Here is a 121,896-nt window from a genome sequence, read left to right on the forward strand (position 1 = left end):
GCACTACCCAAGCCTCAGAAAGGTCAAAGAAAGAGATGCCCAAGTCAAGTCTTTAGGGGCCAGTGTATCAAGGAGCTATTTCGTAGGAGACAGCTTCCAGAGCCTCTCAAATTATGCCAAGTCAAAAAATAAATTTTTTCAAGCATAAACAAATACTAAACTCTAGTTAACAATAAGATGCTGATGGGTTTAGAAGTTAAGTATACTAATGTCTGCAACAATGAAATATGTCAAGAACCTAAGAATGGATGGATTGATGGACAGATACATGATAAAGCAAATAGAGCAAAATGTTAGTTATAAAATCTAGGTGGTGGGCATATGGCTGTTCACTACACAATTTTTAAACTCTTCTGGAAGTTTAAAATTTTCATAATAATATATTGGATGGAAAATAAATCACACAGGTGGGTCACACTCGCCTCTTGTCTGCACATCACTGTGGCTTGAGGGAGGTTAGCCATTAGTCACTAAGTTCTTCCTACTGGGAAAGTCCTGGACTAGACACTTGAGAATACAGAATAATGATAGTCTCTGCTTTGTGAAAATATAGGATACTTGAAGAAAATAAGACAGAGTCATAAAACCAACAGTCATAAAGACAGTGGGTGCTTCATTTTCTGCCTTAATGGAAGAGGAGCAGGGTTACAAATTGCTTGTAACTATACATTGTCCAAAGGCCTCTTCTCATTGTCTTCAGTGCATAGTAGGGTCCACTACAGTTAAAGAGTCAGAAATGAGCAGTCAGGGAAGGTGTCCCACCAGCCCTTGGGATTACAGAGGACCCGCAGTGGAGAATTCACCTGTGAGTCCCTCAATTCACCTGTGTATTAAAGAGCTGGAGCCACTCCTTTGATGGCAGGTTGGCTTAGTAGGAAGTCCAGTGGAGTAGGAGCCAAGCCAGTTCCAACTCTGTCCATTTATATCAACTTGAACAAGTCCTTGTTTTCTTTGAAACTTAATTTCCTCTTCTATGAGGTTGCTAAATAAACTATTGTCTGCAGGTCAAATTTTGCCCACAGCAGGCTTTTGTGTGGCCTGCAAGTTCAGAGTAATTTTTATATTTTTAAATAATTTTTAAAAAAATCAAAAGAAGGACCTGGCCAGTTGGTTCAGTGGTAGAGCATCAACCCTGCCTGTGGAAAACCTGAGTTCAATTCCTGGTCAAGGTACACAGGAGAAGCAACAATCTGCTTCTCCACCTCTCCTCTATCTATCTATCTATCTATCTATCTATCTATCTATCTATCTATTATCTATCTATCTATCTATCTATCTATCTCTCTCTCTTTCTCTCTTCCCTTCCTGCTGCCATGGCTTGATCCGAGCAATTTGTCCCTGGGTGCTGAGGATGCCTCCATGGCCTGCCTCAGGCGCTAACATGGCTCAGTTACTGAGCAACAAAGCAGTGGCCCCAGATGGGCAGAGCATCGCCCCGTAGGGGGCTTGCTAGGTGGATCCCAGTTGGGGTGCACGCAAGAGTCTGCCTCTGCCTCCCACCTTTAAGTAAAAGGAAGAAAATAAAAAGAAAACATTTTGTAATATGTGAGAACTCTACGAGATTCAAATTTCATTGTCCAGAAAAAAAGTTTATTGGAACATAGTTCTTTTCAGTTTTTTACCCATTGTCTTTGGCTGCTTTTAACCTGCAATGGCAGAATCAGATCATTGCAATAGATACCATAAGCCCTGCAAAGCCTGAAATATTTGCTCTCTAGTCCTCTACAAAAGAAGTTTGCTGACCTGGGGTGAAATGGTCCATCCACTAACTTCATTGCTTCATCAACCTCACTGCACAGAATTGCTGAGCTTTAATGTGAGACTCCATTAAACTGTAGGGTTCCACAAGAACAAAGTGTTACTACTGCCCTGATCTTATTTCTCTCAATACCATTCTAACAAAGGAAGGAGAATCAGGGAGGAATGTCTTATATGACAGATGGAGAAACTGAGATTAAAGAGGAAGCTAAAATAGGTATGCAGAAATCAATGCCCCATTTAACCCACAAGGCTCCCTCAACAATGACCTCAACCATGTACCTCAGCAAATTCTGGCATTTGTTTGAGAAGGACGAAATGGGAATGCATTTTTCAGCAATTTTTGTGAGACAGTTGTTAAACACAGTCATCATTAAAAAGTAAATTACATAAATCTACAATTAAATAAATTATTAAAGCAAAGTGATGAAGGAAACTCATCACTTCCTAATAATTTTACTATGCTTAAATGCTATATTCTTAAGGTTATTTATGTCTGTTGTATCTGTATGGTGAGAATACTATATAATGGTGTGTGCTATGAATCTCTCCCTGGCTGTACACTCAATGATGTCATTTGATGACATTTAGTATCTTAAAATTAGCTACAATGGGAGTGCTTACACCTTGGCAATTGGCAAACCTACAAATCAGGCATTCCCCTCCCTTCAAATCTTGTGGTGAAACATTTACCTGCATACTGCTGAGACCAGAGCTTCTACAATAGTTACTAGATTTACAAGGGAGAGAGTGGGCACGTGAGTGGAGGATGAGAGAGGACAGAGAACAGTCATCATGGGCATAGAAGAAGAAGAGTGTCATGGCCACTTTTTTCTTGTCCAAGAAGCCTTCGAACCATAAGAGGAGTATTTGGGGACTAAGGCTTCAGCACTTCTCCTGGGGAACCCCAGAGCCTTCATGTCTGCAGCCATTATTGTGATCTGTGTTCTTTTGGTTACACCTGCAGAATGGGGAAAGCCTGGAAGAACCTGGCTGCATAAAGAGGGACACTGAGGCTCAGGCAGATACACGACTTGCCTGGAGTCAACCACTGCTTCAGAGCCAGGTCTAGAACCTGACTCATTCTCCCAAACTAGCTCTTTGCACAACAGTTATGCTGCTTTACCAAGCACCTGCTAATAACAGAAAATAGTCACGTGGGGTTGACCTGCATGGCTGTTGATGTCTTCCCATCAGTAAGGATCTGTCTCCCTCCTCTTCTATCAACAAGTATCTGGAGACCTTCTCAACCCAGGAGAGTATGACCACCCAATCCTTGGCTCGTCTCTCCTTCCACAGCCCTTTTTCTCAAAGCCCTTCAGTCAGATCCCCAGATTTCTTTTTCTCCTAGCATAGGCTCTTTAAGAGCACAGAGAGTGTTCATTCAGCACATGAAATGTTTGGCAAATGGCTGGGGTGACTGACTATATGGTTTTTGGAAGCTCCTAGTAGCTTTCTTGTCAAGCAAGCCATCAAAGGGCATCTTTGTTCTCCAATGGGGAGGGCTTTGAATCTTGACTTTTCTTTTCTATTTATTTATCTATATCATAATTTTATTGAGGTATAATTGACATACAACATTATATTAGTTTCAGGTATATAAAATAATGATTTGATATTTGTGTGCATTGTGCAATGGTCAGCACAATAAGTCTATAGTTACATATAGTTACAATATTTTTTCATCTTGACTTTTTGGATGGCTTCAGGAGCAGACCAGCAGAGAAGAGGCATAGCAGGAGACACGAGATGGTGTTCTGGAGGTCTGTCCTGTTAGCACGGCAACTTCTTTGTCATCGCTTCCCTTGTGTCACGTGACACAGGAGACTCTTGGATATTCATGTTTGGAAGGAATCTAAGAGATCGTCACAGGGAATATTTTATTTTACAAATAAGGAAACTGAGGCCAGAGAAACAAAATGACAAAAGGAAAGTTATACTGCTAGTAAGTGAAGTGACGGTGCTAGATTCAAACACAGACTTTTCTGAAATGTGTTCTTTTCTAAGAACAGAGCTAGAACTTGGTTTCTTGGCTTCAGACACAATTTGAAATTTATGAAACCATTACTTTTTCAAAAACGTAATCTCTATTTTCCTGGAAGTATGCTGAACACTATGAAACGAAGTCAATAAATGCAGTTACTGCCATTCACAGTCGGGCTTATAGTTTAAGACTGAGAAATGAACATAGAAAAATGGGTTAGGCTTAGACAATGGATATGTGAACAGAATTTGCATTCTATAATTGGCCATCATAAGTATAAGTTTGGTATAGAGCGGGAGACATGGGCTTGATAAACCAAGACCTGAATTGAAATCCTATCTTTGCTGCTTATTATCAGGGTGAACTTGAACAAGGTCCTTGTCCTCTCAAGACTCAGATTCCCTGACTATACAATGGGGACAGTAATATCATTGAACAAGTATGTTGTGAGAATTAAATGAGATGTAGATAAAGTACTTAAAGTAGTACCTGGAGTCAAATAATGGTAACTAGCCTTATTATTTAGCAATAGATAATGCAAGGATCTGGGAGTAGGTAGGGACAGAAAAAATGTGAAATGAAGAAGAAAATGATTTATATACCTGGTGTTGATCACAATAACAGCAAACATTCCTCACAGTTGCATGTCTCATCATAATGCACAGAGGTCTCTGAGAGACAAAGGAGCGTGAGTCGTACTTCACAGGGTAACATATTTTTCCAGTTAAAATTAATTGTTCCAGGATTGTTCTAGAGTGCAGGGCTATAGTGATGCCCAAGCAAAGGCTAATAGGAAATGTAATAGCCCAGACTCCAATTCTGGGTTCTCTAAGCTGGTATCTCTTTCAAGCCTCACTCACTCTTCTAGTTTGGGAAATACCCACAATGTTCAGGATTTTGAGGAGAAAGAGGGATAAAAGAAGAATGCCATGTGCTGACTCATCCCATGGCTCTCCAGAGCACTGGTGAGGGGTGGGGTCACCTCTGCTGCCTCTTTCCTTGATGGCCCTTCCAGAGTTGGCAAACACCCATCTGGGCTCGTGGAGGTTTATTCCCACAGGATACTTGCTTCTCAGTTCCTGCTCTGGGCTCTGTGCCAGGCGGAGTTTGGCATTCAACCCAGTGGAAGTCAGAGTGCAAAGAACTAAGGACGGGGCAGGTGCTGCATGTCAATGACAGGAGGGAGGCGGAGAGCACTCCTGCTCTGCTGGTCTGTGTGGATGCTGGCCCAGCCCGCCGAGACCTGTGGGAGGGAAAGCGTGAGTATGCAGGTGTGCACACGCAAAGCATAGGCACCATTACAGGGACCAGGTCTGGTCAGGAGCTTTCATGCATGGTGAAAATGGGAGAAGCACATATGTTTGTATGTGTGTGTGTGTGTGTGAATATGTTTGTGGCATGGATGTTTGAGTGTGTGCTATGTGGTGTGAGAGTGGTGGGTAGGTGTGAATATGTGTGTGAGTGATATATATCCAAGATGTAAATAGATGGCAATTAGGCTGATGCCATAGCCACAGACAAAGCCTTTGTAAACAAATGCTGTCAGCATGAACCTGTATGTGTTCTATGGATGTGTAATTGGCACCTATGTTTGGCCTAGAGTTCTGTGGATCTAAAAATGTGTATGGCCTGATTGGTGTGGCACAGTGAATAGAGCGTCAATCTGGGATGCTGAGGTCCTAGGTTTGAAACCCCAGGGTTGCTAGCTTAAATGTAGGCTCATCCAGCTTGAACACACGGTCGCTGGCTTGACTGTGGGATCATAGATATGACCCCATGGTCGCTGGCTTGAGCCTAAAGGTCGCTGGCTTGAGCAAGGGGTCACTGGCTCAGTTGGAACTCCCTGGTCAAGGCATATTGAGAAAGCGATCAATGAACAACTAAAGTGATGCAACTATGAGTTGATGCTTCTCATCTCTCTCTCACTTCCTGCCTCATTCTCTCTCAAAAAAGAAAGGTGTATGAGTAGGTGATCGAGTGTTGTGCATACTTGTACATGCGGTTCTGTATGTGTTATGTGTATATCTATGTAAGTCCGAATGTACTTCTGGTCAGGGCAGGATACTAGTGTATAACACTGACAGATTCCTATTTCTCTATAGGCTCAAGATTATCTTCCAAGGTCTGTTACAATTTATCTATCCTGAGTGAAATTCTAATCTAGATAAATTAAATAAGGCTGTGAGCTCCAACACTATCACTTGCTGTCCACATTCACGCCATCCAGAGACACCTCTGGTCCTGCCACCAAGAGGAACGTGTTACTCAAGTGCTGGACAACTCAAGAGATGGTCTTTCTTAGACTCTGCTCCCTCTGTGTCTCAATGAGCAGCAGGGCCTGCAGCTGAACATGAACAATCCACATTGGCTCCATTCTGCATAGCTTTGTGGGAAACACCCCAGTTTCCCACTCAGGGTCTCGAGGGGCTGGTTGGAAGGCCCAGGTAAGTTTTCACTACCTTGTCATCTCCTGAAGTCTGCTTACTCTAACAGGCTCCCCTCTGCTCTGGGGCTGACATTTCTTCTTTGCTCGTTTCTCTCTGCTTTTGTCTAATGAGGTGCAGGAGGCTGCTGAAACTGACAATAGAATTACCTGGAATGCTAGGCTCTGTCAATCTTCATTAGGAGCCCAGGGAGAGAATAGTTAAGCACTGGGACATCTTGGTGCTCTTATTGCAACAGGGCTCACTGTGAGAGCAAACAAAACAGCCTCTCCCTTACACTCTCACCCTGAGCCGGTCAGTCTACCTAGCCTCCAGACCAGACTGAGGCATCTACCTCACCCAGCCATCCTGAGGAGCTAGAACTGGGAAGAGGAATGCACCTCACTGTGTGTGGGGGCGAGGGGCAGGAGGTACTTGGACATCAGCTAGCATCACCTTAACCCAGAAAATCTGCCTCATGGCTTAAAAACCCTTTCCCATATCAATGGCTTGTGGAAAGGCCAAAGTCTTTTATAATTCCCTGGGTGACTTTCTATAATTTCCAGTTCTGGGAGCTGATCTGACAAATTAATGGAACCCAAGTAGGGGGTCAGGAATTGTAAGAACTTCTGACTTATTGCTAGTCAGTCAGAAGCACGGTGACAACCTGAACTTGTGATCAGCATCTGAAGGGAGGAGGAGGGCAGTCCTGTGGACTGAGCCATTAAACTAGATCTGATGCTATCTTCAGGTAGATAGTGTCAGAATTTAGTTAATTGCTTGGTAATGTTGGAAAAAAAACAAAACCCAAAACATCAGTATTAGTATCAGGTCCCTGGCTGGGTAGCTCAATTGGTTAGAATTGTTCAGATATGCCAAGGTTGTGGGTTTTATCCCCAGTCAGGGCACACAGAATATCCAATCAATGAATGCATAAGAAAAGGCAGCAACAAATCAATGTTTCTCTTTCTTTCTCTCTCCAATAAAAAAAGAAAGCATTAGTATCAGAATTAGACCACCATTTCAATCCATTGTGGTTGAAAAACCCAGTCTTTTTCCTTCATTAACTCAAAAGACTACCAAAGGCAGATCTTTTCAATGATGGTGCTAGAACTGGACAAACATATGCAGAAAAATGAATCTCAACCTATTCTTCACACCTTATACAAAAATTAACTCAAAATTAGTTTTAAACGGATCATATGGACCATTTGACACATGGGTCATATGTAAAACATAAAACCAAAACTTCTGGGAGAAGCATAAGAGAAAATCTTTGTGACCTTGATTAGGCAAAGTATTCTTAGATAGAATACCAAAAGCATGATTCATAAAAGAAAAAAATGATAAACTATATATTATCAAAATTAACTTTTGATAATACAGTTATCACAGAAGGGGAGAAAATACAGTCGTCCCTTGCCATATCGTGGTTCACTTTTCACGGTCTCACTTTATTGCAGATTTTAAAATTGTATATATCTAATTTTGTATTGTGGGTTTTTCCACTATATCATGGGATTTTACGGTATATAGGCATTTTTATTTTTTGTATTGATTTTAGAGAGAGGAGACAGAGAGAGACAGAGAGAGAAGGAGAAGGGGAAGAGGAGTGGGAAGCATCAGCTCATAGTAGTTGCTTCCCATATGTGCCTTGACCAGGCAAGCTCAGGGTTTCAAACCAGCAACTTCGGCATTGCAGGTCAACGTTTTATTATATGTATTATTTTAATTATTTTTGCAGTAAAATAAGCAAAATAAGTGTAGGAAAGGTTAATAACAGCATGGGAAAGGTTTATAAGAGTGTGGGGAGGGTTTATAAAGCCTTAATATATATATATAAATAATAAAATAAATATAAGGTCACTACTTTGCGGATTTTTGCCTATCGCGAGGGCTTCTGGAACCTAACCCCTGCGATAGATGAAGGACCACTGTGTATTTGCAAATCACATTTTTGACAGAGGATTGTATCCAGACTATATAAAGAACCCTCAAAACTCAACGAGGAAGCAAGTATCCACTTAAAAAAATGGACAAGTCCCTGGACAGGTAGCTCATTTGGTTAGAGTGTCATTCCATTATACCAAGATTACATGGTTTGTTTGTTTTTTGTTTTTGTTTTTATTTTTTTGTGACAGAGACAGAGAGAGACAGAGAGGGACATATAGGGACAGACAGACAGGAAGGGAGAGAGATGAGAAGCATCAATTCTTTGTTGCAGCACCTTAGTTGTTCATTGATTGCTTTCTTATATGTGCCTTGACAGAGGGGCTACAGCAGAGTGAGTGACCCCTTGCTCAAGCCAGCAACCTTGGGCTCAAGTTGGTGAGCCCTGCTCAAATCAGATGAGCCAGTGCTCAAGCTGGCAACCTTGAGGTTTCGAACCTGGGTCCTCTGTGTTTCAGTCCAACGCTCTATCCACTGTGCCACCACCTGGCCAGACCCAAGATTGTATGTTTGATCTCTGGTCAGGGCACATACAAGACTCAACCAATGAATGCATAAATAAGTGAGACAACAAATCAATCTCTCTTTTTCTCTCTCTCTTAATCCCTCTCTCTCTAAAAAATCAATAAATAAAAAATTGCTTTTAATAAAGAAGAGATGAGATCAGGCACTATTCCAAAGAACAGGTAGGAATGGCAAATAAGTATATGAAAAGATGTTCAACATCATTAGTCATTATGGAAATGTTATGTTAAAACCACAATGAAATACCACTATAAATCTATTAGAATGGCTAATTTTTTTTTTTAAGTCTGTCATAACTAAGTGCTGATGAGGTTGTAGAACGACAGGAACACTCACGTATTGCTGCTGGGAATACAAAGACACGGTCACTCAGTTTGGTGGTTTTGTATAAAGTGACCATGTGACCCTACAATCCCACTTTTCTACACTTAAGAGAAATTAAAACTTGTTCACACAAAAACCTATATACAAATGTCTACAGCAACTTTATTATAAATCACCAAAAACTGGAAATATTACCGAACAGGGGACCTGGCCCTTTGGGTCTGCCTAGGGCCAGCTGGTAACGTGTGGGTTCTTGACTTCATACAGGAAAAGATTCACAACATGAGTCCAGGTGATCTTGAGAGTAAGTTTATTAAAGCAGGGAACAGTGAAACAAGGAAGGGTCTAGAGTAGAAGAAGCCACAGGAAAGAGCCTGGGTGGGGCTGCCTTGGCTCTCTAAAAACCTTAGAGGAGCCTGACCAGGTGGTGGTGCAGTTGATAGAGCATCAATCTGAGATGCTGAGGTCCCAGGTTTGAAACCACAAGGTCACTGGCTTGAGTGCGGGCTCACCAGCCTGAGCACAGGGTCACCAGCTTAAGCATGGGATCATAGACATGACCCCATGGTATCTGGCTTGAACCCAAAGGTCGCTGGCTTAAGCGAGGTGTCACTGGTTCAGCTTGAGTAGCCTGATGAAGGCACATATGAGAAACAATCAATGAACAACTGAAGTGCAACAACTACGAGTTGATGCGTCTCATCTCTCTCCCTCCCTGTCTGTCTCTGTCTCTCTCTCTCATACAGAGACAAAAACAAAAAAAACAAAAAAAACAGAAAACACTAAAAGCCTTATTGGAAAGAAATGAGTGAAGAAAAGGAGGCCTTGGAGACTGGTTCAGGAGGTGAGCCTGAGACAAACCGCCGCTGCCCACTGCTCTCCTGGTCAGAAGTCTCCTGAGGACTCTTTAAGTTTAGGAGATACAGATCTGTGGATGGGGGGAAGGGGAGGGGAAGAGGGAAGAGTAGAAGGGGAAAGGGTGGGAAAGCACAGGTGTGCTTATTGGGTCATTGGTTTTGAGGGTTTTTAAAGACTGGGAGTTTAGGGGTGATCTTAGGGGAGGGTCCCAAAAGAATATTCATTGGCTTTATGCTGATAAGCCAAAGTGAGATTTACCCCCTGACTTTATCATCCTTGGGTGTGGCTGGCACAAATGGCACTAACTAGATTTCTGCTGTCTCTCTCCCTGAGTGAGTGATTTAAGTTCTTTACTCTCTGGTTGGGGAGGTGAAGTGTAAACCATTTACACTTGTTTATGGAAGGTAGGATTTTGTGACATACTAGATGGCTGTAAACTGGCCATTTAACTGTCTCAGTTTCCTTATTCCAGTTTTCCTGGACTGGCCTGTCTCAGAACAACCCAACCTAGATGTTCTTTAGCTGACAAAAAGATAGACAAAGTGTGGTACCTCTGTGGAGTAAAACACTACCCAAGAATGACTTTTTGCTAAGTGAAATGTCAGCTTGAGGGCAGGCGGTATAGCTGGCTTGAGCATGAGATCACAGACAGGACTCTATGGTTGCTGGCTTGAACCCAAAGGTTACTGACTTGAAGCCCAAAGTTGCTGGCTTGTGCCAAGGTCAATGGCTTGAGCAAGGGGTCACTGGCTCATCTGGAGCCCCTGGGTCAAGGCACTTATGAGAAAGCAATCACTGAACAACTAAAGTGGTGCAATAAAGAATTGATGCTTCTCATCTCTCTCCCTTCCTGTCTGTCTGTAACCATCTGTCCCTTTCTCTGTCTCTCTCGCTAAAAATAAGAAATAAAGAGAGAAAGAAGTAAGAAAGAAAAGAAAAGAAAAGGAAGGAAGGAAGGAAGGAAGGAAGGAAGGAAGGAAGGAAGGAAGGAAGGAAGGAAGGAAATAAGGTTCAAGACTGAGACCCAGCACAGGCTCTCTGGAGTACACACATGCCCTTCTTCCCTCTCAGGTAGGCATCTTTACTTTTCTCTCCTAAACTCTGAGAGTTCCGATGAGACTTGCAACCAGGAGAGGAGAGCAATGGGCAGTGGCAGCTCATCCCGGGTTCACTCCCTGAACTTGTCTCCAAGGCTTCTTTTCTCTGACTTTCCAGTGAGCCAAAGCAGCCCTGCCCAAGCTCATTTCTTTTTCATAACATTTCTAGAGAGCCAGAGCAGCCCCACCTGGGCTCTCTCCTATTGCTTCTTCTATCCTAAATCCTTCCAGCTTTAATAAACGTATTATCAGCCTGACCAGCAGTGGTGCAGTGGATAAAGCATCAACTTGGAAAGCTAAGGTTGCCGGTTCAAAACCTGGGCTTGCCTGTTCAAGGTACATATGGGAGTTGATGCTTCCTGCTCCTCCCCCCTCCTCTCCTCTCTCTCTCTCTCTCTCTCTCTCTCTCTCTCTCTTCTCTAAAATGGATAAATAAAATATGGAAAAAAAATAAATGTACTCTGAAAATAACTTGGACTTGTGTTGTGAAATCTTTCCTGCATGAAGTCAAGAACCCACAGACTACTGTCTGGCCTGAGGCAGACCCATTCTAGGCCCTGTTCCTGTCTGTTAACAGTTACAGTCTACAAATCGCTGAAAACATGAATTGGAAAATATTGAACCATTGCCCTTGGGGAAATACAGGGCTAGGTTCTTGCAAGCCCCGGTCATAATGTTTTTGTCAATCTATCAACACATAACCTTGTTTTACATGTATTTCTGTTTAAAGACACCTAACTTAATAGATATTGTTGATTTATTAACACTGAACTCACAGCCAACAGCACTATTACTCAGGCCCAAATGAGGCTTTTCTAATCGCATTTTCTCCGTAAGGCACTTCCCAGCCTTCTCCCGCATCGGAACACCAGACGGCACCTCAGCACTCCATCTGTGGGCCACTTTAAACTGCAGGATCAAACAAAAACCAAAAAGGCAGAAGATTACCTCATTTGACTGTTACTAGATCAAAATTTGTATGCCTGAGGCTTCGAAAGGCCAAACTCAAAATGTCAGAGTTTGGAGTAAGAAAAGGTTTATTGATCTGGAAGTCACCAACTGAGAAGATGGGAGACCCAATGGTGCTTCAAACCCATTTTGTTTGCTGGACTAGGTTAAAGGTTTTTAAGAGCTTAGGGGGAACGGGTATGTGAAAGTGCTGGTAGGGCAAGCACTTGAAACATCAGATCTTAGCCTTGGAACATCAGATCTTCCTGGACAACTAATCCATTGCTTCTGAATTGGTTCAAGTTCCGGTTGTCCTGGTCCTTTGGTTCTGAGCAGGGAGGGTGGGGGATTTTGGTTTCTGGTGCAGTCAAAGGTCAAAGTTCTCTCCTCTGTGCATGCTTTGGCTGCATGACTGGCAGTTTAGGGCCTGTTTTCTATGAAGAGTATCTTATTAAACAGAATAAGACCATTTTGAGCTGGTTCTGTGGTTATACGACCTCAGCTGGGAACGTACGCCTCAGGCAATTCGTTCTTCACTGTTCTGCACATGTCTGCAAAGGACCCCCGAAGCCCTTTGGGTACTGATTTTGGTATTGCAACTATATTAAAAATATAATAATATTTATAATATAATACTGAACTATTATCAATATAAATCTTAATGAGTAAGCAAATTTGCAAATATAGGATCCACAAATAACAAGGTTCAACTATATATTTAGACTGACAATTTTCAACCTTTTTCATCTGATGGCACACATAAACTAATTATTAAAATTCTGTGGTGCTACAAAAAATATATATTTTTTGCTGACCTGACAAAAAATTAAGTATAATTTCTATTCATGATGGCTACTGTTGTGTTGACTATTGTCATTCTTTTATTTGACAATCTAAGGGAACTCTAAAAGGTCAGTGTTCCTGATTAAATAGTCAGGTATTGCGTGCTTTAAGAATTTTTGCAGCACACTGATGTATTGCGGCACACTGGTTGAAAACAACTGTTGTGGACAATGAGAACCAGATGAGGGGAATAAATCATCAACTCAACTGTCTCCCTGAGGTCAGTTTTTTGTCCTAAGTGCACTAGACTTTTTGGAGTTAAACTCATAGTTCAAGATAGAGGGGCCCTTAGAGACCAAGTATCTACCCTTTCTTCTGATAGGGGAAACTAAAGAGTTAACATTTTAGCTTGAGTCATAGTAGCTTTAGTTATAATCAATAGGTTTAATGGTTAATACAATTAAAAGCTTTGTTCCAGGAACTGGGATACCTGAATATAACTTCCCAAGATCTGCAGGCTATCCACTTTTGTGTCTGAGGGGTCTACAAGCAAAGCCTTTGTGCTCCAGGGACATAATGCCCCCTCCCCGCCCCCTGCTGACTATGATCTAATTAACTTTCCCTTGAGTTCCAAACCCTCACTCCTACCTTTTTCTTCTTCTCATAAAAAGGTTGGCTGAGATAAGATGTTAAGATGGTTTTGGGTACATGACCTCCATCTTCTCAGATTGCTGGCCACCTGAGTAAAGTGCCCATAAATATTCAATCCTTGTCTATACTTACTTGGCTGAGTGGTGACAGGCAGCATAGATGCCAATATTTCCAGTTTCATTTTTGGCCACTCTGGTGGGATAGTTTCAGGACTCTCTAGTAAGTCCAGGTATTTAGCAAGAAGTTTCATTGGCTGCCTGAGCTGGGTGGCCGTGGGGTGCAGCTCTGGAGACCTCTTAGCTGCTACTGATTGCATTCACTCTCCCCATCAAATCCCCAGCAGCCTCTGTCGCCTTCACCTTAGATTGAATCACTGTGCTTTCTGATTACAGTCCTGGGTTATGACCTAGATCAGGGGTCAGGAACCTATGGCTTATGAGCCAGATGTGGCTCTTTTGATGGCTGCATCTGGCTCGCAGACAAATCTTTAATAAAAAAACAAAAACATTAAAAATATAAAACATTCTCAGGTATTATAATCCATTCATTTCCTACCGCTCATGTTCATGGTTGTGGGTGGTTGGGGCCAATCACAGCTGTTCTCTGGGACAACACCAAATTTTTATTGGATAATGTGTAAAGTACACAAGGTCGTTATATGGCTCTCACGGAATTACATTTTACAATATGTGGTGTTCATGGCTCTCTCAGCCAAAAAGTTTCCTGACTCCTGACCTAGATGGTCATCTGGTTAAGGCACCTCTGGTTTTTGGTTTTATAGAGCTCTGGTAGAATGAGGGCTGAGCCTCCATTCTGGGAAAATTCACCCTTTGGTTGAAATAGGATGAAAGTTTTGCAGTGGTGCCAAAGGCTAAGAGTTGAGAAAAGGCTGGATGGGATGGAAAGTGGATGACTGATATTAACTTTTGCTTTTCAATTGCAACTGCTTTCTGAGGGTCTGAATAAAACCTTTTGATAATAGAAACCTTTTACTTGAAAGTATTTGAGTCAACTTATGATGGTCGAAATGGAGCATTTTTTATGCCTATTTAATTTTTTATTCAAATTTAGAAAATACCAGCTCTAAAACTGAAATAGTCTCATTTCTGTATTTAGGTATTCTGGACATTATTGCCTTAAAATTGAAATATTTAAGGAGATTTCATTTAAATTTTTTTTAAGTTTTAAATTCTATTTAGAAAATTAACTTTAACACAATGACGTTGATCAATAAGAGTACATAAGTTCCAGGTAAACATTTCTATAGCATTTGAACTGTTGATTATGCTATATAGCAGGGGTCCCCAAACTTTTTACATAGGGGGCCAGTTCACTGTCCCTCAGACCATTGGAGGGTCGGACTATAAAAAAACTATGAACAAATCCCTATGCACACTGCACATATCTTATTTTAAAGTAAAAAACAAAAACAAAAACAAAAAAAAAACGGGAACAAATATAACATTTAAAATAAAGAACAAGTAAATTTAAATCAACAAACTGACCAGTATTTCAATGGGAACTATGCTCCTCTCACTGACCACCAATAAAAGAGGTGCCCCTTCCGGAAGTGCGGTGGGGGCCGGATAAATGGCCTCAGGGGGCCGCATGTGGCCCACAGGCCGTAGTTTGGGGACCCCTGCTATATAGCCATCACCCAAAGTCAAACCATTTTCTGTCACCTTATATTTGTTCCTCTTTACACCCTGCTCCCCACCCTCTCCCCCATATCCCATGCCCTCTGGTAACCACTTTACTTTTACCTATGTCCATGAGTCTCAGTTTTACATCCCACCTATGTGTGATATCATATAGTTCTTAGCTTTTACTGATTTACATATTTCACTCAGTATAATGTTCTCAAGGTCCATCCATGTTGTTGTAAATGTTACTAAGTCATCATTTCTTATGGCTGAGTACTATTCCATTGTATATATGTACCACATCTTCTTTATCCAACCCTCTATCAAGGAACACTGGTTGTTTCCATGCCTTGGCCACTGTGAATAATGCTGTGATGAACATGGGTGTACATGTGTCTTTGTGTACCAATGTTTTTGAGTTTTGGGGGTAGATACCCATTAGGGGAATTGCTGGCTCATATGGTAGTTCTATCCTTAATATTTTGAGGAACCACCATACTTTTTTCCATAACGGTTGTACTAGTTTACATTCCCACCAGCAATAAATGAGGGTTCCTTTTTCTCCACAGCCTCTCTAACAGTTATTACCTGTCTTGCTGATAATAGCCTATCTAATGGGTGTGAGGTGGTATCTCATTGTAGTTTTGATTTGCATTTCTCAAATAGCTAGTGAAAATGAGCATTTACTGAGTGCGGGCTGCAGGCAGACTACGGGAACACTGGCCGTGACCCCGCGCTTTGGCTGCTTTGGTTTATCTACCCTTCTGCCCCTCTATCTCACTGCTCCTCCTGGCAGAAGGAGACCAGTCACTCCATATATCTCTCTCCGTACCCTTCAGACACAATCCAGAGAGCCCGAGCTTCCTTTCTCCCTGTAGTCCAGCAGAGAAAAATAACCCAGTCACTCCAGGTTTGTCTCTTCTCCTCTCTAAGCCCATTGTGAATGCGTTTTATCTTCTGCCCCCCTTTCCACCCCACACCGCCTTTAGTCCATTCAGTATATGGATCCTTCAGGTGTACTTGCGAGCCCAGCTGGATTTCCTTTGCTGCACTATAATTGTTCAATTTGTTGAAATTTCAAAGGGAGAGATCAGCAGTATTTCTCACACCACCATTACTCTGGCATCATCCAAAAATTTCCCATTAAATTTTAAATAGCATGAAATTTTGGATCCTGAACTTGTTTCTTTGTTTTTGTACTCTGTAAAGTCTGGCCATGCTGATTATGCTCTGTGTTTGTTCTCTCCAGTGTTAGGGGCCAAGTAGCAACTCTGCTATTAGGCTTGATTAGGTTTTATGTGTCATGCTCATGTCCCTGCATTGTATTTGTCTTGTTTATATGTAAAATAGTACTCATGTGTGTGAAATAGGAGGAGTCAGTTTCAGTTTGAAAGCTCTTGTCTGTCTGTCTGTCTGCAATTCTTTCTCTTCTATGAACATTGTAAATCCTCTGTCTCTGACTCTGTAGTCAATAGACCTCTTACTGAGTCTTCATAGCAAGCCATAACTGTAACTGAAATTTTTGAGAGCCCCAAAAGTCAGTTTTTCTTAAAACCATTGGAATATGCTATGGGAGAAACAGTTTTATACTCTTATTTACTTTTATATTTAAATTTTTTTGTGATATACAGTTTTAACTCACAAATTTTTATATATTTCTGAGTGTCCAATTCCTCTTGTAGAAAGGGACTTGTTGTCAAAGCTCCGAGAACAACTCCACCTACAGATCCCTCCAGAGCACAGCTGGCATTCCTTATGAACCCGTGCAAAGAAGATGAAGAAATGACCCTGGCCAGAAGGGATTGCAAAACAGGTAAATCATATTGTGTGGGTTGCTAGAAGACCCAGGAGGGCTAAGCAAGCCTCCCTGTTAAAGTTGACCTCAAATGAGGGGTAGAAGCTCCCAGTATTGCCTCTGCAATATTCCTTACGAAAAGAGTAACCCTAGAAGGAATATATCCACTAATTTAAAAGTTTCCAGAATATGGACTATTTGGCCCTGCCACTCCCCATACAATAACAGTACACCTAGGGATAGCCTCTGGTATTCAGTCTTGGATTGGAAAGCTGCTTTCTTCTACATTCCAGCTGACCCAGACTCTCAACCATTATTTGCTTTTGAGTGGCAGGACCTGGAATCTCAGGTCAATACTCAGCACTGCTGCGCAGTCTTGCCACAAGGGTTCAAGAATTTTTCCACAATATTTGGGGATGTCCTGAGCCAGGACTTAAAAGATTTAAAACTAGAAGGAGGAACTATGTTACAGTATGTAGATGACCTCTTAATTCAACCACACTAATGTATGACTGTGCTGAAATAATTGAAGTTTATTCTAGCAGAATCAATTTACAGGACCATCTCCTGGAGAGACAGACTGAACTCTATGTGCAGATGGAAGCAGTTATGCAGTTGTGACTCTTGAAGAAATAGTAGAGGCCAAGGCCTTACCACTGGGAACATCTGCTCAGAAAGCTGAACTGGTTGCATTACAAGGGCGCTTAAAATGTCACACAAAAAGAAGGTGAATGTGTATATCAACTCAAGGAACACTTTCCTAATTTTGCATGCACTTGACTCTGTCTGAAAGGAAGGAAGACTATTAATCTCCAATAAAAAAGAAATTAAGCATGCAATGAAAATTTAAAAATAACTAGAAGCTGTTCAGGTACCCTTACAGGTGGCAGTTATGTACTGCCCTGGGCGTCAGAAAGAGGACACTGAAGTAGCTACAGGAAACAATCTGGCCAATTAAGCAGTGAAAGAGGCAGGTAAAGGAACATTTATAATGTCTTTGGTATCTGTTCTAGACTTGTCACAATTTGACCCTGAACATTCAACTGCAGACTTAGAAGAAGCTAAGAGCTAAGGTTTTGATGAAGAAGGCCCTGGCAGTAGATGGAGAAAGAATTAGAAAGGAGGGTCCAGCCCTGGCCGGTTGGCTCAGCGGTAGAGCGTCGGCCTAGCGTGCAGAGGACCCGGGTTCGATTCCCGGCCAGGGCACACAGGAGAAGCGCCCATTTGCTTCTCCACCTCTCCACCGCGCTTTCCTCTCTGTCTCTCTCTTCCCCTCCCGCAGCCAAGGCTCCATTGGAGCAAAGATGGCCCGGGCGCTGGGGATGGCTCTGTGGCCTCTGCCTCAGGCGCTAGAGTGGCTCTGGTCGCAACATGGCGACGCCCAGGATGGGCAGAGCATCGCCCCCTGGTGGGCAGAGCGTAGCCCCATGGTGGGTGTGCCAGGTGGATCCTGGTTGGGCGCATGCGGGAGTCTGTCTGACTGTCTCTCCCTGTTTCCTGCTTCAGAAAAATGGAAAAAAAAAAAAAAAAGAAAGGAGGGTCCAAGGATGGAAATATTTGTTGGTCTTTGTTGATGCTTTTTCTTTCTTTCTTTCTTTCTTTCTTTCTTTCTTTCTTTCTTTCTTTCTTTCTTTCTTTCTTTCTTTCTTATTTCTTTCTTTCTTTCTTTTTCTTTTTTTCTTTTCTTTTCTTTTTTTTTTTGAGAGAGAGAGAGAGAGAGAGAGAGAGAGAGGCACAGACAGGGACAGACAGGAAAGGAGAGAGATGAGAAGCATCAACTCATAGTTACAGCACTTTAGTTGTTCATTGATTGCTTTCTCATACTTGTATTGACCCAGGGGAGCCAGTGACCTCTTTCTCAAGTCAATGACCTTGGACTACAAGCCAGTGACCTTTGGGTTGAAGCCAGCGACCATGGGGTCATGTCTATGATCCCACATTCATGACAGCAACCCCGCGCTCAAGTTGGTGAACCCGCTCTCAAGCCAGATGAACCTGCACTCAAGCCAGAGACCTCGGGGCTTCAAACCTGGGTCCTCAGTGTCCTAGGCTGACACTCTATCCACTGTGCCACAGCCTGGTCAGGCGATAATTTTTCAGAATAGATAGAAGCCTACCAGAACCGAAAAATCATCAGAGGTAGTGAATGCCCTGCAGAAGAAAATGATTCCTTGCTTTGGCTTACCTACAACATTTAGAGTCATAATGTGCCTGCTTTTGTTTCAGAAATTATGCATGAAGTTAGTAAAGTTAAAAGAATCATATGGAGACTCCATATGGCATGGAAATCTCAGGCTTCTGGGAAAGTAGAGAAACTGAATCACACCCTGAAGAAGAATAGAGCCAAACTGTGGCAAGAAACTCAACTCCATTGGGACCAAGCCTTATCTATTGCCTTTCTCAGGATAAGCATGGCTCCTCAAAGTAGGGTTCAATTGAGTCATGAAATTGTGTACAGGTGACCATTTTAGGCTACAGGAGATATGTATGTAGACCAAGAAATAAAAGTAAAGAACTATGTGTGAGGTCAGTTGGCAATGGGGGAAGGTCACATGAGGAACCAGACCCAGGAATTTTGCCTGGAACCGCCCACACTCATATGCGCGCCAAAAGAAACTTCTCAGGATCCCTTTGAAAAAGAGCGACTGTCCGACATCCAATGGAATTTCCCCACGTCATATCAACCTTAACGACCCTATAAATTACCCCCACACGGATCCCCCCCTGGGCGACATCTCTGACCCCCTTCTTGTGGAACAGAGAACATCATCGGGGAAGCGCTGTACTAAATAAAGCTTTTGCTATTCCACACTTCATGGCTAAGCCGTTCCTTCTTCCCTGGCAGGGAAAATACCTTACATTATGTACAACACTTAAGTCAGACCTTAGCTATGATTAATGACCTTGCTTGTGTTAGAGATCTCTCCCCCACAGGTTAACTACAATCCTTTAAGCTTGGTAATAAGGTGCTATTCAAGACTTGGAAGACAGGATTCCCTGAGAGCCAGCTAGGATAAACATAGCCTGAACCTTGGGATGTACTCTTCACCACCCCAACCACAGTGAAATTGGCAGGAATTAAATCTTGGATTCATCACACCAGAGTCAAGAAAGCATCTGAAGAACAATGGACCACTAAACCACATGAAGACCTAAAAGGAATCTTTCAAAAACAGTGATTTATATTCTTTTAGTCATTTTTTGTTTAACCCCATGTTGTGCAGAACTTACTCCTTTCAAATGGGATGAAAATATTTGGGTCTAAATTTTCTGACTTTTGTCTTGCAGGAGGAATCTATGTTGAACAAACTTTCATTTCATGTCTTGTAGGTGCTTGTATTCCCCTCAAAGGTCTTTGAAATTATACTTTGTTTCCATGTCAGTAAGACCATAACCGATATTTACCTGTGGTAGCTCTAAAGTAGTGGTCCCCAACCTTTTTTGGGCCACGGACTGGTTTAATGTCAGAAAATATTTTCATGGACTAACCTTTAGGGTGGGACAAATAAATGTATCACGTGACCAAGACAAGCGTCAAGAGTGAGTCTTAGACGGATGTAACAGAGGGAATCTGGTCATTTTTAAAAAATAAAACATCCTTCAGACTTAAATATAAATATAAATAAAACAGAAATAATATGTTATTTATTCTTTCTTTGTGGACCGGTACCAAATGGCCCACGAACCGGTACTGGTCCGTGGCCCGGGAGTTGGGGATCACTGCTCTAAAGGACAAGGAAATGTTCTCTTTAAACATGCTCAGCAGCAAAATGGTTACTTCCACAGGAAACTAACCTCATAGAAACGAGATAGTTAAAACTAACAGAGGGGAGTAATAGGAAACACTCAAAAGTTTAAAATTTAGCTTGAATAATAGCTTTAATTATAATCAATAGGCTTAATAGTAAATGCAAGTAAAAGCTTTGTTCCAGGAACTGGGATACCTGAACTGGCCTACAGGACTTCAAGAGAGCTGCAGGAAACCCACCTTTTTGCCCCAGGGGTATGCAAATAATCCACTGTTGTGCCCCAGGGGACTGCAAACAAAGCCTTTGTGCTCCAGGAACAGAACACCTGCTGAATATAACCTAATTAACTTTCCTCTGAGTTCCAAACCCCATTCTTACCCCTTTCTTCCCCTTATAAATAGGTTGGCTGAGATGAGATGCTGAGATGGCTTTGCGTATGTGACTAAGCCCCATCTTCTGAGATCTCCAGCCCATCTGAATAAAGTGCCCATAAAGATTCAATCCTTGATGTTGGGCAGATAAAATATATTATGCTCACTTTGTTAAAGATGGAGCTGTCCATGTGGAAGCCCGTTGCCCAGGTGATGGTATTGGTTGCCCTTCTTGCTTGGGATGGGAGTGATTATATTAATGTGTGTTGGGGGCGGGCTGTGGGCAGGCAGGATCCTTGTAGCTTGGGGCTTGGTTTTGGGACTAAGACTTTCCCACCCTTTTTGATGTGGGGTGGTGCACTCTCGTGAGGAATCCCATTATGCCTCAGATAAGTGACTTTGTATCAGAGACTTCCTTGTTTGTATATTGGATTAAAGGTTTTGATATCTTTAATATAAAGTGGGGCAGACCCGAAGCTTGCTCTCTCTCAGTTCCTGAGATTAGCATTAGAGAAGAGAGCAGAGAAAGGCCACATGGAGGAGGCCAGGAGAAGCAGCCAAGATGGTGGAGTGCTAAAAGAGAAGTCAGTGCAGTTTGTGCAGGAGAAGGAGATGGGGAACAGAGGTGAATAAGGCTGGTGAGGTACAAACTTTTGATTCTAGGAAACTCAGATAAGTCAGTAGTTTTGTGAGCACTGAATGAGTGGGTTTTGGAGCCCAGTGTATGTTTTTACTTGCCTGCCGGGTGCAAGCTAGGATTAAAGCTAATGGCCCACCAGTTCTTGGCTCCTTTGTTTCATTACCATCCGTCTGAATCCAATGTGAACCTGCATGGGCCAGGCTGCTGTGATTGTGGCCGTGGCTTCTGGATTTACACTTGATTCTACTTACTTGGCTGAGTGGTAACAGGCAAAACAAATACCAATATTTCCAGTTCCATTTAAAAAAAAAAGATTTTACAGGAGGGGGGTGAATGAGAAGTTGTTGCTTCACTATAGCTGTTCATTGGTTGCTTGTTGTATGTGCCTTGACCAGGCAAGCCCAGGATTTTAAACCAGTAACCTCAGTATTCCAGGTTACCTTCATCCACTGCACCAGCACAGGACAGGCTTTTTTTTTTTTTTTTGTAAGTGAGAGGAGGAGAGATAGAGACAGACTCCGCATGTACCCGATGGAGGTCCACCGGGCAACCACCATTGGGGGCCAGTGCTTGAATCAACTGAGCTAGCGTCACCCCCACCCCACCCCACTCCACTGTCTGTGAAAGGGGAAGAGAGAAAGAAGGAGAGAAGGGGAAGAGAAACAGATGGTCGTTTCTCATGTGTGCCCTGACCAGGGATCGAACCCTGGATGTCTGCATGCCAGGTCTACGTTCTATCCACTGAGCAAACCAGCCAGGGCCAGTTCCACTTTTACAGAAAAGAAAGCTCTGTCATCTGGCTCAATCTTTCTTATTAACACTGGACTGCCTCAGTTCTATCTCCAGGAGCTGAGGCTGCAGAGTTTTTATACAAAGGCCCTGGTTGGCAAACTGCGGCTTGCGAGCCACATGTGGCTCTTTGGCCCCTTGAGTGTGGCTCTTCCACAAAATACCACGTGTGGGCGCTACTTTGATAAGGAATGTACCTACCTATATAGTTTAAGTTTTAAAAGTATGGCTCTCAAAAGAAATTTCAATCGTTGTACTGTTGATATTTGGCTCTGTTGACTAATGAGTTTGCCGACCACTGACCTAAGTGCTTGAAATCTAGACTTCCGTTTACGCAGACTGATGTTCTCCTATACCACCAATCTGCTCCTGAACCTCTGAACAGCTCCAGCCTCAGGCTCGCTCTCAGACCTCCTTCTCTTCCAATCAGCACTTGCTCCCTGGGCATCTCATCCATTTCCATTACTCTAAGTGCCATCTATATGCAAATTTATAGCTCCCACCCAGACCTCTTCCCCTGAACTCCAGACTCCAATATCCGACAGCTTTCTTGACATCTCCACCTGGATATTTAATGGGCTCAAACCTAACATCTCCAAGATGGAACTTTTGTTCTGTCCCCATTCTTTCTCACCTCAGGAAACGGTAGTTCCAATTGCTCAGGCTAAAACCTTGGCCATCATCTTAGAATCCTTTTTTTCTCTTTTATTCTACATCTGATGTAGCAAACAATTCTACTGGCTCTAAGCATTTTCTGCAACCTACACATTGGCCCCTGAACTGGGTTCCCTGCCCTGTACAGTGCCAAATGGCAGCTGGAATTGTCCTTATGAAAAATCCTGTTATGTCACTGCTCTTTATAACACCCTCCAGTGGCCTCTCTCTCGTTCAGAGTAAAACCCAGGACCACAGCCGAAGGCCAACATAGTCTGTGAGCTCTGATCTCCCTTCCCACTCCCCCTCTGCTCACTCCCCTGCTTCAGCCACATGGCCCCTTGCTTTTCCTGAACACTCGGGTGTCCTTTAGCTGGAGCCAGGCTCTTCCCAGTCCTTTTGCCTGGGAAACTCATTCCCCAGAAAGCAAGTTTGCTTGACTGCAACACTTTTCCCCTGGACCAAGCGGAAGGTCTGGGTTGCAAACCTTTGCTGGCCAGGTCAGGTCAGGCCTGGGGTCTGCCAACGCTTGGCCGAACACCATCACTAGCGATCCTCAATTCTGTACATTCTTTTCCCACTTCAAGGCTGGATTTCCATTTCTCTCCCCATGTTGGAAAGTGTCCCTAATTACCAGAGAATCTAATTACTACTTCTTCTTCCAAGTAAACTCAGTCTCTGTTATGCAAATGTGGCTATAACTGTGTCAGGCAGGTTTTGTGACCATTCTCTCTTTCCTCCACCCTCCTCCCCCACTACCCCTTTTTCAAATCACAGTTGCAGTCCCATTTTCTTTTACTGTGAAGACCCCTGAGGTACCCAGCTGAACCACAGAAACCACCTCGATTACCCGCTCTGGATCCCAGTAGCCACAAGACTGCCTCGGGGCCAACAAGCACAAATAAATAGCATTTAGTGGAATTTATTTTATTTCTTTGGAGATGCAAATCAGACAGTACCATTTGAGCTCTGGGAGCTGCTGTGTGGGGCGGGAAGAAGTTGGCTCTGGAAATGGGAGCAGAGACCGCAAGAAAACAGACCTCTTTGCAGCCAGAGGGGCTGTTCTGATTCAATGTGGGGTGAGGGGAGTGGGAAAGAGCGCCAAACCCCAAACCATTACATTTGTTACTTTGTCTTATTAAAAGCTTCAGGGCCTCTCTGGCAGCCTTGGCTGCAGAATGAGTATGTGCTTCCCAGGTCCCCAAGAGGGGGCCAGCTTGCTGCCTCTGGCATGGTCCCGGACTGTGTCCTCAGCTGCCAGCTCCTGGGGACATGCAGTGGCTTCCTCAAGTGGGCAGAGCAGAAGGTAGGGAGGTTTTATCTGAGGTTTGTTTGTCCATTCGTTCAACAAACAAATCGCGCACCTACTGTGTGCCAGGCAATATTATATATGCAGGGTCAATATTGTATATGCAGGGTATATAGCAGTGAATAAGTTAGACACAAGCTTCTGATCTAACAAAGGGAGAGAGAAAATATACAAATGTATATATTAGGTCCAGTGGCAATAAGTGTTAAGGAGAAAAAAAAAATGAAGAGAATAGAGAATGATAGGAATAGAGCAATTTGGAAAAAGTAGACAGAGAGAAGGATTCTGATATAGGCACATTTGAACTGAGCCACCAGACCTGTTTGTCTGGACTCAGGGGAGAAAGTGCTGGAGACCTGCAAACCTGCCTGGGAGAGTTCAGACTCTAGCACAAACCAGCTTGCGACCTTGTGCACATATGACTTTGCTGAGGTCCACAACTCACCGTTAAATGAGATAACATGAAAGGATGTGTGGAGGTTAACCATGAAGGCAGTATACGCTTCCCTCATGGATCTCGCAGCACCTGTGTCGCTTGTATGGGGCTCAAGGCTGACCCCTTCCCAAGGAGGCTCTGAGTTGAGAAAGCAGTTAACTCTGGGGAGGGAAGAAAGGGGGGCATGTGACTGTAGAGGCAGGGGTGACAGATGGGAAAGTGGAAGGCCTAGGAGTGGCCCCAATTCTCACTTTCTTCCCTCAAGAACATATGACATCCTAGGAGTCACCTTGAATGTAATATTTCTGCATATGTAAAAATCATTTGCAAATATGAATCCCTTATTATTAATAACATAATTTTTGTTATTCCTCCCACTGCCTGAGCTATGAGCTTTATGATGACAGGGACCAGATTATTGTTATCACCTTTAATTCCTTGCACTTTATGCATAGTAGGTGATTAGGAACTGTTTAATGAATAACTAACCATTTCTGACACCCCCTTCTACCCAGTGCTGTGACACTGGACAAAGGCAGGGGACTTTTTGAAATCAGGCAGTTTAATTTAGGTCTCTAACCTGGATGACTCAGCAAAGGATTAGGGACTTTGGGGATAGAATCCTCCATACATGACTCCTAGGCAATGTTAGGATGTTGGAACTGATGCCCCAGGTTTCGGAGAAAGGAGAGAACTGTAAGGTTCTCTTCTAACGGGGAACAGAGTCATCTCTTCCTCACCTCTCATCTGCACTCTAACATTGGAACCTAATTACTATGATTAGGAAGAAATGAGTTAACAACTATTCTTTTACAAGCGTGTGTGTGTGTGTGTGTGTGTGTGTGTGTGTTCATTTAATTTGTGATTATGGAAGTATTTCTAGAAGTCAAGTACTAGCTGAAGCTAAAAGTTTATGTTCAGCTGGTTTCCATGGTGACTCGTCAGCTTTCTTTGCTTCATCTGTTATGAGGATACTTCTTTTTTAAAAGGGAGGCAAGATTACTAAAAGAGAGAAGGGGCCACCATCCACAGGGGCCTCAACTGCTCCCAGTCACTGCCGTTGAGGTAGTGTTGCTGTAAACCCGGCCTGTTTGCCTGTGGCTGGGCTCAGAGCTGGTGGATGTACTGAGAGGCTCCCCCTCCCTCAGATTCCTGCTTAGCCCCCACCCCACCCTGACAGCCAGGCTGGTGCTGCCTGCACAGCTGTGCCCAGGGACTTAATTACACACTTGGGATTCAGTTCTCTCCAAGACCAGGTATTAGTTTTTAAAATAGAAGGATGGCAAGGGGTTGAAATAAAGACAGGAGCTGCAAAGAGAGAGAGAATGACAAACAGAGTCAGAAAGAGAACACAATAAAGTTTTGACTTTTTGCTATTTTAAGCAAATAATAAGAGTCCTCAGAGATAACAGAAGGAGGAATAGTCAGATGGGAAGGATTCAGGCTCAGAACAAATGTAGCCTTAGCCCAAACCTTTCCCAATTTCAGGTTACCCATTTGATGATACAAGGCACATGAACACATAATACCTCTCCTTCTTCCTACAATAATATAAAGAGGGTCCCACCCTTTACACTTAATATTTTCCAATACAGTTACTTTCTTAGAGCAAGTGACACATCCAAAGACTCATAGACTTGAGCCCTGACCGGGTAGCTCAGTTGATTAGAGTATTATTCAGATACACCAATGTTGTGGGTTCAATCCCCAGTCAGGTCACATACAAGAATCAACCAATGAATGCATAAATAAGTGGAACAACAAATTAATGTTTCTCTTTCTCCCTCTTTTTCTCTCTCCTTTCCTTTCTCTCTAAAATCAATAAATAAAAAATTTAAAAAGAAGAATCACAGACTCATGGTTCTGTTCAGACTAGATGACCATTACCTGGCACTGTTCTCATGTAATCACATGTATTAATTCACCCATTCTTTTCTACAGAAAGCCTTTGATATAGATACTGTTAAGAGCTCCCATTTTACAAAGAGGGAAAGGGAGGTATGAAGAGGTTAAGTAAATTGTCCAAGGTCACACAGCAAACAAGTGGCAGAGCCAGGCTTCAAAGCCAAGGTTAGTGTTTCTAGTCCCTCTCCACTAACGGGACTAGAAGAGAACTTAGGGAACATCACATCCAGCCATCTCACTCCACCCAGAGTGATGTGCCTGAGGTCACACAGCTTGTGAGCAGCAGATGCCACCAGCAAGTGCCAAGATAATTAAGCCACAATTGCTCCCTCCCCTTCTGAAAAAGGTCAGCAGGAGCAAAGTTCTTCCTGCCAAACCCCCGTTGCCTCCCCATCTCAACATTTGTAGCCTTTTCCCCCTTCCCTTTGAGGTGCCCTTTCCCAGATGCCCCCGGGAGCCCTGCCTGGGTCTCACCAGCCCGAGTGAAGGGGAGGAGGCTCTACCCAGGAGTCCTGAGAAGAGTGACAGCACCACCCACCACCCTGTCATGTCTGCCTGGATCATCCCCGTCAGCCGCCTCCCAGCTCCCAGCTGTCTGTCAGCAGCTGCTCCAGGATATAAATAGCCAGCCCTTGGCAGAGCACCCTGGCAGAGCGGGGCGGGGTGTGGGGAGGAGACAGGGTGGGTTGGTGACAAACAGGGAAGACATTTGGGGGGTCTCCACTGGGTTCTGGGCAGGTATTCTGAGCTGCTCCTTGGAGGGGCAGGTCGAGGTCTGCCTGAAAGAGGAAGGGAAATTTGGTTTTAGGAGGAAGTAGCTGAGCAAATGTCTGAGGCCTGCCATCTCTCAGCACCTGACGCAAACTTCAAACCCCAGTTCTTCTCTGCATCACCTGATTCTTGAGGAAGTATGTGGAGGACTCCTCTCCCTGCAATACCTGTGGGCTGTAAGGATGCTAACTCCACAAAGAGAAGATCATTCTGAAACGGAGAGGCCCAGAAGAAAGCACAGAGTAGGGGGCAGAAATAAAAATTAAAAGGAAGGTTTGGCAAAACTGGAAGGACAAGAGGATAATTTAAAATTCAACTGACATTATCAGGCCTCTACCATGTGTGGGTGCTTCCGCGCACATCACCTCGTTTCATCGACACTGTGCTACAGGGGTGAGCTGCATCTCTGTTTTCCAGATGGGCCTGGACAGTGATGAGAAGAATCAAGGAAAGACAGGGCTGAAGAAACTTCGAGATCACCAGGTTCAGCCCCACATTCTGCTGAGGCATCACAAGAAAGGTCGTGACAAGACTGAAGACCAGGACTGGCTAGGAACAGATTGGCAGCACCCAGCAGCCACGAGCCAGGGCCGGCTGTCCTTCCCTTGGGCTGCAGGGCTGAGTCAGCAAGGTGCCCTGGGAAAGTCACGGAGCGCCCCTCCTGCTTAGGCAAGGCTGGGGGAAGGGGCGCCCACGTGGAAACGTTAAGGGACCTACTTACTGGCCTGCTGAAGGCTGCCCTGCTAAGGTCTCTTACCCAGCAGAGCAGTGGTCCTCACACTTCCACAGGGACCAGAATCTCCTGGAGGGGCTGGAACGGAGCACTGAGCCCTCATCCTCAGAGCTCCTGAATTGTAGGTGTAGTGCTCATATTTTTATTTCCTGTATATTGTGATGTTTTGACATCTTAAAAACATTTCTGGCTTGGGAGAGAGACTGCCCCTCCCAGGACCAGCCAATTCTTAGAGATAGCAAAAGGCCCAGCTGGGAGCATGCCTTTGACATGCAAACGAGCTAATCCTGAGCCAAAGCTCCTCCTCTGGGCTGCTCTTCCCTCAGTGCACCCAGGAGGCAATATTCCTCTGCCTTAATCTGCCCAAGGCCAGGTACCAGGCAACTAGTGACTACCCCTATCACAGAGGGCTCAGGGGAATTATTCAGAAGAATTATTCACACTAAACTGTTTACCCTGCCCTGCCTTTCCTCAGGACACCTCCAATAAAGGCCCTAACCTAGGCTCTTCCTTTCCTCCTTTTTTATTTTTTAAAGAGACAGAGAGCAAGAGAGAGAGAGAAAAGGGAGAGAGATGAGAAGCATCAACTCATAGTTGCAGCACCTTAGTTGTTCATTGATTGCTTTCTCATATGTGCCTTGACCAGGGGAGAGGGGGCAGGGTTCCAGCCAAGTCAGTGACCCTTTGCTCAAGCCAGCAACCTTGGCCTCGAGCCAGTGACCATGGGGTCATGTCTAAACTAGTGAGCCCACGCTCAAGCCAGCAACCTTGGGCTCAAGCCAGTGACCATGGGGTCATGTCTAAACTAGTGAGCCCACGCTCAAGCCAGCAACCTTGGGCTCAAGCCAGTGACCATGGGGTCATGTCTAAACTAGTGAGCCCATGCTCAAGCCAGCGACCTTGAGGTTTTGAACCTGGGTCCTCAGTGTCCCAGGCTGATGCTCTATCCACTGTACCACCACTTGGTCAGGCACTTTCTGTCTCCTAACAATGCTGGGTACTTCCCCATATGGCCTGTGTGATATGCCTCCTGTTTCTAGAAGCTGTGAGTATAAATAACCTTTGACTTCCTGAGCCTCTTGTATGTCTGTCTCTTCTGGTAGCCACATCTGACTGACCATCATGTAAAAGAATACACAGTGCATAGGTCTGAGATGAGGCTCAAGAATTTAAATTTCTAACAAGTTTCCAGGTGACGCTAATGTTGCTGGTCCCGGGGAATCCATTTTGAGACCTATCTGTATAGACGGTTCAAAGGCAGCTGGGGTAGGAATAGATCCCTGAAAGGAAAGGATCAAGACGCTGATCTCTAAGTTACTCAAATGCAGTATCCTGAGGGGCTGAGATGGTGATGACCTTAGGCGTACTGGTGAGAATGGACACCAAGGGCCCCGAAGGTGAATATACCCTGAAGGAAGGCGAATCTAGACAGGGCTGTGCAGCAAGGTCCCGCAGCACCAGTCGGCATCAGTCAGTGTCAGCATCCTGCGGGGGGGCTTCGTAAAAGTGCCAACTGTCAAGCCTCACCCAAGACCCGCTGCATCTGAATCTCTAAGGGCGTGGCCCCACATTGTGCTTGAACACACTGCAGGATATTCTAATACACAATAAAGTGTGAGAAACGCCGGTCTAGACTGGCCTTAAAGCTGGAGCCTAGATTATCTTGGTGGCAGAGTGGCTGGTTTTGGCACAGAGTGTGGCTCTGGTGATTGCTAAAGGCAAAACCACAGGCCCCAAATGTCAACACTTAGGCTAAAAGACCATGATACCAAACCTAGATTGGTCACCTGATCATCTAATTGCAATTTCAACCTCTCCTAGAAACATAATCTTAATCAACCAGTCTGGAATTTTCTAGTTAACACCAATGAGGTCATCTGTCACATGGATATCTCCATCCCACCCCACCCTGCTCCAGAAAGAAGAGGCAATTTGCATGCAAAAAAAAAAGAAAAAGGGAAACAACCTTCCTAGCCCCCAAATAATCTTTTCTTTCCTTTTGTTAACAATTCCCTTGCCCCACCCTCCTTTCCATAAGGACCTTCTGTTTTGTACAACCCCTCAGAGCAGCACCCTTCTGCTTGGTGGAGGGGATGCTGCTCGATTCATGAACGGCTTAATAAAGCCAATCAGATCTTTACTTTTACTTGGTTGAATTTTGTTTAACACTAGCAATTCTCCCTGATCCAGCTACTTAGCAGGTGATCACTGGAGACAGTGCTGAGCCCATAGGTATACACTCTTTACAGTATGTCAGAGGCCCAAGAGTGGAGCATCCCTATGGGATCCATTCAAGAACCTGATCTACAAAGGCATTCAGGCAGCAACAGAGAAGCCCGGCTGGCCAGCAGAGACCACTGTCTGAGCGTCATTTCATGGGGTAGTGACAGATGCACAGACTGGCCAGGCTTTCCTATTATCTACTCCAGGGGTCCCCAAACTACGGCCCGCGGGCCACATGCGGCCCCCTAAGGCCGTTTATCTGGCCCCCACTGCCTTCCGGAAGGGGCACCTCTTTCATTGGTGGTCAGTGAGAGGAGCATAGTTCCCATTGAAATACTGGTCAGTTTGTTGATTTAAATTTACTTGTTCTTTATTTTAAATATTGTATTTGTTCCCGTTTTGTTTTTTTACTTTAAAATAAGATATGTGCAGTGTGCATAGGGATTTGTTCATAGTTTTTTTTATAGTCCGGCCCTCCAACGGTCTGAGGGACAGTGAACTGGCCCTCTGTGTAAAAAGTTTGGGGACCCCTGATCTACTCCCTGGCGCCTCCCCCTTCACAAGGCCTGGAACTTCTAACAATTCTAAGGGGAAAGAGTTGGGGAAGAAGGGAAGGACATCAAGAGATACTGGACTTGCTGTTAAATTGAGCTGATGAATGCGTAAAGGACTTACTAGTACCTGCAATTGACAGTTCTGACTAATGGAAACCCAGGGCCAGGGCTAAGGGAGGAGGTCTTTGTAGGCATAGTGTGTGCTCCCTGCTCTAAAAGACCATAGTGTCCAAGCAGCTAAAGATGATTCCATGAAGGCCTGCTGCCAGGGAGGGTTCAGGAGAGGGGGAAAAGGGGAGATGCCCCTGAGCACTAAGGGGGCTCCAGCCCCGTCCTCCCTCCCACACCTTGTCCACAGCCACAGTTTCCAAGCCCGAAGGCTAGTTCCCACTTTATGCCTCTGCTGAGGCCACTCCTCAGTTTGGAAGTCCATTTTCCCCCTGCCTAGATGACAAGCTCCTGTGCCATTTTGGGGACTTGGCATGGGGACCTTTTCTCTGATGCTTTCCAGACCTATCCTCGGATGGTACTGCCATTCCTTCCCACACCCCCACTGGACACTATGTACTTCTGCCATCACACAAACAAGCTTTTATGCCAGACTATAAATCCCCCAGAGCAAAGATCGCCTTGCCTATCTCTTTTTATTTATTTTATTATGTATGGGGTTTTAGAGAGAGAGAAGAAAGGAGAGAAACATCAACCTATTGCTCCACTTATTTATGCATTGATTGACTTGTGTATATGCCCTGATCAGGAATCAAACCCACAACCTTGGGTAATTGGGATGATGCTCTGAGCAACCAAACTACCCCTGCCAGAGTGCCTTGCTTTTCTCTTTAGACTTAGGACAGCACATGATGAATAAGACAGAGCTTATAGTTAGGTCCAATTTTTATATAGTTATCCAAATAAAGAATTAAATCTTGGTGAAGAACCTTAAATGCCTGATATTTGCCAACTAAACTACCAAGACTTTAGCACCTAATCTATTTAAGAAACCCTCCTACAAAGTGACCATCTGCTTCTCTATCCCTCCCCCCTTCCCTCTCTCTTCCTCTCCCACAGCCATAGCTTGATTGATTCGAGCTCATTGGCCCTGGGCTCTGAAGATAGCTCCATGAAGCCTCTGCCTCAGGCACTAAAATTAGCTCAGTTCTAAGCAAGGCCCCAGATGGGCAGAGCATCGGCCCTAGACAGGGGTTGCCGGGTAGATCCTGGTTGGGGCGCATGAGGGATTCTGTCTCTCTATATCCCCTTCTCTCACTTGGAAAAGAAGAAGAAAAAAAAATGAAACCTCTCCTATCATGAGGAGCTCCCAATTTTATGGGAAACCCAGCTCCTGACCCTGGGGAGCTCCAAGCTAGTAGAGGTGACATGTTCCTTGCTTTCAGACGTTTTCAGCACAGTGGGGAAATATAATCACCTGACACCGGTTTCTGCCATTTACTGCATCCTTTTCATGCGGTAGGAAATGTGGCCCTTGGAAAGCCCAAGGCTAAACTGTTCTACAATTCATGGTCCAGTAGAAGAGTCCCATGTCCTAAGAGCAGGTCTAAGAGAAGGCGCTGTGTGGCCTGGCCAGGTGGCCCATTCCTGGGTAGGTGGGGGCAGACTGAAGGAGAGGCAACTGGTCAACCTTTCTGGTATACACAAAACGGGTTTGCCATAGGAAAGAGTTCTTGCATAGAGGCAGGGGGATGGCAAGTGGTGCTGGACAGAAAAAAAAATACTGCTTCAGGCTGCTGAGGAGGCTGAACACATAAATCCAGCCGAGAACAAAGATGGGGGGCCCGTAAGTGTAGGTCAGTACTCCAGAGTGCACTGAGATGCTGAGCGGGATTGGGGTTTGAAGTCTGGTGGAGTCAAACAGTGAGAGAGTATGGGGGCATTGAAGTTTGATCAGAACGGGGAGAAAGAGGGCAACAGGTATTTGGGGCAGAGGAGGCTGAGGGCTCTGGGATGCCTGGGGGCTGGCATAGGTGTGCTGAGGAGTGCTCTAAGAAAGATAAGGCAATTTCTCAGGGGAAGCTGGAGACCTGAGCCGTACCATGCCCTCAAACCTCGCCCAGTGTCCTTCACTTTCCTCTCCCAGTTCCCATCCTCAGGGTTTGGGACCTGCTCTCTGGCACCTACATTCTTAGGACTGAAGAGAAACATGTGCAGCTCCGCTCCTGCAGTGGGAGAGATACGGGAGAGGAAGGACTTCGGTCCCACGGAAACTGAGAATCACGTGTGTACGGGGTGGAGGAGAGCTGAGAGCCAGACTGAGGATTTTAGCCTGTGAAAGGAGCAGAGTATGGGGTGGGTGAGAGAACAGGGGCAGCCCTCACTGTTGTCATGGCAACACAGACACATCCAACTGCGCCTGTAAACACCACTGTGTGAGTCTCTTCCTAAGCCAAGCCCCAGGACAGAGCAGAATGGGGACAGCAGAACCAAGATGCGGGTGTGGAGCTCACCCCCTAAGAGCCTGCACTGGGGGTGGTTAGACACTGCATGGTGCAGGACCACCTGGTGGGCTAAGGGCTCCTTTCAGAGGTCACCTCTGCCCTTGGAACAGAGGAAAGCCCCACACGCAAAGCGCTTCATCTACAGAACGGGATCTGATGGTGTAGTGTGTAGACTGGTGGGGATGCGGGGAGCAGGGAGGGCCTCCCATCAGGGCACAGAGTGGGCAGAGCTCTGCCCACGCACATCCCGTGAAGCCTGGGGCTCCTGGCCAGGAGCAGGGATCTGGTGAACAACGGCTCTGTCCTCCGGAAGACGGGCTGTGCTGAGCTCTGATGGATCCCAAGCAGGCAAATCCCTTCAGCTGGCGGAGGGGGAGCAGGGCCTGGGAGGGTCTCTGCCTTCGCCCCCCTCTCCTTGTCTCCCTCTCTTTTGATTCTCTTGCTCCCACGTCCTCTGCTTATCTTCCTTTCAGCTCTCATTCTCTCCTCCTCGCCTCTCTCCCGCCCACCTTGCGGCTTGTCCCTCTTCCTCTTCCCTTCCCTGCTTCAGTCTGCCTCTGTTCTCTTGGTCGCGCTCCTCTCTCCCCCCACCTGCCTTCTCTCTATTTAAATCGATAAGAAGCTGGAGGAGTAGGTGGAAAAATACCGCGCTGGGGACAGCAGGGAGGAAGGCTTTAGTGTGAGGCTTTTTCTTCCTGCTTCAGTAGAACCGGAGCAGGGATCCTGAGAGACATTACCATGAGGATACAGGCACTCACAGCCTCCTCCCCCACCGCACACCGCCCCTCGCTGGCGGCAGGAAGCCAGAATTCATGGCAGGAGAGAGGGGCCAAATCCCCAGTGCTCTGTTGTGTGCCAACATACTGCAGCTAATTGTGACTCCAGATCCACGGAAACACTGCAACTTTTCTAAGTGTGGCTAATCACGGGCCCAGCCCCACAGAAACCAGAGTAATCTGCATCCATAGTTTAGCCAAAGCCCCCTAGAAGCCACGGGTCAAGAGTCACATACTGATGAACGTGGAGAGTGGGAGGAGGCCTGGGTCACGGTGCTAGGAGCCCTCCTGAGGCTTGGGAACAGCCGTGCCAGGCCTTTGTGCTGGATGGACCCAGAGCTGCGGCTGGGAGGGAAAACGTGGGTCAGCCTGGACGTCTGGTGTGGACAGATTGGTTGAGAAGAATTTCTCCAGAATTGAAACTGAAGTTCGGCCATAATAAAAGTTCTTTGATTCTCATTCTGCTAAAATAGAAATACTGCTTAAGTTGTAAACCCGTCCAGTGAGATAGGAGCTGTTCCTGATGGCCCATAAACACATCTCTTGACGCTTACAAACCCTTATCTTCGGGGGGCAACTACCACTAAGGAGGTCCCCATACTGGCGATAGCCCCATTAGGCATAGGCTAGCCAAGCAGTATCCTAGGATGTCACCCTGACCCCCCAAAAGGAACTGTTGGCCCAGGAGACCCCCCCAAATGGATTTAGATTTATAGCCAGATTCATCTTAAAGTCTCTTGGGTCCCAGTGTGTGGGTTAAGGGTGGCAAATAGGGCTGTCTCACTGAGATCCTGGTCGAGGACCCCACAGTTTGGGGAAATAAGGGCCCTTGGGTACCTCAGGTGGCAGGGCTGCTCAACCATTAATCCACAGCCTCTGGGGCTTCATGTGTATGTAGAATGACTGAAGCCCACACACCACACAAAAGGAGAGAGGACCAGACGAGCTCATGCAGGTGGTGAGAGTGAGAGTGGGAAATCCTTAGCTTCCTCCTGGTACCATAGTCCAGCGATTTCCAACCTTTTTCATCTCACAGCACACATAAATTACTAAAATTGTGTAGCACACCAAAAACTACTTTTTTTGCCAATCTGACCAAAAAAAATGGGTATAATATTGATTCATTCACACAGACAGCTATTGTTGTATTGGTTATTGTCATTTTTCACTCCTTTTTAGAGAGAAGAGAAAGAAAGAGAGAGAGAGAGAGAGAGAGAGAGAGAGAGAGAGAGAATAAGGGGGAGAGGAGCAGGAAGCATCAGCTCCCACATGTGCCTTGACCAGGCAAGCCCAGGGTTTCGAACTGGCAACCTCAGTGTTCCAGGTCGACGCTTTATCCACTGCGCCACCACAGGTCAGTTCAACTGCTATCATTTTTTAAGATTTTAAAATACAAGGGAAAAGAGATCGGTGCCCCGGACTAAATAGTCAGGTATTGTGTGTTTTTAAAATCCTTGTGGCACACCAGAGTGACATAGCAGCCTGGGTGAAAATCACTGCCCTGGTCCATACCTGCTGATCCTAATGGTTGTTGCTGTTCTCACAGAATTTTAGACATTCTAGAGCACTTTGACTTTTCAGAGCTCTTTCTCATCTATTATCCTGTTTGATCTTCATAGCAATTTTACTGAGCTCACTTTCCTAACTTCTAAGATAAAAACTCTGAACTCAGAGAGGTTAAGTGACTTGCTTAAGGTCAAATATTTAATTAGACTTGACAGACTACTTTCCAGATGTTTCCAGTGGGTCAGAAATGTCTTCTTTTTAAAAAAGAGATAGCACATTGCTTTGTGGCTCACTGGTCTAACACACACTGGATCCAACCTTGGTCTTCTATAGCCCAGGAACTTGCCCCTCCAAGACCTCCCAGACTTGGGCCAGGGTAAAATGTATGGGCAGCTGCCTTGCAAAATAAAGGAATAAGTAAAAAACTAAAATGCTTAAAAAAAGAAAACAGCAACCCCATAAGACTTGTGACCTGCCGCTCAATGTCAATTTATTTTCTCACATGCGAACACGTGGGCGCACACATACACAACACATGGCCTGGGCACCCTCTCCCTGGGTGCCCTGGGTGTCCTCTCCCTGCCCAGTGGCATTCTTATGGCCTGGCCTGTTCCCAAAGCAGAATCCCCTACAAGCTGCCCACATGTGGGCAGGATGCACACATGATGACTTGACATAGTCAAAGAAAACAGCAACAAACGCAGAGAAATGGCCGGCTGTAGGAGCCTTACACAGCCCAGCCGTGCCAGGACGGATGGAAGGAGCAGGGAAACAGGGTTGGGGGTGCTGAGTCCAAACAGCTGTGCTATGTGTTCAGAAGGTAACTCTAAGGGTAAGCTTTAGCTGGTATGTAAGTCCTGAGCCCCCCCCCTCCACATACAGGGTGCGTGGAGCACTATTGGGTGGATACTTAAATGCTCCTGGCTCTGACCCAGGTCCTAAAACTCCCATGGGGTCTGGGGCAGGAAGGTGCGGTGGCAGGACACCAGATTCTGCTCCTGCCAAGGGGTAGATGGGAGGTGCTTCCTAGAGGGCTGGGCCAGGCACCTCCTGGGGCCAGAGCAGCAGTTGGCACAGCTGCTAGGAGACCAGGCCTGTCCCGGCAGTGCCTCAAAGCTGCGCTGAGACCTCAAGAGCCCGTCCTCAGTTCTGTCGGGCCCCTCCTCCGTTAGAAAAACTGGCTTTCTGAGCAAGCTGGGCGAGAGGCCGTGGCTCCAAGAAGACCGCACAAAGCTCACGTACATCAGGCCCCGCGGAGCCCCTGCCAGCCAGGCCCGCCTGCCTCCTTCTTGCAGCTCTTTCTCCCCACCGGCCTCACTTGAGACCTTCTGGAGGTTGATTTAAATCAACCTTTAAAAAAAATCCCTACCTTGTATCCTTTGGTTTATGTTCCCTAGGCTCCAGTTTCCTGCTTGTAATTTGGACTATACTGAAAAGATATAAACATCTCTCAGTTTGAAGAGACTCTGAGGGGCAGCAGTGGCTCCCTGCCCTTCTGTGATCAGGGAAACGCTGGGGTGAAAGCCGGTCCCTCACCCCTGCCCTGCCCCGGCCTGGGGTGCCGAGAGAGGCTGGGTCCTGTCAAGGGGCAGCAGCAGGGACACAGGAGGAGAGCGCCTCTGCTCTTTAACCACGCTGTGTCTGTAGTTTACAGCCGGGCACCTAATTTATAAGCTGTTTTTACTGCTATTGTCAAACAGCCACAAACCAAAGAAATAAAGTAGCTGGAGGAACAATGTCTCCCTCCGCCTGGGCCCTCCCAGCCTGTCTGTGCCAGGGCCTCTGTCTGAGGGCTGGCAGCTGAGGTCCTCTGTGACACACCCTCCAACGGCCCTCAGGGCCCGTGAGAGTGAGGAACACATTCGGGGAGATGGATGGAGAAACCGAAGTTGGCTCACCACATTGGGGCACCTCCACAGAAAGCTCCCTACCCCCCCAGCCCTCACCCCGAGAAATGAGGACTTGTCCAAACTCACTGCCTTCTGGCTAAACACACTTGGCAGGTGCCCCCCAGCCCTGTGTGTGGCTGCCTCACCAACTTTTCCCTGGTGCTGCCGAGTGGAGAAAGGCCAAGGAAATTGGCCAAAGGAAGGCAATGAGAACACGGTCACCCTGGGCACCATGCTTCCCCAGGGACTGCTCTGCCCATGCACAATCCTCAGGGTCCATCGCTGATGGCTTCCCGATTAGCATTTGGTTGTGCAGGACCTTTCCTGCATAGGGAATAGTGTCTTCTACAAAATGCTCCGGTGCCCCTTCCTTGTCACTTCTGGGCCCGGAGTAAGCAGACGATCCATACACAGGTGTGGGATTAAACAGTGTGATTCTGGGAGGGAGGGGGGCAAGAGCACATGGAGGAGGCAGCAGGCAGGCATGAGGGTGTGGAGGATTAACTGAAGGACCACCAGGGAGGATTGGGAGCAGCTCCAAAGGCCTCGCTGGACCCCTGGAAGGAGGGCCAGAGGCCTCAAACACAGCATGAGTTTGGCCAGATGTTGGGAGCCCCAGATGGTCTTCTCAGCAGTAAAAATGCCAAGGCAGCCTCATGTTAATCACATAGGAGGAGCAGAGGAGGGGCTCACTTCTCCCACGATGTCCAGAGACATGTCACAGAGCTGAGTCCTGGAGACTGACTTTCCTGGCTAGAGAAGAGGAGACAGCAATTTCAAGCCATGGAAAGCTGAGGGGCTCATGGTTATTCAGTGGCTGACTTCTGGGTGCTGTGGTTCAGCATGCATAGCCACAGGTCTAGCCACAGCTCTGAGTCAACACCACCTCTCTCCACAGCCACTGAAACCACAAGTTCATCTAGACCCATTCAGAAAGCCCTGTCCTTAGAACTGGCAGCCTCAGTGACTCTCCTGTCCGTACGTTTTAACTGAGACAGACAGACAGACAGACCCAGGCCCGGCTTCCCTCTGCTGACAGCAGCAACACTTGGTTCTCCCATGTTCCTCCATCACAGCCCTTCACTCTCAGCCAGCATCCCTCCAGCTTCCTTCCTACTCACCCACCTCAGCCCCAGTTAGTCTAATATCCCTCAACAGACTGGATGGACCTTCTCTACACAAAGAGAATGAGAGGTGCTGTGGCAGCGACCCCATCTGCTATCTAATCTAGTTCTGCCCTTGAGAAGATCACTGTTCAGTAGAAAACCGTGACATGATAGTCAGCTATAAGGTCAAAGACCACCTAGCTGGACCACCTCATTGTGAAGAAACTGGAAGGGATTAGTGACTTGCTCAATGTCACAGAGCAAGTCAGTGGCAGAGCAGAAGCTAGACTTCAGTACTCTTTCTGGAATCTTTAGAATACATCTGGATTTCGTGACAGACAGATCTGGGCTTGACTTCTGGTTCTGACATTTTTCTAGCCGTGTGACTTTTGAAAAGTCACCCACCATGTATGAATCTGTTTCCTCATGTTTAAAACAAGGAAGCCAAGCAGACACACACACTCACGGGGACCTATGTTTTATGTAATGATCAGGGTAACGTGGCACAGGTGTGGGCAATAGAATAAATTCAGTAGATGGTGACCACAGGCATGGAGGTGGATGGAGAAGAGGAGAGAACAATAATGGCAGCCACTGCAACTTGTACCAGGGACTCTGAATATACTTTCTTGTCAACCCTCTGCAGCAGGCGTTTTTCCTTTTTAGTGCAGATGAAGAGAGGCTCCAGAAAGCAAGGAACTGACCCAAGGTGACTTAGCTAAGAGGTGGAAGAAGCACCCTTGTGTGCCCACCCTCCATCCTGCCCGTGGCTCTCCTGGACCCTCTGCCTCATAGATAATTTGTTTAACTCAACCTATAAACATTTATTGAGTCCCTGAGGTTTACAAAGCATTCTGGATATACAGAACAGAATAAGGTTAAATTCTTGCCCTGTACGAACTACAGTTTGAGGAGTAAGGACATAAATATAAAAAGATAACTGACAGTCCAAATCAATGCTACATAATTCTCATATGAGTTTCACCCAAAAGGAATCATAGTGGCTTGGAGTTATCAGCGAAGGCTTCACAAAGGAAGCAGGGACTCCAGATGGGCCCTAAAATATAGGAATGTCCAAGAAAAATGGAAAAGTAAGGAGAGACTTTCCAGAAGGTAGAAGTGGAATGAGCAAAGTTCCAAAGGAAAGATTAGTCTCAGTATGGAAAGGGGATATTGCCTGACCAGGCGGTGGCTCAGTGGATAGAGCATCGAACTGGGATGTGGAGGACCCAGTTTCAAGACTCCAAGGTCACCAGCTTGAGCGCGGGCTCATCTGGCTTGAGCAAAAAGCTCACCAGCTTGGACCCAAGGTCGCTGGCTCAAGCAAGGGGTTATTTGGTCTGCTGAAGGCCCACGGTCAAGGCACATATGAGAAAGCAATCAATAAACAACTAAGGTGTCACAACAAAAAACTGATGATTGATGCTTCTCATCTCTCTCTGTTCCTGTCTGTCCCTATCTATCCCTCTCTCTGACTCTCTCTCTGTCTCTGTAAAAAAAAAGGGGGGGGGGGAGGGGGTATTGAGTTCCACATCTTCATGTCATCTTTTCATTCATTCATTCACTTCTTTCCTTATCCATTCATTCAGCAAATAGTTCTTGAGTCATTATTTATCAGGCATTGTGCTAAACCTTGAGGATAGAGAGATGAACAAGGTGTGGAGACTGTTCTCAAATAACTCAGCCTAGTTGGCAAGACCAATGGTGTAATGTGAAAATATTAAGGTAGACAAGTTTGAATACTAGGGCTACCCAGAGGAGGGGCCCTCCATCTATTCTTGTGGGGCCAGGCAAGCTTTTCTAGAAACAGTGGTGTCAATGCTAAATCATGAAGAATACAGTTATGGAATGATTTTGAAACATTAATATTCACTATCATCATGATCAGCATTGTCAAAATAACTTACATTTATTGAGCTCTCCGTAAGTACCAGGGACTGGATTGGGTACTTTACATATTTTCTCTTCTATAGTTATTCCTATGAGATAGCTGCCATACATTACCCCTATTTAGAGATGAAGTGGAAGCTAAGAGTATTTACAAGACTTGCTCAAAGTCACATGGCCAGGGAGTGACCAAGTCAATATTCAAATCAGGACAGAGGGACCTTATTCTTTGTGCCCTTAACCACTCACCATACTAGAGGTCAGGAATAAATATACTTAAATCCTATGGTGTATGTGTATGTGTTTGTGTGTGTGCATATGCATGTGTGTGTACATGTATGTGTGCATGGAGGTGTTGATTGGGGAGGGGGCATGTTTAACCCATTGAAAGATGTTGTGCCAGTCTGCCCACAGTACTCCCCAGCATCACTCCAACTGCCCACTCCCTCGGGCTCAGCCTTCTTGTCCCTGGCAAGGACTGACCCTTCATAATGTAAACCTGATGCCCAGAGGGCCAGAGCACCAAAAAGCAAGGGAGTCCCCAGAGGAGCCAGAGGTGGGAACTCCTCCTTTTCCCTGAGCTTTACTCACTCCTTCAGCCCCTTTGAAGAACTAGCCCCAGGGGCACAGAGATGCGACGCCAGTTCTAAATTGTTGCCAGGGCAGCTCAGGTGAAGTCCTACCTCTATTGTCACCAAACTCCCCAACTAACAAACCAAACTGTCAATCAGAAATAGGTTTATGAAACTCATTCTCTGAGAGAGGCAGCCTGAAGTGCCATGGTGGACTGAGACCAGCTCTGCTATTAACTACAACAGGGTCTCAGGGTCTTCACCCACAAAGTAGGAAAAGGGGCAGCATACACTCCTGGATGAGTGTGAGCCTTCCTGAGAGCCACACAAGATCAGGATGCAAAAGATGGACGTGGGCTAGATGAGCAGCAGGGAAATGAGTGTGATTGCGCAGGATGAAGCCTGTGTCTTTCTCTTCTAGAGACTTAGGGTTAGGAGAGAGCAGAGCTTCTGGGGTTGTTTATGTGGGCAGTGGGGAGTTAAATAAATCAAGTCTCAGAATGGCACTTTCACGCCACCATCCTGGGCCCCTCTAAGGCAGGCAGCACTGCGTATCCCATGACAACTGGGAGTGGAGCCACGGACCACCAGGAGCAAAATGAGGCTCAGAGGACAGACTGGGCCCTGAAATTAAGCAACAGTGGAACGCAAGTCTAATGGAAATTAATTTCAGGGTCCCCCTTAAACATGAAGGTGAAGCTGATTGGGCTTTTGAATAACCAAATAAACAAAAACAGTTTATAGTTCTCCTTCACAGGGTAGATAATCCACTTAATACAATAGCTCAAGAAAAGGCACAGGCTAGAAATATGTAGAGCTCCCAAAAGATTCTAATGATTCCGGGAAAATGGATTCATTGTAGGTTAGAAGGAGAATTAAAGTATTTTAGTTCTATTCCTAACATTTGAGAATGCCAGGAGAGTTTGGCCCTTCCAAACCTACCTGCATACTGTGCTAGGGGCCAGCCATGCCAGGGGCCAGAGGCAGATCAGACTGACAAACAATAAGAACAAGTGCTGGAGGCTCTGTGTTTGAAACCAAGAAATGGGCATTGGTACAAACCATAGACCTCATTCAGATTTCACTGATTTTAGATGCATGCATGTGGGGGGGGGGTTCTAGGCAATTTTATCAGGTATAATGACCACTATAATAAAATACAGAACTATTCCCTTCACAAAGCTCCCTTGTGCTGTCCTTTTATAGTAGCACCATACTCCTCTCCTCCTTAACCACCCCTCCTCCCCAGCCCTGGCAACTGCTAATCTGTTCTCCATCTGTATAGTTTTATCATTTGAGAATGTCATATAAATGGAATCATGCAGTATGGAACCTTTGGAAACGGGCTTTTTTCACTCAACACAAGGCCCTAAGCTCTATCCTAGTTGTTGTATATCAATAGTTTGTTCCTTTTTGTTGTTAAGTTGTATTTTGTGAATTGGATGCACCACAGTTTGTCTTACCATTCACCTATTGAATGACATTTGGGTTGTTTCCAGTCTGGGGCTATTACAAATAAAACCGCGATGAACATTGATGTACAAGACTTTATGTAGACATAAGTTCTCATTTCTTTGGGACACATGCGTAGAAGGTGATTGCAGGATTGTACTATAAGAATTACACGTGTTTGTTTTTTTAATGACCTGGAATACTTTCATATTTGTTACAAGGAAAATCATAAACAGCAAAATATTTTCAAGCCTGAGAGTTAAAATAACAAGGTGAGGTGAGGGGCAGCTCCTGAGCGGTTCTGGGCACAGGCAGTGGGAAAGGAGGTGGGTGCGAAGGAGGAAGTCCCCCAAGGATGCAGAGTGGCCTTCCAGGACCTTGGTAACACCCAGACAGCTGGCCCTGCTGCAATCTACATCCATCCTCTGCAGTCCAGCCCAGCCGTGAGTCTGGCCTCTGCCTGGGCTGATGTCCCTGCTGCCAGGCATCTTTGCCAGGCAAACGTGGCCAAGTTTAGGGACAGACCCTAGCCTCCCCCTCGGGCAACCCCCAGACACAGGGCAGTGGGCAAAGGGTATATTTGAACTGAAGTCAGCCATCATACACCCTAGCAAGGGGGGTTGCAGAACCTGCAGGGAAGGGCTCCTTGACTGGACGCCCCAGCCCCTATGCCTCAGGCATTTCTGGTGCCTTCTATACATGCTTTGTTTTTCAGAAATGGCAGGTCAGGGCAAATGGACAGATATGCACATCTGGGAATGGCGGCACCTCCATCACATAGCTAGAGAGAGATGTCCACTAAGTCTAAGCCACGGTCTGGCTGGCAAAGTAACTGATACTTATCATGCTATAGAGACAGAGACTGCAGCTGACACTGCCAGGAAATAACCAAAAGCAATTGGAAGAAAGAGCTATCTGAACTCCAATGCTATTTAAAGCAATCCAGGGAGAACTCAGAAACAAATTTTAAACAGCAGAGTGATACTGGCCTCCAATAAACCCCTAAACACACTAGAAAGATGGGCTGCCCAGAATGCTTTTCAAACCATGAGATTGTGCTGGTCGATCAGAGCCCTATGCATAAAGAACACAGTCAGAGGCTGAACTGTTCACTAAGCAGCCATGTGGTCCAGCACGGCTCCCCCCAGGCTCTGCTCACCTGACTGGATGGGCTGCCATGTGTAGGGCGCAGGACCACTGACTCGCTCCCTTAACAAATGGCTTGACTATAGTACTGTGCTAGGCTTCTGACTTGACCAAAAGAAGCCAATATTTGGACAGGTGGTTGGCATTTGGAGGTGAAATGTACATTCTGCAGAACAAGGGAATGTTGAGGGCCATCCCAGGGTATCTTAGGAAAGCTGGCATGTCCACCACATGGAGCTTCTTAACAGAGGGCAGATGACGTGTAGAGGAGGCAGGATGTCAGGGACCCTAGGGACAACAGCTAATACTTATTGAGCACCAATACAGTGCCAAGAACTTGATGATTATTTAACATTGTAAGATTCATGTAACACATGCTTATTGAATTTCCCACTATGTGCCAGAACGACCACGAAAGACACTGATTTCACAGGAGGGGGAGAGCAACTTGGACAGGAGACAAAAGGGTCATTAAGCAATCCCAGTCTGGCATGGCCAATGCTTTTCTGATGTCCTGCTGGATGGAAAGGCAGTGACTTACTTATTTTCTGGGGAAGGGGGGGGGGCTTAATCTCTAATTTGGGACTTACATAGAGATTGAAAAAGCATATTCAAGATGATGCTATGATTCTATATTTGGAAAATAAAATTCTTTATAATAAAAACTAGACAGTAAGGTAGGCTTGATAAAACGGTCTTAGCTAGTACAGACACACAGAAAAACAGTACTTTTCTTTTCTTTTTTTTAAAATTTTTGCATTTTTCTGAAGCTGGAAACGGGAGGCAGTCAGACAGACTCCCACATGCACCTGACCGGGATCCATCCGGCACGCCCACCAGGGGGCGATGCTCTGCCCATCCTGAGCGTCGCTCTGTTGCGACCAGAGCCAGTCTAGCGCCTGAGGCAGAGGCCACAAAGCCATCCCCAGCGCCCAGGCCATCTTTGCTTCAATGGAGCCTTGGCTGAGGGAGGGGAAGAGAGAGACAGAGAGGAAGGAGAGGGGGAGGGGTGGAGATGCAGATGGGCACTTCTCCTGTGTGCCTTGGTCGGGAATCGAACCCAGGACCTCCGCACGCCAGGCCGACGCTCTACCACTGAGCCAACCAGCCAGGGCAAAACAGTACTTTTCAAAGAGGGCAAAGTTCTGGGGCAAGATGCCACAGAATCTCTGAAGATGTGTATGCTGTTTTTATGCTTATCATAAAGGGAGTTCGAGTGACAAGAAAACAATTAAAAACATTGTATCGGGGGTTAGCATATTCCCTTCGGCCCTGTCCACTTTCTGAAACGACAGATCCTATCCCAACCAAAGTCAGAAAGCATGAGTTTCAGAGCACCAGCCAGGGGTCCGATGGCTCCTGACCCGTCTTTCTTTGATTAACACTGTCCCCTTCCTCCAAGAAACGTTTTGTTCCCCTTCTCTCTGATAGTTCTAGAAAGAAAAAGTACCTCTCATTTTGGACACTGACTGGAGCCAGCCCAGGCTGAAAATTCCCCCTCTGGCGGTGGATTTGTCAGAGGGGTTGCCTGGACAGTAGGGGTTCTGCCTTATCCAGCATCCCCTTTGGCAAATCGGTAGTGAGTGGGACGGTGGGGAGGCTAGGGAGTGGGAGGCCACGGGGTCTCCATCCTGAAGCACCCACTGAACAGCATCTGGCAGCCCTCAGAATGTTCTAAGCCTCAATCAGTGCAAAAGGAACAAGATTAGCTTCTTCTCTTTGTCCTTAAGAAAAAAAGATACATTCCAGATAATTTCACCGTGATGAAAGAGGAAGAACCGCTGAAGTAGCAAAGGAAATAAATTAACGCCATCTCAGCTAAAATCGCACACAATTAAAACCTGGATCTGAATATACTTTCCTGTGCAGAGAGAGCATCTTGGAAATGACACGCATTAGTCATCCGTTCCAGCCACCCTACTCAATGTACAGGGAGATCATCGCTGAATTGCAGGACAAGGAAGGACAAGGCCTGGGTGTTTGACCCTGTCCTCAGCTTTCTCCTCTCCCACCTGGAGTCTGAAAATTCCGCTCAGCTGTGCCTGAGACATCCAGGTGAGTCAGACTACGATGCCTCTTCCAGAGGTCACTTCACCCATCTTCCCTTCCAGGGGCAGAGATCTGGGGTTGGTGAAGGGATCTGGACCATTAGCCATTTATGCAGAAGCACATAGAAGTAGCCCAAGCTCCTGGACTCTCTGCCCAGGGTCCTGACCTGCAAGGAGCCCAGAATTTGGGGGCTCACTCCTTATGTCCTGTCTTCAGGAAGGTCAGTCTTTCCCTGCTTAGGAAGAGGTGGTATTAATTTACTTCCTTCGCTCTTTTCTTCCCCTGCCTTTCTCTTTCCTCTCCTTATCATTTTTCTTTTTCCAGAAAAGAAACCCTCCAGCAAAGGAGATGGGCTTATCGTGCCTGAAGAAAAGAAGACAGAAAAGACTTCATGAACCAAAAGGCCCTGGATCCCACATGCAGAGGCTGGTGACCAGTGACAGGCTGCTTTTCATTTCCCCTAAGGTTAAAATAGGAAGAAATGTGCTTCAAAGCAGGAGAAGCAGTAAGAATAAACATAAAGGTGAGCTTTCTGACAGCGAAGGGTTTAATCCCTTTGACAACTGGCCCTCAGGGATTGTGGGATCTCTTTTTTTCATGAGAACCAGAGGAGTTTGGAGGAGGAAACAGGGGGGACAAACTAAAAAATCGGAAGACTTTGACCAGAGGACATGGTGCTGAGTCCGGTTTGGGCCTCTTCCAGCTGGGAGACTAGCCATAGTGCACCTCGTAAGAACTAAGTGAGACAGCAAATTAAGGCTCCCTGCACAGAATCGGGGGCTCAGTGTCTATTTTACTCTAATTGCTTATCATGTGGGACCGTTCCTCTGGGCAGAAGAATGAATCAAGCTGACCTCTGTCTGAAAAACCATTTAATTTCAGAACAGGACTGTGCCCAGGCCATGGCTTCTTCAGCCACCTCTCCCTCCGTCCATTTTAAGGCCTGAGTGTCAGGATTCGGGGCCCAGAGTGCTTGCTTTAGGTTGCTTTAGGCCAGCTTGCCTTATTCTAGTTCTAGCCTTGCTGCTCAGCCCTCTGCCTCTGCTGTTCGATGCATTTCTGGATGGGAAGAATATAAGAGCCCTTGATGAGGCTGCAATCCCAGGGGGGTCATCTGGACTCATTAGTTTTTTACCGATTCACTTCTCCCTAAACTTATGGAGGTTAGATGGAAAAGACAAAGTCAGACAGCTGAAATCAGCCAATCAATAAATGTTGTTCGATCCAGGGAACAATTCAGACACTTACCTTTGCCCTTAGCACTCCTAGGTGGGGACTCCCATCTCAGGGATAGAAGCTGGGAGGGACAGGGGGATATAGGGGAGGATTCTGTCCTATACACAGAGAGCTTATAGAGGTCTGCCATGAGCAAGGTCCTCTGCTGGACACTTTGGGGAAATAGTAATGAATCATACAGTTCCTTGGTGGAGTATATAATTTAAGCAGGAAGGCAGGAAACTCAGATAGAGTAACTTTTCAAAGTGTGAATGATGTCAAATAAATATAAAATGGCCTAAACCACGGTTATTCCTGCAGAATGGAAGCAGTGATCAGAATCCAGGAAAGCATCCTAGAAGGGTCTCCATTTCCTCCGTGGTTTATAAATGTTCCTCCAAATGTGGCCTTCAGAATCCCTTGGGGAGCTGGTCCCACTTCAGACCGACTGGGTCAGATCCAGGAAACGGCATTTAAGTCAGTTCCCTGGCTGGTTCTTTCGCACAGGTTTAGAAAGCAAAACCAGACTCAGGCGGTGGCTGCTGGGAGAGACCTTGGAGTGATCTTTGGAGAGCCCTGTGAGCTGTACGATTTATGTTGGAGTTAATTCAAATATCGGAAGTAAGACCATAAAGACTTCCTTCTTTGAGAGAAAATAAAAAGAAAAATACAGGGGTCAGAAACAGTGCAAAGAGAAAAGCATGGGATTAGGACAGGAGGAACCCATTTCTTTGCCCTGTGAACCATTTCTGAAATGAAATGTTCAGAAATGAATAGATTTTGATTGGAAAGGAAGACAATCAATAGAAGTCATGCCAAGTAGAAAGGCAGAATTTGGTTAAATGCTTTATTCTTAACACGTGGGATAGCCCTTGTGTCTCTTATTCGCAGGCTTTGGGAATAAATAGCCAAGGTTTGATTAGAGACCCATGGTAAGAAATACAGTACACTGAGCACTGCAACTCAGTACACCATATGTTTATACAAAACTGGAACAGAAGTATAAATGAAGTACATTCTATCTTACTCTATTTCACTTTTTAAAAAAGTCTTATTGTAACCCACTAATAGGTCTCCACTTGCAGTCTGAAAAACATTGGAGTGGATGGACGGTGAGTAATGAGCATGTAGGGACAAAGGCTTCTTGACAGCCTGTGGGTTCTAGTGAGGTGGGTCAAAAGTACAGTCCATGAGGGTCCCTGGGGCTGACCTCGCAAGAAGCCTAACGATTCGCCTCTCCTGCCTTCAATTATCTTCTCAAAAATGTTCCCCTCCTGAAAGCCACCCAAGATCAGCCTCATCCAACTCCAAGTGCTCCAAGACCTCTCCAATTAGCCCTATTCCCGGGGAGTAGGCAGCTCTTGACTTCAGAGACAAGCACTTCGGAGTCGGCCACTTTGGACCCAGATGTGATGCTTCCTGGCTCATTTGTTTTCAGATGTGCCATGAGGCACAAAACCCTTGTTCCCTAGTTCAGAGCTCTGGGCATCTCCCTCTTGCCTATACAGGTTTCATGTGGAGGGAAGTGGGTGTCTCTCCAGCCCTCTTTATGGTTCCTTCACCCACTCCCCAAAATAGCATTTCTCCCAGGAATCTTTTGAATACATTAAGTTAAACAGATTGGGATTTGGTTGCCATATTGCCCAGTTTAGCTGTTTTATATACTCAAATTCAATTTAACAAATACAGAGTACAGGTGTATCATTTACAGTTGAATAAATATGGTGTTTATACTTATTCCTATAAAAATCTGGGCACCAGGACCTTGGTGAGGAACATAATTTTTATTATCATATTGTTTCTGGGCAGAAACAGATTCAACCTACATCATTTTTACCTGCAGTGCTTTTTCCAAGAATGTGAGGACTCCCTGCCGTTCTTCGCAGCTCTGCCATCTGCAATGTCCTCCTGCCTTTCTGGTTACTCTGTGATCCGAGGGTATCTGTAGATCCTGGGAGCTCCCTGAGGGCAGGGGCCAGGGGAAGAGCCAGGTGTTGTGGGGCCCTCGGAATAAAAAAACAAACAAACATAAAATTAGGTCCCATGGTAATGCTTCTTCACGCGAGCCTTGGAAATTCATATCCCTTTCTTGTGACATCTCTTCATCCAGTTTACCAGAAATGCTTACTTAAAAAATGCTTCTTGTTTGTAACTGACCTGTGGTGGCACAGTGGATAAAAAATCAACTTGAAATGCTAAGGCCATTGGTTCAAACCTCTGGGCTTGCTGGGGCAAGGCACATATGAGAAGCAACTACTACGAGTTGATGCTTCCTGCTCCTACTCCCCTTTCTCTCTTTCACTTTCCTAGCTCTAAAATCGATAAATAAAATAGCCTCCCCTTCCCAAATAGACCACTCAATCACTCCCAGATCTCATAGACAACCCTCCCCTGGTCCCCACAAGTGATCAACCCTAAAGCTTAAACTTCATTAACTTCACCATGAACCTGCCTCTGGCAGGGACCCTGCGTTCTTTCACTGTTGTTCTCCAATAGCGAGAATACAGGGCTCTGCTGTCACGGAGCCCAGACAGGGAGAGGTCAGAGAGCAATGGGCACCCCAGGCCTGTATCTTTCAAAGCAGAGTTCATCTAGGCACCCGAATCTGAATCACCTGAAGAGTTTACCAAAATGCAGATTTTAAGAATCACAGAATCTAATTCTGGGTAGGACTGGTGAATCTGCATTTGTACCCTGACTCCAGGTATGCTTAAGCGTGGGGACTACTGCTCTAGGGCTCTTTATTTAGTTGGGTCACTGGGGAGACAACAGTCTTCAGTGACTCCAAAGGCTCCATCCACAGCCTCCTGGGGGGGGGGGCAGATGGAGGCTGCAGCCTGCAGCAGAGGGTCCACTGAAGGAGGTGGCATCACGTCCCCAGCCTCTGTTCTCTGACATGGCCCATCTTCCAGGCACGCCCTCCTCCCCTCACTGCCTCCACCACACAAACAGCATGCCTACTAGCTCAGTGTCTGACCCTACATTAAAGAACCAAGTGAATTTGAGCTGAGGATCATCTGTAGGGTATGTAATCCAAGTATCCTTCTCCAGAGACACATGGTATTACAGAGTCCCTCTGAGGCTTCCTGGCAGGAAGTTATGCATGGCTAACCCTAGAGATTAAACTTGGAGAAAGAAAGGTCAGTAAAATGGCCATTAAATCCTCTGGGTAATTACTTAAGAGCTTCCAAAGGACTGAACTGAGTCCGCATCTTTTCTCAGGAAAGTATCTGACTCAGAATAACAATTTGAAAGAGATTTGAAAGAGACTATCATTTTCTGAGACATGCAATGTACTAGACACTGTGCTCACTGTCAGACACTTGTGACCCTCACAACCATCCTATGACTATGAATTAATACCCTGATTACTACCCTCATCACAGGAACTGTTTCAGGGTTGTGTAGTGCTTAGACACCACTGTCAGATAGCAGTGGGTTCAGATCTTGGCTGTTATGTACCGGTTATGTAAATGTTCATCCTCCCCCCCCCCCATCTCCAGAGTCCTAGGGTTGGTGCCATTTTTCATGAGCAAATGTGATTAGTATCATGCCTTACATGTAGTAGATGTTCAACAAGTATTAACCTCTATTACTTGGATTAATATTTTTACTTAGAAAAGAACTGGAGCTCAGAGAAGTTAAGCATTTTTCCTGAAACAACACAGAGGAAGTGATAAGCAGAGTTTCGAACCTCCAGCTCTCAAATCTATGCTCTTTCCTTAGTACCATTGGATTGTAAGAGATTTAGAGTCAGCTCAAGAGAAGGTTTCCCCATTTTCTCCCCTTGGCCAATGCAATCCCCTGATGACTTACCCAGCCTGTGTTTTACAGGGTCTGCAAGTTAGGAACTAGCCACTTGGCAAATATTACTTGCTTTTACCTGATTTATTCTTCAATAGTCATACTGAACACCTACTGTAAGGTATTAGTCTTCATTTGGTGCTGTGTAGGGCAGTCTTAACCTCCAGAAACTTACTGTCTGGGAGCTAAGAGACATTAATATACACTAGGCCCTGCATAGGTTCTGACATCATGTGTGCAGAAGCAGCTAAACTGCTCAGCCTGGCAATTCAGAATCTTCATCAGCTGCTCCACTCTGCATATCCAATGTGGTGTTATAGCAAGGACAGTGTAGGTTCAAAGAGAGTTCAAATTCTGACTGTAGGTTTTAAATTCTTTGAACCTTCATCCTCCTGTCTGTTCAATGGGGTAAGAGTCAACTCAGAGGACAAAATGAGAGATGTGGAAAGGCCTGGCATCCAATAGTAGCCTCCTTTGCCCCCACCCTCCAGACAATCCATTCTCTGCTTGTCTCTGCTTTCCTGCCTTTGCTGGTCTGAGTTTTCTTTGCCCATCCATTCAAATCTTATCCCTCCATCTGGACTCAGCTTGAATCTCAACTTCTCTATAAAACCTTCCATGAATAACCTAGCCCATGATGGCTTTTCTCTCTTAATTTCTATGGCACTTTCCTTGCCTTGAAATGTTAAAAATTTGTTTCATATAGTTCCAACTTGTCCTTTAAGTTCCCTAAGTTCATTATACCCCACAGCAGGGGAGGAGGGTGGCGGCATGGGGGTGGTTTCAGAGGTACGATGAGAACATAATGTGTGCTTATTAAATATACGAAGGTGAGAACCCCCTCTGTGGATAAAGAACACATAGACCTACAAGGCAACTTTATAAAAGCCTCCAGTCGTGGAGTTACCCCTGGCTGTGCCCTTGGAAAAGACAGAGCCAGAAAGCTCAATCCTTGTTCTGTCCAGAGTTCACCTCACAGGAGGCACTGAGCTCAAGCTCTGGATGAAGAAGACATCTCGGATGCCCTTCTCAAAAGACTCCTCATTCCTTGGATTCCATCCCACTCACTTCTGTGTTCTTGGTCCTGCAAGCTCTGGTCAAGACCCATTAGCGTGTGTGGCCTATTTTGGAACTGAGCTTGAGGTGTCCATTCTGACTGGTCCGGGCGGAAGGCCCACAAGGCATGGGCCTTCAGCCTTTACTCCAGCAGGAGACCCACTCTCCTAAACCCAGCTAGTGGCAGGGACCCAGCCTTTTTAAGCCATCAGGAAGCAGCCCCGCACCCACCTTCAGCATGGATCAGCTCTCACTGTCCTTCCCCAGTGTTCATAACGCCCAGTCTGCAGGGTAGGCACCCCCACACCCCAAAGTCAAGCCCCTGAGTGGGCTTGCCAGTTCCTGCCTAACACCTAGGTAGATGACCAGGTATTAGGACCAGGGTGAGATGTTCCAAGCTGTCAGAAACTGCCCTGCTCAGGGGGCAATGCTGGAAGGGCATGAGAACTCAGGGTGTATTGACTCCATTCTTTAGAATGTGGTGCCTGTGTCCATTGAACAAATTCTAAAAATCCCACTGAATTCCTTAGTCCCCTGTTAACTTCGGAAGGGTAGAACCTATTGGCCTTTGCAAGGGATAAGAGGCAACATCAGAAGAGCCAACACCTTCTCCTCTCAGACCCAGGTCCTGTGCCCAGTTCTTTCACCAAGCCTTGCATCTAAAGGCACAAGAACACCACTGGCCCCAGACACTCAAGCTTTAGCATCTGGCCCCACCCAACTCCTCCCTCCGGGAATGGATGTGTGTTAGGGAGAAGGTGCCCCTGGCCACTCAGGAGTTAAAATGGCAGTGGGACTGGAAGCGGGTGGCGTGGCACGCAGACGGGGAGGCGGCGACCGGAGTGGTTTGGGAAGGTGGGGAGAGAGGCAGAGAAGCGAGTGAGGAGGGCGAGCGAGGAGCCGGGAGGAGGCGCGGAGGGGCGCGGGGCAACGCGGGGCAACGCGGGGGCCCGCTGGGTGTACTTGGCCTCGCGGCGTGTGGAGGCGCCACCGGCTCAAGCCCGCAGCCTCCCGCCGCGAGCGCAAAGGGCGGCGCGGGCGGGCCGGCGGAGCGGGTCGCTGTTCCGTCGCCCTCCTCGACTGCCCCAGCACCACTCCCAGGACAACTCCACGGCGGGAAGGCGCCCACGAGCGTCCCCGGCCTGGGCGGGCGGCGCACGGAAGGGCGCGGACCAGGTTCCCCAGCCCAGCCCAGCCTGGGCTGCAGCCGAGCGGCGCGGCGGCCCCGGACCCGGACGGCGGCCGCGGGGTGAGTGTGCGGGTCCGCCTGGCCCCGCGGCGCTGGGGCCGCCGGCGTGGCCGGGAGGACGTGGCGGGAGCTGGAGGAGGGACGGCCGCGGGCGCCACGGAGCTGCCTGCAGGGAGCTGGTGACTCGGGAAGGGAAGCGGCCGCGAGCGCCGAGGGGAGGCGGGCTGGGGAATGGAAAGCAGGTGGCCGACTGCGCGGGCTGGACCCGAGGCGGCGGGCGAGGGACGTCTGGGTTGGAATCCACCCCAAGAGGCCCGAACCGCCCCCAAACTGTTGCTGGGAAGAGTGGGCCTGAGATGTGGGGGAGACGAGAGGTGGCGGAGAGGTTAGGGAGGGCGTGACAGAGGCGGACAGCGGGCTGGCACCGATCCAGAGCCGCGGGGACCTTTCCTTCCTTGGAGCTCGGGTGTCCGTGCGTGCGGAGGGACAAGGTGGCCTTGGTGTCTGTCCGAAGTGTCTGGAACCTTGAACCAGGCTCCTCCCAGGCGGTCAGGGGTCTGTCCTCACCCTGGGATGGGACATTTGGGGTGAGGGATGGGCTGGTCTCGGGCTCAGCCTGGGGGCTCTGGGAGTGGGAAGCGGTATCAGAGGGACAGCTCTGGGCCCACCGCAGCACCCAGGAGACAGGAGGGGTTGGCCAGCCACAGGTGGTCCGTCTGTCCTGCAGCCAAGGGCGGCACAGGCTCTGGCTGTCCAGCCAGCAAGGAGCTGCCGGTGAGGGGGACTGAGCTGAGAAGCTAAAGGTGCAGGAGACCCGGACCCTGGGGGAGGGCCAAGGGGCGTTGCTGTGCTCCCCCTCCTTCCTTCTCTATCAAACGAACAGGAAGGAAAATGTCAGCTGAGCTTTGTGCTCTGTTCCTCAGACTGCCGCAGCTCCCATCTGTTGGAGCCAACGCAGCTTCTAATGGCAGGGTCCGGTCAGGAAGGGGTGGGCTGGGCACAGCGCTCAGTGGCAGAGATGGACCAGACAGGCCTTCTGCTTGAAAACCCCAGAAGGTGGGTGGGAAGATTGCCTCCCCAAGTCAGGGGAATAGAGGTGGCTCCCTGCCTCCTTGGTCACCATCACTGGGAGCTCTGGGTATTTTCATGCGCCCAGGTACAAGGCAGGCTCCCCCTTCCCCACCAGCCTGGGACAGGCTCTGGCTCTGTGTCCTCTCCCTGTGTGAGACAGCCAGGATCCCCTTCCACTGCCCACTGCTCCTTCAGGGTCCCTCCAGCAAGGAGCACTGGGCATGGGGTGGGCAGGTCTGTGTACAAGGCACTGAGGCTCCCGTGCCTGCGGGCCCTGTTGTTATTAGAATAAAGTCACATGTTGGGTGGCCTGACCCACTTTCCTGGATGACCAGGTGCCCTTGTGGGGAGAAGATGGAAAAACAAGGGCACAGCTAGGGGTCTGAGCCTTCAAGGCCCTTTGCCCTCCCCTGGGCCAGCTCACATTGAGCCTAGGGGGTCCCTCTGGAGAGAATGGAACTAAAGGTCTCAGTGCTCCAGCGACTGAGACCTGCCCAGGCCCCTGGTGTCTAGGAGCACCCCCAGATCCACACCCTCCCCTGGTACAGCCTAACCGGCAGGAGACACCAAATAGCAGTGGGCACTCAGAGGTCTGCCAAGACTAATCCAACCCAGACTGAGACAGGTTTCCTCTGTAGCTCACAGTTCCTCCCCACTCCCCGTTCTCTACCCTGTGCCTCCCTCCGCTCTCACCCTCGTTCCCCTTTACTCCTTCTTCTCTTTCCTCAAGTGTCTCTGTGTCCCCCTCCCTCCTCAGAGTGCCCTCCCTCTTCTTTCATCCTACCCCTTCTCCCGAAGACTCCTGACTCCTCTCCAGGTCTCTGTCGCCATCCTTGCCCTCTTCTCTTCTGTACACTGCAGCTTTAACCACAGGCCAGGCATGTACTCTGCGCTCCAGACACCCTGCCGGTGGGAACATGTGCCCTGGTGGCTTTGCTGAATCCCCTTTGTGGAGGAGGAGCCAGGGCTGGTGGGCCTGGCAGCTGTGTTCCCCTGGCAGGTCTCCTGTACCTGCCATTTGCCCTCCCTACTCCCCCCCCCCTTTTTTTTTTACCTTGAAATGAAAAAAGAAAAGCCATTGCTTTTTAAAGGAAATTTCTTCATTCAACAATTTATTGAGCACTTACTATGTGCCTCGCACTGTTTTAGGAGCTGAGGATATAGCAATTAAACAAACCTTCGTGTCTCAGGGCAGAAGTGAACTTGTATTTATTTGTACTTCCTAGGTGATTAGTTCTGTGTCACCAGGCTCTTTCAAAGACCCACTGCTTGGGGGTCTTGACAGTCTTAGTGAATTGTCATCATCTTGCTGAGTGACATCTAATATGATAGGCTCATCTCTTTACAATATACCAGGTACCACAAAGCGTACAGACCCAGGGCACATAAGACACTTATCCTTAAGACATTTCTGACCTAAAAGGATGGACTAGTTCATATTTCACCATTTGGCTGGGAGGACAGTGTTTTAGACAGAGGAGGGAGAAAGATACAGATTTATTATTGAGTACCTAATAAGTACCAGTCAGAAGCTTTGAAAGAATTATATCATTATCCCTTGCTTTATAGCTGAACAAACTGAGGACCAGAGAGGATCAACCACTAGCCTCATGTCACATAGGTTTACGTTTAGAAATCATTGATTGTCTGCAGTTCATTTGGCCTCTATGATGTCTGTGACATCTGGTAAGTTGTACAGTTGTCTGAAGATTATATTTTAATCAAATTTTTTGGAAGTATGCCTTGTCTCCTCAGTTAGTATATGAGAATATGTAAGGATTTGCTGAATGCTTACATAAATAAGCTTTCTCAAGTAATCAGGGAAGGCTTCCTGGAGGAGATGAGACCCTGAGAGAGGAAGCAGGGAAGGCATTGCTCTTCCTGATGCTACACAGATGTGTGACAAGCTGTAGGCAGGCCACACCCAATCCACACCACCACCCTGTATCCAGGTAGAGGTGATGGGAAATTGCTGTTTTCATCGAGGGTCACGGTGCAGAAGTTAGGTCCATAGCCAGTCTAATTGGTCAGTGCCACTGGTGTTTTCAGCTTCCTTGGGCAGGCCTGGACTCTGTAAATGCTCCAAGGCCAGAAATGGAGGTGGGAGGCTTTCAAGCCTGCAAGGACTACATGGAAGGGCAAGGACAATGAGAGGAGCAGGAAAGGGGAGAGCGACCAGGAACAGGAGGGGAGCGGGACGGAGGCAGAAGGCAAACAGAAACGGAAAACAGAAGGCAAGAGACATGCAAGAAAACACATAACCAGACAGGACAGACAGCAGCATGTGATGGGACTGCTGAGAGAGTAAGAACGCCTATACCTTACACTTCTTTGAGGACCATGGTCTCAGTCCTAAAACACAGAGGCTAAGAAGTCACCAGACTAGCTTTATGCAGACATTTGCTTACACAATCAGCCCATCTTTTCTAAGCACCTAATGTGTGTTCAGAACTGTGGTAGATGCTAGAGACAAATTAGATCTTGCCCCTGCCTTCCAGGAGTTCATAGTAAGAATATAGATTCTAGAGCTGCACACCTGGGGTTCAAATCCAGGCTTCACCACTTATAGCTGAGTGACATTGGGCAAGTCATTTGACCTCTCCGTGCCTCAGTTTCCTGTCTCATGGACTTGTTACAATGATTAGATGAGTTAATACAATGATCCAAGTAACAAGCTTGGATCAGTGCCTGGCATAGTAAGTACTATGTAAGTATATTATTGTTATTATTATTCAGTGGGAGTGAGTGCCAGTCTTCCAATAATGAAACAAGTGCTGTAATACAGGGATAAGCAGATAAAGAGATGACTATCTCTGTCTGCAGATTAGGGAATGGTTCTCAAAGTACATGATATTTGGGGCAAGGCTTGAAAAGGAGTCAACCAGGCAGAGGTGGTGGGCCTGAGGACACTGGCGCCAGGGGCATCTGGGGCACCGGGATCGTACATGAAAGGTACCACATTGTGTGTGCAATGCCTTCTGTAGGTATCAGGGACACCTGGGGCAGGTTCCGGCTCAGCCTCTGTTTCCAGGGCTCGGAGCTGAGCCTCTAGTGCTGCAGGTCTCCCAGGACAGTCCCACACTCTCCGGCCTAGAACAGTTGGCCCTTGGACAGGGGGCCTGATACATCTCTCTGGGATTGGTCTCGTGACCATGCTTCCTAAATAGTCTAAGTCATCCTCAAGCAGTCTGTGCTCCAAACCCAGATACCTTATACCAGAGCTACCACAGCCCTGTCGTCTGGCTTCTTGCACTTTCTGGGGACCCAGTAGGACACCTTGGAGCTGCCTGTTAGGAGGGGAGTTGAATCAGGTTTGGTTTAGAATCCAGTTTCTCTCTGTACACTTCTTCCACCCACACCTTCCCTGCTGCTCAGCATTTGTTGGACTTGAAATGAGTTCCAAGATGAAGAAGAGCAGGCAGAGGCTTCCTGGGGCAATAACCATTTCTCAACTTCCACCTCTCACATTGTAATGGTGCTAATTATAGCAGCTAGCATTTATTGAATATTTACTATGTGCCGGACACTGTGCCAAGTGCTTTACCTACATTATCCGATTAAATCCTCAAAAATACTCCTATTAGGCAGGCACTCTTATTATCTCTAATTTAAACTCTAGGAAACTGAGACTCAAAGAGGTTCAGTAACTTGCTCAAAGGCATATAGCTAGAAAAAACCAACGGAGGATTTAACCTTCTTTTTGACCCAAGGACTCCTACTTCTTAACCACCCCCGGAATCCAGTAGTCCCTGGACCTGGAGGGTGCTCTGGGGCCATCCAGCCCGTTCTTCTCGCTTCCTACAATAAGAAGCTCCCAGAGCCCTGTCCAAGCAAGGGGCTGCCTGTCCCCTTCCTGAGACCTTCAAAGAGGGTGTCCCCTCTTCCTCCTGCTCCCACAGCTCCTCAAGAACCGACATTGTTTCCTTCTGTCTCAGCTAAGTGCCTCGGGGGCCACATGGAGCCAGGGCTCTCCAGAAAAGCTGGACTCTAAGAATCAGTCCTCCTTCCCCCCCAAAAAAGAGAGTCAATCCCCGTGGCCACAAAAGCAGAAGCATTGCAGGGGTGACTTCTGGGAGATGTGAGCATGGGCACAGACCCTGATTCAGCAGATTAGGTGGGGATGGTTTGGGAATGGTGTTGTCCATGGGGTGTCCGTAGCAAGCAGCCTCATGTCCATAGGAAGAACAAGTACAACCATTCATATTTACAAACTCATAATGCAGATCCTTCCGGAAAAACCATATGGAAGAAGGAGCAGCGATTGTCAGGCAATCAGCTTGGCTCCCCCTATAAAAGTGGGTCTGTCTTACCAGGTCCTTTCGGGAGCAGGCTGGGGCAGGAAAGAAGAGATAAGAAGGGCAGAAGAGGTTATGGCCTCTATAAAGTGTTCTCAAAAGGAGCATTCAAAGGCAGGTGGTGAAAGGTCTGTCTTTGGCCCAGGAGTGCAGAGGTGGTGATGACAGGAGATGGAGTCACCGCAGAGGGGTGGGCAAGCTGTGCGTGAGGAAGGGGAAGGACTTGACACTGAAACCCCCTATCTTCTGCTTCTGGACAGACCTCCCAATGGGATGAAGGGAGCTGGGCTCACCGGCTCCAGGCCCCTGACCTTCTGAAGGTATCTGCCCAGCATTGGCCCAGGAATGGAAGGGTGGAACCCCACATCCACATCTGGGGTTTTTCTCTTTATTGCCCATCTCTGCAGAACCATGTGTCAGCTCTGTCAGACAGAGTGAGACTGGCCTCTTCATTTAGTAAGTATTTTTAAAGTATCTGTGCTTGGCCTGCTGGTTTAGACAACTGTGATCAACCAGCAACCAGAGTTATCTGCTCTCATGGAGTTTATCCCTGATTGTCAGGGGAGACAGTAAAATAAATAGTATATTAGGAAGTGGCAAGTGCTAAAGAGAAAAAAGTAAGCAAGGAAGAGGGATAGGAGAGGATATGTTAGGGAGGGGAGAGTTTTGGGTCCGGAAGATTCCCCTGTGAAGGGGACGTCTGGGTGAAGATGAAGTGGCTACAAGGTGGTAAGGGCACACCAGGCAGAGGGAACAGCAGGTGCAAGGGCTCAGAGGCAGGGCCGTGCCTGGTTGGTTTGAGGAGGCCAGATCTTGGGAAGCCTTGGGGCTGAGGTGAGGAGTTTGGTTTTTGCTTCCGAGTGAAACGGCGACTTTGCAGGGTTTGGGACAGGAGATCACATGACCTGACCTTTTAAAACCCCAAGATTTTGGCCATCCAATTCAGTATTTCACTAGGTGGCTAGTCAGGAGGTTCTCCAGCCATTAAAGCTAATTTCGTCAATTAATACTCACCACCCGCCAAGTGCTTCTGGAGCACCGTCCTAGTGTGGGGTGTGGGCTCGGGGAGAGCACAGAGAAACATGAGTCAGTGGTCTTGACTGGTAAGGAAATCTACACATCTGTTGAGGAGGCAAACCTTATACTCCCAAGAAATAACAAGGGAATAATACCAGACAGTATTTAAAACCAAGTGCTAAACTATGTGATTTAGACTATAAATGTTATCAGAACTGTGAGCTGTGTGGGAGTATATAGGAACGCTGCCTCGAAGGGGTGCGGCTGCTTGCGGCCTGGAAGCTGGCTGGGGTTTGGGTCTGCAGAGGGTGGAGTTCTGGAGAAGGGAACTAGTAGCTCCTGGGGGTGGGGTGGGAAAAGGGAGGCCTGGGGTGGGGGGGACGCGGGGGGCACGGGGGGGGGGGGGAACAGGTTTTGTCTTCAGTGTAGTCCCTTCCCCACCATCAGGTTTCCGGTGCCCCTTTGTTCTCTCTGGACAGGAGAGCAGCCCTTTCTTTAGAGTAGGCATCCCCAAACTATGGCCTGCGGGCCACATGCGGCCCCCTGAGGCCATTTATCTGGCCCCCCGTCGCGCTTCCGGAAGGGGCACCTCTTTCACTGGCAGTCAGTGAGAGGAGCATATTGACCATCTCATTAGCCAAAAGCAGGCCCATTGAAATACTAGTCAGTTTGTTGATTTAAATTTACTTGTTCTTTACGTTATTTTTTTATTTTTTATTTTTTGGTGGGTCATAGTCTTTAATTTAGCTTGCACCCGGCGGGCAAGTAAAAATACACACTGGGCTCCAAAACCCAGTCACATTCAGTGCTCACAAAGCCACTGACTTATCCGAGTTTCCTAGAATCAAAGGTTTCTAGCTCACCAGACTTATTCACCTCTGTTCCCCATCTCCTTCCTTATCCCAGATACAAACTCTGCACAAACTGGCCATCTCACTCAGCACTCCGCCATCTTGGCTGCTTCTCCTGGCCTCCTCCACGTGGCCTCCTTCTGCTGCTCTCCTCTGCTCTCTCTTCTAATGATAATCTCAGGAACCAAGATTCTTTACTTTAAATATTATATTTCTTCATGTTTTGTTTTTTTACTTTAAAATAAGATATGTGCAGTGTGCATAGGGATTTGTTCATAGTTTTTTTTATAGTCCGGCCCTCCAACGGACTGAGGACAGTGAACTGGCCCCTGGTGTAAAAAATTTGGGGACCCCTGCTTTAGAGGATGAACGCCCACTGTCCCATTCCTGCCTTCTTCTCCGCAAGGCCAGCTGATCTCTACCCTTTGACGTGTCTTGCTTTGAGAAGGTCCCTTCCCAGCTCTCATGTAGTTTCTGAGATGGGTGCTTCCCTAATCGGTTGCCGTCCCCAGCCCCTTGGCCTGCTGACGTTAGGCCCAATTCTCTGCCATCTGTTAAGCTCCGTTTTCTACCCAGCCTGCAGCTAACTGCTCTTCTCCCTTCCTCTCACTAGCCTGGCTCCTGTTTGGTAGGTTACTGCTAGAACATTCCAATTTGATATGTACTGTATATAGTGAACTAGAAATAATATTGTACTGAAATGAGCAAACATTCCCTCATGAGGAGTGAGTCTGTCCTTTCCCTGGAGAGAGGCCACCTGGGGTCTTGGGGTTTGGCTCACTTCAGACCTGACCATAGAGAGAGAGCCCTAGAGTGGGGTGGAGTGGAGTGGGGTCCCTCAGTAGCACCTCACTCTCCCTGCCCCCACCCCATCCCCAGCCAAAGAGCAAGAACCAAGAGTCACATGGGTAACCCTTTCTGTTAAGGAGACTTCTCACTCCTCTGGGCTCTGGCATCCTGAGAAAGGAGGGCCCACCCACTCTACCTGGAGGCACTGGGCACAATCCCTAAGACGCAGCCTAAGCTCACAATCTGAAGGAACTGGAATTAGAAGTGGGTTAAAGACCCTGTCCCTTAACCACACGTCCTTGGGCATTTTACTTAACCTCTCTGAGCCTCAGTTTTCCCATCTACAAATCTGGGTCAATAATACCCACTTAATCAGGTTGTTAAAAATAAAAAGTAACACTGCTGAGTTCTTATTTACGCATTTAATCCACACAACTAGGGGATATGATTTCCCCCCATTTTGGAGTTGAGGAAAATGAAGCTGGGAAACATTAAGTAACTTGCTCAAGGCCACACGCAGCTGGCAAATGGCAGAGCCAGAATCTAGCCTCAAATCTTCCTGAATCCAGGGCCCTGGTTCTCAACCACCGCATAAAACGAGATAATCTGTGTCATGTGCCCGCTACAAAGTAGAAGCTCAATAAATGTTAGTTTCTTTCCCCCTCATTTTCCCCAGGGCTGATCCTCCAAAGAACAGCTTTCTCCTACCTCATCACATTTCTCTTCCGGGGTCCCCTGGGATATATGATAGAGGTAGGAATCAGAGTAAGCTGCCAGTTTATACCAAGAAAAAAATAAGGCTGAGAGAGGGTGAGTAATTTGCAAAAAAGCATAAAACACAGAGGGTGCAGTGATTAATATCCAGGAACTCTTTCTCATAGAGTGCTGCTATCCAGCCGCACTGGGTCCTAGGCCGTTGGCAGAGGGTTATGTTGTATGGGAAGCGAATGGGAGGCCCCATCTCCCTCAGGGCTTGTCAGAGCCTGTCTCACCTGTAAATGCTAGAGTTGGTCACTAATGGTCCTGGAAAGGTGCTAGCAGGAAGATTCTAAGACCTATGCTTTCTGGGCCCTGGCCGGTTGGCTCAGCGGTAGAGCGTCGGCCTGGCGTGCGGGGGACCCGGGTTCGATTCCCGGCCAGGGCATATAGGAGAAGCGCCCATTTGCTTCTCCACCCCCCCCTTCCTCTCTGTCTCTCTGTTCCCCTCCCGCAGCCAAGGCTCCATTGGAGTGAAGATGGCCCAGACGCTGGGGATGGCTCCTTGGCCTCTGCCCCAGGCGCTAGAGTGGCTCTGGCCGCAGCAGAGCGATGCCCCGGAGGGGCAGAGCATCGCCCCCTGGTGGGCAGAGCATCACCCCTGGTGGGCGTGCCAGGTGGATCCCGGTCGGGCGCATGCGGGAGTCTGTCTGACTGTCTCTCCCTGTTTCCAGCTTCAGAAAAATACAAAAAAAAAAAAAAAGACCTATGCTTTCTGGACTTGGTACTATTTCTGGAGTTTGTTAAAAATAATCGGGGGGGGGGGGCCTGGCCAGTTGGCTCAGTGGTAGAGCATCAGCCTGGCGTGCAGGAGTCCTGGGTTTGATTCCTGGCCAGGGCACACATTCCTCCCCCTCTCCTTCCTCTCTGTCTCTCTCTTCCCCTCCCGCAGCCGAGGCTCCATTGGAGCAAAGTTGACCCGGGCGCTGAGGACAGGTCCATGGCCTCTGCCTCAGGTGCTAGAATGGCTCTGGTTGCAACAGAGCAATGCCCCAGATGGGCAGAGCATCGCCCCCTGGTGGGCGTGCCGGGTGGATCCCGGTCAGGCGCATGTGGGAGACTGCCTCCCCATTTCTGACTTCAGAAAAATACAACAACAACAAAAAAAATCTGGGGACTCCTCTGCATGGATCTAGGAAGAGGACAGTGTTGAAGTTAAAGGTATGGAAGGAAAGGATGGCATCTCAAGTTTATGACCATTAGGTCAGCGTGCCTTCTGCGCTAGGTGCAGTGCCAGTGGATGGGGATGGGTAGTGGGGGGAGCACAGGAAAACAGACTCATGGCCTCAGCCGCTATCTTGTCTGATGGGAGAGATCCTTCACTTGCATGCATGGACACACACACACACACACAGCTCCATCTGACTTTACTTAGAAGGAAAAGCAAAAGCAGATCACTGCAGGACAATCTGAGTGTGTGTGTGTATATGGAATGGGGAGGAAAGGGCTGAGACACGTGGCCCCCAAAACAGCCCTCATTATTTTTCCCTGGAGACCTCTTTTCTGGTAGACATAGCAATCCCCTCTCTGTATACCCCTGCAGGACAGCCTAAGACTACCACCATTCACACTTGATGGTCAGGCCCAAAGTTCCTCTGAATTCCTTATAATGATCCCCCAGGGAGAAACGGAGGGGTCCGAATCATAGCACTTTAAAACTGATGGCACCTGAGAGTCCTCTGGTCATGTGGCTTTCAGACATTTATAGAATCCTTTTTTTAAACACATATGGCAGGCAGAATAATGGCCCCTAAAGATGTCTGTGTACTAGTCTGTGAAACCTCTGACTAAGTCAGGTTACATGACAAGGGGAATTACGGTGACAGATGGAATTAAGTAGGAATCTTAAAATAAAGAGATTGTCCTGGAATATCTGGTACACCAAGTGTAATAACAAGGGTTCTTTAAATGTGGTAGAGAGAGGCAGAAGTCAGTGTCAGAGTAATGCGATGTGACAAAGACTCAGTGGGCCATTGGTGGCTTTGAGGACTGAAGGGGCCATGAGCCAAGGAATGTGAGTGGCCTCTAGAAGGGGAAAAAGCCAGGAAACAGATTCTCCCCTGCATCCTCCACAAAGGGATGCAGACCTGTCGACACCTTGACTGTAGCCCAGTGAGACTCATTTTTGCATGTTAGAGCATAAATCTGTGTGGTTTTAAACATTAAAATTTGCAGTAATATGTTATAGCAGCAACAGGAAATGAATAGAAGGCTGCTGTATGTAGCTGGAGCAAAGCGGCTGGACCTGAACACCCCACTGCCTCGGCCTCCTCCTGACCCATGACCCCGAGCAACCACTTCATAACTCTGAAGATCCCCATGTGGAATATGTGTCTGAGGCAATCCCAGTTATTTTCCAGATACAACTGAGGCCCAGAGAGGAGTGGCTTTGTGGGATGTCACACCAAGTTAGTGGGAGAGCTGGGATACCCATCCAGAGCCTACTGCCACCTTGTTGGAACTTCTGGATGCTGCACACCTTCTCTCAGCCATTTCCAACCAGTGTATGTGTGCACTGTGGCCCACAGGGGCCGGGCACTATGCTCAGCGCTGGGCAGGAGCAAAGTGAGTTCCAGGCTCAGAAGATGAGAATGTTAAGGTTTGAGTGCTGTTCTGCTTTCAGCCCGTCCCTGGGCCTCAGTTTCCTCCCAACACAGGCAACCAGCTCAGACTGCTAAAGGCTGTCAGTGGTCCTTGGCCCCAGGGCTGGTCCCCAAGGCTAGTTCCCAGGTAGGCTTTATCCCAGCCACCTCCTCTGGGGAAGACATGTCTATGACGGGAGGGGGCTGGGCCCACTGGCCAGGGCTGCACCTGCCTTTCTGCGGCCTGTGTGTCATTTATCACACCTAACAAGCTGCAGGTGGGGAGGACCAGAGGCTTGGGGAGGGGAGCGAGAGGAGGCGGCAGTGCCCAGTGCCCTGCCCGGAATCGTCACCCTGATAGCGCATAGCATGTCATCTCCCCTCTGCCAGGTGTTTTGGCCTTCCCAGCTCTTCCCACAGCACACCTGAGCCACAGGCTGGCCCCCAGGGCTGCCAGCTCCTGGTGTTGGTCTCCATAGCAACCCCACATTTACCATTCTGGTTTCTAATGACTTATTGGCATGTGTGGTAATTTGCAGCACTTGGCAGGCAAAGCTAGGGGCGTAGTGGGGAGGGGCGGTGGCAGTAGGAGGGGTTCAGGTTGTGGAGGGAGAGAGAGGCGTGCTTCTTCCTGCCCCACTCCTCCTCTGCCCTGTGGACTATTATCTGGAGTAAGGTTTGCTGCTTGAAGTCCAGGTCCTCCCCTCTGAGGAGCGTCAGGAAAAGACAGATGGACAGACAGCTGTAGAGCACAGCTGCTCACCTGTCAGTCAGAGGCAAACAGGTGTGGAGGGGCTGGCAGCCATGCTCACCTGGGGCAGGTCAGACCACTCATGTTTTCTGCCATTCCTGCCTGCTCCCTCGACCCTGAGAACAACAGGTATCTCCTGGGCCCAATGGCTGCTCTGCCTTATGAGGGGGTAAGGAACGGGGGTAATGTGTCCAGAAGGGAGCCCTTGCACCTTTGTGGCCCCTCGCAGGCTCAGAGAATCAAGCCGGGTGGCACTGAATGAAATGCCAGATTGTGCCTGACCAGTGTTGGCACAGTGGGTGAAGGGTCGACCTGGATGCTGAGGTGATCCATTTGAAAACCCCGGCTTGCCCGGTCAAGGCACGTATAGGCAGCTACTGCCCAATTGAGTCTTCCTGTCCACCCCCCTTTCTCTGTCTCTTTTTCTCTCTCCTCTCTCTAAAATCAATAAATACAATTTTTAAAAAGAAGAAAGGAAGGAGAGAGGGAAGGAAAGGAGAGAGGGAAGGAAAGGAGAGAGGGAGGAAAGGAGGGAGGGAGGAAGGAAGGACCAGACTGTGAAGGTAGTGGGTGAGCCAGCCTAGCAATCAAAGGGAAAGTGAGGGCCTGACTCTCCTCTTTTCTTCAGCAAAGCTTCCCAACCTCAAAACTGCCCTCCCAGAGCAAGGCAGTGGGGAGCCTCAGCCAGCCTGTGTTGCTGCTGTCTTCCTTCTCTGCCTCCCCATTTGCTTCTGCCTCTCGGTTGATTCCGAGGCAGCCTGGTGCTAAACAGAGCACCAACTTTAAAGATTTTTTTTTAATTTTTTTATTTATTCATTTTAGAGAGGAGAGGGAGAGACAGAGAGAGAGAGAGAGAGAGAGAGAGAGAGAGAGAGAGAGAGAAGGGGGAGAGGAGCTGGAAGCATCAACTCCCATATGTGCCTTGACCAGGCAAGCCCAGGGTTTCGAACTGGCGACCTCAGCATTTCCAGGTCAACGCCTTATCCACTGCGCCACCACAGGTCAGAGCACCAACTTTAAAGTTGGAGACATCTGGGTTAGAATCCTGTGGCCACTGTTTCCCGGCTCTATGACCTTGGACATGCCTCTTAATCTCTCTTTGAGTTTCAGTTTGCCCATCTGTAGGATAGTATTAATGTACCCATCTCGCAGGCTTGTAAAAATGAAACCAATTCACACTTGTAAAATGCTTGGCACATAGTGGGCATCAATACATGTGACAGAATTTTAAAAGTAATCTTTTAATTATCTACTCCAATAAAGACGAGCAATGTGATCAATAATTTTAAAAATTCGGGTGGGCTTGGTAGCGTTTTCTTTTTTAAATATTCAAGAATAGTCTTTATTCAGTAAATATTTATTGCCTTTCTACTATGTACAAAGTACTGGGCCAGGGGCTGGGTCTTTCCTGATTTCATGATTAGGGTAAATTAGGTTGTCTATGCATTCTCTAAGTGTATATATAGCGTCTGACACGAGATGGAGGAAGAGGGGGCCAAGGAGGCCTAGTAGAGAGAGGGTGGCCCAAGGTCAACCATGTAAGTGGATCTTCTGTGGATTTCTGAGAAGTGTCTGGCCTCCAGAGAAAGATCTGCATTGTGAAGGCTCGGTCTGGGTCATGCGCAGTGAGACGCTGCCTGACTACTCAGAGATGATGAGTCTGTTTGCAGAACTGGATAGTGGAAGAGGGGCCAGTGGGTGGCTGCTCCTCCATGTTCATAATCTGCTGCTGAGGCTGAGGCCACCAATAACCACCCAGCCACCAGGCATAGGAAGAGCAGAGGCGCCTGCCCTCACCTGGGCATCTGAGCAGATCGCAGCTCCCTCAGCCGGCGCGGGTGTGGGGAGGCGAAGGGAGCTAGTGGGAACTGGGAAACTTGGCTTCATCTCTGCCAGCAACTGGAATCTGTCTGTTCTTCTATCGGCCTCCTCCTAGCCTTCTCTAAGATGGAGCACCAGAGATGCGCAGACAGAACGTCAGAGGTGGCTGGGTCCCTGGAGTGTCTGGCCCTCTGCTTTCCTGTTTCTCACTCACATCATAGCAGGCATATGCTGTGACAATGGCTCAGGGACTCTACTGACCCAGGGCGAAGGGGATCATTCACATCATAGCAGGCATATGCTGTGACAATGGCTTGGGGACTCTACTGACCCAGGGCGAAGGGGATCATGATCTTAGCACACCAGGAACCTGTCTGTGGCTCCCTGATGTCAGCTGGAAAGCTCTGACTTAACCAGTTCCTCCAACCTGTTTCTATTGATGAGAAACCTGGGGCCCAGGGAGGGGAAAGGACTTGCCCAAGGCCACGCAGCATTTTAGTGTCATCGGTTCTAGAGATGAATCTCCTCACTTCTGGCCCTGTGCAGTATCTACTACCTCTTCTCAAAACTCCTCCCACTTTCTTTCTTGACCTTTCAATCTGGAGAATGTACTTCCGGTGGAAGGGAATATGATTTCTCTAAGAGATCGTTATTCCCCAAATCTCGTAAAATCAGGCTACTCTCCCCCTCCCTCTTATCATCGCCAGCCACCCTCCTGGATGGATCGGTAAAGCATCTGCTCATAGACATCTTCCCCTTTCAAGTCCATCCATTGTCCTGGGTGAGCTCAGTGACTACATGGACAACTCTTCCTACCCCCAGACCATCAGCCCATTCACTGGCCTCCCCACTTCAGCCACTCACTCCCAATGTCGCACCCTAGATCTTGCCATCACCTGAAAAATCACCTTGTAGAGATCCCTGATTTCTGGTTATCACCTCCTGGTCTGCCAGCTTGCTGTCCATTGACCCACACGCAGCCATTCTTTACCCCCACTGGGGCCTTTGGTCCATTGACACCTCTGCTTCCTTGCCATTCATTGTCTTCCTTCTCCGAGTCCAGATAGATTCCATGCTCTGTCATTTGAAGAGCTCTCCTGCCACTATCCTAAACTCTCTTGACCCTCTTTTTTATTGCCCCTGGCTGGCAAAGTCCCAGTCTAGATTAATCACTCATCTGCTTCTTTCTGCCTTTATCCGGACAACTCAACCTGCCAGAAAAAGACAAAATGAGGCAGATTGGTACCTCTAAAAATTTATCATTACCAACTCAACTTATTCTTCCAAAGTGCCTGGTGTTCCTACCATATTCCTCTGGGTCTCTGTCTCCTGACTCTACAATGACTACTTCACACCCTCCCCCCAACCCCCACATGCACCCTCACTCTCAGCTGAGGACCTCACCTCCTACTTCACAGAGAGATAGGAAGTCATCAGGCAGAATTCCCTCAACTCATCCCCACCAGCCCCTCACACGTACCTGTCTCCACACCCTTCTGTTTCTGCAGAGGAGGCATTTCCATTGCAGGCCAGTCTTCCACCACCTCTGCTCTAGACCCTGCCCTCTGGTCTTCTCAGAATACCCTTCCCACCAAGCTCAAGTTCTTCCCATCTCCAACAGCAACAACAAAAATCTTCCCCAAGCCCAACTCCACTTTCTGCCACCACCTTGTCTTTTCTCCTTTGCCAAACTTCTTGAAAAAACTGGCAATACTAGCTCTCTCCATTTCTGCACCTCCCACTTCTTCCCCTGCCCCACTCCAGCCTGCTGCCTCCCCTCCTCATTCTGCTGAGACAGCTCTCCATATTGCTAAATGCAGGGAACATTTTTTTTTTTAGTTCTCAGAAGAATTTTTCCCTTCCTTTCTGACACTTTCTTCTCCTTTGGCTTCTCTTACCCCATAATCCTGGCTTTTCTGGTTGCTCCCAAGTCTTCTTTGCTGAGCTACCTTTCCCTTCTTCATCTTTAAACCTTGGTGTTCCCGATGGTCTGGTTCACGGTATTCTCTTCTGACTGGATACTTGTCCCAAGGCCATCTCCTGAATGCCTTCTGTTATCAACCAACCACATTCAGGTGACAACCAAGTCCTTATATCCATCTGTCTAGCTGACTAAGTTGGATACCCCAAAAAACCTCAGACTGGGCACATCTAAAGGCAGAGTCATGATTCTCCTCCTAATCTCCCACTGTCTCCTCCACCCTCTGCCCATTCCCCTTCCAGCATTGCCTGTTCTTGTGAATGACACCACTTCACACCAGTTCTGTATGCCATAAACTGGGAGGCATTGTCAGCTCTTCCATTTACACCCTTACCATTACACCACCACCAGGTCCTGCCTGATTTGGGTGCTAATCTACTCCAAAACAGCACCCAAATCCATTCACTTCCCCATGTTCACAACCTCTACGTTACTTGTAATCAGCTGCCCTCACCTCTTGCCTGGACCACTGGAATCACTTAATTGGCATTCCTGCATCTACCTTACACCTTCAATAGCTGCTCCAAATAGCTCCAATAGCTGCTAGAATGACCTTTTAAGGATAGCCTGACCTGGTCATATTCTCTCACAGTCCCAGAACTCCTCAGTGATTCCCGGTGAGTGCTCTTGGATGAGCAGTGGCTGGCAGCCCCTGGGAGGACCCGGCCCGCGCCTCCCTCTCCAGTTCTACCCGCCTCCCCCGCCCCATGCCCTGTGCTCTCCCATTGGCTTCTTTCCGTTCCTTCACTGCCAGGCTCCTCTTCACCTCATGGCCTTCACCCCTTTTCCATACTCCTCTCGAGATTTTAGTTATTTTTCAGATTTCAGCTCAAATAGCCCTTTCTTAGAAGAGCTTCCCCAGGGCACCTGCAGAACACTCAGAATGTCCTGTATGCTTCGTTCAGCACACATTGTGATATCCAGTTATGTAATGTGGTGTTGACTAGATCAATGTCTGTCTCTGCCTCTAGACCTTGACCCCAGGTAGGAGACCCGATCTGTTTAGTTCACCATTGTAGCACAGATTAGGTGTTCAAAAATATTGGGGGGGGGGAGTGAATTCATTAATAAAAGGTTTTAAAAAAGGACGGCATGGAAAAAGCTGGAGGGAAAAGCTACCCTCTGAGTGTGACCAGATGGCCGCTGCCTCACCAGTGTTCTGCTATGTAAAGAAACGGGGCTCCTGTCCCCTTTCCTTCCCCTTCGCTCTCCTTCCCTAGCTGAAGACCCTGCCCAGATTCAAAGCAGGTTCATTTTGATTTTTCCAGTCAGGATGGACTGCTCTTCACCAGTGGTTCTTTCAAGAACAATAGCAATAATCTTTCACATCTGAACAGCTCTTTACAGCCCCCCCAGCTCTCTCACATCCCTTACAGTGCTGGCTCTTTGACGTCCTCTGAGCCACCCCTGGTCCTGGGCTGGCCGGCAGCGATGGCTAGACCGAGCCAGTGCCTGTGGCCCACCCCGAGCTGTCTGCACTGCTGCATATGTGGCTCACAAGAAAGAGGCTGCTGCTTGAGTTCTGGATTCTCTGCAGGATGGAAGGGTTCACGCCCCCCAAGAGCCCCACAGGGTGGGGAAAGGCGTGCCTGGAACGCAGCATTTAAGCTTGGTCTGCAGTAGAGTTCCCTTCTCTGTAGTTAAGGCCCGTCCAAGGTGGCTTTGTGGAGCCCCGGGCGGGCCTCTCACTGGCCTAGTATACTTAATAGCCCCTCATTCCATGCTGGGGACAGAGTGACGTCATGACAGGGTTGGCCCTGGGGTCCCAGGAGCAGGAGTCCAGAGCACCCGCAGAGCACGGAGCGGAGCGGGGTGGATGAGGCTGCGGGGGACTCCCGAGGCTCCTGGCCACCTCCTGAAGGGCGGCGTCTGGGCTCCTGGGGCGAGCACGGCCTCCTGGCCTGGCTTGTGCCTGCTTTGCCAGCCTCTTTCCCTCTACTCTCTGCCTCTGAAATGCTCGAGTAAACCCGCTGCCTCTGCTTCCCCAGCCGTCCCAGCTGCCCCGCACCACTGAGCTTTGCTGTCCATCCCTCTGCCCGGGCTCCTTCATGCCCCCCACACCAGACCTGACCCTTCCCTGCTTCAGAACTCAGCCCTTGTGACATCTTTTCCAGGAAACCCTCCCCAGCACCCAGAGACCTCCTCTGCTATACCAAGCAGAGTCAGCATGTTCTGTTAAAAATCTCTTTGCCGCGTCTTCCCCTTCTGCTGAGTTGGAAACTTCTGGAGGACAGAGACCGTGACTGACTCACGTTGGAACTCCCAGTGTCTGGCATGTAGTGTAACAACAGTGACACAATGAGGGCTTACTGTGAGCTAGACGTGATGTTAAGTGCTTTACATTAACTCACCAAACCCTAAAAATGATCTTATGCTATAGGTACTATATATTTTTTTGAAACTTTTTATTTTAAAATAAGTACATCCTGACCAGGTGGTGGTGCAGTGGATGGAGCATTGAACTAGGATGCAGAGGACCCAGGTTTGAAACACCAAGGTCGCCAGCTTGAGTGCGGGTTCATCTGGTTTGAGCAAGGCTCACAGCTTGAGCCCAAAGTCACTGACTTGAGCAAGGGGTTACTCGGTCTGCTGTAGCACTCTGGTCAAGGCACATATGAGAAAGCAATCAGTGAACAACTAGGGTACGGCAGTGAGGAACTGATGCTTCTCATCTCTCTCCCTTCCTGACTGTCTGTCCCTATCTGTCCCTCTCTCTATCTCTTTGTCTGTGTCATAAAAAATAAAATAAGTATAGATTCATTGAAAGGGCAAAGAAATGTACAGGGAAGCCCTGAGTCCCCTTTATCCCACCTCCCTCAATATTAACATCATACATAACTATAGTGCAGTATCAAAACCAGGAAGCTGATACTGACATAATTTATAGAGCTTTTCCAGTTCACCAGTGACACATGCATTGATGTGTGTGTGTATAGTTTTGTGTAACCACCACAACAACCAAGACACTTAACTGTATCATCACAAGTCTCTCTTGTGCTAACTTTTATAGCCACACACCCCCATCCCTAACCCCTGGCAGCCACTAATCTGTTCTCTATCTCTATAATTGTTATATCCCAAATGTTATATAAATGAAATCATACAGTCTATAATTTTTTTTCTATTACCTTTTTTAACAGCGTAATTTCCTTGAGGTTCATCCAAATTGTTGCCCTTCTCTATCGTCTGCCCCTCCTGGTTGCTGCAGGGTGTTCTGTGACAGAGATGTGCCACAGTCTAACCACTCACCCACTGAAGAACTGTGCACTGCCCCATTTTACAAGTGAGAAGACTAACTTGCCGAGGATCACATGACTAGTAAATGGCACTTAATGTTTAGTAACAGGCACCTAATAGATGTTTAATATACTGAGCTCAACGAAATGAAGGCACTTCGTGTTCTCTTGGCGCCCAGCATGGTATTTTACATAGAGCAGGGGCTCGATAAATGTTTGCTAGTAAGGATGCAGATATAATGCCAGCTCTGTTTACATAGGTAGCAGTATTGTCCATGTTACCCCTGTGCCTAGACATTCACAAGAGAGGAATACATCCCTTTTCAATATCTTATGTAACTGCACCTTCAATTTTGCTTGGAATATCAGAAAAGGACAGTTGGGGTAATAAAAATGATCACATACAAAGATGGAATTGTATTGCCTAAAATGCCCAAAGCTAATTGTTCCAAATTAATATGTGCTATATTTGCATAGTATCTTGCATCTAATTTGCAGGTTGCTCATTTTAGCACAGTGCAGAGAAACCCAGCTTCTGCTTCCTGCCTCCACCACCCTCCCAGCTGTTCCAAGGTCAGGTGGTGATGGTGCCATCTGCAGAAACAATGGGTTGGGTCCTGAGAGTGCTCACCCTACGCTGAAAAGTCCACCAGGGCATTTTTACCTGTAAAAGGGGAGCCGAGTTACTGCCACTTTGCAGGGGCCTCGAGAGGTTTAATTAAGGCGGATTTGTGGAGCAGTTGGAAGTCCTCAGCCTCAGGTGTGGAGAGCCAAGTGCAATTAAGTGATTGGAAAGGAACCACAAGTTGGGCTAGTCTCGATCCTGGGCACAACGCCCAGGAGATGAGCTTGCTTAAGTACCTCTGTCATTTCTCTGTCTAGGGAGGTAAGGTGACAAGAAAGCCAACCCCAGCCTTCAGGGACACGTTGGAGATAACTGGGGTCTCCAGGGTGGAACTTTCACAGAGCGTGTCTGGAAACATTTCCCATGATGTCAAAAGGTAACCTGTAGTTTTAGTCCAATCAAGACCTTACCAAGGCCAACAGGTTGGAGGGATAGATTAAAAGGGTGAGACTGAGCCCTGCCCTCAAGGAACTGCTAACAATGTTGACCCACCCTTAAGGAATTAATAATAATTAAATGCCAGAGTACATTGTCCAGGCTTTAAAGCCAATGGTAGTTAATGGTAGTTGGTAGAAAAGAGAGCAGAGGTGTCTTGAGGAGGTGAGGCTCATGCAGAGACTGAGGCATGAGGCCTAGGGACATGGTTCTCAGCAGTGGTACTATATTGACTCAGAGACTCGGAGCTCATGCCAAGGAAAGTAAATATGGATCTAGTGTGAAGCTTGCAAGGAGGTTTAAAACAACACTTCAAAGTCTTATTGACCTTTCCACAGGGCCATGTGGGACTGTGTCCTGAGACCCCCAGGGAATACATGACCACTCTCTGTCATCAGGGGCACTTCAAAGGAAGAGTTGAAGAATCATCTCTCTAAAGAGAGTGGAAAAATAGTTGAGGAGATTGGATGGACTGTTGTGAGAATGGACCAGTTAGGAAGCAGGGGCAACATTGGGGGCAAGGGTATGATGTGTCTGATTAGAACCAGTGTTCCAAGGACTCACGCGGAAGTGTGGTACTCTAGGGAACTGAATGCAGAGAAAAGATGACAACGTGAGGTGGTCAGGAAGGGAGAGCTGCCCATGTGACAAGAGACTGCATGAGGGCATCAGGAGAGGCTGACCCTCGCGGGAAGGTGAGCTCAGAGAAGCACAAAGGCAGGGAGAAAGTTGCAGAGGAAGGACCTTTAGCCATGCTGGATGGTTCCGTCAGGAGCCTTCAAAGGCTGAAAGCTGGCTAGATCCAGGAGAGCTGTGGGATTGAAGGCAATTCACAGGGATATAGGCAATCAGGGTCTGTGTTTAGAGGGGATAACAGACAAGGGTGGCATTTTTTTTTCTTTTTTTTTTCTTTTTGCATCTCTCTGAAGCTGGAAACAGGGAGAGACAGTCAGACAGACTCCCGCATGCGCCCGACCGGGATCCACCCGGCACGCCCACCATGGGGCGACGCTCTGCCCACCAGGGGGCGATGCTCTGCCCATCCTGGGCATCGCCATGTTGCGACCAGAGCCACTCCAGCGCCTGGGGCAGAGGCCACAGAGCCATCCCCAGCGCCCGGGGCCATCTTTGCTCCAATGGAGCCTTGGCTGCGGGAGGGGAAGAGAGAGACAGAGAGGAAGGCGCGGCGGAGGGGTGGAGAAGCAAATGGACACTTCTTCTGTGTGCCCTGGCCGGGAATCGAACCCAGGTCCTCCGCACGCTAGGCCGACGCTCTACCGCTGAGCGAACCGGCCAGGGCAAGGGTGGCATTTTTATTGATGTTTTTAAAGGTGGAGAGAGGATAACTAAAGGACTGAATTTCCTGAGGCGGTTGGAAGGTTAGTTGTTGGGGTTTTTTTTCAATAATTTTATTTTTTTAATGGGGCAACATCAATAAATCAGGATACATATATTCAAAGATAACAAGTCCAGGTTATCTTGTCTTTCAATTACATTGCATACCCATCACCCAAAGTCAGATTGTCCTCTGTCACTTTCTATCTAGTTTTCTTTGTGCCCCTCCCCCTCCCCCTTTCCCTCTCCCTTTCCCCCCTCCCCCCGTAACCACCACACTCTTATCAATGTCTCTTAGTTTCACTTTTATGTCCCACCTACGTATGGAATAATGCAGTTCCTGGTTTTTTCTGATTTACTTATTTCGCTTCGTATAATGTTATCAAGATCCCACCATTTTGCTGTAAATGATCCGATGTCATCATTTCTTATGGCTGAGTAATATTCCATAGTGTATATGTGCCACATCTTCTTTATCCAGTCATCTATTGACGGGTTTTTTGGTTGTTTCCATGTCCTGGCCACTGTGAACAATGCTGCAATGAACATGGGGCTGCATGTGTCTTTACGTATCAATGTTTCTGAGTTTTGGGGGTATATACCCAGTAGAGGGATTGCTGGGTCATAAGGTAGTTCTATTTTCAGTTTTTTGAGGAACCACCATACTTTCTTCCATAATGGTTGTACTACTTTACAACAGTATATGAGGGTTCCTTTTTCTCCACAGCCTCTCCAACATTTGCTATTACCTGTCTTGTTAATAATAGCTAATCTAACAGGTGTGAGGTGGTATCTCATTGCAGTTTTGATTTTCATTTCTCTAATAACTAAAGAAGATGAGCATCTTTTCATATATCTGTTGGCCATTTGTATTTCTTCCTGGGAGAAGTATCTGTTCATGTCCTCTTCCCATTTTTTTATTGGATTGTTTGTTTGTTTGTTCTTGAGTTTTATGAGTTCTCTGTATATTTTGGATATTAGGCCTTTATCTGAGCTGTTGTTTGAAAATATCATTTCCCATTTAGTTGGCTTTCTGTTTATTTTGTTGTCAGTTTCTCTTGCTGAGCAAAAACTTCTTAGTCTGATGTAGTCCCATTCATTAATTTTTGCCTTCACTTCTCTTGCCTTTGGAGTCAAGAAGTTAGTTTTTAAAAGGTGGAAACCTCAGTGGTAGAGTGTTGGCCTGGTGTGTGGAAGTCCTGGGTTTGATTCCCCATCAGGGCACACAGGAGAAGCACCCATCTGCTTCTCCACCCTTTCCCTTCTCCTTTTTCTCTATCTCTCTCTTCCTCTCCTGCATCCAGGGCTCCATTAGAGCAAAGTTGTCCCAGGCACTGAGGATGGCTCCATGGCCTTCTCCTCAGGAACTAGAATGGCTCCAGTTGCAGTGGAGCAACTCCCCAGAGGGGCAGATCATCACCCCCTCATGGGCATGCCGGGTGGATCCCGATCAGGTGCATGCGGGAGTCTGTCTCTCTGCCTCCCCATTTCTCACTTCAGAAAAATACCACACACACACACACACACACACACACACACACACACGCACACAAATAAATAAATAAAATTAAAAAAGGAGGAAACCTCTTTCCTTAAGTCAGAGGGAAGGAGGAGAGAATGGGCAGCAGGGCAGGGGTATGGGGATGGAGACACAGTGGTGGAGGGCAAAGAAGGTTATGCCAGTCCATCGCACTAGCCCACGAGGTTAGCAAGATTGTCTTTGCAGAGGTCAAGTGCCGATGGGAGCTCAGGGAGAAGCAGAGTGTGCCAGGGAGGCAGTGAGAGAGGAATAGAAGGATCGCAGCAGGGAGGGCCAGGGGAAACTGGAATCGTGAATCTATAATAGGGCTGGACTGTTGGCTTCTGCCTTTTCTTCTTGCAGTGCTTTGAGAGGAGAGGAACAGGGCCAGGAGAGGGAGAATTGCTAATTATTTTCATTGAGAAGGGGAGCAATGACCTTAGTAGCCTTTGCTTGAGTTCCTAGGCAGCTCGGCCTTCTGCAGAGACTCTCCCCACCCGGCCCCTCCTGTGAACACTCAGTGAGGAGGTCTGTTCACCTGGCCTTGCTGCCTGGGGAGCTCTCTACTTTTCAAAGCTTGAGGCCATTTCTTGTTGGCCTGACATCAATGGATTCGTTCTAAGAGAATCCCATTTGCCCTCCGCTGCTCTGTGCACTGTTTTTATTTTTCTCCCCTCCTCGATCTTGCAACAGCAGCTTAATAGCCTGCAAGAGGGTCAGGCCGAGAAGATGAATGCCAGCCTGTGGGGAACTGCATTCTGCCTCTCCATTAGGAAGACGTTGGAAGGCAGGGAGCAGAGAATGGATACTCCAAGGAAACACAAACAGACACAACAAGCAGCTTGCAGGATAATCCAAACAGCATTTGCACTTGTGCTTGGAGTGTGCTGTGATGACTTGAGTGCTACCGGTTTGCTGGTCTAATTAGGCCTGATTTGCAGAATACTGGTTGCATTTCCCAGAGTAGAGTAGGCAGCAAGGAGAAACCAGGATGGGCAAGGAATGTTTGCTGGGGAGAAGCCACGGAGCGAATAATCCGCAAGTACACACAGAGCAGGAGGGAGGGTCCAGAATGGCTGCCCCTGTCGAGTACTTGGCACCTCAGAGCAGTTCAGACGCTGGCAGGTCACCCAGAACCCAGCTTCCTCATCAACATACCCCTCAAATGTTGTGTGGGGACTCCCTAATGGCCAGCTTAACCAGGAGAAGGCTTGGAAAAACCCTTCTGGGTAGTGTCAGGGCAGTGACCCAGTATGACATACCCTGTCCCTTGATAATGTGCCCCAGGTCCATGAGCTGATGCCTCTGGGTGCTCTTTGGCGTGAAAACCACCAGGGGCTGCTGCCTGCCCTTGTCGCATTCCCCAGCATTGGTTGATGCTTCCTTCTCACCTTTGGCATCAGGTCGTGATCCAAAAGGAGGCTGGAGGGAGGGCCCCTGAGGCAGAGACCAGGAGAAGAAAGAAATTTCCCAGAAGGCACCTGGAAATAAGCCATTTGAGGAAATATGGCTTCTGATCTCCCCTCCAGCCCCATTGTCCTATATAACCAAAGCTTCCTAGACTTCTGTGCCCCCTGATGAGGCCATTTTTCCATCTCAGTCCCTAAAGGAGTTATATAAAATCAATTTCCAGTCATCACAAAATCAAGGTCCGCTCCAAGCATTGGTGGCCCCAACTGTCCAAAACACAGGGCTAGACTGTGTTTCTCGGTGTCCAAACAAGAAATTTTGGCAAATTTAGAGCCATGACATATGTTCAATACCCAGCTACTTATCATCTGTTTGACCTTGAGCAGGTTATTCTTTACCTGAAGGTCAATTTTTCATCCATAAAGTGGAACCTATACCTGCCTAACACAAGGTGTTCATGAAAATCGAGTAAACTGATGTGTGAGAAAGCTTATTGCAAATTATTCAATGTCCAATTACTGTTCGAGGTTAAGAGGGAGCAGTAGCAGGGAATATGGAAAGATCATGGGGCTTGAGTCATAAGGACCTGAGTTCAAATTCTAACTGTTTGTGAGTTTGTGGCCTTGGACAGGTTGGTGAATGTCTGTAGTCTTGGTTTCATCATCTGTAAAGTGCATATAAGTAAGCTCTGTCAGAGAATTATTGTGAGGCTCAGATGGCGTGTTTTTTATAAGGGTCTAGCACAGGGGTCCCCAAACTTTTTACACAGGGGCCAGTTCACTGTCCCTCAGACCGTTGGAGGGCCAGACTATAAAAAAACATATGAACAAATCCCTATGCACACTGCACATATCTTATTTTAAAGTAAAAAAACAAAACGGGAACAAATACAATATTTTTAAAAAATTTAAAACAAGTAAATTTAAATCAACAAACTGACCAGTATTTCAATGGGAGCTATGGGCCTGCTTATGGCTAATGAGATGGTCAATGTGTTCCTCTCACTGACCACCAATGAAAGAGGTGCCCCTTCCGGAAGTGCGGCAGGGGCCGGATAAATGGCCTCAGAGGGCCGCATGCGGCCCGCGGGCCATAGTTTGGGGACCCCTGGTCTAGCGTATGGAAAGGGTTGCTCCCTTCTCTTTCCTTGTGCCCTGTATCTAGCTCCCCGGCCCTGTATCTCAGCCCTCGCAGACCTCCAGGTCAAGGATGGCTTAGAAGACATAATTTGCACACATTTTCAAACTCATTGTCTGAGAGGAGTTCAACCTTGCGTTTCTGGAACCGCCATCTTGTCTATACCCTCCCCAGAGTCTCCTGTTTAGGCACGTGTCTTCAGTTTTGGGTCCCTCTCTCTGTCCAACAGCAGGTGCTTGCTGAGGAATACACAACCGACTGGACCCAGTCCCTGTAAGGTCATCAGGCCATTGCATGGCACTCCACCTCTGCTAGGGACCAGCTTTCCCCAGCCACTACATGTGCTGAGCAGCAGGCCACTCCATGGTGTATGCCCAGCCATCCTGGGCAGGGTACCCAGGACAGGAGGGCTCCTTGCTTGGAGTAAGTCTCTCCCTGAGGAGGAGTGCCCACTCCCTGTCCTGATCCCAGGTAGCCCCTTCTTGTCCACTACCACATCTGCTCTCTGATAGTGCTTCCTCTGTGCCACGAGGTGGCCAACCTCTAACACTCCCTCCAAGGGCAGCTGGGGGCACTTATCCACCCAGCTGCCCCTCATGGCTTCCAGCAAGATGGTACTTAAGCCATCTATCTGACCGGGCAGATGTCCAAGCCCCTGTGAGGTCTTGTCTGGTCTGTGACCATCCTTGGCGAGGAGGGGTCTGTTAGCAACGCAGGTTTCTAGACAGCTCTCCAGACCAACTAAATAGATTCCAGGGTGGACATCCAGAAACCTCCATTTAAAATAAGTGCCCACATGATTCCTGTGAACTGTGAAGTTTAGAAACCCTTGGTGTGACTTTTTTCTCATTTTTATTGAAGTAGAACTCCTATAGTGAAGCACACAGATTCTAAGTGTGCAACTTATTGAATTTTTTTACAGATGTGCCATGTTCTGCCTTGTTATTGTAGCCCAGATCAAAGTGTGGGACCTTCCAGCCACGGAGGGCCTCCTCATGCACCCTCACCCTTAATAACACCTGAAGAGGTGACTGCTATTCAGAGTTCTAGCAGCACGGGTTAATTCTGCCTGTTTTTTAATTTCATATGATCAGAGCACTTGGCTTCTTTCACTCAACAGTATATCAATGCTGCCTACTCTTAAAAGCCCAAACAACTATCTTCCATTCCCTGCACTTGACACTCTTCCTCAAGATAGGTAAGTAGGGCCTGCCTGGTGGTGGCACAGTGGATAGAGTGTCGACTTGCAGTCCCCAGATCAAGAAACTCTGAGGTTGACAGCTTGAGCACAAGCTCATTCAGCTTGAGCGCGGGCTTATCCAGCTTGAGCGTGGGGTCACCAGATTGAGTATGGGATCACAGACATGATCCCGTGGTTGCTGGCTTGAGCCAAAAGGTCACTGGCTTGAAGCCCAAGGTCGCAGCTTTGAGCAAGGGGTCATTCGCTCTGCTGGAGCCCCCGTCAAGGTATGTATGAGAAGCAATCAGTAAACAACTAAAGTTGATACTCCTCATCTGTCTCTTTTCCTGTCTCTCTGAAAAATAAAAACAAACAGAAAAGATTGGTAGGTAGGGAAGTAGATAAGAAAAGAAAGAAAACAGGTGTTTCCAGGGCCTCTCCCTGCAGGCTGTTCCCAGCCCTCCCTCCTCACCATCCTTCAGGCACTGTGCTTCTAGAGGGTCAGGACCATCACGGTGCTGCTGGAGGTTGTGGAGAGGTCTGGCCCATTCTCCTGCCAGTCTCTCTGTCGTAGCTACTGGGGACACTCATTTGTTATGTATGGATTACCAGAGTCCAAGCACATTCCAGATGAAATTGGCCAATTTAAGCTACAAATGAAAAGACAAACGAGTTGGAAATTGCACAGAACAAGCCTGCTCCTCATCAGCAGGTATCAGTCCTGACATGCTGAGCTGGGCAGCCCATTTAGGCCTTTCCTGTTGCTGAGGTCAGAAAGGCTTTCCCGGAGATGGGAGACACCACCTCCTCTGCACCCAGCCAGGCAGAGGGCAGCCCCAGAGGCTTGGGGGAAGCTGGCAAGGGTGTGTGTATGTGTGTGTGTGTGTGTGTGTGCGCGCGCGCGTGTGTGTGTGTGTGTGTGTGTGTGTGTGTAGGAGGGAACAAGCGGAGGACACAAAGCAGATACAATAACCGGGCAATACAAAAATAGGATTTTGTTATCCCAAAAAGAAAAAGAAGATTATTTCAACCATCTGCTATATGCCAGGCCCTGTGCTAGGTGTTCAGGTTAAAGACAGACAAGACCTGCCCTTAAGGGGGTCACAGCCCAGGGGAGGAAAAGAGAAAAAGTGAGATGATGGTGACAGAAAAGGCAGGGAGAGATTAAGATGCATCTGTGAAGGGCAGAGGGAGCCGCTGGAAGGGAGGAGTGAGGCTGTGGGGCAGACCTGGAGGTGACCCTCCATAGCTGGAAAGGAGGAGCAAGAGGTTCAAGACTGGGTATGCAGTGGAACGCAGGTAGGAAGCAGGGAGGAGAGAACTGGAGGAGGAGGAGCCGGGCCAACCTCTCGCCTCTGGGCCAGGGGGGCAGCCATAAGCACCGCCCAGAATAATGGCTTTATGGACATCAGTGAATTGGTTCTTGGTCAAGAGTCAGTGAGTGGTGCTGACTGGGAGTGAGTTTACCAGTCTAGGGAATGGGCCGAACCAGTAAGCAGAATATTTGGATGATGGTTTATGCCCTGGTGTGTAAAGAGGAGTCAAAGACCCAGAAGTTAATCCTGGGTCTCTAGCTCATTCATTTTCAGAATTGAGGGAGTTACAAAGAGGCAGGGAATGCAAATTTGTTTTCATATGGACCCAAACTAAATGCACTTTTATAATAATAATAATAGCAGACACTTATAATGCACTTCACCAAGAGCCAGGCTGTTCTAAGCACTTAACATGTGTTAATTCATATGTGTAGTAAATATGCCAGGGACAACGCCAAACACAAGTGACTTTTGAACTCTCCTCCTCCTACACCAATTCTGAGAGTTGACTGTGTATGGACTGTTCACCACTGCAGGAGCTCCGAGCCGACGCTCCCTTGCTGGGGTGGCTATGGAGTAGAAGCCTCGAAGTCCTGGGGGGCTGGATTTGGAAGCAGTTCCAGGAGCACTTGAAGGATTCACCAAAAAGGCTCACTCTCTCCTCCCTCATCCTCTGAGCTGAAGTGCTCCAGGCCAGGCCCTGCTCTAGGTGCTCAGCGGGAGAGGAGGCCCAGGAGACATCCTGAAGAACATGGCTGCTCATTAGGATGAGCGTGGCCCTCTCTCCAGGGACTGCTCTCTGCCCATTACCAGAGCTGGAATCCACGTTCATTGTGCCACTGTGAATGCCACTAAGCCTGATTGTCACCAAGGAACTAGTTTCCATAGCGACAGAGGTACACTAGACCCTTGACATTCTCAAGGGATACATCATATCCCTTCATGAATCCATGGATTAGAGACTACCATGTAATTTTCCCCATAAAATGCAGCAAAGTATGACTGAGAAATGTAATTATAGGCAGCGAGGGCAGCCACCTAACTCCGGGCTGCCAGGGGCTCTCCCTGAATCACTCTCACGGCACTTGTTAGTCAGCACTGGACACTATTTTATGTCATATCAGGGTTGGTTGTTACAAGAAGCCACTTCTGATAAACTGGAGACTGCCAAGTATCTGCTGCTTTTCAAACGACAGAGAGCAAAGAGGGATTTTGACTAAGCATGGTGGACTGAGCACATCCATGTCTTTCTCTGCTGCCACATTAAATACGAGAGGAAAGGAATAAGAAAGGTCCAAGCCCACAAGGGGAAGGCAGAGGGGCCGCAGAGAGTCAGTGATGTCTATACACTTTGGGAAGTTGACAAGCGAGCTGACTTGGCTGGATAAAGAAAAACCTACAGACCCTTAAAGAAGGAGCCAATGAGAGCTGGGCAGATTCTGGCCACAGCGTCACAGGAAGCTCAGAAACGGGCGCCGTTGGAAGACAGGGTGTGAAGCAGGGCCCAGTCAGGAGAGAGTACCCCGGAGCAATTCCTCACCCCGTTTCAGCACAGAACTAGCCCTGCTCTACACAACAGCATCCTGGAGAGAACCTGAGTCGCCAGAGACTGAACCCACAAAGTGCCGGCTTGGGGACATGGGTACAAGTATGGGTGGAAATGAGGCAATATATCGAAAAGTAGGGATTTGCTGAAAGTTTGTAAGCCAGATGGGGAAGCTCCTTGCCCTTTTCCTGCTGTTGGTTCTAGGAATGCTGGTATCTGGGCAAATGGTGACCTGTGGGTGACCTGTGACACGTCCCGTGGTGAGACCCAGCAGGTAGCAGGCTCTGTCCATGCCCAGAGCTTCCAGCCAGCTTTTAATGCCTCACTCGTAAACATGAGCCATCAGCCAAGGGTTATTGGATTTTTAAGGAAAGCATCCAATATAAAAAAGCATAAACCAAAATAAACAGAAAACAACTTAAAGAAAGCAAACACCATGCAGGGAGTAAAAGAAAACATAAAAACCACCCCACAATTGATATCCTCAGAGAGATAAGAGGGTTTTATTCCCGCAAAACAAGAACAAGGGGACTTTCTAAATTTTTGAAATATAATTCACATACCATAAAATTCACCCTTTTAAAGTTTACAGTTTAGTGCTTTAGAATATTTACAAGATTGTGCAACAACCATCACCACAGTCTAATTCTGAAACATTTCTTCTTCCCAAAACAAAGCCTCAGACCCATAAGCAGTCACGCCCCATTCCCTCCTCCCCCAGGCCGTGGCCATCTCCATAGATCTGTCTGTTCTGGACATTGCATAAGTAGAGTCATACAACATGTAGCCTTTGTGTCTGGCTTATTTCACTTCACATGACGTTTTCAAGGATCATTCGTGTTGTAGCATGTGTCAGTACTTTCTATGGCTGAATAATATTGCATTATATTGCTATTTCACATTTTATTTATCCATATATTAGTTGATGGACATTTGAGTGATTTTTGTTTCTTTAGGAACATGCAGAGAACAAGAATGAGCTGTTAGAAATTGAAACAATATTCTGTTTCAAATTTAAATATATGCCGAACAAAAACGATCACTTTCCAGATCGCCAGGATCCACTAGGTACCCAGCACTTTTAATGAAAACAGATCCTCACAAAGACACAGCATTTTAATAATATTTTTATTGATTGATATCAGAGAGAAGGAGAGAGAAAAAGAAGCATTCATTTATTATCCCACTTTAGTTGTGCATTCACTGATTGCCCCCTGTCTGGGGATCAAACCCACAACCTTGGTGTCTCAAGATGATCTCCTAACTGACTGAGCTAACTGGCCAGTGCCACAACATTTTTAAATTTCAAAATGTCAGGGATAAAGTGAAGAGTCTATAAGTATCTAGAAAGAAAAAGACAGGTTTAGGAAAACAGCAGACTTCTCAGCAAAACCCTGCAAGCATGTAGGTAATGGGGAAATACCCCCAAACACATGAGGGAAAGTTCTTTTTATTTTAATTGTTAAAACTTAAAAAAAAAATTTCAATGACAGCTGACATTCGATATTATATTGGTTTCAGGTGTACAGTTTAGTGGTTAGACATTTCTATAACTTGAAAAGTGATTTCCCCCATAAGCCTAGTACTCACCTAACACCATAGTTATTACAATATTATTGACGATATTCCCTATGCTGTATATGTCCCCATGACTATTTTATAACTACCAATTTGTACTTCTTAATCCCTTCACCTGTTTCACCCCCAACTCCCCTTCGACTTGTCAGGCATCTGTTTGTTCTCTTTTTCTGTGAGTTTGCTTCTGTTTTGATTGTTTTGTTTTTTTGTGAGAGAGAGGGAGGGAGGGAGAGAGATGAGAAACATCAACTCATACTTGGGACATCTTAGTTGTTTGTTCATTGATTGCTTTCTCATGTGTGCCTTAACCAGGGGCTCCAGCTGAGCCAGTGACCCCTTGCTCAAGCCAGCGGCCTTGGGCTCAAGCCAATGACCATGGGGTCCTGTCTGAGATCCCACACTCAAGCTGGTGAGTCTGAGCTCAAGCTGGCAACCTCAGGATTTCAAACCTGGATCATCAGCGTCCCAGGCCGAAGCTCTATCCACTGTGCCACTGCCTGGTCAGGCTGTTTTGATTGTTTTTTTAGATTCCTCATGTAAGTAAAATCATACAACATTTGTCAAGGGAAAGTTATTTTCAATCTGAAATTACATTTTAGTCAGTCTATCAGTTAATTATGAAGAGCGATTAAAGACATTTTCAAACATGCTAATTTTCAAGAAACTTACTTTTTCAAAAGTAACTTAAGGATGAGTTCCACCAAAACAAGAAAGCTGACACGAAACCCAGGGGTGGAGGCAAACAGTAGACTACTTACTACCCTAGAAAAACACTCGAAAGAAGATGCACCAAAGTAACAGTGGTTAGCAGTAGCTGGTACAAAAGGAAATTGTTTACATTTTCTCCATATGTTTTTTCATATTTTCTAACTTTTCTTTTTTTCCTTTTTCCTCCTTTTCCAAGTGAGAGGAGGGGAGTTAAGAGAGACAGACTCCCGCATGCATCCTGACCAGGATCCACCCGGCAAACCCCCATCTGGGGCGGATGCTCGCCCATCTGGGGTCCTGCTCGCAACAGAGCTATTTATAACGCCTGAGGATCCATGGAGCCATCCTCAGCACCCAGGGCCTATGTGCTCAAACCAACTGAGCCATGGCTGTGGGAGGGGAAGAGAGGGAGAGAGAGAGAAGGGGGAGGGGTGAAGCAGATGGTCGCTTCTCCTGTGTACCCTGACTGAGAATTGAACCCGGGACATCTGCACTCTGGGCTGACACTCTACCACTGAGTCAATCAGCCAGGGCCTCTAATTTTTCAATAATAGTACTGTATCATACCTAAAGAACCATGTTTGGGGGCAGATAGCCAAAGACAGGAGAGGGGTACAGAGGAAAGCTGGGGCACTCTGAGGTCCACTGGGCTGCTCTAAATTCTCTTATCCAGCATTGCTAGTGCCCCTGACACATCTCACAGCCTTTGGGCCACACCGGACCTGTGAGCGTCTGCCTGCCCTGCCAGGCTGACAGCTTCCCTAGGACAGCCAGGTTTTGTTCATCTTGTGTATCCCCTGTGCCTCGCTGAGAGCGGGCAGGGAGAGAAAGAGGAAGGGAGGCGGAAAAAAGGAAAAACTATAAATCCTTCCAAATGTAGACAAGAAGCAGAGGAAAACTTGGAGTAGAGAGGCAGTAGAGGTTTTGCAGACCTCCTGACTATGAAATCGGGTTAAACAGTGATCAAGGAAGTCCATCAGCCTTGGGCACCCCTCAGGGTTCCCCAACCTGGGGTCAGTGGAGCCAACTCCTGGAGTAAATAATTCCCCAAACACAGAACTTAAGAACTGAGAGAGACTAGCATGTAGCCAAATCCTTTCAGCTCGCAGGTCGGAGTCAGAAGCTGAGTTGCAGTGTGCGTTCCTGCTCTGGGCCTCTGTTTCTTCCACTGAGAAACAAGGAAGCAAAATGAGCTGGGTGCACGGGTGCCTTCCAGCCCTGACCTTCTGAGGAGTCACAGCGTCCCAGGAGGCTGAGGACCAAGTCACATTACTTAGGTGTGGAGACTGCCCAAGGCACAGACCCTCAGGTGAGGGCAGAGGGTGGGGTTAGGGGCACCTCCCAGCCAGCTCTTTCCTTACTTCTGTAATGGGTACAGGTACATACAGCACAGCCTTGGGCCAGCTCTTTTTACCCCAGGAGGCAGACACTGGCCTAGGACAGCATGTGTGGCCCCAGCTGCCTGCTTGGGAGCTAGTCCACCCGCAAACCTGCAGAATGGGGACCAGAGGAGCAGGATGGACGTGGGCATGCTAATGAGCACAGCAGGTGATTCTAGGGCACACTCTGGCTTGAGAAACATTGTGTTTAGGGGCAGGGATTTGGGATGGGAGGTTCAGTGCTCATAACTTAAATAGCTCATAACTTAAAATGCTCCATCTGATATCTTTAATCTTTACAATATCCACCCTGCACAGTAGGTATTATTACTCTAATTGTAAAGAAGAGAAAACTGAGACCCAGAGCAATTAGCTCACCAGACAATATACAACCAATGTGACAGACAGACATGTAACTCAGGCCCTTCTTTGCTCTGTCCAGTACACAACTCCTTGCTTTGGGCCTAAACAGCTGCTTCCTGCCTGCCTCTTGTTTGGAAGTGACCAACTGAACTGGCAGAGGACTGGGCTCACGTGAAGGTGAGGAGGGAGCGGAGAGTGTGAGGGGCCCACTGCCCGTCTCTGCTTTCCCTTACCCTCTGCCTCTCGGGCATTCTTCAGACTCAGAGGTGCTGTTCTGACAGGGCATGAAGCCGGCCACAACCTCTGTCTTCCCTCCTTCCCAGCTTCCTATTGCCTCATAATGTAAGACGCCTTAAACAATTCCCCTGCTCGGTGCTGCTGGCTCTGTGCCAACATCCTGCTGGGAAGCAGCAGCAGCACCTGGTGCCCTGGCAGCATGGGGACACCTGGGCCCTGGCAGAGGCCAGCTGGGGAGGGAGGCAGAGCAGGGGAGAAAGAAAATAATAGCCCTAGGGTGCAGGGAAGGCAGTGGTCATTCTAAGCCCCAAAGCTGGGAGCAGGGTCTAGAAGGTTTTAGACAGAGTTCTCACCTGTCCCTCAAGAGAGAGGCAGAGAGAAGGATAGATAGGGACAGACGGACAGGAAGGGAGAGAGATGAGAAGCATCAATTCTTTGTTGTGGCTGCTTAGTTGTTCATTGATTGCTTTCTCATATGTGCCTTGACTGGGGGGCTACAGCAGAGTGAGTGAACCCTTGCTCAAGCCAGCGACCTTGGGCTCATGCCAGCAACCATGGGGTCATGTTTATGATTCCACACTCAAGCAGGCGACCCTGTGCTCAGGCTAGTGAGCCCCCACCCAAGCCGGATGAGCCCACACTCAAGCTAGCGACCTCGAGGTTTCGAACCTGGGTCCTCCAGGTCCCAGTTTGACGCTCTATCCACTGCGCCACAGCCTGGTCAGGCTGAAGAGTTTTCTGAGGAAGACTCCCCAGCAGTCCTGTCACCTGCTCCTGCGTCTGACACTTCCCTCCGGAGGCTTTCTGTGGTATCTCACCTGAAGGGTCCCTCAGAGCCTTTGCCTGTTCCCTCTGCCTTACAGTGACCAACTGCTTGGTTCACCCAAGACAGAGGGGTTTGGGGGGACTCAGAATTGAAGTCTTAAGCTGAGATATGGGGATGAGTTGATCACCTTGCTCTGCCTCCTTCTCATTCAGGTCTCAGTCCTCAGAGGCTTTCCAGACCACCCAGAGTGATCCGGAAGAACGCACCAAGTCACTGTCACTCTATCCTGTCCCCCTGTTTAGTTGTTGCATTAGTTTGCTATTGCTGCTGTAACAAATAACCACAAATTGAGATGCTTGAAACAACACACATTTTTCTGTCTCATGATTCTTTGGGTCAGTGGTCCACCTGGGTTGGCTTAGTTCTCTGTTCCGGGTTTGAAAAGGCCAACATCAGGGTGCCAGCCTTGGAGATTGGAGAGAATTGTGCTTCCGGGCTCCTTCCGGCTGCTGGTGGAGCCCCTGCCCTTGTGCTTGTAGGACTGAGGTCTGTTTCCTTGCTGGCTGTCACCTCCAGAGGCTTCTCATCAGTCCTTGTGTGTAATCCCCGCATCTCAGAACGAGCGGCAGGACACTAAGTCCTCACGTGCTCAGAATCCCTCTTCTGCTTCCAGCTGGAGAAAGTTCTCGGTTTTTAAGGACTCATGTGATTAAATTTGTCCCATGGCAGGGGCACCCTGGCCCGAGAGTGTCATAGTCCAGGACACTCTCTCGAATCCTAAGGTCCATGACCTTAATGGCATCTTCTCTCTCCCTTTTGCCATGTAAAGTAATAGATCAGCAAGTTCCAGGGATTCGAGTGTGGACATCTTTAAGGGCCATTCTCCCTTAAATGTTTCTAGCGCTTGTCACCATCTGATGTCTTATCTTCTTACACGTTTATTCCCCATCCTTCCTCCCCCTATGTAAGCTCAAGAGAAGAAATGGTGTCTGTATTGTTCCCTACAGTGTCTCTAGTCCTTCTTAAACAATAGTTGGTACAATAGGCCATTGGTGTTTGTTGAGTGAATGAATGTTACAATGACTGTAAGATGCTGCATGGAAATGGAAACTTTTGGCAAGTCCAAGGAGCTTCCCAGAGCCCATCCCTCAGCTGGGCAGACGGGAAGCTGTCAGGCAGGGACACCTGCAGGCCTGGGCACCCCCTCCTGGCAGCTTCACTGGTGGCTTCTGACCAGCTGCTTCCCAGCCCTGCCTCTCTGCCAGTGCTCCCTCTTCCTTCCACCCAAGACCCCCGACCTCAGGCTCTCCCTGCCTGATGATCCCAAAGGACAGGCTGGGTGGCTTGCCTGAGGGGTGCTGCCGAGGTGGAGGACCAGTCCAGGAGGCAGAAACTGCCTTGCCTCAGCTGGGTTCAAAGCTAATCCACCTGGGACTTGAAACAATTAATTTCCCCAATCTGCAAAACGATCAGCTTCTGAGGGAAAACAATTAGCCCACTGCAAATTGTAATTGTCATCTCACTCCTGATTTTAATTTGTACTAATGAGGGCTAAGTGATTCCGATGCCCTCCTCCCCCCTTGCCCGCTGGCCTAGGCCCTCACCTGCCAGAGCATGTAACCCTTGGCTGCTCACCTTCCACCAGATGCTGAGGGACGTTTTCAGGCTGGCAAGGGGCTGGGTTGGACAGGGCAAGCAGGTGCCAGCAGGAGGGAGGGACGCCAAGTGTGCCTGAGGCCCACAGGGAAACCTGCTGTTTACAGGGCTCCTAGGCAATCAAAGTTTATTGAATGGAATTGACTGCTGGCTCGCTCCTCTGTCACAGCCAGTTACCTCTGGCTGTGCAGTCTCTGGGGACCCAGCTTCCAGGAGTGTCTGTCTGCCTCCCTCGGGCCAGGGTGCCTCTGCCAGGCCTTGCTCTTCCCCACCCACCCCACAATTCTCTGCAGCAGGAGGGGCTACATTCTCACCACTTGCCGGTCATGGGGGGCAGTTTGGGAAGTGAGCTCAGATCACTCCATCTAACCCCAAGTCCTGCTAAACAAACTAGGCCTAGAGGGGCAGGGACTTGCTCTGAGTCACACAAGGGTCTGGGCTCAGCAGGAACAGGCAGCCCATCATGCTTCCTTTTTACTGTTTAAGTGTCCCTCCTCCCCTGGGGCCCTTCCTTCCTCTCTTGCTCCTGGTTTGCACCCAGCTTGATGCCTGGTGTACGCACTCATGAAGGAGAAAAGGAGAGGGCAGAGTCCTGAGCTCTAGTCTCTGTTCTTCTGCCACACCCCTCCCCTCACTTAGCCTCATTTCCCGTTAGTTTGGTGTGATTCATTCATTCACACATCATTCCCTTATTCTTCACTACAGCTGTGTGCTGGGAACCATGCAGGGTGCTAGGACACAGAAACAAGTGAGACCAGCCCTGTTCTCAAGGACCCCATAACCTAGTGGTTTCCAAGTGCAAAGCTGTTCAGCTATGGATCCCCAACCCCCAGTAGGTCACTCTTCAGTAAGAACCACCCTAAATACTGAGTGGTAGTAGGTAAAGGAACAGACCCTTGCTCCTGGCTTCTACCCCTAGCTGCAGGGTAACCCTAAACTCACCCAACAACTTAGAGTCACCTGTGCTGTAGGAATTGAGTTGGGAATCAGGAATCTAGAATTCTTGAATTCTTGTCCCAGCCTTGCCATTGACTTGTTCTGTGGCCTTCCACAAATCCCTTTGCCTGGACCCTCTGTCCTGAAGACAGGGCCTTGGGGCTGGTGCCTCCATCTCCGCCTTTTGTGACTCTGGCAGGACCTCGTCCCAGCTGTAAGCACTGCCTTCTCACATGCTTGTGGTGGCAGCGTGACTGGTGAAAAGGCCCCCACCTGGTCAGGAGCAGCCTGGGTCCAGGTATGTCACTACCACCCGGTAACACGAAGGCCCTGAGCCTCCTGTTCCTCAGCTGTAAAGTGAAGAAGGTGACCAGTTGCATAGCAATGAGGCAGTGCGGGTGAAGGTGTTTGCAAATCAACAGACAAGTCGGAATGCCCCTACGTGACCCCTGGATGAAACCTGCGTTTGCACATAGGAGGCTGCTGTTGACATGTCCTTGTTGTCTCTGTTGCATCCTCCGGGCCATCCTTCGCCTGGTGGAGGCACGAGCCAGGGAGGCACATGGGGAGGTGGAACACGCACAGAACTAGGAATCGGGGAAGAAGGGATTTCCCTTCTTAGAGCCTCAGCTTCCTGGGTCGCTGGACTCAGGCTTCAAACTCTGACCTGTGGGATCCAGCAGCTGAGACGTTCCCACCAGCGAGGGCAGCCAGGTGAGAGGCCGCATCTGTGACCTGTCCAGACTCCTCTTCCTCTATCTCCTGAGATAAGGCAGAACTGGCTGCTCCTCTCCAACATTCTCTTTTCATTTCCCCCATTGTCTGCCCCCCAGCCCACCCCCAACCCCAACCCAACCAGCTACAGCCCTGTGTGGTCTCCCTATTGCTGTCCTACCTTCGGTGGCTTTAGCTGAGTGAGCCACCCCCTCTCCCTGTGTCTGCCTCTGCCACCTGCCGCATCTCCCCTCCTCGACCTGACCTAAGGGAAGGGGGTTGGGAGGTTGGGCCCGCAGCCTCAGTTGTACCTGTTCCCCTGGAAGGGGGCTTAAAGGTCATCATCATGTACTTGCCTCTAGTCACCAAAGGAGAGACCTGCCAGTCCACTGTGGCTGGCTCCTCATCACAGGACGTTCTTATCACAGCCACTGCTATTCCCCCAGGGGCCTGGGAACCTCCTACATACAGGGTCTCACAAGCCAACAGAAGTAAAGGCTGCTCAGTGGAGAAGTGCCTGTTGGGCTGGAGCCTGAGAGCTGAGGCTTCTCTCCCACCTTGAAGTCAGTGGGCCAGTTCTCACTAGGATCCTCATCAGTGGTTATCAGATCTCTCCTCTCTAGGGTATGTTTAGCATAAAGTTCCTGGATCTTACCTCCAAAGAGTTTGATTCCAAAAGTCTGGGGTGGAGTCCAGGAATCTTTGTGATCAGCAAGCACCCTGGCTAGGTGATTCTGGTTCAAGGGAGCCATTGACTACCCTCTGAAAAGTTGCTTGCTCTGGGTCTACCAAGAAGAGTTCTTGTGTCCTGGTAGTTAAGGCCTTGGCATTTAGGGTCAGAGAGAAAAACCATCAACTTCTCCGGGCCTTGGTCAGAGGCCTTGAGGACTGGCTGAGCCTAGGCCTTGAGGTTGCTATCGGCATCCTCTTCCTACCTTGGCCCCCCTGGTAGTCCTGACCTCCACCTCTGCTGTACTTCCAGAGAGGAGAAGGGCCCACTGGGGGCAACAGCTGGGGACAGGGACAAGCTCCGCAGGAAAGGGGTTCACTTCCCCAGAGATTGGGCAGTGCTGTGATGCTCCTAGCTAAAGGTTTTAAGGCCTCATCCACCTTCTCTAGACCCGCTTCATGATCAAGCACTTTGCATTCCTCAACTGGGCTCACTCCACTGCTCATGGCCCCAGGCTTCAGGCATGAATGGTTCGGGGGCTTCAGCACAGCCCTCAGTGGTTCCAGACCCCTGCCCAGAGGGCCGTGGCCTCTTTGCCATGAGGCACAAGCCCGTCAGGTCACCTACAAGGGCAGGAGCACCAATCATGCACCTTCTCCCTTTAAGTCAGTATTGCTCTTTGGCTCTTCACCATATTTCAGGGGAGGAAACTGAGGCCCACCAAAGTTGGATTATTCAGATTAAGGTCCATATAGCTTTTGGGGGGACTCAGAAGTCATTTGACCCAATCTCTTCGTTTTACAGTTGAGAAAACTGAGGTTTACAAAGTGGCCATAGTTTCCTAAATTCTCACAGAGGGCCAGTAGAAAAGCTAAGCATGAAACTAAGTGATGAGGCCAGTGACAGCTCCCAGGAATTAGGGGCAGGGGACTGTCACTGATCGTCCCTGTAGCTGGCATCGGGCCAGGTGTTTTCCCCATGTCACCTGGTTCAGTTCTCACAGCAACCTCACAAGAACACACCTTATTTTCACATTTGGCAAGAGAAGGAAATGGAGGCTTGGAAAGGTTAAGTGACTTGCTGAAGAGTCCTGGAGTAAGTGGTGGAGGTGGGATTTGAACCTACGTCTTTCTGATCCACAGTTTAAACTAGCACTGTTCAATAGAAATGTAACAATGCAAACCACATATATGATTTTAATATTTGAGTAGTCACATTTTAAAAGTAAAAAGAAACAGGTGAAATTAATAACATTTAATCTAATATTATCCAAAATATTATCATTTCAAATGTAATCAGCATAACAAACTTATTAATGAGATATTTTGCATTCTTTTTCCATTTTAAATCTTCACTAGCTGGTGTGTGTTTACATTGCAGCACATCTCAGTTTGGACTGCTGCATTGCAAAGGTTCCGTGGCTGCATGCAGGGCTACTGTTACCGTAAGGGGCAGCACAGGCCCTTCTGCCTGCCACTCTATCTGCTGAGTCACCCCACACCCCAGGAGAGCCATCTCACCACATGGCTTCTGCTGCCCCAACTTCTGACTCTGCGAGGGAGCCCTCCCCTCCCCTCCCCTCCCCCTCCCACTTCTCCCTCCCTTCTATTCTCCTCTCCTCTCCCCTCCCCTCTCACCTGCCCATCTTCCAGTACACCTTCTCTCTCTCACTCCCCCTCTCCCTCAGCACTCTCCTGAAGAAGGCATTATTGTCAGACAAGACGCCTTTAAATAGGTGAGACAAAGGGGACAAGTTTTCCTCATTTACATTCAGGATCCCTCTGGCTTTTTTGAAATGTGCCCCATTAAATGCACCTCTATCAAAACATTGTATTTGGAAATGTCGGAGTGGCTTTTGATAAGCCATTAGTCACCCTGATGGTGGCTGGCAGAGGGGCAACGGTGTGGTGGCACCCAATACACTGGAATGCATCTTTTGCAATTGCATACTGTTTTATTTAGCCAATGCGGTATGACATCTCTCTTAAAAAACAAGGAACTATTAACCCTGCCACCCGGACTCCTCAAGGCCTTTTCCCCTTCACTTTACAATCTCTTTTTTGCCTCCTTGCCCCTTTCCCACGTGGAGCCAGAATCCGCCTCAGTGCAGGCCAAGCTTGGCACCTCCTCTCCCTTTCTGGCGGGATCAAGCCAGCTACCCTGGTGGCCCTCCCACAGGGACCTGTCAGAGCTGCTGCAGCGCATTGACTCCACATATAGGTGCTTGGGGTTGCCCAGGGATCTCACCTGGGGCCTGAAACAACTTCCATGCTGGGAGGAACTTCAGCCTTCTTCACAGCCATTGATTCTTTCTGGATGCCATTGCTGGTAAAACCCCCCCCTCCACCAACCCCCCCCCACCTTCTGACCCCTCCGCCCTCCCCCAGATCCCGGCCCTGCTGAGTCTGCTGCTAGCTGCTATCCCTGAGGGGCTGTGCTGCAGGCGCCTAACCAACCCTATTTCCTCTCAATTGCAATGGAAGAATAGTTTTTTTGGAAAGGAACATTCACTAAAAACTAAAGAAAAACAATAACACACATATTTTTAAAAACCCTAAAGCATAGAAATAAGTCCCAAGCTTTTTTTCCGGTCACATATTTCTGATAGACAATAAAGGTACTCAAGTCCTTGCCGAGATGAGCTGGTTCAGCCCAAGCAACCTGGCCCCGGCCCCTCCCCCACTGCCCCTTTCCTTCTGGAGTCCTCCCGCTCTGCCCACCTTGGAAGGCTTCCTCCTCCTCTCCCCTCACTTTTCTGCCTTCCTCCTCACCCTTCTGTGCTTGAGGCTTTGGCCAAGTAGTGCAAGTAACCAAACACGGGAGGGATAAAGCCCCAGGTCGTTACCCAGTTAGGGGAAGAAATTGCTGTGCTAAAATAGCTACCCCTCGGGGGAACCTGCTCAGAGGGCTGTCTTGTAAACCTAAAACCGACCCCCAGCATGAAGTCTTAGGGGGAACATCCAGGCAAGTCATTCTTCCGTGTGAGCCTTCCCTTGTTCCTGTTTCCTTTGGGTGCTGTGTTGTGATTTCTACAGAAGGCAAAATCCTGTAAAGAAAAACTCTCATTCTGAAGCTGGACCAAGCTGGCTCCAGTTTTTAGCTTTATGCGACTTCCGAGCATGTGAGCCACCTTGGAGCCTCAGTGTCCTGATCTGTGAAATGGGTTAAGGATGCCAGTCTCTCCGAACCAGACCTAACAGTGCCAGTGCTCACAATAGTTAATTCCCTTCCTCGTCCCTCCTCATCCTCACCCTCTTCCTCCCTGTGGAGGTGCAAGGTAAGGCAGATTCTGGGGTGACTGGCAGAGGCGCTCTGCCCTGGCCTCGTGGGTGGGAGTGGACAGGTGTGGAATCCAGATGGGATGAGTGCATTAGCCCTCACCCACCTGCTCATCCAGTCTGGACAGAGTTAGGCCTAACTAACTCCAGCAGGACCCAAATTAGCCACCACGATGGGCCACCACCACCTTTACAAGGAGCCTTCTGTTAAAGGGGGCCCCACTGCCAGCCATAGGCAACCACACCATTTGTTCTTTTAGCCCAACCCACATTTACTGAGCACCCACCATGTGCCAGGCTCTGGCAAGGAAGAGGGCAGCCAGGCTGGAGCAGGCCAGCCTGTGCTCTGGAGAAGCTCACTGTAGGGAGGCAGACGGTCACCCCGTGGCTCCTGAGAACGAGGGTAGGTGCTGTGGGAGCAGGAGGGAGGCGAGGTGTCACGGAGGAGATTGGGCTGACACTTGGAGGATAAGGAAAAGCTCCCAAAGCAGAAAATGGAAGGACATTCCAGAGCAACAAACAAGTTCCGAGGCCTGAAAGTGCACAAGAGACTAGTCAGTTCCTGTGCAGGTCAGGGAAAGGGAAGGGAGGCGAGGACTGCAAAGGTGGGCGAGGATGGGGGTGGGGTCTGCTCATCGGTCAAGGTGAGCCAGTGACCTTGATCATCACAAAGAGAGCGATGGAGTGGAGACTGCAAGTGATGGGTGAGAAGCCCTGGTGAGAATTGTGAAATGTCAGGAAAGAACAGTTTGCAGGGAGATTTATGGAGGAGAAGGGGCCCCGGTGAGTCACGAAGGGTTGGGAGATTTGGGTCATTAGTGTAGGGGAAATGGCGTCCAACTGCATTCACGCTTACCAGGCATCCTTTCCTGCGGTCTTGCAGTGGTGCAGCCGATAGCTAGAGGGGCACAGGCTCCACCACGTCTGCCAAGAAAGAGAACCCATTTCTTGAGCTCCTCAGGTGTGCCGGCCCTATGTCAGTCTCTGTCTGCATGAGCTCGTGTAAGCCTCAACAAACCCTGCGAGGTATTCCCATTTCACAGATACAGTAACTGACACTCAGGGAAATTGTTTAAGGTCACACAGCTAGTAAAAGACAGAAGTAGGATTTGAACCTGGGTCTTTCATATTTTGAAGGCTTGCTCTCTCTGCTCTGCTGTGCAGAGCACTTAGCTTCCTGAACCTAATCTCTTTCTAGCCCCCAGGCTTCTGGAGGGATTTATATGACATTGATGCCACCTTCATCATTAGAAGGCTGTCACTGGGGTGACAGGAAACAGCAGATATGGAGCTGTCACAATGGGGTAAATGGGGTGTTGAGGAAGGCCCTTTATCCTCACCTCTGGGCTAGAGGTGGCCATAGTTCTTCCTGGCAAATCTTTCTGTCACAGTTCTGCTTCAGTGTGTCCCCAAACATCCTAACCTTCCTCTCCAAGCAGGTGGAATCCAGTCCTCAAAATCCACTGCTGAGTTCTGAAAGGTGAAGGCACCTTTGTGGAAGGTGACAACCCATCATCTTCAGAACTGACTAAGGGAGAGAGTCATAGACCCACTGAAAGTTAGATACAAGCTTTGGGTCTTCTCTCCAGAAGAGCACACTCATGCACACACGCAGACACACAGATGTGTCTGCGAACAGCTGCAGCTATTCCCAGACTCTCCAGTCCATCCGTGGACCAGAGAGTAAGGAGGCTTTCTCTCCGGGTGTACTGGGCAATGCATTTGGAATAAACAGTTCCTGACCGTGCCTGCCCTCTGACCCCTTCCTTGCCCTGCAGATCCAGTCATTGCTCTTCAAAAGTGTGTACAGGGAGGTGGAAGCCCAGCCATGTGAGGGTCTTGGTTTTTGTGTCCATTTAAATTACTTAAGGTGCTTCACGTCAGGATGTGGTGGGCTACCCAGACAGTTGGGAGTGGGCTCTGTGCCTGAAAGTCCACCTGGCTTCAAGCCACTTGGGATGCTGGCTCTTGGGTCCTGGACGCTCCACCAGGTCCTGGACGCTCCCATTCATGCAATTGGGTCCTTGCACTGAATTCTCTGGGAAGTGCTTCGGAGGAGAAGATACCATTGCTGCAAGGCCCTGAGGTCCTCCTGCCTCCCGCCTCGGCCACCTCAGGAACTTCCTGTCCCTCCCTGGTGGGAAGCACGTGTGTGCTTAATAGAGCTGCCTAATCACTTGTTTAAACTAGACATTTGGTGCATAATGACTCCTGGCTGGGACCAGAGAAAGCCATCAGCTGTTCTCTACAGGGACCAGACCTTCGGGACAGACATGGTTCACTGGCTGCAGGAACAGGAGCAGTCCTCCCTGCTTCAGCCTCTGGGTGGTGGAGACCAGAGGTTGATGAGCAAAGACAGCTGACACCCCGCTCCCTCCCTCACCTACTCTGCTACTCCTGGGCACAGGGTAATTTCAGAACGTGAGGGGTGCTGGAGTGAGTGGGGAAGCAGCAGGGAAAGACCTGGGGGAGCCTCCCAGCTCTGCCAGTGGCACTCAACAGGCAGCTCCTGGCCCAGGTGAGTCTCCAGGATGCATCTGCACTTGGCTCTCGGAGGGAGAGACAGGAAATCTGGCAATTCCTCAGGCTTCCCAGGTACCAGGGTGTGGCGATAAAGCCTGTAGATTTGCTATTTCCCCAGAGTTTTGACATCTAGAGAGAGACGCACTAGAGAAATATTAGCTACAGCCCTGTTAATTATTATTGTTTTTATTATTATTACGGAGGAGATAATAATAAAACTCCCTGGGAAAATGGCTGTGAGAACAAGCTCACGTCACTGATTGTTGTGCCCAGGGGAGCAAGCACTGGCAAAATGCAGTCTCCAAGTTTGCTCCCCTCCCAGCTGGTTCACCTGGCCAAGCACAGCAATGCCTGTCACATCCCCCCACACACATGTGTGCGTGGCGTGCATGCGCACACACACATATACACACGTGCGCGCATGCGCGCACTGACCAAACTACTCCAGCAGAGAGGAGGGTACAAAACCCCTGGAGCACTGACTTGTCCTTCTCTTACTGGAAGAAAACTCGCCAAACTCTAGCAGAAGACTGAGGATCTGGGACAGGTCAGTTTCCCCTGCTGGAGCCCTTTTGCACGCACCCATTCCTAGGTTCCCTGACAGCCTGGCGTTTGGGGCATGGCTAAGAGTGAGGGCTCCAGCATCTCTATGCAGACTTCAGTTGTGGCTTCTACACCTTCTTGCCATGGACCTTGGGCAAGTGACTTAACTTCTTTGAGCGTCCATTAAATATAACACTACTGCTCTCATAGGGTTGCAAAAACACTGCAAAAGGCTCAGCACACGGCATGCAGTTGGTGGATGGCACCTATTAAATCTGAAGACAGATATTTTTATCTTCATCTTACAATGAGAAGAAATTGGGGCTCAGTGAGATTGTCCCATAGTTGGTCAGTGGTAGAGCTGGGTTTAGAACCTCTGGATTTCCACCTAGACCAGATCTCTTAGGACCAGACCCTTCCAAGGCTGCTGTTTCCCTGGGAGATGTCCCTGGTGGCAGTGTAGAACTCAGTATCCCCCGAGTTGTCCCTTGGGCCCTCCCCTGCAGCCAGCTCTGTCCTCCCTGCCCTGCCATGCACACATGGCCCCGCTCTGGGGACTTCTCAGAGGGGTCACCTGGAGGATACCTGGTGTGGCTTAGTCTCTGCTAAGTGGGGTGAAGGAGTAGGGACCAATAGAAGAGACCCCAGAGCAAATGGACGCCTCAGGTCTGGTGGAGACCAGGAGAGGACAGTGATGGATGAAGAACAATGTGGGGGAGGGGCAGAGAGGGCACAGGCCTCGCACAGGCCTCCTGGCTGGGCTCCACTGGCTCCATTGCTGCAGCTCTAAACGCCCTTCAAAGAGGAGGGGCCCTGAACTCACAGAACATTTTTTCCCTATCAGATAATAATGATGCATCCTTAAGCTTGGTGGCAAATCCAACTATTAAATTTACTTTTGAAACATAATGTGTGAATTTATGGTATGTGAATTATACCTCAAAGCAGTTATTAATTATATAATTAGATGTATATGTGTATACATATATACATACTTATGGATATTTTAGATAGCTAGATAGACAAATGAGAAGAAAACAGGGGCTCAATGAGATTGTCCCATTTTTGTCTCATGCATGTATGTGTGTGTGTATATATATATATATATATATATATATATATATATATGAGAGAGAGAGAGAGGGAATGGGATTATTAATAACACTAGTTCTTACCCCTTACTAGCTTCTTGACCTTGGGCAAGAAGCCTAACTTCCTTTAGGCTCAGTTTCCTCATCTGCACAGAGGAGATAATATAGTAGAGTTGCTCTGAGGATGAAAGGAGAGAATGAATGGTAAGTCCCTGGCAGAGAATAAGCCCTCCATGAAATTAGCTATCTTTTGCATCTATTTTAGCTATACAAGACATATGTCTTTGCCCTCATTTGATTTATTTTTATTTATTTATTCAGTTGACGGCCCCATTTTAGAATGGAGGGAACTGAGCCCAAGACGAGCATCCCAGCACAGGTCTGGAGGCAGGCGCCCTGTCTTACTCATCTGTGAGGCCCTGCTCTGTGTGAGGCTCGGCGAGTGATTGCAAAGTGCGAGGCATTTCGCCCCTTGCTGGCACCACTCCTAAGCCTGGCTCTTCGGTCAAGCCAGCTGACCATATAGGGGCTAAGGAGTCCCTGGTGGCCCGGGAGCAGACGGCTGCCCAGAGGACAGTGGGCCTCTCCGCAGCTGCCTGGAGGCTGTGTTGGACTCCCCTACACTTGCTCACAAAGGATAGACTCCCAAAGGTGGGATCTGAGCCTCAGGGTCATGGAGGCCTAGGGACTCTCCCCCAGTCAGAGGGTAGGAGCCTGGGGGTGGCCTCCTCCAGACCAGCCCAAACCTGCTCCACCGAGGGCAGGGCCGCTGTCCAGTGGCTCTTGGCAAGTCACACCTTTTTGGTTTCACCCTCTCTCTTACCCAGGGAGTTCTTCCCCACCCACGTCCTGCCATAGTGTCCCATGGTATTTCACTGGTTTCCTGATCTTTGTGCTCAGAGGAGATGGACTTGGCTTCAGGTCCCAGACAGACACTGTCCTGTGGTGGCCAGGAGGAGAGGATGGGCCCTCTGAGTATGTTGGCAAGTCCTTGAGGCCTGAGTGTGAGATACACTTACACCTTTCACAAGATACATTCTATTCTCGGCCTGGTGGGTTAGGAGGGTAGGGTCCTGGAGAGCCCCACCCCTTCTGGCTTCACCCTGGAATGTTTTCCTGGCTGGGTGACTGGAATGGAACCTATTCTGCCGGGTGAAATAAGAGAAAGTCACCGTCCTTAAGAGATGGCAGGGCGTTGTGATTGGAACTGTGGCTCTGCAGTCAGCCTCTCTGCTACATACACTTAAAGATCTTGAACAGGTTACTTCACGTCTGTAATCCTCAGTTTCCTTATCTATAAAATGGGAATGCCAGCATTCTTACTGAGAGGGTGTGGAGGATTCGATGAGATCATGCACGGGAAATGCTGTGCTTGGTGCAAGAACATGAAACGTGCTGCTGTGAACACTGAAGTGAGGGTCGGAGGCCTGGCCCGGGAGAACAACACTCTGTGAACTGGAATACGTGGGATCAGTGCAGCTGATTACATCCCCCGACTGCTGTCTGCAGACCTTGTGCCAAGCCCTAATGCTTCAACTAGGGGAGCAGGCATTCACATGGGGTCCCCTACACTCAGGGAATGCTTTCATGAAGCAGAAGGGAAGCCCGGAAAAGCAGAGAAGAGAAGAGAAAACCCCAGCAATTTCTCTTCCGTCCTCCCCAGCTCCTTAGCTCATAGGGGGAACTGAGCTGCATAATACAACGGGATTTAATAAAATGCCTTTAACTCACAAAGTTTGTCTGCTGCCAGCTCCTTAATTAAATTGCCTAATGCTGCTTTGTGATGGCAGCACAAACTCCTGTGTTTAAAGAGCACGGTGTTGCCATGGCACTCCCCGGCCAGGGCCAGCGGGAGTGAGGAGCATACCGATGAGGCATGGGGGTGGCCCCTGCTCACAGTGTCCACCCCGCACCCCACACTTACATACTGCAACAGTCGGGCTCTGGTCTGCTTTTCCTGAGAAATGATTTAATCCTTGCTAAGAAGGCTGAACCTGGGCTCTAGAAAGGGGAGACTCGAGTGGCAATGGGGAGGCATTTGAACAGAGCAGAGCTGGCAACTGGTACGGCTGTGGTGGGTCCTGGGCCCAGCCCTGGGCACTCAGGGCAGCCCTGTGGGGTCTGGGGCAGCTGCGTGTCTCTCATCTCCCCAGCCCAGGCTCCTGTTGCAAGCAGCCTCCTCCATTTCCCCAGGTGCACTGTGCAAACGCACTGCAATGTGTGCCACCACTTGGGAAGGGCTGGGAAGCCCAGGGCGAGAGTCTGGTTGGTTTAATAGAAAGGGGTGTGTTCTTTCACACAATGAGGATGAAGGAAAGAAAAGTTCGCTTGCTTATGGAGTTTCCCTTCAGTGGTTCTCAGTCCAGGCTTCACATTAAAACCAGCTGGGGATTTTTATTTTTTTGCCAATATTTAATGAAAATTTTCATATATACAGCAAAGTTGAAGGAATTTTATAGTGAGCAACAATATACCCACCATTTACTAGATTCTACCATTAACCTTTTCCTAGACTTACTTTATCACATCTCTCTCCAGCTGTCCCTCAATCCTTCTTATTCTGGGTGCATTTCAAAGTAAATTGAAGACATCAGTATACTCTTCCCTAAATTCTTCAATATGAACAACCATGGTTTTTAATTTTGTTTTACAGGTATTTTTCTTTTGATATAAAATTAACATACAAAGAAATCCTGGAGAGTATTTTTTTTTAATACAAAGTCCCCAGAGACTGACTTAATTGGCTAGAGTGGAACAGGAGACAATAGATTCTTGTTTTTCTAGCCCCCCCCCCCCCAAGCAGAGTGCAGTTCTCCTAGCCACACCATGGTGGACCCTTTCAACCCCACTCCCCTTCCTCCAAGTGCTCTCCATGTGTGCATTCGACCTGCCTTTGTTCCATACTCTGTTTACCGTGGACCTCTGTGTACACACAAATTTGCTTGTTCTCGCCTGACTGGCCTGTCGGGTGGTGGTGCAGTGGATAAAGCACCAACCCGAATGTTAAGGTGGCCAGTTAAAGCCTAGAGGTCACTGGCTCTGAGCACAGGCTCATCAGCATGGGGTTGCAGCTTTAGCAGGGAATCATCCACACCATCCCAAAGCTCACCAACTTGAGCCCAAAGGTCTCTGGCATGAAGTCACTCACTTTGAGCAAGGGGACAATGGCTCAGTTCCAGTCAAGGCAAGTGTGAGAAGCAATCAATGCACAACTACATTGCAAGCAACTACCATTTGGTGCCTCTTGATCTCTCTCTCCCTTCCCTTCCTCTCTCTCTCTCTCTCTTTCTCTCTCTCTCTCTCTGATGATACTGACAGAGATAGCAGGCTGCAGGTGGGAAAACCAGGTGTTGGCATTGCATAGGTGGTTATCATGGTGACACTGCTGATGTCACCCTAGAAGGACAATGTGTAGATATGTTCATTTGTTCTCTGAGACCCACCTGGGAGATATGTTGGTTGTCGCAGCAGGAAGGCTGGTCCTCCCGCTGGAGTACCCCACTGCCTCACGGTGCAGCTCCTTCTGAAACTGAGACCACCCAAGAACCTTCTCCCCACTGGAGCCCTGCAGAGGCTGGTTCTGAGCGGCAGCAGCTCCATGCTCAGCCGCCCTATTCCATTGCACTTTAACGAGACATGGCTCTGGTTGGTATTAAGCCCAAGTGCATCATTACGAATGTTTATCTAAGATGAACAGTTCTGGGAGCCAGCTGGACTTGGGATGCCAGCCATCTCATGATCAATATTTTATTTGCTGCCTGTGTGGTTTCCTGTTCCTTCCATGCCTGGTATACTCTTGAGGAGGGGCATAAGAAAAGCTCTCCAGTTCCCCTCTTCCCTAACCCAGGCAACAGGGGACAGAGGGAAGCCCAACCAGTGCTTAGCTGGCTCTGAATTGTTCTGGGCTCCTGGGCTGAGGAGAGAGGTGTAAGGATGAGGATGAAGTTGGGCTACCTACACATACTGTTTTTTTTTCTGTTAATATATAAATAAGTCCCAAGAATGATGCTGAAAAATACCTTTAAAATAAGGTTGTCCAACCCTTTCATTTTATAGATGAGAAAACTTGGGCCAAGTGGGCAGCAAGTAAAATCCCTGTTGAGAACGCCCTTGAGTAAAACGCCCTTCGTGTATATAAAACCTCTAACGATGCAAAGACACCTCACACCTGTGATCTGATTGGGTTTTTAGAGCAGTCCTGTGAGCTGGCAGGGAACTGCCTGCCCATCTGACAGATGGCTCCCTCGTCACTTCCCAGGTTCTTTCTACCAGCAATGAGCCAGGTGATGTTTCTGTAGCATGTGCAGCTCACAGCGCATACTTCACACTCATGTTTTCATTTGATCTGTGCCACATCTCTGCACGAAGACAGAAGGCCTGCTCCCCGTTTTTCAGAGGAGAACTGCTAGAGGTTAAGCATCTTACCCAGCTTGCACAGTTTTACTGCGCAGAGTGGGAACTAGAACCCAGGGTCCCTGGGTTAGTTTCCTGGGGTTACCATATCAAAGTACAGTACTACAAAGCATGTGGCTTAAACAACAGAAATCTGTTGTCTCACAGTTCTGGAGATCAGAAGTCTGAAATCAAGGTGTGTGTGGAATCGTGCTCCCTCTGAAACCTGTAGTAGAAAGCCCCTCCTTGCCACTCCTAGCTTATGGCCATGGCAGCCATCGCTGTCCCTTCCTGGCGTGCAGCTGCCGCACTCCAGCCTCTGTCTCCATCGTCACGGAATCCCCCCCCCGAATTAAGGTCATCTTCAGATGTATGGGGAGTTAGAACTTCAATATATCTTGGGGTGGGGGGCATCACAGTTCAACCGTTAGCAGTCCCTGACCCAAACCAGTGGCCTTCCACACATGCAGCTTGCATCCCGTGCTCTATCCATTCATTTTCTCCGCCTCATCTTTTACTACTGAGGACAAGGTGCTCTCCTCTCCCGCAAGGCAGAACGCTGGGAGAACTTTTCATCTTCTGCTCTTCCCAAATTACAAGCTACTAAGGTAGAATCATGAAATGTAGATGGGCCTTTTGTCTTTTTTATTCCCAGACAGTAAAAATCATTAAGGCTTGCTCTTAATTAGTTTAATTTTAAAGCTTCTAAATATTGATTTAACCTCCACTCCTTTGTACTTGCTGCAGTCCCTGAATTATGCCTGTTATTGATCATGGATGGAAGCATTTCCAGCCCCTGGGCTCCGGGGCCCTTGGAACTGCTGGGCCCCCAAGGGGTGCACTGGGCTCAGAGGACATGGACTGGCTGGGGGGTGAGGTAGCCTTCGCCAGACTGGGAAGAGTCTTCGCTTGAGGAAGGGCTGCTCAGTGTAGGCCAGGGACCAGTTTCATCCTATTGGGTTGGCCCAGGCTCAAGGGAGTTTGAATGAGAAGTCAGCTGGAAATTTCCCAATTATATCCTGGGCTTGAGGAGAGCTGGGCAGTGGGGGCTGGAGGAGGGTGAAGTGGGGTCAAGATCTAGAGCACAGGCTTCGGCACCAGCCACAGCCAAGTTGTAGTTGGCTCGACCAGCTGAGTGTTCTTGAGCATTTCATGTTTTTGAAATGGAATAGTCGTCCCGTGTCATAGCGTTGTTCTGAGCATTCAGGGCAGCCACTCATGTCAGGCCCCCCCTAGCCCAAGGTCAGCTCAGAAGCAAACCTCAGTCAATGGCTACCATGATCATCATTGCCATCCCACTGGGAAAGCAAGGCCTAGACTTGGCAGTACACTGTATTTCCAGCCCTGGCTCCATTACTTGTTTGCTATATGATCTTGGGCAAGTCTCTTAATATCCTTTTCATTAAAGTGGGGGTCATGGCATCTGTGGCTTGCAGGGCTATTTTGAGAATCATATAGGATGGTGGATATGAAGAATTTTAATTGCAAGGTGCATCCACTCCTAATGGATTGTGATTATGGATAGCTACAGTGGTCACTCCCTTACACGCCCCCTTTGGTCGCCCTCAGCCTGCACTGTCATGTGCAGACCGTCCTGGCTCTGGTGTGCTGCTCCCGCCTCTTCCCCACATCACCCACACTCTTGAGACGTCAGGGGAGCCACTCCTCGGAATTGACTTGTCCCAGGACCTTTGCTCCTGCTGTCCCCAGTATGCATACAATGCCTTCTGCCATCTGTGTACCTGCTGACCTACCGATTCAGGCAGCACAGTACTTTTTGAAGTTGTGAATTTGCTCTATCACATTCACCCAAATTTAGTGTACCATTCAGTGATTTTAGTAAAGTTCTTCTGATTTTTTTTTTTTTGCCCAACTTCCCCACAAAGCAGAATCACGTGAATTTCCCTGTTGACGTTGGAAAAAGCTTCTGTGCCACCTTTTATCATACTGTAGTAGAGTGGCATTCTTATCTGTGCCTTCCTGCCCGCCCTCACCATAACCGTGTACCCCTAGCACCTTACAGTGCAGCACACAGTCAGGGCTCTGTGAGTGCTGATTGGATTGAGAGCTTTCTTGTGGCCAAGACAGTAAAGGTGAGGGGGTTCTGGTAACTCTAGCCTTATCTTTCAGGATAACAATAAGAATATCATTATATACATACAAATATACATGTACATATGCATATATATACACACACACACACACACACACACACACACACACACACACACATATAGTCTAATCTCAGCTGGAGGGACCTTAGCCATTATCTAGCCCAGCAATTCTCAAATAGAAGCGCTCATCAGAAGCAACTGGAGGGTTTGTGCAAACCTGGGCAGCTCAGTCCCACCCTCAGAGATTGTGAGTCAGGAGGGCTGGGGTGGGCCCGAGAACCTGTATTTCTAACAAGTTTCCAGAATGCTGATACTGCTGGTCCAGGTACCAGTTTTAGAACTGCTCTCTGCTCTGGCCCAGGCACCCTCATTTCACAGATGAGGAACCCAGGGTAGAGAAATGAGAGGAAATCTTACAAGATCTGTCCCCGAGGTGGGACTAAAACCCAGTTCTGTGTCCTCCACCACCAGTTCCTGGGCCCCGACCTTTGCTTCCCCCCAGGCAGGATGAGGGGTGCCGATGGTCATAAAGCTTCACCACAGGCCTGGCCCCCAGCGGGAAGGAGAGATCAAGGAGGGGCTGCTCAGAGGTCAAGGGATATCAGAGGGGACCAAAGGAAGGGACCAGGTGAAGGAATGGCCAGGGCGGGCCTGCAGGAGGCGGTGAGGACTGACAGGCCATTCTCTCTGCAGTTAGGGGCGAGAAAAACACTGCTGCAGGCCTCAGCTGCAGCCATTTATCTCGGGCCTGCCTGAGACAGCTGACAGAGGGAGCAGCCAGTGAGCCCCGCGCAGAGACCACGGCTCCTTCCGGAGTGATTTATCTCAGCTTCATCTGGCAAACCTGCTGATGAAACGAATCTCCTTTTCTCTCCGCCTCATCAATTCTCATTCTCATTTCATTTTCCTTTCCCGTTAGAAGAGGTTTGGCCTTTCTCCTTGTTTAACTGGTCTCCCCATTTGAATCACTACCCTTTCTCCTCAGCCATACAGGCCCCAGACTCTGTCCCTAGCATCTCCCCCCATCCCCACTCCCATACCCTGGGGGTCCCTCCTGCTGTGCACAAGTACTGTAGAGAAAGAAATCCACCTACCCCAGCCCCTCGCATCTAACTCCCTATTTACCTCAAATAACACTGGAAGGCCAATTGGTGCTTCCCTTTAATTATGGAGCCACAAAGTCACAGAGCTGTTCTAGAGCCACTCACGGTCTGAGAGAAGAGATGAGCATCATATTATGTGTGAGGATGCGGGAAGGGGCAGGGTTGATTAAATGGTGGGGTGCAGAAAGGGGGGGAGGCTGAGGTCAGAGACAGCTTCAGAGAGGTGCAATGTGAACGGAGACTTCAGAGATGGGAAGACATTCCTGAGATACACAAATAAGGAAAGGGACTTCTGGGCAAGGACCCTGCATGTGAAAAGGCACTGGGGCAGCAAAGGGTATTGCATTTTTCTGAAGGCTCCCCACTCCTTCCCCTGCCCTGTGCCTAGCTCCCAGGGGACCACTCTGTCCAAAGGGATGTCCTGGGGCCCTGGTTTCTGGAGGGAACCATTTGAGAATGCTTTAGGGTCTGCCCAGGGCCCCCACCTGATTCTAGAAAGAACAGGTGGAATGATAGGGAAAGAGTATGGAGAGGCTCATGGATCAGCAGTTGGGCTTGGCTGCCTCTCTGGCTTGTGACTGCAGCTGACGTGGAATGACTGGGCTGCCACAGGGGGGACATGTAGGCTCTGCTGGAGGGGGCCTCTGACCCTTCCAGGGAGCAAGCACCTGGGGAAGTGAGGAGAGCTGCCTAGCTATGCAGGAGGGTTGGCTGTTTACTGGTGAGAGTTGTGTCAGACATCCATGCTCTGTAAACCAACTGAGCTGCCCTGGAGACTAGAAATAGGACCCCAGTTGGAGGTCCCATAAGTGTTTACGTTTGATCCAGAGAGGGCAGCTCCCCCAGGAAGGAGTGTCAGGCTGTGGTGGTGGAAGGGCTTTGAGGAGAGGATGCCTGGAAAGCACCAGGTGCTTGGCAGACCTCCCCCCATAAGTCGGAGGAGCCGCTTGAGGATGCTCAAGGTCACACAACCCACACCAGGACTCAGGTGCACAGCCGCCTCTAAGGCCCTCATTTGAACCACTAGCCTAAGCCCTCAGATGTCGGTGGACATCTGACGCCACAGGGTTTCGGACGGGAGCCCTAGCGGATGAGGATCATCATAGCATCAAGTCCAATCCGGAGTCCGAGAGAAGCGCCTCCCCTGCCTGAGGGGAGGGGGAAAATGGCTGTGCAGCGGAGCCCAGTGTCTCCTCCGGTCAGCGACTAGAGATGCGAAGGGCCGGAGCCTAGGCTCTGACCCACTGGTTTTCTGGAGTTCAGAAACAAGCCCCCTTACCCACTCCCCGCCCTGCCCTGCTCTTCCTTGCCTCTCTTTCCTTCCTCCCTCAATGTCTCTGAGCCCCTACTATGTGCCAGACAATTGGGGGAACTGGTGACTTGAAGCGTATTTCCTACTCCTGAGGGGCTCACAGTCTGGTGGGGACGACGAGTAAACAGGCAGCATAGAAGGAGGGATGCAGAGGCACCAGAGGAGCCCGGAGAGGGACGATGGCGGGGTCGGGGAAGCGGCCGTCTGGCACACGTGGCGGCGGTGCTTGGTCTGGCACTGCTCTCGTGCCTGGCAGGCAGGCTGGCTGCACTCCACTGCAGTCCTTTGGTGCAGTGCGACCAGGCAGAAATGACCTCGTGTGAGCCTGCTGGCCCCCTCCACTCCTAATTAAGAAATAACGAGGCAGGCTTCCTCCAGGCATCGGAGCTCTAACGCCCTCTGCATGGCCCAGCTGGGAGGCCTGGGAAGTTATGCCTGGGGACATGTCCCTTCCTCCCAGGCCCTGGAAGAGGTTTTGCTGGAATACTGACTCCTCTCACTGCAGAGAGAAGGGGAAGGAAAAGGTAGACACAAGAAACCTCCTCTTTCCCCAGGGCATGCCCTCTAATTGTCTTCCTTGCTCTCCCCACTGTCATTCACTCCTGGAACTCAGCTCCTGGCACCCAAGTCATGCAAACAGAAAGGGTTGATAAGTGCAACACGCCTGGGCTCACATCCTAGAACTTCCACATTTTGCTGTGCAACCTTGGTCTGATCGCTTAGCTCCACTGAGCTTGGGGTTTCCCATCTAAAAAGTACCTCCTCCCTGGGTTATCGGAAGGGCAGGATGAGGTATCCAGTGCAGCCAGCAAATAGAGGTCCTGGCACAAAGAAGTTGCTCAGAATGTCACATCATTCCTCTGGGATTTTGCTTTATGTCATCCTTTCAATGGTGTCAACTGCAGTTGAAGGGACTCATCTTACCAAGAGAGAGATGCTCCTGTACACCAGTGGTCCCGAACCTTTTTGGGCCACGGACCAGTTTAATGTCAGAAAAGATTTTCACGACCGGCCTTTAGGGTGGGACGGATAAATGTATCACGTGACTGAGACAAGCGTCAAGAGTGAGTCTTAGACGATGTAACAGAGAGAATCTGGTCATTTAAAAAAAATAAAACATCGGCCTGACCAGGCAGTGGCGCAGTGGATAGAGCATCAGACTGGGATGCAGAGGACTCAGGTTCAAGACCCCGAGGTCACCAGCTTGAGCGCGGGCTCATCTGGTTTGAGCAAAAGCCCACCAGCTTGAACACAAGGTCGCTGGCTCCAGCAAGGGGTTACTTGGTCTGCTGAAGGCCCGCGGTCAAGGCACATATGAGAAAGCAATCAATGAACAACTAAGGTGTTGCAACGCGCAATGAAAAACTAATGATTGATGCTTCTCATCTCTCTCCATTCCTGTCTGTCCCTGTCTACCCCTCTCTCTGATTCACTCTCTGTTTCTGTAAAAAAAAAAAAATTAAAAATTAAAAATAAATAAATAAAACATCGTTCAGACTTAAATATAAATAAAATGGAAATAATGTAAGTTATTTATTCTTTCTCTGCGGACCGGTACCAAATGGCCCACGGACCGGTACTGGTCCGCAGCCTGGGGGTTGGAGACCACTGCTGTACACCATGTGTGTGTGTGTGGGGGGGTGCCTGACCTGTGGTGGCGCAGTGGATAAAGCGTCAACCTGTAATGCTGAGGTCACTGGTTTGAAACCCTGGGCTTGCCCTGTCAAGACACATATGGGAGTTTATGCTTCCTGCTCCTCCCCCCTTTCTCTCTCTCTCCTCTCTCTAAAAAAAAAAATGAATAAAATTTAAAATACATATTTCTTTAAAAAAATAGGGGAAAACACTTCTCAAAACAATGTTTAGTCTAGCTACATACAATGCACTCTGATGTTTTATTTATTTTTTTTTTTAATGCAGATTGTGACCCACTTTAAATTGGCTCCAATGGAGCCTTGGCTGCGGGAGGGGAAATAATAAATAAATAAATAAATAAATAAATAAATTGTTTTCATGACCCACTAATGGGTTGCCCTTCACAGTTCACAACACCCCTGCAGGAAAAGTCTGCACTAGGCTCTGGGAATACAAAAATCAATAACACATCATCCTTTGCTCCTGGAGCTCACAGCCCGGCTGGGAAACAGCCCTGCAGCCAGATGCAAGGTCTGTTCAGAGTCTCTGGGACTGCTGGGGGCAGGCGAGTCACCGCCCTTCTCGAGGGAATCAGAGAAAGCATCGCAGAGAGGTAGCATTCAGGATGGGTTTTTATGACTGAAAAGGAGCTGGGTAGTGGAAGCTGCTTTGCAGACAGCTTGAGATGCCCGAAGTGTGGGAGCAAGTGGTACATTTGGTTTAGAGGGAGCACTGGGTGAGGGAGAGACCCAAGAGCATGGGGTAGGGCTGAGGTAGGAGGGATTGGTCAAGACGGCAGTGGCTTGCAGCCTTGGATATGGGCGGCTGGCGGGGCTGCCTAACCGAGATGGTCCTGAAGCAGCAAGAGGTTTAGTAGGAGAAGCTGGAGAAGGGGTTGAACAGTTTGGGGCAAGTTGAGTGTGAGGAAGTAGCCTTTGAGACAGGCAGGTAGAGAGGCGGTGAGAAGTGAGTCTGGGCCCCTCCTTCCTGACCATCTGTCAATTTGTCCTCTTGCCTAGTGCTCCAGAACTCTGTAATGAGAAGCCCTGGGGGTCTGCGGCAGAAAGCGGGGTGAGCAGCACTGCCCCAGGACCTAGCAGGGCTTTGGGGAGGGTGGATTAGCTGAGGGTCACAGGGCTGCAAGGAGTGCATGGGGCCAGGAGGTCATCCTGCCATCTCCCTGCCTCGAGGCAGTGCAGCACTCACAGGCCCAGGCAAAAGAATTCCAGCCAGAGCAGTTTCTAGAGATGGGAAACTATGGAACAAGAAAGAGGACTCAGCCTCCTTTTTGGAGATGGCATGATTAAGCTATAGCCCTCAGGATATAGAAACATTAAGTGAATTTCAAATCTGAAGTTCTGGCTTTCCCTGGTCCCCAAGTTGTGATGGAAAAAGATGGGGAAGTCTGGGTTTAAAAGAGGAAATTGATTGATGGTGATATACCGTATTTCCCCATGTATAAGATGCACCCTTTTTTGAAAAATTTGGGGTCTAAACACTGGGTGTGTCGTATAGTGGTTGTAGATTTTTTTACTAGCATTTCCCGCTTTTTCGTGCAAATGAAGAGTTGAATAAATTTTTTTTTTTAATTTTTTTTTTTTTACAGAGGCAGAGATAGACAGGGACAGAGAGAGATGAGAAGCATCAATCATCAGTTTCTCGTTGCGCGTTGCGACTTCTTAGTTGTTCATTGATTGCTTTCTCACACGTGCCTTGACCGCGGGCCTTCAGCAGACCGAGTAACCCCCTGCTGGAGCCAGCGACCTTGGGTCCAAGCTGGCGAGCTCTTTGCTCAAGCCAGATGAGCCCGCGCGCGACCTCTGGGGTCTCGAACCTGGGTACTTCCGCATCCCAGTCCGACGCTCTATCCACTGCGCCACCGCCTGGTCAGGCAGAGTTGAATAAATTTTATGATGAATAAAACCTGAGCCTGACCAGGCGGTGGCGCAGTGGATAGTGCATTGGACTGGGATGCAAAGGACCCAGGTTCGAGACCCTGAGGTCGCCAGCTTGAGTGTGGGCTCATCTGGCTTGAGCAAAAGCTCACCAGCTTGGACCCAAGGTCTCTGGCTCGAGCAAGGGGTCACTCGGTCTTCTGAAGGCCCGCGGTCAAGGCACATATGAGAAAGCAATCAATGAACAACTAAGGTGCCACAACGTGCAATGAAAACCTAATGATTGATGCTTCTCATCTCTCCATTCCTGTCTGTCTGTCCCTGTCTATCCCTCTCTCTGACTCTCTGTCTCTGTAAAAATAATAAATAAATAAATAAATAAATACCTTGAGTTTAATAACTTTATGTAATACATTTTCAAATTTTGGGCCCCCAAATTAGGTGCATCTTATCCATGGGGAAATACAGTACGTCAGGACAGTAGCTAACTGCAGATGGGGGCTGGATATCACTGGGAATGAGTCTTCCCAGAAAACATCTAGAATGCTGGAAATATTTATATCTTTTTTTAGATTTTATTTATTTGTTTTTGGAGAGAGGGGAGAGAGAGAGGGAGAGGGGGAGTGAGAAAGAGCGGGGAGAAGCAGGAAGCATCTACTACTGGTAGTAGTTGCTTCCTGTATGTGCCTTGACAGAGCAAGCCCAGGGATTCGAACTAGCAACCTTTGCTTTCTAGGTCCATGCTTTATCCACTGTGCCATTGCAGGTCAGGCAAAATATATATATATATCTTGAACTGGGTGATTGTTATACTGGTGTCCACAAATGGAAAAATTTATCCAGCTGTACACTTAGAATTAGTGTTAGTTACTCTCCTGTACAAATATTATACCTCAATAATATTTTTTAAAAATGTTTAACAGAAAAGGGGAGAGATGGGAAGTAAGTGGTAGTTAGATGGAGTGAGAGGCAACATGAAGGGCGAATGATGGGCCGACAAGCACGGCGGATTTCTACACCCACAGCCATTCTGTGAACAGTGTTCTATCCCCAGCGTGGGCATTTGAGGTTCAGAGGGTTACCCACTTTGCCCAAGGTCATGTAGCAAGAGGCAGCGCCAGCTCAAACCGAATGCAAAACCCAGGATCCTTCCCTCACCACTCCTCCTTTGCATTAGTTATGCATGGAATTCAGGCTCTGGAAGACCAGATAAACGCCTCTGCCCGCCCAGGTCTCCTTGAGCTCTGAGATCCTAGTAGTCTATGATTAAGTGAGAGATGAGAGTGAGGGGCTATGCTCCCCTCCCAGGAGGAGCAGAGGCCAGGTGTACAGTGGAGGGCTGGCCTCCCTCCCTCTGCATCCCTTCCACCCAGCATTTATCTGCTTGTGAGAAGGCCGGAGTTTATCAATGCTACTCTCAATTATGCTGCCCATCTGTCTCCGCAGCTCAGGGGGACCTGGCACTAAAGCTGCAGAAGGCCAGGCAATCGATCACCGCCTGCCCGCTGCTCCCGCCAGACCCCTGGCACCCAGGGGCAGGGTGGAGGAGCCAGGGAAGGGGCGGGGGGGGGGGGGCGAGAGGCTGGAGGAGCTGTGATTGAGATGTGGCCAGAGCATAGGAACTGTGTTGAGGCAGGACTCAAGGAGGGAAGGCCATCTCTAGCTCCTGACAACAGCTTTTCCAAATCTCTTCATTTAGAGCTTTGTCAAGGGTCTTACTTTATAATAATCCATTCCACACCTGCTGAATCCAGAGCAGCTGCCTGGAGGAGGTGAGTCCGATGGGGCTTGCAGAGCCAGCCCTTTCAAGAGAAAACTTTTGCCTGGTGTGGGCAACCTTGCTTCCCTGACTGTGGCCCCTGAGCTTTCTCTCCCGTGTTGCTGAAGGCCCTGTGGCCATCAGTGCTGGCCAAAAATGCCACTCTCAGTCAGAAGGCAGGCTGGGGTCTGCATGAGGCCTGCTGGCTCTGTTTGCCTTTGTGGTTCCAGGCCCAGCCGCACTCACAGAGGAACATGTCTTCTCTATGCTGTCCTGCCAGTAGGTCACTAGCCAGAGTCTAGGAATACTATCCGAGGGACCTGGCAGGTGGCCAGGGAGAAGGAGCTCAGGACCTGGCCATCTCTGAAGGGATTTGCACCCGAGGCTGGCACACTGACCCAGCACTGCACTCTGCTCCCATAAAGAGGCATTGATCTGCCAGGCGGTGAGCACTGGCTAGCCTAGCGGCTCAGGTTAGAGAGTCAAAACCCTGGGTTTGAATCTTGACCCTGTCATGTAGAAGCTGTGCAACCCCTGAGAAGTCCCTTAGCCTCTCAGAGCCTCAGTTACTCCCCCTGCAAAAGGAGATAAATCCCTTCTTTGTCTACACGAAGGGTTGTGGGAAGATTCCACCTTCACAATTTGTATCCGCTCACAAGTACTCTCTTATGCTAAGTCCTACACTCTGCGCTGTGGGGACACAGATAGCAGGTAAGATACGGCCCCTGCTGCGAGGAACTTGAAATCCAGTTGGGGAAAATGTACACGTGATAGTCTGAACTCTCGCTCACCCAGGAGATTATGGATAAAAGACAATTAGCTTTCTCTGAGCTCCCAGCAGAAATTGCTAATCAGCCTGCATGAGTGGGCTGTGTGCAAGACAACCTTAAATGGCGATAGCAGGTGAGTGGGCAGCTCTGAGTCCCACCCTGGAAGGGGCTGCATGCTCAGCAGCGACAGGGAGGACTTGTCTGGGCCTTTGCCAAGCCAGGGATCGGAGGTGTGTGAAATGAGGCATCAAGCCACTGCCTTCCTCTGGGTGCTGAGCCCCAGGCCTGGCCTCCTGGGGAGGAGCAGGAGCACTGCCTCAATGTCCATTCCAGCCAGAGGGGGCAGGGAAAGGCCAGTCTCTGCAGGGTGGTAATTATTTTAAACTGTTTCTCCATCTCAAAAGTGTGAAAACAACTGTGTTGGAGGAGGAGCTACGCCTGGGCCTCAGGAGGGTCTGAGGTGCTAGGGGCCCAGCTGAAGGCCCTTCTCCACCCACTCCACCATTCTCTCTGCTTATGAATGAATGGTCTTGGGCTCTCCTAAGCACTTTGCATTTTTGTCCTGCCAGAGAAGCACTCTTTAAAAGTTGTGACATGTGTATTGTCTATTTCTGCTCACAGCTCCCCACCCCACCACCTGGGGGCAACACTGAACTTAATAGAGGCTTGTCAAGCTCTAGGATTCAACTCCTGTTCCCCCAAAGAAGTCCTGGTGGGAGGGCCTCCCAACCCCAGGGGATGAATGGAGCTGGAAGGAAACTAACATTTATTGAGCTCTTTCTGTGTGTAACACCCTCAGTTCCTTTAATCCTAGTGACAACTTCATTTATACATAAGGAACAGACACTCAGAGAAGTCAGTACTGTTCCCAGGGTGCTATGATAGAAAATGGTAAGTGTTAAGCCTAATCCCGAGGGACTCGAAACATTGAAGACAGGAACAAAATCCGTCGATTACACACCAAAGCTTTATTGTCTAGCTTGACCAAGCACGGCAACTCCAATAGAAATCTGAGGGGGAGCTCCGGCCCTTTGTTCTACCTAGTTTTTATAGTTTTGCAAGTGGAAGTACAGAAGCAAAAATTGCAATTAGGTGCCTTTTACCACTATTGGTTATAGTCATATAACCCTTTAACATGATAGGATCATGTTCAATTTGCAAGCCATACATCATTTTGGAGAAAACAAAATTTACAAGTCAACACAATGATAGAAAGATGTCTCTTTACATATTAAAAGGCATTCCTATATTCTCTAATATTTATCGCCATCTCTTTGTCCAGAGTCACACACATTAACTATCATATATGCATTCATATGGGAGAGGAAGTTTCCCTGGAGACAAATGCCCGCAAATGGCTCATTACTATAAGAAAAGGTTTATTTTGGCTTTTCTCTTCCTGCACCTGGCTAGCCATTCACCCCTTTCCCCACAGGTGTGGTGGAATGTCTGGGAATCCATGTCTTCCTTCCCTTGGCATTTACAATACAATGCTAAGGGCCATCCTGGTTTTATGCCAATCACACAGGACAGAGATTATTCACAAAATTTCTCTGCACACCTTAACCCAAATTAATAAAATGTTCTTCAAGCCTCTTAAAATATTAATATTGTTTCTGTAGCCTTTGGTACTTTACACCACCTGCGGGTGAGGTGGCGCAGTGGCTCCTCAGGGCTCCTCAGTAAGTACATAATAGTAAAGACCTCCTTACTGTAGAGCTGGTGGTTTCTGCTCTCTCGTGCCAGGTTCAGGCAGGAAGCAGGACCACTGGCCTTAGATCCAGTTCCATCACAAGGCCCTTCGGGAACTCAGCTTGTCCCTGCTGCCTCCTCACCCCCACAGCACACCACAGAGGTTCCCTGTTCCTGACCAGCAGTGATGGGCTTGGGTGACAGGGCTCCCTGGGCTCCCCTTGCACATGTATGTGTGCACGTGTATTTGTTTGCCAGAGTTTTGTGTGTCAGTGCCCACACACTCCTACACAAAACTTCTGTGCATCTTCAGTCATGTTGTTTTTCCCACTTTCAGAAATACTACAAAAGGAGGTGGGAGGTAGTCAGATGTAAACAGGCATGTTGCTCTCCTGTGCAGGGAGGGTAAAACGCCTCCAACCGCTGCCCCACCCCCCCCAGGCTCCTGGACACAGGATGAAGTGGGCAAAGAGCTGAGAGGCACCTGTCTGAGAGGTGGTAGGAGACACAGTCCCCAGCTTCCCAAAGCTCCCTAATGAGGAGCCATCACCTAAGGAGACAAGAGTCGGCAGCCACCGGTGCACCCCAGGGTGTCCAAGGTAGGCTAGACAGACCTGGAACCAAGCACGGTGTAACTGGCACGAGCTCCGGACTTGGGTAGATTCCTGTCTCCTATTACTTACCAGCTATGAGGCAAATACTTTAATCTCTTCCAAAACTCAATTTCTTCGTCTGCAAACTTAATGCTTATCTTGTAGACTAGTTATGGAGGCTAAAATCAGAAAAGGGCATTCAAAGTCCTTGAAGAGTCCTGGCACATTGCAGGTATTCAGTAAACACGTGTGCACTTCCCTGATGCCTGCAGGTGGAAGAATACCACCCAAGTCAGAACTCCATGGGGCGGTCAGACCAGGCCTAGGAAGCCCGCGTTTTCCCCATCTTGGTCCTAGGAAACGGTTGGATTTGCCTCCAGGGTGATGCAACCTGGCTGTGGAATCTGAGAGAAGCTGATTGGTCCCCTGGGTTGGGAGGGAGGGAACAGCAAGGGTTTGGATTATAGGTAGTGATGGGGTGGGCAGGACCTCCTGTGGGGAGGAGCCCTGAGCCACAGAGATGGATTCATACAATAAACACTGGGCACCTGCCCTGTGCTACAAACACCATGGTGAGCAATGATGACATGGACACCCTTACATGGGAAGACGTTTCCACATGATGTGGTCAGGGCTGTGACAGGAGGAAGCATGGGGCCCTGTAAAAACGTAAAGCAGGCCCCTTAGCCAGCCAGGGCTGGGAGGTTTGGGAGGAGTTTTCCATAGGAAGTGTGACCTTAAAAGTTGAGTCTTGAAGAACAAGTAGAGGTTACCTGGGAGACAGTGAAAAGGAGACATGGCAAGGGGGACACATCAGAGTAACTTCAGCCTGAAAGGGTTGTGCACAGTGGGTAAGTGGATGGCAGCAAGAGAAGCCAGGAGGACTGGCTGGGGCCAGGTCACATAAGGTCTTACCTACAGGGCTAAGGAGCTCAGATCCAGACTTCTTAATCCCAACACCTGGCAGCTCAGCCAGCAGTTGGGAAAGGGAAAGCCCCGCCTCCAGGTAGGGAAGTTGGCAAAACCCCAAGCTGTGCCCCCCCCAGGAGAAATTAAACAGAGCCCAGGCAGGACCGCTCCTTCCCCAGACTGTCTGGGTTAGGGCCAGGGACCACTGCCTTTCAACTTCCCGAGTCCTGGGAGTCCACCCTGGAATTTAGAAGCTGTGCTTATTTTCGCCGCCCCCTGCCTACACCACTCAGAGGGACGTCCAGAAACTATCCCTTTATTTTCCATTTACCAAGTGGGGCAAAGAGGCGGGGAGGAGAGATGTGAGAAAGCTTGGAGAGTCTACTCCACATCTCTCTGGGTTCAGGACTCCAAAGATGACCGTAATCGCAGCTCCCCCCACACACACACACACCTTTCCTGAGTATTCTGGAAGCTTCTAAGGCCTAATCTCTTCCTCCTTTCCTGAAGACTCACAACTGCTCACTTCCTGCCTCAAGTCCTAGAAAGGACACTAAAGCCTAAGGATTGTAGGAGGGAACTCGGGAGACCCACCCTGCTCAGCTCGTTTGGCCTCGAGTCAGAGTGGGGGGATGGGAAGAGGGGCTGGATTCTGCTTCTCTGCCACCTGCTTAATTCTACCTCCTCTTCTCCAGGGCTGCCATGCTGGGGCATGTCGATGAGTGAGCAGGCCCAGAGGACAAGGATGGAGAGCCGCACCCAGGAGGGCAAGGAGTGATGCCCACCCATCCCTCATGACCGCCCTGGGGTGGGGGGGTCCCCAGGCCCTGGCAGGCTGCTGACCCTCAGCCTGCAAACTGCTAAGAGCAGAAGGACTTCAGAGTTTTCCTGTGGATGGTCCTCTCCCCTGCGGCTCCACCATGAGGCTCCTTGTGGCCCCCCTCTTGCTAGCATGGGTGGCCTGTGCCACTGCTGCTGTACCTGTGGTCCCCTGGCGTGTGCCCTGCCCTCCTCAGTGTGCCTGCCAGATCCGGCCCTGGTATACACCCCGCTCGTCCTACCGTGAGGCCACCACCGTGGACTGCAATGACCTGTTCCTGACGGCCGTGCCCCCAGCGCTGCCCGCGGGCACTCAGACCCTGCTGCTGCAGAGCAATGGCATCGTCCGTGTGGACTGGAGTGAGCTCGGCTATCTGGCCAACCTCACAGAGCTGGACCTGTCCCAGAACAGCTTCTCAGACGCCCGAGACTGTGATTTCCGTGCCCTGCCCCAGCTGCTGAGCCTGCACCTGGAGGAGAACCAGCTGACCTGGCTGGAAGACCACAGCTTTGCGGGTCTGGCCAGCCTACAGGAGCTCTATCTCAACCACAACCAGCTGCGCCGCATCGCCCCCCGGGCCTTCGCCGGCCTCGGCAACCTGCTCCGGCTGCACCTCAACTCCAACTTGCTGAGGGCCGTGGACAGCCGATGGTTCGAGATGCTGCCCAACCTGGAGATCCTCATGATCGGGGGCAACAAGGTGGACACTATCCTGGACATGAACTTCCGGCCCCTGGCCAACCTGCGCAGCCTGGTACTGGCAGGCATGAACCTTCGGGAGATCTCCGACTACGCGCTGGAGGGGCTGCAAAACCTGGAGAGCCTCTCCTTCTATGACAACCAGCTGGTCCAGGTGCCCAGGCGGGCACTGGAGCAGGTGCCTGGGCTCAAGTTCCTGGACTTGAACAAGAATCCACTCCAGCGGGTGGGGCCGGGGGACTTCGCTAACATGCTGCACCTCAAGGAGCTGGGGCTGAACAACATGGAGGAGCTGGTTTCCATTGACAAGTTGGCCCTGGTCAACCTCCCCGAGCTGACCAAGCTGGACATCACCAACAACCCCCGGCTGTCCTTCATCCACCCCCGCGCCTTCCACCATCTGCCGCAGATGGAGACCCTCATGCTCAACAACAACGCACTCAGTGCCTTGCACCGGCAGACCGTGGAGTCCCTGCCCAACCTACAGGAGGTGGGTCTTCACGGCAATCCCATCCGCTGTGACTGTGTCATCCGCTGGGCAAATGCCACCGGCACCCGCGTCCGCTTCATTGAGCCACAGTCCACCCTGTGTGCCGAGCCGCCGGACCTCCAGCGCCGCCCGGTCCGAGAGGTGCCCTTCCGAGAGATGACGGACCACTGTCTGCCCCTCATCTCCCCCCGCAGCTTCCCCTCCAGCGTCCACATGGCCAGGGGAGCGAGCCTGGTTCTGCATTGCCGGGCGCTAGCGGAACCAGAACCTGAGATCTACTGGGTCACTCCAGCCGGGATTAGACTGACAGCTGCCCGTGCGGGCAGGAGATACCGGGTATACCCTGAGGGGACCCTGGAGCTGCGGAGGGTGACCGTGGAAGAGGCAGGGCTGTACACCTGTGTGGCCCAGAACCTGGTGGGGGCCGATACTAAGACAGTTAGTGTGGTGGTTGGCCGGGCTCCCATACAGCTGGGCAGGGTCAAGGAATGGGGGCTAGAGCTCCGTGTACAGGAGACCCACCCCTATCACATCCTGCTATCTTGGGTCTCCCCACCCAACACCGTCTCAACCAATCTCACCTGGTCCAGCACCTCCTCCTTCCGGGGTCAGGGGCCCACTGCTCTGGCCCGCCTGCCTCGGGGCACCCACAGCTACAACATCACCCGCCTTCTTCCGGCCGCAGAGTACTGGGCCTGTCTGCAAGTGGCCTTTGCTGATGCCCACACCCAGTTGGCTTGTGTATGGGCCAGGACTACAGAGGCCATTCCTTGCCACAGAGCCTTAGGGGACCGACCTGGGCTCATAGCCATTCTGGCTCTGGCCATCCTCCTGCTGGCAGCTGGGCTAGCAGCCCACCTTGGCACTGGCCAGCCCAGGCAGGGGGCGGGTGGGCGGCCTCTCCTTCCAGCCTGGGCTTTCTGGGGCTGGGGTGCTCCCTCAGTCCGGGTAGTATCTGCGCCCCTTGTCCTGCCCTGGAATCTGGGATGGAAGCTGCCCACGTCCTTAGAAGGGGAGACACTGTCACCACCATTGTCTCAAAATTCTTGGAGCTCAGCAGTAGAGAAATAACTAGGACTACTTTTTAACAAAAGGGAAGCAACCTGGGCCAGATGTCCCACCAAGAAAATGACACGGACCCAGGTGCTTGAGGCCTGACAGCTGGACCAAGACAGACAGGGCTTTGTAGCCTCAGGGGCTGCTCCAACGGCCTCCAAAACATGGCCCTTACCTTCTGGGGGTCCTGCTGCCTTTCTAAGGAGCATCTGCAAAGGACAGAAGGATCTGGCTAGAGCCTCCCTCCGCCCCAGTTGTCTACATGCCCAGAGGCTCCTGGGCTGCCACCTGGATGTCCCCTGCCTGTGTCCCCAGGCCCTTGGCCCACAGGATGTGCCCCTCCTCCTCTGTTTCACTGTACAGTCTCAGTTGCTTGCTCTTTCCCCTCCTGGGCAAGGGGGGAAGAGGCCTCTCCTCCCATCTAAAGGACCACCCCCTGAGAGGTCCCCAGCCTGCTCTGAAGGACATTTGGGAAGAGGCTACCCAGCAGGCACTCTGAGGTTGACTTTCTATAGGCAATTTTGTACCTTTGTGGAGAAATGTGTCACCTACCCCCAACCCAATTCACTATTTTCTCCTGTTTTATAAAAATAAAAGTAAATAAGAAAAACATAATAAGGGGGAAAGGGAATTAGTACTGAGTATAAACTCAGAGCTCTCTGCTCTGGAATCTTTTTAAAGCCGAGAGGGTGACCGAGGGAGGGGCTGAAACAGACCAGGAGAAAGGAAAGGAGGGGAAACGGCAAATGAGGACACAGGTTTTTCCTTTGGTTTGAATGATGGTCTCTCCAGACAGTCCCGTAATTGTGAGCCGGAGCGGCTGACAGAGGGAGAAGGCACAGGAGGCCAGGAGAGGGTGGAAAAGACAAATGGAGTAAAAGCCAGAGATGGAGGAAGTAGAAATTTCCATCACCAAACATTGCCACCCTTCTTATTCTCTGATAAGCAATTAACATGCCAGTGCGTAAGAAGCACTTCCCAGACCTATTTCTAATTAAACAAAGCCAGGAGTCAGAGTCATGCAGAGAATGGCAAATCATCAAGACAGCAAGGATTTGGGCTCACTGGGGCAGGAGGGGGTGTGGGGTGATAGAGGATTTGGGGAGGGGAGGGCTGTGGGACAAGGATATCACTGCATTTATCTTTCCAGTCTATTTCAGTATAATTTGCCCTGAGCCATCTTTACTTTTACAGTATTCTTTAAAAAACAGATTGACTTCTGTGGCCCAAGTGTAAGAGGACATCTGTTGGAAAGGCAACAGAGGCAAGGGGAGGGGTTGCTGTGGCCAGCCGATGGGGCGGCTCCAGAGCACAAGGCATCTGGCCACAGCACGTGTGTCTGAGATTGTCTGGGGAAAGTCATGGGGATCCTGACACTGCAAAGAAGCAACACGTGCTACAGACTTCTTAGAGGCTGCTCTAAGCTACCATCGAGACTCAAATGTATACCCTGGTGGAAACCAGACTGGGAGAGAGAGCATCAGGCCCACAGGACCTAGAGAGAGCACACTCACCCCATGCCAGAGGGTAGTGCTCCTCACTTGGTGAGCATAGGCGGGCAGGGTTGTCTGAAGGCCTTCACAAACGCC

At 48.7% G+C, this 121,896-nt stretch overlaps 1 protein-coding gene across 1 annotated transcript; it reads left to right on the top strand.

Moving 5' to 3' along the window:
* Window positions 1-52,659: 52,659 nt before the first annotated feature.
* LRRN2 (leucine rich repeat neuronal 2) lies at window positions 52,660-121,215 on the top strand. Its single transcript, XM_066261606.1, has 2 exons — window positions 52,660-53,033; window positions 117,938-121,215. Exon 2 carries the CDS (start codon window positions 118,163-118,165, stop codon window positions 120,320-120,322), a length of 2,160 nt encoding a protein of 719 aa, XP_066117703.1. The 5' UTR covers window positions 52,660-53,033; window positions 117,938-118,162; the 3' UTR covers window positions 120,323-121,215.
* The last annotated feature ends 681 nt before the right edge of the window (window positions 121,216-121,896 follow it).

Source organism: Saccopteryx bilineata, chromosome 2 (genome assembly GCF_036850765.1).
Source record: "Saccopteryx bilineata isolate mSacBil1 chromosome 2, mSacBil1_pri_phased_curated, whole genome shotgun sequence".
NCBI lineage: Eukaryota > Metazoa > Chordata > Mammalia > Chiroptera > Emballonuridae > Saccopteryx > Saccopteryx bilineata.

Excerpts from the sequence above, each read along its gene's own strand:
- LRRN2 (XM_066261606.1), top strand. The coding sequence starts at position 118,163 with ATGAGGCTCCTTGTGGCCCCCCTCTTGCTAGCATGGGTGGCCTGTGCC.